General features: G+C 40.6%; 3 protein-coding genes across 7 annotated transcripts; all 3 read left to right on the top strand.

Moving 5' to 3' along the window:
• Window positions 1-50,509: 50,509 nt before the first annotated feature.
• adgrl4 (adhesion G protein-coupled receptor L4) lies at window positions 50,510-69,643 on the top strand. Its single transcript, XM_053854294.1, has 16 exons — window positions 50,510-50,570; window positions 50,736-50,885; window positions 59,684-59,833; window positions 60,402-60,551; window positions 60,861-60,931; window positions 62,609-62,782; window positions 64,145-64,328; window positions 64,466-64,579; window positions 64,735-64,934; window positions 65,141-65,320; window positions 66,084-66,287; window positions 66,359-66,579; window positions 67,475-67,541; window positions 67,616-67,707; window positions 68,327-68,495; window positions 68,575-69,643. The coding sequence occupies exons 1-16, from the start codon at window positions 50,525-50,527 to the stop codon at window positions 68,635-68,637; spliced, it is 2,235 nt and encodes a 744-aa protein (XP_053710269.1). The 5' UTR covers window positions 50,510-50,524; the 3' UTR covers window positions 68,638-69,643.
• Window positions 69,644-71,617: 1,974 nt separating this feature from the next.
• On the top strand, window positions 71,618-85,394 carry vtg3 (vitellogenin 3, phosvitinless). Of its 3 annotated transcripts, none has more exons than XM_053867184.1 (28): window positions 71,618-71,729; window positions 71,814-71,834; window positions 71,913-72,064; window positions 73,967-74,218; window positions 74,295-74,456; window positions 76,066-76,214; window positions 76,281-76,431; window positions 76,499-76,656; window positions 77,031-77,196; window positions 77,799-77,924; window positions 78,024-78,242; window positions 78,579-78,796; window positions 78,924-79,021; window positions 79,087-79,211; window positions 79,278-79,379; window positions 79,447-79,566; window positions 79,637-79,826; window positions 79,888-79,975; window positions 80,056-80,241; window positions 81,445-81,559; window positions 81,643-81,811; window positions 81,988-82,097; window positions 82,172-82,243; window positions 82,884-83,090; window positions 83,466-83,611; window positions 83,896-84,034; window positions 84,121-84,220; window positions 85,221-85,394. In XM_053867184.1, the coding sequence occupies exons 1-27, from the start codon at window positions 71,666-71,668 to the stop codon at window positions 84,217-84,219; spliced, it is 3,804 nt and encodes a 1,267-aa protein (XP_053723159.1). In that variant the 5' UTR covers window positions 71,618-71,665; the 3' UTR covers window position 84,220; window positions 85,221-85,394. The 3 variants fall into 3 exon arrangements, with proteins under 3 accessions (XP_053723159.1, XP_053723141.1, XP_053723149.1); XM_053867166.1 differs by having other exon boundaries at window positions 85,218-85,394; XM_053867174.1 differs by having other exon boundaries at window positions 84,121-84,224; window positions 85,218-85,394.
• A 14,113-nt stretch (window positions 85,395-99,507) lies between these two features.
• LOC128752788 (uncharacterized) lies at window positions 99,508-103,368 on the top strand. Of its 3 annotated transcripts, none has more exons than XM_053854407.1 (10): window positions 99,508-100,002; window positions 100,149-100,280; window positions 100,382-100,520; window positions 101,057-101,184; window positions 101,378-101,473; window positions 101,543-101,732; window positions 101,848-102,064; window positions 102,149-102,310; window positions 102,631-102,810; window positions 102,886-103,368. In XM_053854407.1, exons 7-10 carry the CDS (start codon window positions 101,872-101,874, stop codon window positions 103,092-103,094), a joined length of 744 nt encoding a protein of 247 aa, XP_053710382.1. In that variant the 5' UTR covers window positions 99,508-100,002; window positions 100,149-100,280; window positions 100,382-100,520; window positions 101,057-101,184; window positions 101,378-101,473; window positions 101,543-101,732; window positions 101,848-101,871; the 3' UTR covers window positions 103,095-103,368. The 3 variants fall into 3 exon arrangements, with proteins under 3 accessions (XP_053710382.1, XP_053710380.1, XP_053710381.1); XM_053854405.1 differs by having other exon boundaries at window positions 101,543-101,767; window positions 102,886-103,367; XM_053854406.1 differs by lacking the exons at window positions 99,508-100,002; window positions 100,149-100,280; window positions 100,382-100,520; window positions 101,057-101,184; window positions 101,378-101,473 and having other exon boundaries at window positions 101,495-101,767; window positions 102,886-103,367.
• Window positions 103,369-144,179: the final 40,811 nt, after the last annotated feature.

Raw genomic sequence — 144,179 nt, 5'->3', positions numbered from 1 at the left:
CCCTCATTTTGCACTCAGTATTATTATTGGAAACCGAAGCCAAGTAACAACATTCCGTTGCCGAGGTCTCACTGGTGTGTTTTCTTGTGCAATGACAATATGGGAAGTCCAAGTCCAAGTCTAATGCTAGAATTTTTTTTTATCGTTCCTTAAACTAAAAGGGATCCCACACTAAGAAAGGAGCTTTTTTTTTTCTTTTCATGAACAAAAACATTTTCTACAGTGCCATTTTTACGTTGTATTATATTGTAGATGAATGACGCAAGTCATTTGTGACGCCGTCGCAAAGCTGCTGCCGTGAGAAGGCAGTGCTGACTGACAGTCTGTCAGCTGGGCTTTAAAATTTAAAGGAAACCTTTTGTTCACTGTCGCAGTAAAATATTAATCACTTCAAGACATGAGAAAGTTGCCCTGCTTTCCTCCGTGTTTGTTTTAGTAAGCAGCAGAGTCGGAGCTCTTTAACCAGCTGATAGATGAGAAGTTATTACAGCACTACGACTGTAATAGTCCAAGTGTGATAGTGACCGCCAGAGTCCTCTGCTGAGCTTAAAAACTTCCATGGGTCACAGCACCAAACCTTGAATTTTAACCTCCAAAAAGCAGAAAATAGTTTTTTGTCAAATGCCAGCAGCGTTTTTTAGAAATAATTTCTGTTTTCCCCCCTCAGGGCTGCCACTGTGGTCCAGCTCCTCTATATTCACACCGACACTTCCTACCTCACCGAGGTGGAGAGCTCCCTCTTTAACCTTTTCCCTTCCTCTTGCCCGGTGGTTACATCCACAATGTGTTTTTCTGAAAATATACTCAACGGCTTTCCCTGAATGCCGAAGCCATCTCATCCATTCCGCCCATCTCGATCAGCGTGCAGGTGAACTGACTGTGCCAAGCTCCGTCCCTGGCTTTTTACGCTTGTGGCTTCAAGAAAAAAATGGTAACGTTGAAGTACAACAGCGGGAAGAGAAATGCAGAACACAGGAGTGCAGGTCCTCATTTAACTCAGTCTGGCATGTTTCGATGTTTTGTGTCTTCAAGCTCCCCACTGTCACCTCACTTTCATATTCATGCTGTTGATCTAATCATCCTGCATTTTCAATTCCGTCTGGTCAACTTGAGTTCATCTCCAGGTCTGCTCTCATCCACCCGCTTTTTTTCAAAAACAAATTTGAAGCAACCGTTTTCCATACTCAGCTCCCTCACTAACAGATCCGAACTACATTCACTTGTCGTAAACTCTCTTGCGGAAACATCAAGGAACTAACAAAGTGCCTATACAGAGACACAGATACAAACAGCCTCCCGTGAATGATGCGGCACCAGAGCTCCATGCCCTTTATCTGGAAGACGGCAGCATCAAAAAAGCAGTGAGGTAATTATAAGCAGCATTCTGCAGGACTAGGACTATAAACAATGACTCATTGTAGGTGCTGGTAAAGTGACATGTCATTTGGAGTAGCTTTTGATCACACATCATGACACAAATGTAAATTTGTGTTGAGTTATTTTCCAGCTCTTATCCAAGGTCAGCAGCAGCAGAGAGGTCCAGAAACCTCCAACATTCTGGGGGAAGACAGAGGCTGCCCGAGGGAGAATAGCCAGTCCTAGGCCGGCCCCGGGGCTTCCTCCCAGGCACGTATGCCTGGAGTTAATATGTATTTAAGCAGGATCAAAGGTTTGTTTCAAAGCATCATGTACAAATAAGATCTTGAAAATGACTTTCACAAGTAAAAAGAGCCGCCAAAATGAATGCTGATGACTTTCAGCTGGTTAGCATGCTCATTTGTTTTTCCGACTCAAACAACAGCATGAAGGGGAGATTATGTTCACCAGGGGAATGTCATAGTTGACTCAGTATCCTGGTGCCTTATAGAGTTTCATCTCCAGAGCAAACATTTACTTTCAACCTTGACTACTGCTGGTGAGTACTTGGGCTGTGTCATGTATGGATGTGATCCTTAAGTTTATCATGATGGTGCCTGGGACTGGGACCTGCCAGTCTACATGTTGTTTGTGGACTTTTCCGGGGACAAGTTGTGGGAGTTGATTCGTGTGTATGGACTGAGTAGCTGTGCACTGAGGGCCATTCCATCTCTGTATTCCCACAGCGGGAGTCGTGTCCAGATCCGTGGATGCAAGGGCGCTGTATGAGGGTTGTGATGGTTGATCTCCGCCAGGGTTGTGTTTTGTCTCCTATCCAGTTTTTGCTTCACCTGGACAGGATTTTGAGGCGCAGCTCTGGTGGTGAGGGTTTGCGCTTTGGTGGCCCGATGATTTGGTTCTCATGGCTTCATCACAGTGCGACCTTCAGCTCTCACTACTCTGAGTGTGAAGCGGCTCGGATGAGGATCAGCACCTCTAAATCCGAGGCCATGGTTCTCCACTGGAAAGGGTGGATTGCTCTCTACGGCTGAGGAATGAGTTCCTGCCGCATGTGGCGAGGTTTCAGTACCTCGGGGTCTTGTTCTCACGTGAGGGGGTAGAATAGTTGGAGATTGGTCAGTGAATCGGTGCAGCAGGAGCCTCACTGTATTCGTTCCACTGCAATGTTGAGTGTAAAAGAGAGCTGAGCCAAAAGCTAAGGGTCTCAGTCCACTGATCAGTCTTCTGCCTTACCCTCATCTATGCTCATGAGCTGTGGGTCATGATCGAAAGAGCGACAGAGGAGTTTCCTTCAACCGGTGGCAGGTGTCTCTCATAGGGAAAGGACTCAGGAGAGACTCTGAATCCTTTGGAGGTGGTTCAGGAGTGGTCAGCTGGGAGGAGACGGCGGGGTCGACCCGACACCAGGTGGCGAGATTATGCTCTTCACTGGCCTTGGATACCCTCTACAGACCTGATGGACGTTGCCCAGAAGATGGAGAGTTGGTGCTCCCTTTTCAAGCTGCTGCCCACACCGCCCCACAAAATTCTCTCCCTCTGTAGATACCAATGAACAGACATCTGGCCAGCAAAAATGCATCCTGAAGACGATGACATTTACAATGTAAACACAAGTTGGTCTGGATCTTTTTCGACACGGTTGGGAATTAACATGAAGCTATTTATATCTGTTTATTTATCCTGGAAGGGTGGTATTTAGGACCTGCCTGAAGGGATGCGGCACATTAAAATTTGAGACGCTGTTTGCATAGTTGGAAAATGATGCGTCTAACAGCGTCATTAATCGTGGTTTATAGCTACAACAGGTACTTCACTAAACATCAAATCGGCAGGTTAGGAAGGCAAGAGGGTTTGGACATGTTGAAGATGCAGACAGGGGACATGCCAGGAAAAAGGAAGACGACCAATGAGGTTCATAGATGCAGAAATGGAAGACCAGACAAGGGGAGGTGCGAATGTGGAGGATGATCAAGACTGACTCAGTGTCACAACACCTTTGCAGTAATGCACCTAAGAGATCCTGCATGCTTAAGTACTGGAAATTTACTTAGTAATTTTTAACCTTACTCTTTAAATCTGGTCGATACAATGTGAAAAAAAAAAAAAAAGATAGACTTTTATGCTGTCCAGAGCGCTGGTTCAAGGCACAATCGCTCTCAGCTTTGCTTTTTCTCCTCACAAATAAGACTCATCAGCTCATTTATTCTGAGTCATGGCTCAACAACACATCCATCATCTGGACCTCTTAAAATACCCACTTCCAGGTGCACCTTGGATGAGGAGCTTAAGAAAGCCCTGCATGTCATAATGGTCCGTGATAGCTCAACTAGATGAAGCAGATTGTCTCTGAAAGCCCTCCTGCACTGGTCTGTCGAGCGCTCAACTGGTCATATGTCACAAGATCCAAGGAGGATTTGTCAAGCGACTGTTGCGGGCGATTCCATCCAGTGAAGAGTGACAAAGCAATGCAGCAATATGTCCGTACTACGTCTTTGTAGCGACAACCTTTACACAGATTATAGGCTGTTCCATTTCACAAATCCAATCTGAGTTGTATACAGTATACTACACCACAGTACATCACTCACTGTAGGTGAAAAAATTGGTCATTTTTCATTCATTCGTCTTTCAACAGTCAAAATAGCTACTGTATATATGGTCATCCTCATTGTCACTTTAATGCTTTTGAACGTCCATCCATCCATCCTCATCTGCTTATCCGTTGCCGGGTCACGGGGGCAGCAGCTTCAGAAGGCCACATCAAACACGATTTTCCCGGGCAACATCTATCTCCGCCTGGGGATCCTGAGACGCTCCCAGGTCAGTGTAGAGATATAATCCCTCCACCTGGTCCAGGGTCGACCCCTTGCTCTCTTCCCAGCTGGCCGTGCTTGAAACACCTCCAGAGGGAGGCGTCCAGGAGGCACTGACACTCTACTCCGAGTCTCTCCCTACAAGATTAAATATTGGCGAACACAAGGCTAAACAACACATTGTCATTCCCAAGCTGTCCACGAGTGAAGGCGACTTTTGCATCCAATGTTTACATACAGGTGTTTCCATGGAGTCAAAAGTGTCCCCTCTCTCGTGGCGTTGCAAAACCAGAGGTTGGAGTGAGAACACCCGAGGAGTGTATTATGCAGTTATAAAGTGCTATATACAGTACTCAAGTTGGGCGATTTGCATCCCTCTGAACCCCAAAAAAACCCGATTATAATCATCCACCCTGTAAAACCACCAACCCCGCCCCCCTTTCCCTTTTCCCTCCTTTTTATCAGTCAATGTTAGAAGTATATTGCAGAAATCTTAAAGTTAAAAAAATGGAATCGATAGCAGGGGATGGCTCCTATTGCTCAAATGCCTTTTACCCCCGCACAGCAAACCGTAGAGAAATGCCAACACACGAGGCTCCATTCCTCCTGCACACACACACACCCTACAATAAATACACCCAGAATCCCGCATTCAAGGCTATATAACACAGAAAACCAGAGTTACTCCTGAAGCTCCATGAACATTTCTCCTCCCACAGACGGATGTATATATAGTCCTCATTTGTAGGCGACCTGTCAATATCTTAGTAAATTTAATGCATGAAACTGCATGAAAAAATGGGGCACTTCTATCATGCCAGAAATAGAGGGAAAAGGGCTGGAGCTCCAGCACCACTAGGGCTCAACCTGTACAGTACGTGCCCTCTTGTGTCAGAAATGTAGCTCCCTCTATTGTATGTTTCAAAATTGACCATAGCCCAGAAAAAGTTTTTCCAACTCGACTACTGGCTCTATATATCAAGTGACTCTATTGACACTTCCTCACTGGCATGGTGTTATCTATTAAGATTCTGAAAGTTGCCTTTTGTGTCCCATACTGACGAAAAAGGCAGCCTTCAGTGTTGCACGTGAAAAAAGACAGAGGTTGGGGTTAGCTAAGGCATGGGATGGCGCTCCATCCATTCTACATTAAATATCATTGTCATTAATATCCAACTGATATTCAAAGGCCACCAGACAGCCATGCATTTTAGTCATGGTGACGTCTTGGGTGTTTAAACTTTTTATTTTTCCTCTCCCACTATCCCAGAGGTGGTGCAGCACAAAGCTAGGCCAAGGATAGCAACAACTTTAACGGCAACCTGCCATCAAACCACATCCAAACACATGATCCGTGATGGATCACAGTCTTAAAAAGTCTATCCTACATTCCATTATAATCTATCGCAAGTAAATTCTGTTGCCCCTCCACCATTTGCAGTGTGTACCCCCCTCGTCATTCTCACCATTTTGCCTCCATTATCAGAAACTAAAAAAAAAAAAAAAAAAGAACATGATGTATTGTTTGCTCATCTATTCCCATTTCTCAAAAATGTCTGGCCTCCTGTTGGGCTGAGGTTCTTTGACCACCACCGCGGCTGCAATCCCTCCCACACAGGAGAGAATGGCATGACATTTACCAGAGCTGCAAGGAGGTAATACATTTTTTGAAATGGCAGGGTTGAAATATACAAGACAGAAAGGACCCACGCTGGGCCCCACAGGGACTCCTTCACACCCCCCTGCTCGAGCCATTCAGATGAGGCCAGTAATTACAGGCACAGAGGCAGAGCTGAACTAATTCGTACAAGGTGTAAAAGCATGTTGCCCACCAAATGTTGGTCAGTTTACATTTGGAGCGGCTCCTGGATTGAACCGTTACTGTTGTGATGGCTGCAGTTGTGACGGTTCTGCTAATTCAGAGCGAGCGTGGTGACCTCATTGTTCAAAATGATCACTTTCATTTCCACCTCTGAGACTTTAATTGGAGTGGAGGTATCTTTATTTGCAAAGGCGAGCCAGTCCTATATTATGGGTCATGGATTTTTCCTTTCCATCGGTGGCTTGGTCGGTGAGCTTTGGAGCTTTAGTTCTGAGCGGGGCGACGCAGTGGGGGAGAGCTTAGTGCAGCAGAACCTTCCTTTATTCAGGGTTAAAACTGTGGTTTGGGGGTGAACCTCCAAAGCCACAGACCAAAATCCAGAGGATCTTCATGGTGCAGGTGTGAGTGGACGTCCTCATGGTCAGGTCAATCCACATTCTCAATTCAGATATCTGACTGACTGACGGCATTTATTTGCCCACTGCACTGACCATATTGTATTCAGGCAGCTTCCTCAAGCCTAAAATGCACAATGGAACATTTCTTTAGATTCAGATTTAGTGAACGACGACACAGTTCTTGCATCGCTGATCTGATCAGATGGATCGGCAACTCACTTCTGGATAGATTTGCTGCTTGATCTAAACAGAAGAAACTCAGAGTCAGTCACCACAATGTGTTACTAAAGATATGTTTAAGATAAATACCAGGATGGTTCCAGTGTTCTTAAGATGGGCCCATGTGACAGTTTCATACTGCCAAGTAATGGTGATAGTCACCCCCTGCTGTTTTACTCATCAGCTCGGAACACAACAGGCCCAAACAACAACAAGCGACATTTACTGCTGAAAATGGGATGAGCTGTCACTTGTTGCATTCGCATGGACCTCAGACTAAATTCCTGAACTGTTCGGAAATGCTTCATCTTTCTGAATGACAGGACACAATTTAGTTGGTCCTGAATAAAATTTTGTTTGGACAGAAAGTGCTTCAGGGCGATGTGCCACTGTACATGGCAACCACATGTGACATGACCAGTCAATTGACTCTAAACAAACAGTCCTCCACCAGCCGCGACTAAAGCAGTTTGAGAAGCAGCAGAGGTGGATGCCTGAAACAGAACCAATGCCTGCATCAAGTAAACATTAATTTGAAAAATAATGTGAAACAAATGTATTAAATAAAAAACACACTTTGGAAAAAGTACCCAAAGTTACAGCAACTACTGTGCCTCAAATTCTTGTCCAGTGCTTTTGAAGTCCCAAATTTGACTCAGCTCACCAGAATTATTTTTTTTATAAATCTTGGCAAATATCTGTTTTTGGTCATTTCCATCTCACAAAATACACACATTTGTCTTTTTGTAATATTGATATGTCTATGTCCAACATCAATATTTATGTTCACATTTTCATTTTGATATATGTTTATTATTATTATAATTATAATGGTTATATGAACAAACACCCGACATTAAACAACACATTTTTGCTCCATATTTGACTCAATTTTTAGCATCGACTCTGTGTTTCCTCTACTGTTGCATGCAGCAAACAGCACTTGAATTACAAAAACAAATTTATGATAAGTACAAAGAAGCGAAGGCCCATTATTGATACATTTCATGATTTCAAAATGAGACATTTTTAAGTGCCGTCCTTGAGTACTTTCAAATCTTTAAGCATTTTATATCTGTGCAAACTCCAGAGCTGAAAACAGAATATCAAGCGTGCTTTTCTCATTAAACTGCACTCAACACATGACATCATGGAAAATTTGCCAGAAAGAAAGGTTGGAATTCTTGACTAAACCTGTCTTTATTTAGCACTAATCTTAACACAACCTGGTTTTCTCCTCTTGCAACTCTATCCCAGCTGCCAGTGAGGTGGAGAGTCAAGTTCGTCTCATGCCGCTTTTCCTCGAATCACACACTGACACGCACTGAAGAGGACCACCTCCTGCCTGTGGTCCTCGCGGTGACCCTTCTTCTTGCTTGACTAAAATAAAACCAGGTGTTTTCCATTTCACAGCAGCACTATTGAAAATCCAAGGTCCACAGCCATGACACAAAGTCAAAGCTGATCTTTTGCAGTCCTTTTTGAGTGAATCTTTAATTCTGCCATCAACAAAATAAAGAATGAAAAACGTAAAAAGTGGGTGTTTGAAAGTGTGAATTTAATAATATGAGCCTGGTATCATATAGACTTTTTTTGTTTGTTATGTTATTGTTACATATAATTCATATACTGGGGACATATAGAGAAGAGAGGCAGTAGACAGGATGTTTGATGAATGAAGTGAATGGAAACCAATGGGATTCTTGGATGTAGTATAGTGCAGTTGGACATGAATCAGAATCAGAATCTTAGAATTAATAGCCATGGACAGTGGGGATCCCACCAACTAGGAAAGTGCTTTGGAATAAAATAAAATAAAAAAAACTGGAGGCTTTCAGTGGGAACTGCGGTGCTGTCACATGATATGGACAGTTGGTGCTGTGATGGTGTCAGGACTGCAGACTGCAGACGTTTGTTTCCCTCCACCCAGACTGTAATGACTCCCTACATCCTTCCCCAATAAGACTCTTAAGCTCGCTCTTTTTCACGTCTTCTTTCGCACAGAGATTTTGGCTCACATTTGTGACATGATTATGCAAGCGCGTGCCCACATGGCTGCATCCATAAATAACATTCAACTTTTGAATGCACCATTTTGAAATTGTTATTATTGAATCCTACACTTTAACGGTTAATTCAACTCTTTTACTTACAACTACTTTGTCATCTATAATTCACAATGTAGCGCTACTGGAATTCAACAGTAGATTTTGTGAATTATTACCCATGTGCTGATGAGGCTTCGTGAAACAGCGTCATTTTCACAGCCAGGAAAAGCAAAAAGATTGAACAGCCATTTTTAAATCAAGACCTACTGCACTATGAAAACAATGAGACTGTCTCATGCCTCATCTGGCTATCACTCGTATTTGTAGAATGCCTCAACCTCTGCATCTGAAAGTGAGACTCTAAAGTGCGATTGCGGCATCAGCTACTGGTTCATCACTGTTAGCATTTGTTATTCGACTCGTTGTTTGTTTTTCTAAAGTTCTTTTTGTACAAACAGATGATCACAGCTTCTTTTTTACAAAGCAAGTTGTTTTGTCGGTCGACCACATGTGTCCTGACGTGTCGGGGAGGGGAATGTGCTTTGGGCCTAGTTATAGGTTGGGGGCGGGGCTATGGATGGATGGATATATATATATATATATATATATATATATATATATATATATATATATATATATATATATATATATATATATATATATATATATATATATTTTTTTTTTTTCATATATATCTTGACTTAATATTGATTTATATTTGCTCAGTAAAAGGGATTGAGACAAAACTAATTCAAGATGTGATGAGGTAGCGGGACAAAAATGTTAGTTTAGCTAGCTTCATCATCGATAAAATGTGTCAGTGGATGATCTTTGGGTTGAATGAGTCTCACAGTTTGCTTAACTTTCGGAAGATTAAGAGGTTACTCTCTGTGTTGGGCCAAGTTTGGTTTTTCCATGTGGTTATTGTTCAAGTCAATCCTGCCTTCTTGTGCTAAAGAGAATGCTGGTCTTAAAAGGATCTCACTTTATCACCAGGTCTAAAAGTAGCCACAGTTAACATTAAAGCCCATTACGTTTCTCTGAATTGGCCCACTTGAACTGCTCTGCATCATTGCCATCGCATTATACGACCATATACATTATGCTGTCAGATACATTATACTGCCATATACATTATACGACCACCAACTATTCATAATTCCTGACTTACTCATATAAAACCACAGCATTTCTCAGCACAAAGGCACAAACTGTCTTCTAAAACTCCTTGCTTCCAAAGTCACTGAGGCCGCTCTGGTTCTCCAAACTGTCAGTGAAGAAAAGTTTTGGACCCTTAAATCACACACCCACTATCTGCTATCATCGGCGCTCTTGCAACCAAAACTCATCAGTATTGTTTTCAGACTCTCAACACGGAGACGATTTAATTCCAACACTGGACATTTGTCCAGGCTAATATTATCACTGCATCACCATTGGGAAGTGAAGCCCTCAGCTCAAAGGCCATCATTTTTATTTTAATTGGCTGCTTTGGCGTTGAGCGTCGTCTTTGTTGCAATGCAAAAGAGAAACTAAGAATAACGTTGACCTTTCATTATTTCACTGAACAAGGCGATTGCTCTGTGGTGACAACATAACATTTGAAAACTCTGTTAAGACGAACTGCAGATGATGATTCTTTGTCAGTTTTTTTTTTTTTTTCTCTTCTCAAACCGTTGCCTGCCTGTCACTTTTTGTAGTGTTTAAGCTATTTTAAATGTCTCAGACAGCGACCATAGAGATGTCTCAGTAGGGTGGCACCAAAGCAGTTCTCATCAAAATCACATCTCACGGATATGAAAGCTGACCGCCATGGATAATGGAAATCATTCACTTTGACTGGCAGACAGTGATTTTGTTACCGCGTCAATCCTTATCTTCGTGCGTCGTAACAATGGAACACTTAACAATGAAAACATTCTGCCTCACGAGGCCGAGTCGTACAACAGTTCTGTAGGATGAGTTTAGTTCACTACTGTAGTAACATTTGAGAGTACATGTGCGTGCGGTAGTAAGCAATGTTCCCTCGTACAATTGCGCACAGCTGATACGACCTCAGCGCACAAAAATATCTATGCTGCGCAACAAAAATTCATCTTGAATTGAATATAAATTCTGTCATCGCTACATACACAATGGGGCAAACAGCAACTAGAAGAGCTGCTATTTGAAGTGAACTATTGGAGCTGGCTGATGTTTAAGAGCTGATTCCGCTTAAAGTCACTCAAGATTGGTCAAAATGTGTGCATTCACTGAGCCAATTGGGTGGCGGAGTTACGCACAGGAGAGGGAAACAAGAGAGAGAATCGTTGCAGCGCTGGTTTCAGTCTACAAGAGAGTTCACGCTGCTCAGGTGAAGAAACTTGGTCCAGGTGACCGCTCAGAGAGTTTGAGTGTTTGTTCAGATGCATGAAAAATTTGAGGGAACATTGGTAGTAAGGATATTTATCTTTGAATTCTTTTTTTATTTGGCATGAGTTTTAAAAATGCTCTCTGTGTCATGATCGCCGTGTGTGCTAGGCTGTACTATGCAAGCGGTGACCATACCATGCCGCTGGTCTGATGAAGCTTCATGAAACAGTGCCTACAGTGCCCACTAGTGCCCACTCGGTGCCTCGTTCTGACCTAAAATATAAAAATGTGAACAGCCATTTCAATGAAACCTCACAGCATTTTTCATCACGGAGTGCCACTTCATGAGGTATGAAATAATGACACTGTTTCGTGAAGCCTCATCAGCCCAACATTGCCGTACAGCACTTCAGGAATCAATGCTGTGGTCCTTCTCACAGAAACAACTTTAATTGACAGTTAATCGATTTAAAGACCTTGACTCATTTGAATGACTCCACTGGTTTTCCGCAGGATCCAAAATATGATTTATTTACAACATTAATTTAACTCAGATGACCGAGGTTGTCACAGGTTGCACCAAATGTCAACAATTTTCATTAGCTTAAGATCATTTATGATCATAGTTTGAGTCATAAAACAAGCGTTACAACAGCAGCATTGAAAACTAAATCAGATTTAAATGATGGAGATTATAAATGTAGATTGCAGTAAAACATAAAAATAGTAAATGCACAGTATGATACGTAACTGCTGAAAGTGCCTTCTGAAGAGCCACTCTTGCAGCTTGACTGGTAACAAATCTCAAGGATTCGTGAGCAGGCTCGAGGAAGGAGTAAGAAGGTGGTTGAAAATGAAGAGCTGTAGTCAGTGTGCACTATAGTTGACCAAATACACAAATGCCTTAATGCGAAGATTTTTGGAGTTTCTAGAAAAGTGTCTTAGACAATGAAAGTCCAATTTTAATGAGTAGACAAGTTTAAAAAAAAAAAGAAAAAGTCCAAAAGTACTTGATAGTGGAAATAATATCTCTGACTTATACTGTTACATGGACACTGATCTGCTGCTGACAAACATAATCCTATCACACTCATTTTGTGGAGGTGTCCATCCGAACCAATGCACTTAATGGACACGGTGTAGGATTTCAGGTTCCTGTTGTTGCGGAGGTTGGAGGCCTTTAAAAGCCACTGTGAGTTAGTTATTCGGCACTGATCCCCTTCCTGGCTGTAATTAATCTCGCCGTGAGGTTTCTCTGAAAAGCAACCTAAAGGGTGACAGCTGATGGAATGAGGACACCTACTTCTTTGTCAAAACCGTTCAAACTTTAAAGTGCCCCAAATAAAAATGAAAGAAATTGCGCGAGAGGCTGACAAGAGGGAAACGGCATCGTGAAACACAGCAGCGTTTTAATCACGACTGAGAGGTTGTGACCCCGTTTCTACAGGTTTCTACACGCACGTTCACCTGCAGTGAGCAGACCTCAAATATTGACTGAGACGGAAAACTGCATGAAATGACTGATGTAAAGATAATAAGAGTGTCAACGCCGATGGGACGTAAAGTGGTTTGATCGCATTACGTCCTTGGAAACATGACGCAAACACAACATCTCTCCGTCATGCAAGATGATGAAAATCAAGCAATTAAAATGCAATCTGGTTTTTCTTCGCCCAAAACCAATTACATGAAATATGAATGACCGACTCATAATCGCTGAAGCAAGACTCAAATCTGCTCAAATTGATGCTGAAAAGTACAGTGGGATGTGGGCTAAGAACGGCAGCTGTGGGCAGCAACAGTGAAAATATCCTCAAGAGTTTGGATTTACATTGAAAACCATGGTGACCTTGTACAGAAAATAAATACAACGAGAGTGAGTTCAATGATTTATTGATCCACGTCAATAACCCCACCTACAGTCCCCGCTGGTCCTGACCAGAGACCTGTCAGGGCCGAGCCTCTCTGCTAGTGACACACTGGATTCTACCTCTCCTGTTTACATGCACTACATGTGTTTTTTAAAGCACTGTCCAAATTAATTTACATGTATACTTATGAATGTCATATTATCCTTATTTATGCTACGTATTATAATAAATGTGCATTTTTTTGTGTGTGTTGCGTCATGAATACAATGATCTCTGTTGTACTAAAAATCTATATAGACAAAAACTACTTCACAATGAGATATTTTTGTGTTGGGTTCTTCTCCAGAGAGAGAAAAGTAGGGGCTTGTCAAGTGTAGATAATTTACTAGCTCAGATGTGATTGACCGTTTACTCCAATGAGGTTAAAGGTGCATTAGATGATTGATCATGAATCCGCTCAATCTCCGGGCACAAAAAAATGGACATCAGGAGGAGGGGGTGTGTGACCTGGTACAGGAGCTTGGAGGTGAGCTGTCAAATGAAAAGTCTTTCTGAGATGTGTGCTCGGATTGAGTACTCAAATGTTACCGCTACTGACCAGACTTGGACCCAGTAAAAGCTAAAATCTGAATGCATTTTAAAACGACTACATTTCAGTTTCACTATGAATTATGACTATAAACACACGTTGATCTTTACTTTGATCCTGTAAAACAGAAAATCCAATTGAGTTCTCTTGGATCTAACACAGTATACGATATTAAATGGTCACCTCAAGTCTGTTTTTGTTTATTCTCCAACCCGACTACTTTTTGCCAACATCACCAGTAAAAATCAGGGTATTACATACAATATAAAATACAACGTATTTGGCTATAGGAAGAATTATTCCAAAGCCTTTTGGGATGCGTGGGCTGACGGTGATGGTGTGACATAAAACTAGGAGGTAAAAAGAAAAAAAAGGCGAACGTGCAGGCAAACGTGTCTCACAGGAACCTCACACAAAGAACTGGAGTGAATGAAACATTATCTATAGAATATTTAATTTCCCAGGGTTAGAGCAAAAATCCCGGGTCTTTACTCCCGTGTTGTCTGAAATAGGTCACATACATTGATCCAAACAAAAGGGCCTTAATAGTTTTTTCTCCCGTTGTTTAAAGACATTTATTTGTTCAAGCTTTTAAAGAATCAAGGGGTGAGACAATTGTGCCTCATGACATGTTGGAATACAGAACGTACTCTGCATTGGTTGAAAGCTTTTACTAGCAGATGTGATCTGATTTAATACTGTTGTTAAGGAAGCAGTGAATCCACAGAGACACGCTGTGGCTTGTGGCCCACATCAGGTCCAGGATTGTAAGTCAGGATTCACATTTGTCACTCATACGACAAATGCCTTTCACACAAGGTTCCAAATTGTGTGTGATCCTCACTTGTGGGGACCAATTCTTGGAAAAAAAATGAGGATGTCTCGTTCAAGAGGATGAGCTAAGACCATTCGAAGTGAAGAGGTTCCCAACATAGGAAACATGTGATGAAAAGGTCCAGCAATTCCCAGTTTGTTCCCTTTGAATCAATAAGTGGAGGTCAAACATGACCTGAAGATGTTCTCCACCGCCACATTGGAAGATGCCTCCAAACAGCTTCTACACAAGTGAAGCATCACGCTGAAGAGGATGCTGTCAATCACGGAGCAATATGCCTCCCTGAACAAATTGCTATTCTTGTCACGTCACGCGCCGCACACTATACACGAACGCTGCGGAGCAGAGCGACAGGATGAGCAGGGGTGTCCTACTTAAATAAACGAGCCGAGGCTCACAAAGAAATCACTTGCTCCAGAAGATCAGAACGGCAAAAGAACTCGTGTAATAAAACAATTTGGTGACAGAGTAAATTTGGGACGAAACAAGGCAGCCGTTTGAATGTTTTGCGTTGGTTTGTGTTTGGTTTGGTTTGTTCATTTGCGTGCAAATCCTAAACATCGGCTCTTTCTTGCGTCTCAGATGTTGATGTCTCTGGCTTAAATCCTCTTTATGAAGAGAACCGTTCTTACCAGTGGACCTGCTCAAACCTATTTTTCATGTTCCAACACTGAAGTCCAAGGTTTGTCTGTGCCGTGTGAAATGAGAAGACGTGCTCTGCTAAAACAAGCACCTCGCTTGAGCTCTGCCCGACACCACTGTTCATCTGCTAAACAATGCAAGGAAAAACCATTTCTCCAAATCGTATCTGGCTCTGTGAAGTCAGGGAAAGACGTTTGCGTCGAAACCGTACAGACTGCATGGATCTAAAGGTACGTTCACACCAACCGTGACTTCGCAAAAACGTGTCGCGCTACTCGACTCGTAAAGAGGCTCCCTCAAGACACAGCGAAAACAGCATGTGGATCTGCTGGGGGGCGGGTTTATAGCTAGCAGAATATCAACATGGCACATCAGAGGGGCAGAATAAACACCTGCTGGCGAAAAAAACTCAATCCACTTTTACAGCACCAGAGTCGCAAAATCGCTGCAAGGCCGGAGCTAAATGTGGATTCGGATGTCGATAATATGTTTTTGCAAGCAGATAGCGGACTCCTGTAACTTCAGTTTTTTTTTTTTTTTTTTTTTTGCTTTGTTTGTTTTTCATCAAATTTTGGAGAAAATAGAGCATAACAGAGTGCACGATCGACATTTTGACTGACTCAGACTCTAAAGAGGTATATTCGTACTGGATGTTAGCTAGTACAGAAAAACAGGAAGTGACACTGCGCCTGCGTGCAGTGACAGCGAATCTGTTCACCAAAATATTGCACAGGCAATAATACTGTATTACAGCCGATGCTTTGCTTCACTGAGTGTGGGGTGGGAGTTGTGGTCCAAAACACCATTAATGGTGACAGAGGTAGAGGGAATTTAAATAAAGAAATACAACAGAAATAGTGGCAGCACTGCAAATAGCAGTGGAGGCAGTAGTGTGTTCACAGTCCCGCCATAAGGAAGTCTGTCCCCAGTGGATCAGGTAAACAACTGTGAAAAGTTCACTGCGATAGCCTGGTGACATCACAGTATCCACATTAGATTAGTGAATTTATGAATATTTTTCACATTTACAATATGCCTCAGTCTCTAACCATTTACAGGCTACGTCCTCTTGAACCAGTGATGCTAAAATTGAATATTGCTTTGCTGTCACTGTCACTTTTTTCATATAATTGCATTCAATGTATACAAACCACAACTCAACATTTACTTAAACTTTTATTCATCTATTTATCAGTTGAAAGCAAATACCAATCGTGTTTTTTGTTACAATTTTGAAGTGAAGTTTAGAGTGTTTTTCATGTTTGTTTGTTTGTTTTAGTACTAGTAGTGACATATTTTTTCAGTGTGCGGCCAAAAAATCATAACGGTTTCCAACCATTTTTGTACAATGTTTCCATACAGTTACACAATAAATGTCAAACACAAGATGCATCTTTCACTCAAAAGTCATACCAGTTCTTTGATGTTTCCTGTTTTATTGCCAGTCCTTGAGGCTGTTTTCCTAAACCACATGATCACATGATAATATTTCCCCACAAATTCATGTCAAAAATGAATTTTTATCGCTAGAATTGACGATTTTTCAGTGACTCAAACGCGGATGGTGTCGGGTTTCACAGCAATCGAATGGAAGTTAATGACTTAAACACACACTTCCATCGTTCTAATGGCAGATGGCAGATGGAAATTGATAACAGGTTTAGGAGTCATTAGTAATTAATGGCAGTGTCTGGCTGCTGAATCCGTCGCATGCGGCTCTGAAGGCGATCGGACACATCGACTGCCTTCAGGCTTCCTGGACACTGCATGTGGCAGCCACCTCCTGCGAAGTCATGCGCTTCAATCCGTCGATACCTGGCCACTGGGTGCTCTGCCACTTTGGATTAGATGTGCTTGTTGAACAGTATTTTCACAACACTAATCCATCCATCAGCCGTTCCGCCTATGATCTCAGTCAGTTCCATGTCTTTTTAAATGCACAAACACAACAAAGCTCCACAACATCTTGTGTTCCTGCTTACGGTGGAAGACATTTCCACTGCAATAACAATTGGTTTTTACAGTTGAGCTGTTTGTAGATTTGTGGTTATGCTTTTCTTGACTGTTTTAAAGACTTCATTCGACGTTATGGCGCCATTGTAGCGGCGTTTTGTTCAGAGACTTTATGGCCCTCTCAGCAAACAATCGTTTAAATTCAATTAAGACTATGAAAGGGAGCGTCTTAAAACAGTGGTGCTGGTGGAATCTTGGTAGATGTGCGCACTTGACCCATGTGGGGAGAGTATGTTCGGGATCCTGTGTGACTCGTAAACGCCACACATTTAGGAAAAAAAAAACTGTTTTTTTTGTTTGTTTGTTGTTGTTCTTTTTGTTCCAAACGTCTGTGGCGATACCGACGGGGAAAGGCAAAATTCCCAATTAGTGACCATTGTATTGCAGTTGATGAAATTCAAATTTGGCTGAGGAGTCTCTGTCCTGGGGCACAGCAAATAAACACCCCGCAGGATTCCGACATGATTAATGTCTGGTGCAGGAGGGGCTGCAACGGCAGATGAGGCGCGATAGTCAGAGGCCTCATTTGTTTTCACAACGTTATTATCTTTTACAACATTGTACAAAGTCAATGGCCACAGTTTTGTTGGCTTTCATTGGTCTGACACTGAACTTTTATTGATGTATTTATTTTTAAATCAACTGAAATAGACAATGTCATGAGGCATCATTAACAAGTTCAAAGAAATAAACTGGTCACATCCAGGGAAGTTTTGTCATCGCTTCGAAATGTTTCAATTTCATCTTTTATTTTTACACTATTACATTCTTACAGATTGTACACTAGGGAAAAAAAAAAAAAAAAAAAGCCCCGTCATCATTTTCATTTGACTTTTGATGAAAAGACATTATTTATCATATTATTAAAATAAAATATATATAATAATAAAATAAAATGATATCAATATCAGAAATGGGAGGCATGAAATCTGAGGACTTGTCCCCCAGGGCTGTACTTTGGACATGCCTTCCTCTGGGGCTTCATAAAATGTTAATGACACTTCCCATTGTGTGGCCACTCCAATAGAAATGCATGAATTGATTTCAGAATATTAAATGTCTTCCTGTCTGTTTTTGATATTCAAATTCTGGGATTTATATTTGCTACAGTTGGCATTACACAACAAGAGAAACTTCAGTTCTAACACTACACAACACTACGGGACAGAATTTTTGTAATGGTCTCAAACAAAATTTAGTTTAAAAAAAATAAGAATTATGAATTCATATTTTAGGTTACGTCCTTGGTGGTACGTGGGGATATTTTATATACTTGTTAAAAAATGCCTGGGGCGTTTAGAGTGGAACACCGCAACTGTAAATACTTTTGGACTCTTTTTTATAATTTTGAGAACTCATGAAAATATGAAAATAAATATATATTATTTTGTTTTCTTAATCATGTGTGAACATGAAACATGTTAGATTTTAAACCAGGGAGCAGGTCGTTCATCGACCAGAATTTGAACCCATGTCATACAGCAGGACATTCCAACTCGACCCATTATGACCAGATGACACAACAAACCTGTCAAGACGTTTCTTGACAACAAAAGTTGACATGCTGTCTAGATTTCACTACCAAAAACAATAAGTGTCTATTGTGAAGAACATGAACTGGGTCAAGACAATGAAAACCTAAGGGAATTCAAGAAAGGCATTCTGAAGGGAACAGATTCAAGTGTGCTGGTTGGATGTTCTTAACTTTTTAATGGCCGTGACACGCTGAGCCATTGTGATGGTGGGGCACTTCTTCCAGTGCCCCAGAAGCAGGGTATAGTGAGCAGGACATTTTTTTCCTTTTGTGTTCATGTCGTAGTACACTCGGGAATACAGTACATAGTGCATATATTTGCGATATAAAACCAGATCAGAAGAAACGGATGAGTTAACCAGACTGCTAATGTGTGCCACACCTGACATGCAGCTGCCGACAAGAGCGGAACTAAAATGTGAAATGATGCTTCATATCAAGGTGTTTTGCCGTCATAGTGAGGGGAATCTAAATGCTCATGTGGCAAAAGTGAGGGCAACCTCGATGCTCAAAGGAGAAGAAGACCAACATAAGGCAGAGGTGTTTGTGTTGAAGGTGCTCGCTGATAGAATGTACCAATGTTTTGTTTTCTCTCTGTTTGAAATGTTAGTAGATCAAAAGTGGTAAATATGGAGAGTTTTGAGACAAGAACAAAACATTTGGAGGTTGAGACAGACACAATGCCAAGACAAAATATATAGGCGTCTACTTTTATACTGTTGGGTAAAACAATGACCATCATGATTATTGATTTAAAAAATGCTGAATAAAAAGTTGAGTCTGCTTTGCCAAAGAGAGCCAAAGCAGTTGAGAGAGTCGAGGCATTTTTGGAGCAGACCAGATACAAAGCTACAGGAAAATAACCTCATTCTACATCGGGGATTGGGGATGATTCGATGCTTCAAGACCTAATAAGCCCAGCATTATGTAATATATGTAAATTGAAAATCATGTGGGACCATCAATAACCCACATAGGGTGAAGCGGCAAGGCCCCTCTGAAAACATCTGACTGCTGGATGAGTGGGAGACCCAAGGATTGCTGGGACACTGAATCACATTGAAATGAAGGTGAACACTGCCGACATGTCTTGGTCCACCAACCTTCACCAGAGGTGGTGATGCACTTTATTAACGTTTTTATTAACATATTCCGTTTACAGGTGTCTATCCCAGCTACCTCGGGCTGCAGGCTGGCGACAGCTGGCTCATCTCATACTCAGTCTCAACTCTGTATTTGATGTGAGAAGAACCTCTCAAAAGCACACGTCAGATTTGCCTCAAGCTGGATTTGAACCCCAGACCTTCTTGCTTTGAGGCAAACACTGAGCTGCCAATTAAAATATTTCATGCCTCAAATATTAATACATACGATATAGGAGGGGCACGGAGACAATAAGGGCAGGTTTCTGCTCACCTTGTTGCGGCCTCATCACGGAACATCTTGTCAAGATTATCTCTGTGTTCTCATCGCTCCCTTAAACATACTGATGGAATCGCTTGTTCGACAGCGTTTATTACCCGATTTCTTGTCGTCTGCAAATTGTGAAGCAATTTGATGATGCTGATGAATAAACATGAATAATTAATCCATATTTTCGGGTGAATTTATTGTCACAAACCCGCCCAAGTACAGTGAAATAGAGTCATAAAATATTCATGCGGGAGTCTGAAAAATAATTGAATCCCAACTTTTACAGCGATGAAGGTGTCCTTACCATAATGAAGCACTTGACCATGAACCCAAGGTTGGAGATGCAAGTGAGGAGAACTGCGTGGCTTTATTCTAGCTATTGTCGCTCTAGTTCAGCTGCATATTCACAAAATAGTTCTGATGATATCAGAAATTCACCATTTGCAATATGATGATCTGGCCAAGATTATGAGTGGTGTTTTTTTTTTTTTTTTTTCTGGATTCCCTTGATCAGTCACCAAATATATCAGAGGAAGAAATCAGAATGTTACCATCCTCCATTAACATTATGATGACTTGGTGCCATCTACTGTTAATGGATATAAAACTGACACACAAATTTAATTTAATTTAATTTAATTTAATTTTTGATATTATTATTAGTGTTGTTATTAAGAATGTATTTTCTGTTCAAGAAAATACATAGCACATGATCCCACCTAAATGTCATTTGTCAGCATGTTATGTTTTAACCTGTGATAATAAAAAAAAATTAAAAAATAAAAAAAAAACGATTTTATTGTGGGTATAAATAAAGCAGAAGGATTTAATGAAATAAATATAGATTTAAAGAAAGATGAATAATCATAAACACCTGTCCACACACACGCAACAACAAATTAATTTAAAAAATAAAAAAGGCCAAGCAGTAAATAACATTAGTGGGTATCAAACACATTTTATGACTGTCATCCAGCAGCCTGGGTTGCTCTTTCTTTCTTTATTTTTTTCCTTTCTCACGAAAACTGCTTCGACACGGTCTCCGAGTCGCAAACAAATCACTGCACAGCACGAGGCTACTGTAAAAAACACAATCCCCATACAGTATTTTAACAGGGTACTAGTGTGTGTGTGTGTGAGACAGAGTGTGTGTGTGCACGCCGTCACCACGGACAAGAAGGTTTGTGGGTGTAAGGTATTCATTAGCATATCAGTGACACAGATTAACATATATTAACATATATTACAGCTGAATTAATCATGCTGTGTAGTAGAACTTGGAGAGGCATCTGAAAACATTCTGCTCTGAAGTGGAATCAAGCAAGAAAGCCCAGTGTTTGTGTACAGCTGCAAGTACTGTACGTCCCACTGATATCTGACTCCAGCGTTGAGTGTTCCGTTTCGGCACCGTCGCTGTCCTTCTGGCGACTGCAGCTTTCAATTGCTATTATTATTATTTTGTTTTATGTAAAGAACAAATGTTGATTCATGAACCAAGCAAACCAACGCATGCAAAGGGACGTCATCAGAAACCACAACAAAGACTTGAAGGCATTTCAAAGCAGGTTTTGAGCAGTGCCAACACCATTATTCTCACCAAAACCGCCACCATTAAGGTCAATGTTAAGTTTGACGGTCGACTGAGCTAAAGGCTGAAAGTGTATTTCATCATTCTTACTAGTATTTTACTGCCCAAATGGTTGTCCAGTTAATTCACCCGAAAATTGAATTTCACAACTTGAATGCTTGTCTGAGGGTGAAATAAATGTTAATGTGAAATTAATTCCTTTAATAGTTGCGTCACTCCCTGGAAATTTGGCAACTTTTGGGAGCACTATCTCAGTGGAACAGACAGTCCAGTTCACATGACGCCACCAAAAATGGATAGTGCCTGGTGGCGCTGGTGGTATTTTTCAACACTCCAAAACTCAGCATTACATGTAACTGCTGGTGCTGCGTTCATGCTTGGGTGAGGCCAGATTATGAGTTGTGACTCAACGGCTGTGTCTATCTGATGCATTATGTTGTACCTAACTGCAGACTTGGATCATTTGAGCGGAAGCATTGAAGAGGGGAACCTGCCGCTCAGTAAAGGCTGCTTTATTTTACATCCTTGAAAGAGGCTGACACCTTGAGTTACATGCTTATTACAGCTATTCCCGCCTGCTCAATGGACCCTCTGACATCACATCCAAAGCTGTTTGCCAAGTGGAAATGTGGAGATGAAGAGCAAGTGGGATTATATTCTAAGGATCTCTGATGGTAACATGCCCCTTCAGTCGTTGTATTAATAGCAACAGTGTTTTCAAACCAAAGCACGGTAGCTATGTGAGTCGAGGTGAAGGCTTGTCTTCTTCCCTGTCACATAGAATTGAATGGTCTATAGCAAACATGAATTTAAGTAAAGATATGTTTCAGCAGCTCAGACCCAGATAATGGTTCATGTACCATCTCTGGCAAGCAGCTTACATGTTTCCACGGTTTGTTTCTCTGTCTAATAGCAAACAACTTGGAAAGTTATGGATATATTTCTATTAAATGTTGAGTTCTCAGAGTGGGTGGAGCGCAGGCCATTCATATGTGGCTATTAAAGCTAGATAAATGATAAAAAAAGTATGTGATAATATTGATAAAAATTCATTCAGAGGATGTGTGTACATCAACGCTGAAGTGCCACAATTGTAGCATTGCAGCAGCAATAATAATAATAATAATAATAATAATAATAATAATAATAATAATAAAAGAAGTATTTAATTTAACATCACCATCTTATAACAAAATATTAAATCTTAAAGCAAATCTTAAATTAAATATTATAAAAAAAATTTTTTTCAATATTCTCAATATAAATCACAAATAGTGGAAGATTATTGGCAAGTGGTCAGTATCTTGGAAACAGAACTCTGGGTAAAGCATGTAAATATGTTTTAAAATCACACTTTAATACAAGTTATTTTACTCATTGTTTTATACTGTATTTGTCATGACTGACAAATGAGTGTTACCCATTGAAAGAATCTAATCGAAAGACATAAAAGAGAGAATCAACATATAATAATATCAAAAATTAAATTAAATTAAATTAAATTTGTGTGTCGGTTTTATTTCCATTAACAGTAGATGGCACCAAGTCATCATAATGTTAATGGAGGATGGTAACATTCTGATTTCTTCCTCTGATATATTTGGTGACTGATCCAGGGAATCCAGGAAAAAAAAAAAAAAACACACAACAAAAAATGAGTCAATTCAAATTGTAATTGTGCTTTTGGACTGACCTGAGGGCCCCATGTTGCCCCTGGGCCGCGCTTTGTCCACCTCTGTTCTGGGGGTTCAGTGTTACAGTACATTTACTCTCCTTTTCTGTGAAAGATGAGTAGGCTGAAGTTACACCGTGATAAAGGAAATGTGGTCTGGTTTTTCTAAAATACTTACATTATTGGGTAAAATGTGTTTTTACTTGCCATTGACTGTTCTATTTTATTTTATTTTTTTCAGAGGCAGTGTGAAAGCAATGTGTGCAATTAGTCCCACCTTCCACTCAGACAGCGTGGACATGCTCCAATCCTCATTTCTTCAACTTCCTAAATAATTCACATCCCCTAATGTAATCGCACTTTGAAAAATCATTCATTAATAATAATTGATGACCTGAAGGACCATCTGTTAGCCCGGCAAAATGAAACACTGTTGCTGCCAAGTGAAGTGAGCCATTATGAGCCAAATCTGTCTTGTCCACCCAAGTCATTTCCCCCCAAACAAACAGAAAAAGTTGACTCCCACACACACTGTGATGTGTGCGTGCCCTGCATACAGAGGGGGCGGGGGGTATTGTGGAGATATTTAATAACTACTGCTGTATTGATGGGAATCTTGTGGAAGGTTTACTGACTAATAATATGCTAAGCGGCATCTGTTGCTGCCATTGTGACCACAGCACTTAGTAATCTTGGTGCGCTGGACGGAACGCCGTATCAAAATGATCAAATTTACCATGTGTTATTATTCAGAGGAGAAGAGCATAGCAAAGACAGCAAATATGTTGATCCATGTTGAAACACACTCCTAGAACAGAATGGAAAATTGAAGAAACTTTATTTGCTACCATGCAGAACGTCTGATTTAAATCATGAATTTAAAAAAATGACATTATTATTGACATGAAGAAGAGCTCTGAGGAGCAGGAGAAAGCAATGCAATACACTGGGAACTTGCCTAGTAAAAGGGAACAAAAAAAAAAAAACAATGGATGCACGCGATTGGTGGCTGACTCCTTCCTGTCTCTGGCAGCAGTTAGAGACTGGCTGTGTCTCTTTAAGGTTTCCCACAGATAACAATTGGAGAAGTCAACTTAGCATCGGAGGGCTTTAATCCCTCCATTTCATTATTCATACATCATGCATGGGAGAAATGAAGCTCATCAGAGGCGAACAGTGAATGCAAATATTCACACGTAGCAGTACACGCTGAGATTTAGTGATGGGCCAGTGGGGCGCTCTTCCCATGCTGGGGGGTGAGGGAGGGGTGAGGGGGGGGTTCCTGTTTATTTTAAGCCCCTGTACCTTTTGAAGTCTCTGCTGACTCCAGTTTAGTCTGACCTAGGGGCATGTTTATCAGCCGGAGCATGAGAGATACACCACATACTCATCACACGCTGCCGGTTAAATACCACGTATTTGGAATTGACACACATAGGCCTGGTTAATTGTGATGTGGTACCTTTCCTCTGCTACCACTTTTACTTGTTAACTGTGTTACACAAGTCCTTCTCATTCTAGACTGAACCAATGGATATAGTTTGTCTTATAGACCTATGGGGAAATCAGAGGAAGTTGGTATGAAAGTGCCACAAAGTGAAAAAAAACAAGACATAGCAGATGAGCCTCACTAGCTGAGTCCATGAGGTCATGCCTTCTTCATTACAGATCTCAGACAAACCCTCTACAAGAGTGTCCCATCCCTGAATACTAGGCTCATGTACACGTGTTATGTATTATTATTATTATTGTTATTATATTATTATTATTATCATCATTAGTATTACTATTATTATTATTGTTGTTGTTGTTGTTGTTATTATTATCAAACAATGACAGCTATGTACAGTACAGATCTGACATCTGTACAGTACAAGACTCACTGTCATACAGTCACAGTACAGTCCATGCACTATTTGCACTTTCCTGCTGAATGGAAACTGAAAGTAGATGAATCGGGCTCTTAAGTTCAATGATCCAACACAGAGAAAGGAGAGCCACAAAAAGGCGCCACTGCCTTCAGTACATAGACAATGCCCTCCGTAATTCTAGACGTATTAGTCATAAAATGAATTATTAGGAGTAAAATGATGAAGCCTAGAAAAGTGTTCTGATCTTGAAAAAGTTTATGTAGAGTGTTACGCCATGGCATCCAGGGTCGACCGACCTTGTGATGTGCACTGTGCCCCATATAAATCATTACTTTTGTGTGTGTGTGTGTGTGTGTGTTGGCGCATCATTGAATTGTTGTATTATCAAATTATAAACGTGGGTTCGATATATCAGAATTCCCTGAATAAAATGTATAATTATTATCATTTACATACAAAAAAAAGATAGATAAATACTTGTTTTACTATGAGTAAAATGAATCACGGAACGCAGCAAAGATGTCTAGACAAGTGTACTGATCTTGAGATAATTCGGTTTATGTTGAGTGTTACGCCATGGCATCCAGGGTCTACCGACCTTGTGCCCTGTATAAATCACTTTTTGTTTTTTTAGTAGATAATCGCCAAACCAAATAGCCAAACCAGTGTAGTCCTGCAGTCATTTCTAAATAAATAAAAATAAATAAAGTACATTTTTCTAACATTTTACTTGCATGTGTGAAGAGGCACCAACATGACTACGACTACAGATTTACGATCTGTAAAAATGCTTCACCTTCACGGCGCTGCGACGTCGGATATAACTGTTTGTAGAACTATATTAAACACAGTTTGTCAGGATGATTACGTTTATTTATAGTTCCAGAAAACAATACATGATGAAAATTATTTGCTACAAATCATTACGATGTGGAGCCCCGACAACGCAAAATATTGCTATTCAGGTAGGTCTCCTTTAAATGCAAAACTATGTTGAAAATGTTCTTTATCTATTTATTTAAAAGAAAAAAAGATGACTTTTCAACTTTTGTCTGGTAATGATGGATTCAGTGGAGGCATGGAGAACAGCTCCCCGCATGGCAGATGACTGCAGAATATTTTTCATCTACTTGTGCGCAGTGGTTTTATTTAGGACTGAAAGAGTAGCACTCTGGGGGTCATATCTCCGTCAATATTGGGACGGTTGATTTGTTTTCCTGAAATAATCTTTAAATAATACCCATACACCTCCATGCCTCTTGGTGGATTGTGAGAGATATGTTTTTTAGGTTCAGCCCTCGGTGCACACTTTAGATTGCACGATGGAATCTATGGTGTTTTGAAAAACTCCACTTCCTTTGGGGAATGATTATACATCACACAAAGCCAGAACCAGAAGGCAACCTGACAGCCTCAGAAATGGGAATGTCAGATATATGACTGAGGATTTTATGCCAGTTTTCTGCCTGCATCCAGTTCCCTAGCCGGAGAAAAGCAAGACCTCGGAGGAATCCGATACAGACATTTTGTTGATGTTCTTGGAGATTGTCCGTTTGACATTTTGACACTGCGTCTATTAGTTTCTCTCACCTCCTCCGCTGCCTTGTCAATCAAAATTACAGTCACCGGCAGATCACAAAGCTGAATAAACAACAGATGATTAAAAATGTGCGATGTCTGCGCAGTGAATCACCAAACTCCTGACAATAAACATAGTTTAAATTCATTTTTTGTGGATGTGGATATTAATGATGAACATCATTGTATTGTTGTATTATCAAATTATTCGCTATATCATAATATAAAAGAATAACTACAATATACAATATGGTTATTATTATTTCCAAAGAATAAATAAATATATATATATATATATATATATATATATATATATATATATATATATATATATATATATATATATATATATATATATATATATATATATATATATATATATATATAATATTAATATTAATTTCATAGTATGTAAAATTTCCAACAACAACAATCCTGGTAATATTATACATTTTCTTATATCGTGCTTATCAGAAAAGCATTTCAATTAAAGGCTCAAAAAGTTTATTTTTTTATTTTTATTTTTTTTATTAAGACCTAATTTGTTGTTTGAATATGTAAATGTGACCATTCCTCAAGCACCAAACCACGTGTGATATGGTGCTATAATATGATTGATTTCCAACACAGAACTTCTGCTCCAAGAGGAGCTTTGTTTGTCTCCAACATTCCAGCAAAGAGACAGCGGTACAATGACACTTCTTTTGTCTGATTTGTCACCAAATGGCAACTCTGCTTACCGTGTCCTCGGCTCCTGGAGGTCACTGAGGATGGATGCACCACTAATCTCTGACACTTGTTCTCTAATGGGGGGGAAACCGAGACAAACTGGGGGCTTTAGATAACTTTGCTATCCACCAGTGACCTCCGCCGCCAAGACATCTTTGAAACCAGTGTGCTCTGTCAAGCAAATCCTGCTCGCTGTGTGCCGACTTCAGACAAGGAGAGCCTCCCCGGCCCACAAGGACAAACGCTGGCCAACGACTTACTGGATCTGATATTGTCTTTTTATTGTTGGGGGAATAACGTGCTGTGAAGCCGTGATGGATTGGGGGACATGAGAGACTCATTGTCACATATGTCCATTTACTGAATGTCTCTCCAGAGAATCCATGTCACATTTTGGGAGTTTTTAGTTTCCCCACTAATACGAGCGCTATTGCTGAAGAACTCACAAACAAGGGTTATTCCGCATGAAAACAATAGTGAGCATCAAACTGGTTTCCCTGCTTCAACTGTGGGCATCGATGGTGGAAGACGGATAGACGGAGCTCCAGCTCTATGTGCCGCTGCTCTCTCTTATCAGGGAGGTTTGTGGTTTCATTGATTTCTCCACTGCAATCATCTCCATCTGATGTAGCGGACACAGGAAGGATAAGTAAGACTCTGGTCTGGTGACAGAGCTACAAGTTTGCGATAACTTCTGCGATAATTACCTGGCAACTGTGAGGAAAGTTCCCACTTTTTCCCCAGAGAGCCACTGACCGCCACCTCAATGACTCATGACCTGACTTGCACCCAGTCCAAAACACGTCTGTGCTGTATTTTCAAAAGCATTATTTCCCTCTGTATTTCATTTTTAAAGACAAAGAATTGCAATATTAAGTATCAATTCAAAGCCTAACAATAAGTGTTTTGTCCTGTTTCTTCTCATAATATTTTCCAAAGTCATTTCCTCTTTTTTTCAGTTTTCACCTTTAATCTCCACTGGAATATTGAGTTTTTTCCTTCCATTATCAAATCATCGTCTTTGTTGTGTCTGCGTAATGACATGGTGACCTCGACACAAATTCTTTCTCCAATTACCCAAAAGGGGCGACGGAGCATAGCCAAAACCAGCGAGATGTTTTTTTGTGGACTCGCTTTAAAACGGTTGACGGACATCTATTATTGTGTCCGCCGGTGCATAATTGTTTGAATTACCCCCTTTTCTCCAAACAAGAAAACCTTTCTAGCGTCTCTCATGGTGCCAGTCGCAAATTACATCCGTACAAGTCGATAATGACGCAGTCGTGAGTGAGCTTTAAACCATTTAGCAATTCGCAATGAGACGAGGCTAATGGAAACGTGTTGGGTTTTATCATTATTGATGCCAATTCTCGGGAAATAAAAACATGCTTTCACAAGCCTTCAGGTCGGCTCACAGGACCATGGTGGTTCAAGCCAAACTCATGAAATAACATCCTCCCCTTACGTCTATATTTGTTGGACGAGTCTGTCCGGACAAGCTTCACCTTGTGTAGGAAGTTTTTCTTGCCCTCTGGAGCTGTTTATTTTGTTGTTTTCAGCGAGCACCAGAATGCCTTGATATTAATTAGTTCTTCTCAGTCGCCGTGTTGTGCTGGCAGGGACAATGCAGCATGCCACTCGCCTCCGCTGCCTCTCTACCCGCCACTGAATGGGAATGTCGGTTGGTGCGCCATGCCACTTTGGCTCTCCATGAAAACATAAAATAGTCAGAGTGCGCTGCAGGGGCGCAACGTGTCTGAAAGGAACCAAAAATCTATAATGTTCTCTCACTGAGATTTAAAGTTGGGATCGTAAAATTCCACCACTGTGCTGGGTGGCAACAAATAAAATGATCAGGGAGAAAAAAATGGCTTTTTGAATTTACATTTATGGGCTGAGAAATGTACTGATGCCAGCCTGAAAAATATTGATCAGATACATGAAAACAGCTGAATGTTTTCAGCGATGTTTGCGCCATAATAACCGTGCCATCAACAGAATGAAGACTTGAAAAAAAATGTTCACTCCTGGTTCCCCTGCTTCTAATAATTTGAGTTTTAACGTTAAACCAATCTCAGTCGCTTGCTGTTAGAAGCAGTTTGTGTTTAGGGCTGCTGGGCTTCACCGTGAAATCTGTTTATCAGTCGTGCTTTAACAAGTGTGCGTTCATGAAGCATGATTCCAGAGCGTCGTGCGTGTTGGATTGTGCCTGAACTGGAAATCCTCAGACCTGTGGGATCAGTGCAGAGCCTTCTTCTCAATTGTGTCCCCGGGCTTCTCTCTCTCACTCTCTCTCTCTCACTCTCCGATTGTCTGTTGCACAGAGAGAAAGTCGTTTTCTGCGTAGCAACAACGTCCCCCTCTCATTAATGGGTTGGTGATGATGAACCCAAAAGATAGCTGTTCTCATCCATTTCATTTTTTTTTCTCTTTTCTTTTTCCTTTTTTTTAAATTATTAATATTAGCTGCATTGATACTTATTCGCCTGTTAGTTTTAAACACAAAGCATTTTCCGTGAGGCAACACACAAAACATAAACGCTGAACACAAAAATAGATCAAACCCAACTTGCATATTTGTGCAAAGAGCCACATTGAACAAAAGTTCAATATTTACACTGTGTGTTTAAAAACAATACAGTAGAAATCAGGAACAACGTATGCTATACGAGCACAGCACTCACATCTGTTAAATTCCAAATCAATTCCACAAAGTAAAAAATATGCATGAAATTACGAGGAACTGATTTAAAAAAAAATTAAAAAAATAAAAAAAAGTTGTTGAGGTTAAAAAAAAAGGTGAAGCCGATGATTTATGACTGACTGCGTTATTAAATCTTCTCCATTATAATTAATGACATCCCTTCATATATCATACATCAAACTTTATATTTGCCTGGTAGAAAAATTATTATGATGATGATGATGATGATTATTATTATTATTATTATACATTTCGAAACCTAGATTCATTTTCAAAACTGAATTCAGGTTTGGTGTTTCATACAAGCACAATTTGTTTTTAATAGTCTTCATAAACTCTCCATACATTGCCTTTTTTTTCTATTTATTTTATTACTTAGTTATTTATTATATTTTTTCATGTAATCTTTAATCATTGCATTTTTTGTAATTGTCCACTCAAGTTCCATGATAACAATTGTTCTATTTTTTGAGGAGAGTAAATGTTTCAATTGCATTTTTTAAATGAATATGTTCATAGTTGAAATATCACAATTCAATTTTATAAATAAATTATTTTAGGAAATAATACAGGCCATTAATGAGAATGTAGACACACTGTTTGGGAATTACAAGAGAAAGGGTTTTAGTGTTAAGATGCATCACACAAAAATATCATAGAAATGGAAAAGTGTGTGAAATGAAATTGAACAAAGCATGTTGAAAACAATATCCTGTATATAGTTGGGAAATATATCTTTCTTGGGAGAGCAATTGGTTTCCATTATTTATCTAGAGCAAGGCCAAAACATCATCTGGCATGAAATAAAGCAGGAGTTTTTACATTTTAGAAACTGGAATCTAAAATAATAAAGCAAGACTCAGCTGGAGGAACGTAACCTGCCGTGGCTCGCGCTGAAACAACATGCCACAAGACAAAGACGAAGAAAAGAAAGACTAAAAAGGCAGCCATGTTCATTCTGCTGTTGCTGTGTCTCTCACGAAAAGAGTCTTTCTAACTTCCTCCGACCAAGTTTGATCACTGAAAGTGAGAGTGCCGCACTGTCTTAGTTATGACACACACCCTCACGCACAAACACACACACGCTCCTCTTGAGTGTGTCATGACTATCCAGCACAGTTCACCTTCAACATTCATGCACCAGGAGCCCCCCCGAGGGTTCTGACTGCTCTTTATTTCTCCAATAAAAATCCTGCACGCAGCTCTTGTGATGAGCCATCTAAACTAACAGTCATCGCCAACCATGGAGCCAATATCGCCTGTCAACACAAACAATCAATCGTGACTTCAGCCGCAGCGCGGAAAGCTGGTGGCTCCAATTTATCTTTATTAATTCAATAGGGATTCGAGGGTCTTACCTGCTGCGTCTGGCCAAGTCCAGCGTTGGCGCTGTAAGTGTCTGGTGCTTTGGGACAAGGGGGAGATCTCTGGTTCACTTGTTTGTCAGGGACGGGGTCGTTCGCCGTGTGGCTGGGAACGACGGTCCTGAGAGGCCACGCTGAATAGAGGTCAGGATAATAGACGCAGTCAAACAACAAAGACTGATAATCCTGTTTCGCTTCACAGTTCCCGTGTTGCAATCAGACATTTTAAGGGCAGTTAAGTTGCAGCGAGGGTCGGCTGAATGAACTGCGGTCGGCAAAGACTCCCCAGCTCCCATTATGGAGAGTAACCGGTGTCAATTCACAGCAATTAGACCACTCAGATGTGTCAGTAGACAGGCCTCAAATTAATAAATAAAGAAGGACGACCACAAGTGCAGGCTGATACAGCCTTTTGAGTCATTTGAGTCTCCCTGCGGAGGGTTCCGCTGCCAAACACTTAGTCCTTCAGAATGGGACGAGGTGTACCGCCCCTTCCCCACTTATCCACAGTGACCTCTGAGTGGAAACAGTCCACGCTGAGCAGGATGCTGAAAGGCACGTTCAAAACTGGAGGAACAGTGTCACGCTACTTTTCAATTGTAGTGGTGTAGCGTGATGAAATACTCAAGTATAGCGACTTTCAGGTCGCCCGTCCCATCTGTGTAATGGGCTGCACAGCCACATTTGTAGCTGTGATGGAAATCATAATGTCACCAATTAAGATCCCCCCCAGAACAGCGATTGAGCTCATCCCATCAAGCCCACCACCTTAACAGAGTCTCATTACACAGCGAGACAAACCACCTTCAACTGCAAACTCTTCCCAGCACACAAAAGTTGTGGGAAAAAAAAAAAAAAAAAAAAAACAATCGTACAGTCAAAAGGCGTCAATATTGTAATATTATAATGTCATAATAATATTAACACTCAGCGTCGGTTCATTTTGTGGTCTGACACCTCAACAAAGTCTTAATATTCCAGTCAATATTAAACGTGAAAACTGAAAATGAGGAAATTACTGAGATGAAACAGGACACATTTACCCGGCAACACAGCTGTTTACCACATCTGCATGACAGTATGTACAGCATGTTGCAGACAGCAAGCGGCGGACTCTCTTGTTTTCTGACCAAACAAAGATGTCTGACAATCCACAACAATTTCAGTCACAGATATGACTAATACCTGGCAGACCATTACTGCCATAAAGTGGCTAAAACTTGCTATAGAAAGAAGGGAATATCCATGTTATGCAGAAGGAAAATACTGTGTCCGTTGTACTCATGGTCAATATGGGTTTCAGACAGAACAAAGGTAAGTTTGCATTCACAGCAGAATCAACAAACTAACAGTGCACTTTTGCGTCCTACGTTGACGCTAAAGTTGGTCTTCCATGTTGCATGTTGACACATAGTCCAAGTGCTGAAGGCTGACCTCAGCTTCACTCTCGGATCCAGAAGTGTACCATCGTCGGTCTTTGACAGACTGAGAATATGTGGCAAGAATATTCTCAGTCTGTCAAAGACTGACAGACTGAGAGGGGGGTTGTAGTTTCCCAGACAAAAACCTGTAAAAATGGGATGCTGCAGCTAGAGATGGGAAGATGAGGCTTCATGAAACAGTGTCCTTATATCCCGGGCTCAGACAGTGGTACTCTTGTTTAGAAAAATGATGTGAGATTTTATAGAAATTGGTGTTCAAACCCAAAGATGTTAGAGAAGACGGTGCCATGTAGAAAATGAGGATATTGTTTCATGAAGCCACAGCAGCCCATGGCTAGCTGCAGCTGGGTGCTGGAATCCTCATAATAGTAGGGCATATTTCATTTGAGACAAAGACATACGAACATGTGATGTCATTTTGGAGATGCTGGTCCTCCACAAAAGGTCATCTGACCAAGCTAAAAAAGTGTGACGCCCTCGGCTGCTTCAGGTGCTACTTCTTCACTGAAAATAGCCAGAAGGAACAAATCCTTCCACACATGGCTGATCTTTTTCTTTCATACATTTCAGTTGAAAAGAACATTATTATAAAAGTAGAGCTCAACATGAAGGATATACAGGCTACATGTCAAGAGTTTCAAGAAGAATAATGAATGAATGCACTTTTTTTTTTACCATATAGTGTTTTATGGACGTCTTTTTCGCTCAAGCAAATCTGACTTTTCTTTGTCACATTTTTGAGGCATTCGGTCGTGCATCCAGCCTGGGGAGAAAACAAGGCAGAAAGTCTGGACTTGAAGGGTAAAATCTATGAAGCGAGTCAGATCATTAACCGAGAATAAAGGCGAGCCCTGCTTTGCTCCTCAACATCAACTGAATACCTGAGCTTTGGGCAATGCATAAATAATGTGCCAACAGGCTTTGATCTGTTTCGGGTGATAACTTCACAAGCATGTGGACATCTTCCCCTAATAGAGAAGCTCTGCCCTGTCCATGAGTGTCAACAATAATCACTTTCAGAGGAAAGCAATGAGGAGAAAACGGCGAATCGGCAGAGCGCCCATGATCAACAAAGAGAAAAGGTTGTGTAACACCGTCGAGCTTGCTGTGAATCGAGATGGAGTGTTGCAGCATTTCAGCCGAAAGAAAAGTGAGAATTTTCATCATTTCGTCGTCAACAACCTTTGTCTTTTGTTTTTCATGCTGCCGTAATTTCATTGGAAGAAATCCTTCACATAAGAGCGGCGTCTTGTGAAGTTATTTGGTTTTCATCAGGTACTCAAACGGTAAAGAATCGAGAACTATAACACTGAAAAAATGTGGTGATGTTTGCAATGTTCTGGGCAACAGAAGAAAACAAAATATGTTAAAAATCTCTCTCTCTCTATATATGTGTGTGTGTGTGTGTGTGTGTGTGTGTATATACTGTATTTGCTTCACAAGCGTCTTTTTGCGTTTTGTTCTTCCCTTGAAGGTTTTGTCTCTGTTTGCCTGGTTTGATTTGAAATAGCAAATATGTAGTAGCCAGTCATGAAGCAGTGTCTTCATTTTCAGAGTCCACTAGATGGCACTCTCTGCTCTAAATTCAATGAATTTGAACTATTTCAATGACAACTGGCATGATTTTTAAAGAGCGAGAGCGCCACCTGCTGAGCTCTGAAAGTGAGGACACTGTTTCATGAGGCCTCAACAGTCCATCACTAGCGGTGCCTAATCTTCCTTGGACCGTCCTCTGTATGTCTGTTTGCGAAATTAACTTAAAATGTTATGATGAGAATTCAATAAATATTTTCGGTAAATGTTAATAATGGCGAAAGGAAGCATCCCATCCCACTTTCTTAACTTTCCTGTACCAGTTTTGTCACTTGACTGGAAGCGGACTCCTAGGAGCGGTCGCCAAAGCGTCACCTAAAGTCCAATGTGATGGACCAATGAGGTGAAATGAAACTATGCATTCGCTTTGCATTGTCCTCATCTGTCCGTCACTACCTGAAGGCCTTCAGTGTGTGTTTAGTGTTTCGCTTCCTCCTTCAGGTTCAGCCTTGCGCACTCTGAGGAGGCCTCTTGAAACACTATCCTCCATATCAGATCTCAGTAGGTGGCGCAGTCGGTTTGATTTGAGGTTTCAATGAAATGGTTGTTGAAAATAAGGACAGTGTCTCATGAAGCCTGCAACGACCGTCACCTTGATTCCCTTTATGAAGCCTTTACCACAGTGAAGTTAAAAAAAAAAACAAAGAGGGAAATATACCTTTTACCCTAAAACCAAATGAAGAACATCTGCAACTTCCAAGCAGCTGTGGCATCAACGTGTTGCTGCGGATTCAACACTGGTTGCGACAGCAGACTGTTGGAGGTTTACCATCTTGTAGGTCATGACACCACTGGCATGCAGCCGTGTTCCTTGCATCCTGCAATTGGACTGAAGACTGAGCTTCACTGTAAATGAAAGACAATATTATCAGGGGGAAATGAGTTGATGGTCTGCGCCCACAGTGCTTCTTTGCTTTTTCTCTTCCAGAAACGCCTCCGGCAATGAGCTTAAGACAGTACAGAAAATGTGCTGTGGCAATAAAGCAAATATTCCTGCCTTGTGAATAAGCCGTTTATGTTCATTGCAATCAAACAGGCGTATGCTATGCAAGTCGTGTGTCTTGGGTCCAAGACAGGACGAAAGCGCGCGTGCTGCCTCTTATTGAAAATGATGGAGGACTTGACTGTTGCAGTATTTCTGGCTCACATTTCCCATGAAGGGGCAAGAATAGATTGTTTCAGTCAAGGGAACTTATTAGCAGAGCATGTGTGGTGGATGAACTTCCAGGGAAAAGGAAGGCGAGCCAGACGTATCTTCTTCAGAGTCAGCTGTGGGGCCGTGAGCATCCTCTGCTGGGTGAGAAACACTTGAAGCCCCTGATGGAACACGCCGAGGAGGAACTGGGCTAATGAATCCACAAACTGCATGAATAACTCATGCGCGGATGCTCACTTTTACATTATAATCATCGCTTAAGCTGCGCGTTGCTCTAATGAACACATACGTTCACCTGTGGGAATTTCATGACACATGCTGAAGACAGTGTGTAGAATATGTCAATTGTTATGCTCTTGTTTTCTCCCTCTTTATATGAAGGCTGCACATGTTGAGCAGGGGAATAAGGGCAAGGCCTTTCATTTCCCCCACGCTAACATAGAAGATCAAGTCTTCCAGGCACCAATGGTCAATGACTTGTCTGCGTTTTTTATCCCATTCAATTGCCCATCTTATATATTGGGGCCTCTTCTTGTTCAGGAAAACTCAAAAGACATATACGTTTGGATGCACACCTATGAGCCCTCATGAAAAATGGATGCTCTGCTCTTAAATATTTGGATCCAAAGCATCACTTTTCAAAGGCAAGCGCCTCCTACTGAGCTCTGAAAAGAGGACAGAGAGAGGTTTCATGAGGCCTCATCAGCCCATCACTAGTTTTAGGTGTTGTTTCCAACATGATGGATTCATGGTTTCATGAGGTATGTAAGAAGCTTTTCTGTTTATCAAGGAGGACCTGAATATTGGAATTCTATTTTTATCTTATGTAGGCTGCAGGAAGTTGCCATGAATGAGACACAAGGCTGTTAGAGGGACTTTTGTGTCCTCTTGTCTTGTCTTTCCGTGGCGTAGTGGGGCCACGCCGAGCATTGCACGGGGTTGTATGGTATGATATCAGTTGCTATTTAAAAACCCCTAACATGGCTCTCCTCCTTTTTGACGGCACTGACAGTCACCATGACTAAAATGCACGCTTTAAATAGCAATTGACATGTTTTCAAAGGAAGAATGGAGCGCCATTCCATCCTAATGCTAACCCCAACCACCATCTTTTTTTCACATGCAACGCTAAAGGCTGGCGTTTTCGTCAGTATGGGATGCGAAAGGCAACTTTCCCAACATCAATATATGACACCATGGGCGTGAGGCTGTATAGACCAACATGCAATGCTGGATGGAGGCTGCAATGCAATGCAATGCTGGATAGGATGCAAAACAATCCCCTTTCCCAAGTTCAACATATTGGAACAAAGGTGTGTTTGCAGGAGCAGACCAGGTGAGGACAATTCTGACCTCATTGTCCCGACAGACTGGTTGCCACCAAACTTCGTGCTTACTGCATGAAGACACAATACCCATGTATGTGACTGAATTTGATGTGTTTTTGCAACAAACTCTTGTCTAACTCATGTTCAGAATCTCAATGTAGATTGATACAGGCCTGGGATTTGATGAGGAGACCAATTCTAATGTCGATACATTCAGCTCCGGCTCCGGTCAAAAGTAAAGAATCCATGAACTTAGCTCACTCACTAGAAGGTGATCCACAGACTATAGAAATTCTCAATACACTGGTCTCGACTTGTCGTCAGTTTCATGCTCTCTGACTTTCTTTTCTCTCGATATTCCACTGCAGTATTCTATTGTAGCTTGAGAGTTTCCTTGCTGCACATGTAAACCTTGCTTCAACTACCTGTGCTCCAAGAACAAATGCTGACGGATGGATTGACAGAGAACGCCTGTGTGAATCCAGCATTTCCAAGACCACGATCACAATATTCTTAAAGACAACAATTCAATGCGAGGTAAAAGCGCTGTTAAACAATCCGCCACCTGTTTCAAAGCTGTTTTCATGCTGAGAAGCCCAACTGCAACATTTTAAAGGATTCATAGCTCGAGCAAAAGCTCCTCTCAAAACAAACACTGCTGTTTGCTGGCTCGAAATGTTTTAATATTTTATTATAAAAGAAGTATTGAACGACATTTCCCAAGCCAAGGAAAAAAAATAGATACCTCTTGTAAGATTTAAGAGCAATTGCTGGACCTGAAAAAAAAAAAAATACTGTCGGTACAGTAATAACTGAAAGAAAAAGATGGAGCGCTAACCTTCAGCTGTGCTCTGTTAGAAATATAGATATTTGTAAAAGCGCTGAAGGGATTAGGCAGGGTTTTCTACCTCCTGCTGTACATAGGCAGGGTCCTGCTGTGAACTCCAGGAGTTCGGTGGAAGTGGCAGCGGATTTGACCGAGCTGCTGCTTTATTCTGGTGCGGCCCAAACAAAGCCGCCAGCGTGGGTCCGGTGTGGGGGGTTTCAGGGGATCCCTTACATATCTTCATCCTGAGCAAATGATAAACAAAGACACTGATACATCAGTGCAATGGACGACGGGCAGATTGTAATCTATTCTTACATTTCACATAGATTTGCCGTCTACACAGAGGAACCAGAATGACCAGCTCTTCAATCCGAGAAAGAGATTCGGAGAGTCAAGAAATTCTATTAAATGTAAAGGCATCTGTCTTCCATATCTCCATACTGCATAGTGCTGTGTACGCAAGTCAAGTCAATCATTATTGATCTACATCTTAGTACAATATTTTCACCGTGTGGACTTTTTCTTTGATCATTTCATTTGTATTTATTACTCAAAGATGGGTTTAAAATGGATTATTTTTATTTTATCTATCCATTTTTGTTTTTTTTTTTCCTTATTAAAAAACAAACCAACATTATATTAAGGTCAAGGTTGTGGGAGTGATTTTGCCGTAATTACTTGTTGTTTTTTCTTTTTTTTTTTCCTTGTTTTATTTATTTTATTATTGCACAATAGTTTCACCATGTGGAGTTTTTCTTTTATCATTTCATTTGTATTTATTACTCAAAATGGGTTTATTTTTATTTTATCTGTCCATTTTTCTCAGAAGTTTTTTTCCTTATTAAAAACAAACAAGCATAATATTAAGGTCAAGGTTTGGGGAGTGATTTTGCCCTAATAACTTGTTGTTTTTCTTTTTTTTCCCCTTGTTTTATTTGATTTATTATAGTACAATATTTTCACAGTGTGGACTTTTTCTTTGATCATTTCATTTGTATCTATTACTCAAAGATGGGTTTAAAATTGATTATTTCATTTTATCTATCAATTTTTCTTTGAAGTTTTTTCCTTATTAAAAACAAACAAACATAATATTAAGGTCAGGGTTTTGGGAGTGATTTTGCCTTAATAACTTATTGTTTTGTTTTTTTTTTTCCTTGTTTTATTTGTTTTATTATTGTACAATAGTTTCACTATGTGGAGTTTTTCTTTTATCATTTCATTTGTTTTTATTACTCAAAGATGGGTTTAAAATGAAATATTTTTATTTTATCTATCCATTTTTCTTTGATTTTTTTCCTTATTAAAAACAAACAAACATAATATTAAGGTCAGGGTTTTGGGAGTGATTTTGCCTTAATAACTTATTGTTTTGTTTTGTTTTTTCCTTGTTTTATTTGTTTTATTATTGTACAATAGTTTCACTATGTGGAGTTTTTCTTTTATCATTTCATTTGTTTTTATTACTCAAAGATGGGTTTAAAATGAAATATTTTTATTTTATCTATCCATTTTTCTAGGATTTTTTTCCTTATTAAAAACAAACAAACATAATATTAATGTCAAGGTTTGGGGAGTGATTTTGCCCTAATAACCTATTGTTTTTTTCTTTTTTTTTCCCATGTTTTATTTATTTTATTATTGTACAATAGTTTCACTATGTGGAGTTTTTCTTTTATCATTTCATTTGTATTTATTACTCAAAGATGGGTTTAAAATGGAATATTTTTATTTTATCTATCCATTTTTCTTAGATTTTTTTCCCTATTAAAAACAAACAGACATAATATTAAGGTCAGGGTTTTGGGAGTGATTTTGCCCTAATAACCTAATGTTTTTGGTTGTTTTTTTTCCTTGTTTTATTTATTTTATTATTGTACAATAGTTTCACCATGTGGAGTTTTTCTTTTATAATTTCATTTGTATTTATTACTCAAAGATGGGTTTAAAATGGAATATTTTTATTTAATCTATCCATTTTTCTCGGAATTTATTTCCTTGTTAAAAACAAACAAACATAATATTAATGTCAAGGTTTGAGGAGTGATTTTGCCCTAATAACTCAATGTTTTTCAAAATGTTTTTTCCTTGTTTTATTTGATTTATGATAGTACAATATTTTCACCATGTGGACTTTTTAATGTCAAGGTGTTGGGAGTGATTTTTCTTTTTTTTTTTCTTTGTTTTCTTTGATTTATTATTCATATTTATTTTTATTATTGTGTTTTTACAGTTGCCTTATGCTCAGGCTGGTATAAAGCATGGAGTGAAGAACAGAATCCATGGTAAACTACTGACCTGAATTCCACATGTGAACCTCATCGTATATATAATTGAGTTCCATGACAAGGTTAGGTTTGTTTTATCAAGCTAACATAAGTTCACCAATGAAAGAGCAGAGGTCAAATTTAAGTCGAACTGTGTGGTTAAACAAGTGGTGTTTCGTTTCTGTTCGTCACGTCTGATATGTGAACCGGCAGCCGTTGACCTGCTCTTTGAAAGAATTCAGATGAGGAACAAAAAAGAAAAAAAAAAGAGCTGAGGACTACACTTCCCAATATTAGCTACTCAGGGAATAAATGTGATCCCTTATGAGGGAGGACACGCTGTTGTTAATGATTTTGCAGGCGGGAGCCCGGCTGACATCCTGTTTTCTATTACTGTTCTTTATTCAATTTGCTGGCCACGCTGCAGGTGACCCAACCTATAAAAGGGCACTTCAAATTAAATTATCAGAGCTCCTTGAAATTTGAAAAATTCACAAGTGGCCTCAGCAAGGGATCCGGTACCAGAGACTAATAGCTTCACCTTTTGCTTTGCATAAATCAATCCAGCCAAAGGTCACAGCATGAATACTACTGAGGTTACTCACATACCGCTGCAGTTTTTAACATGACGTGGAGGCGTCGCGGTGAGTGAAAGGCAGGCGGATGACGTTGTTTTCCAGGTCTGGACGATGACTGAACATGTTGCAGATGCTGTGAATATCTCTTGTTTCCAGAGATGTTGATCCAAATCATCCAAATGTTTTGAAAAATTTTCATGAATTTATTGAAAACGCACAAAAAGAAAATGCGACTTTATGCCTGTGTTCATTTGGTATGCGCCATGAGATGATGTCATCAGAGAGCGTCACTGTCTGCCACAAAACAAACACATTCGATTGACATTTTTTGGCGGCGTTCCATGCAGAAAAGCATTAGGCGACACCCTCACAGAGCGGCACAGGTTTCCCATCTGATCATTTTCCATGCCAGTTTCCAAAAAAGTGCTCGAAAAAAATGAAGCTGCAGTCCACATGGATGTTTACCGACAACGCGGTTCGTCTTTTATGATGAGACATGAGAGTCAGAGAGAGTGTCTCGAGCAGCTCTGTGGTCACCTGCTCCATCGGCACCACAGTTAGTGATCAACTTAAATTTAAATTCCATCACTACATGTTTGAATGCGGTTCGAGAAAATAAACAGTACGTCTGTCTCAAGAATCGTTCATAGCTGATAGTGACAGCGGAAGATTTTGTTCAGTTGACTTGAACCTAACCAAAACATTTATTTGCAAAACCTAATTTAATTGCAAAAAGTCACAATTTGTTTTTATTGATACATAGAAAATCCACCGGTGAATTTGGAGGAGGTGGCCAAAATAATTTAACATGTCAGAAAAAGGCCCCAATTTTGGCTAATTTACGTCCTGTTTGCCAAATTTCTGTTTCTATTAATGTTTATTTTTGCTGTTTGTGAAAATTAAAATAAGAATAGATTGATGGAAAAGCAATTGATGAGAAGATTTTTCAAATCCAGAAAAAAAAGAAATGAGTTTAGCCTGGAAATTCACCATCATTACCGGGCTTCATATTCATATACTGTTCTATAATATTACATTATAATAAAGAAGAAAAAAAAATCAGTCAAATCAAATAGTTTAATTTGTTTGATAAAATTCACAGATAAGAATCAGATAGATAAGAAACAATAAAATATACTTTTTATTAAGAATACAATGAAGAAATAGCATAGCATTTCTCTGTTTTAAAAATCAATAGATATAATTTTATCAGAATGAAAAAAAAATCCATGATTTAAAAAAATCATTTTTAATGAACTTCAGAAGAGAAGAGGTAAAATTTGCTTTTCAACCGCAGCGTATACATTTCCCATGTTTACTGATGATCTCATGACAACGTTGGATGCCAAAGTACCTATTTCTCATTTCTTCTTAGATGCGTAATGAAGACTCTAAAGCAGGATGAGACAAGACTCTGGTTGAGCAACACACTGACAGGTGGTCATAATGTTTTAGTGATCACAGCATTCTCCACACATGTTTAAGAAAAGCCTTCCCTCATAGCATCCCACAACAATTATTCCCATATAAACATGACTGAAGGAGCCACGGGCAGACAAAAGTGATGGTTTTATTTTCGTGAAAAACGCGCTCTCCTTTACCCTTGAAGGAGCAGACGCTTCTCCCAGTGTCACTTTGTTCCACTCTGTGAGCTAACAAGAGGGTGACAGCAGGAAAAAGCCCAATCAGTAACACTTGTTGCACCTGGAAACATGGAAATACAAGAACTCTCTATTTGGCTAAATGGAAAACAGGGTCGAGTAAAATATTCCGAAATATGGATAAAATCATTCGACTGTGTTCAATCTGAGTCAGGACAAATGCTTTTATGAGGCAGTCGGCCGTGAAGGGAATTCATTTGTAAATTGCACCAGAAACGTCTCGCTCTTTATATTCAAGAGGACACGTAGTATAGCAGCGGTGTTTGCACCGTTCAGAATATAATTGATCAGGAGTTGCATGTGTTTTAACATGTATTTTCCCATGATAGATACTGTAGAAAAAAAAAATAAATATCATAAATGAACTGATCCCTCCTCCCATATTGTGACTTGTTTTATCCAATAGCATTGCTCCACACCTTTTAAAAAAATTAAGTATATTTCAATGGGCAGCTGGTGGCAGTAGTGTTCAGAAACTCGCTCGCACAACAAACGGTAAACAAGGAAGAGAGTTGCGGTTGCACTCACTAGACAGGGAGAGATAAACCCTACGAAGCAACCACGGATCGAAAATTATAATTCAGATCACGTGAAAATCATCTCTTCTTTGTACCATCGTCAACATTTTCTAAAAGTTTAGGAGGAATATTTTCTTGCATTGTTGAGTTCACGTTTGAGCAATAAATGCTGACAGTCATATAACCTCTGTGCTGACAATGGCCAGTATCCAAACTGTACATTGTTCTATAGCTGACTTTAGCTATATGTGCCCTTGGATCTACAACTTCACCCTCCACACAGATCAACAGATCTTGATGTGATACCACCTTCTTCCGTTTACGTCTTAAGGTAAAACCAATGCTACTGTCAAAACAAATTCAAAAATATGAAGGATACTAGTGAGGCATTTATTGAAGGGGCACTATTGTGCATTATTTTTCTTCAGCGATCAAAGTTATATCTAGTTCAGTCAAAACACTCCCATTTTACATTGAGAGAGCTATAAGAACTTCAACAATGAGCCAAAGTGTTGTGTCATGTGAAAGGACATGATGCTTTCCAGTGACCTCGGAAGTGGGAAGTCGCACCTAGGAATGGTGTCACAGCCGAGTTGAGGGCATCCAGGTTGCCATCTCCAGATAGAAGCAACTTCTGGATAAAGCCACACTCTGTTCACAATAAGAAAACATATAAGATGAAGACTTTCCCACTTTGAAACTCACCACGTGACATCACCAGGGGCGTAACTGAGAACTCCCCAGTTCCGAGCACAACTGGAACACACCCTTCTTTTTCAAGAAGTTTCAACTGATTTTAAATACTGAAGCATTTAAAAGGCAGCTTGAACAGCCTGAGCTCAAGTCATCCTGGCAAGAAGTTGCTCCTTCACCAGATGCAAGTTCGTGCAAGGGGCTCTAGGAAAGGCAAGTACACATTCAGCCCAAAACACACTTCCTTCTCTTTCATGAAAGCGCTGGACTATCATTAAAAAAAACGTGTGTACTGAAAAGGAACAGGCAAATGAGCATTTATTTATTTTTTAAAAGTACATTTCTCAGAAATGGAGGAATATCATTCATTCACAGTCCAGTATCTGTTAAGGTGACGTTTCATCTTGCTAACACTGTAAATAACTTCATACACAAGGAAACCATAAAAAGCTCCCTTTAAAAAAAAAAAGTGTCAAGCAACGTCCTTAACAAGGAGGCAGTTAACCGCCGTCGGGATGAAAGAATAAATCAAAGCAAGATCAGTACTACATTGGAACGGGCTGCACATAGATGACAAAATGAGCGCCAGCATCAAGGGAGGCTTTTTACTGAGAGAAATTATTTCCAGCTGAGCGTGACAGAAAATGGAGCATTTCTCTAAGTTTAATATCATGCAGAAACATTTCCTTCATTTTGGTTTCCAGCCAACGTCCTTTGAGAACAGAATTTTGAGAAGAGAATTTGCCCACACACATCTCCCATTCGTCTCCACGTCGTCTGACCCAGACTTGTCAGATGCGGATGCATTCATTTTGTCAGGCGTTGGTCTTTGAATAGTTCTCCTCGCTGACTGCCTCAACATGGACCGTTATTCCTAAATCACAAAATTGTATCAGTTGAAAACCAGGGACCTGATGCAACCAATCCTTCATTCTTTCCGGCGTAAATGGAAAAAAAAAACACATGTTCACTCCTGTAGATATATTGAGGTTGGGAAAGTGGACTTTTATGTTCTATACAGACGAAAAAGGCAGCTGTCAGCGTTGAATGTTACACATAGGTGTTTCAATGGACTGAAAGAACTTTTTACCTGCAGTAGCATTCAACGCAGTCCGCATGATGCGCAAGGGAGAGGGGAGAGAAAACAATAAAAACACTTCCATCCAGTCGTGGATCTCGCGTTGTCAACCACGAGAAGCTCCAGATACGGGGGTGCAGGAATGCGTGAAGCGGGGCTCGTGGGGAGACGTGCTGAGGCTCTCTTCCCTGAATTACACTGGATGTCAGTTGCTATTTTAGAACCCTTCACGTGGGTCTCTGGTACTGAACACACTGAAACACTCGGCTGTTTAGTGGGCTTTAAATAGAAATTGGTACGTTATTAAGCATGGAATGAATGGAGTACCATCCCATGGCTTAGTTAACCCCAACTTTTGTCTTTTTTATCAGGTGTTGCGCTGCCAATGCGTCAACATGCAAAGCTGAAGGCTGCCTTTTTCAAAACTGCAGCTTTCCCAACGTCAACATATGATCCCATTTGTCCATGTGCTGGACATGCAACTTGATTCACCCAACTTCCCACTGCAGCTCACCTCCTGCCAGAGACACTTATGATGACTCTACATAACTTCAAACAACAAAAACCATGTGGTGAGGCCAAGATATTTTGAACACAATTTGGCGTCTCAATCCTTTTAGTCCCCCACGAGTATGAGACCGAGAGCATCTCTTAAGTTTCATCCATTGGTTTCATTTCTTCGGAGCAGCTCAGTGGCACCCGCCAGAGGAAAAAATGGTGGCATGACCTCAGCAGAAAAGAAAGAGCGCTCAGTTTCCCTCGTCCTTCACATAAAAATGAAGCGCGTCTTACGCGTCCATGAGAAGTGACAGCTGACAGCACAGTCCCTGGCCGCCTGCTCCATCCCAATTGTCTTAATGTGAGAGGAAGTGGAGCCTGACCTGACACTTGACAACAAGGCAGAGTCTCAAAGCAGAACCAGTCCTCCCACAGACGCGGTGCAGGAGCTGGAACAACGCCGCGAGTGGGCGGTGAAGACACACTTATGACATACGACATTTTAATGCCAAGTTTGTGCCAAGTTCCTCAGGAAACTACATCCACATTAAGCAAAGTGAAACAATTATGCACCAGAGCTGGGGAGGTGAGTCATTTTCCTTCAGGGCCCCGACTACACAGGAAGGAACACACACGATAAAGACAGCGAACATTTTTAAAAATGAACACATTCCTTTTGTTGGGAGGTGAGAAAAATACATTCTGAAATGAAGTTAAAAAGGCAATGATGTTTTAGGAAGATTTTTGTTTGAGCTAAAATCATCAGAAATCCATGCTGTGAGAATATAGACGCTCCAACAATGTGACTTGAGATGACATTAATAGAAGACCTAAGGGGAGAAAAAAAATCTAATGTTTTTTTGCAGTTGAGTTTTTATAACGTTTGAATTATGTTTGATAGTAATGAGCTCAGTTTGACAGCAGGTGGCAGTGACGTTCCAGAACTCACACATGGTAGACACAAATGAAACTGGAAGCTACAAACAGTGACAGCGTTTCAAATACGTTGAGATTTCCATCAAATAGCTGGATTAATAAATGAATAATGTTCTGGCAGCACAAGAAAGTTCCTTGCATAAAAGTTATTCTCATTTATGGGGAAATATTTCAGAAATAAAATTTAAGGTTTCCAATTCCAGGTGTAATGGCAAGCAAAAACCATGTTCTCAGTTTAAAAAAATGCACGTCTTATCTTTAAAAGTGGTGTATCAATAGGCTCCAGTTTGAAAAAAAACAACATTCCAAATTGAAAATAAAACCCTGTCACTTGCTGGGTTTTCTATTGAGCCAATCTGGTTTCAGTGAAACTGAAGTGGAGGAAACTATGAAGTGTTACTGAGGCAGAAGTACTATTTGCCTTGTGAAATGGTGCTCTGTTTTCAAAAATGATGTGAGGTCTCATAGAAATGGTTGTTCAAATTACAGCGCCATCTAGTGGTCTTTAAAAAGGAGGAGACTGTTTCATGATGCCCACCAGTGGTCGTGAGAAGGAAGGACAGACAAGGAAAAAGCTGTGGCGGCCTGTTGGTCTAGACACCAGGACAACAGTGATGGACATGCTGCGTGAAGAATCGAGGTGAAGTGCTGTATATCCCAGGTGAAACAAAAGGAGAGGAGCCAGTGAGCTCATGGACCAGCTAAAGCAAGATTGCTTATAATAGACAATGTTGACAGACGTATTGGCATTGTGACGGGATGCAAATAAGTTTTACTTTGAAAGTCAACCTGAATGAGATACTCGATAGAGCAAGAAGATTCCTCTCAAGCTGCCATCATGTATGAATGCGGTGCGAAGAAATCTGTCCTAAAACGGCATGTGAAAGAATGGCAGCAGAAACATTTGCTCGATAAAATGTTTCAGCACTTTCAATAAACAAGGTCAACATCAATGCAGACGTGTGAGATGAGTGGAACGCTCTGGTGAATTTCTCCACCATGTTCTCAACATCTTCACGCAGATTCACCTAAACAGGATTGAGCCCCAGCAGGGCTCAAAATTCTCCACCCATTAGTTTTCATCTACACTTGAACACAGCTTTTCTCTCGGGTGTCCTTTTTTTTTCAAATGTCATTTTGGAGTAAGCAAGCCTGTCTGATAGCTTAAAAAACTTCTCCCCAAAAGAGAGGTTCCCTGAGACCAAAAAAAAAGAGCGGAGGAGGAAGGCTGCAATCAGTCCAGGTTTGTTCTAGACAGCACCACTTCCTTCCTCACCGTTAGGAACGTGTCAGAGCGAAACATTCAGATGTGGTTTTCAGCCGGCGCTCTCCCAGGACACTAATGCAGAGCAGTTCTAATGGTGTCATTCAAAGCAGCTGCCATGCTCAGCAATAAACTCTATGCCTTGCCTAAGCGATTCAAACTGCCAACACAGATTGCAATGCAGTGAACAAAGGCAACCTCACAGTGAAACTATTCGCCACTGAATGTGCCTGGAGTAGCTTTTCAAAGCAACTCACTTCCACCTGAATGGATACTCGTCTGTGGAGAGAGTGGAGTCACTTTAAAATTCACCTGTTTCCTAACTGTCTCTTTGACTCACCGGCACCTGGAGATTCTGCTCTCAGCACTTGGCTCAATGTAGCACTTGAGGCACAAGATCTGAACGTGACATGCAACCGACATTTTTGGTAATCTGTGTTGCCCAACTGTGGGATGCATTCCATCAACAAAAAGTGAAATAACACTCTGCCTTGCTCATTTCCTGCTCGGTGAATAGGGCCGTTTGTCTATGACTCCTATCAAAGGAGTAAACAGGAGCTGTGTGGAACGGCTTCAGAAAGGAAGACATACGTCTCATCATGTTGGCGCTCATAAGCAGGATTTGTTCAAGCACATATGATTTTTTTGAAGCACCTCTGTAAAAAAAAGACGTGCACATTTTCAGAAGTTTTTTTTTTTTTTTTTACTACCCATCTTCAGATCGTACGACACGAGTGGGTGCGACACAGAAGGTGGTAAGCTACATTTCTGTACGAAACCTTGTGAAGCTTCATAAAGAAAATTCCATTTTGGACAAGCGCACTGGCCAAGTGGGGTATTGTTATGGGAAAAATACATCCGACTTACGACCTGCTCGACTTACGTCCACCCAAACTTACGACCACAGCCAGCTGATGATTTTTTCTTTTTTTTTTAATTCAGTGTCTGGCACCGCAGCACGTAGCAGCCCAGCATCACGTACGACAGTTAAGGCAGCACAGTATCCCAGCATCTCACTCTCACACAGCCATCTACCACTACAGTAGCACCTATAACCCTCGTGTTGGCTATTTTGGCATTCCACTTACTTCCAATCCGACTTACGGCCGGTTGGTCGGAACCGATCCTGGGTGTAAGTTGGCTGTTACTTGTATATTTTTCGTTATCCACTTGAACATTTTGCTTGTTCCTGTTTTTGTTTTAGTTACTTGTTTCTGTTCTGAAGATTTGTTGGTGACACTGTTTCTATGATGACGTTCTATGAGTATGGGCTCCATCTGCAGGGCGGTACAAAGGAACTAGGGAGTTCAGGATGGGTGCCTGATATGGGCTCAAAGATGAAATGTGTCCAAGGTCAAGATGCCAGATGCAAGGAATTTTCTGTAATTACTTTGTCTTTATAACTGTGTTCTGTGCTCTGAGGAGCAAGAGCCTCGCTGCATTCTGTGCACACAGGGTTCTGATGTCTGCTTTCCAATTGTACAGTTGTTTTTCTACACATTTCTTGCTTTTCTTCAACACATCCAGGTTTCAGTTATTGCAGTTTTTCCACCACAGTGTCAGTTCCTGGACATTCCGTGGGGTTTCCGACCACTTGGATACATTTGAGAGAGAAAAGGTCCAGGGCCACCTTTTCGAGAAAACCAAAACAACAAGCACGATGCTTCATGAAGCTTCATCATCGTGTCACAGCAAAACACTAACAGATGCAGCAAATACAAGAATGCAGATATTCAGTTTCACAAAGAGAAAGAGCTTGTTGAGGGATGGCGGGGTTGGGCAGGACTGTAACAAGTTGGATTTTAAATACTTAATAGTATGTGCAACATGAGTAGCTTCTTTCACTCAATTTATTTCATTGGCTTCCAACATGTCCCATGGGGCATTCTGGGTCATATGCCCTGCTCTCTGACCTGTAAATGTTTTGTCCCCCACTGCCACGACACACAGCGAAAATGTTAGAATTCACATTTGGTTTCATATGTCATGTAAAATAGCACAATAGTTTTTTAAGCATGTGGCACCATCTCTAACTGATGACATCACCTCAGTATTTGCTGTGCCTGTCTACCTTTTAAGGTTTCATATGTGACTTTTAAAGCCAGTCTTAAGATGACTCCCAAACACTGCAGTCCAGCTGCGGATCCTGAACCCCAAAAACCAAGACTTCAGCCCAGGGGAGGGCAAACTGGTCCTACTGCTTCATCTCACCAAGGCCAATGACAGCACTTTACTTTGACATGTTCTTGTTAAAGTTCTGTCTTAAAAGCATTTTTGAGCAGCATTCTGAAAGGTGCTTTATCAATAAAGCTTTAGTATTTTGCGGGAAATTATTATTTTTTGTCTGCTTTCTAATTTCAAAGAAGGAGCTATTTTATCGCAGTGAAACTGCACTCACATTTTGGGTGCCTTTTTATTAGAAAAAAAGGGGAAATGGAAAATAACAAAAAAGTGGAGCACATTGTTGTGAATAAAGTTATTTAAAATAAGAAACAAAACAAAATATTTTACTCAAAATAATCACGTAGACTCCATAATGAAGGCCAACACAAACACAGAATCAAAGTCTCTTAAAGTGAAGGGCCAGCCGCTACACAATGCAGCCGCTACTCAGGAGGAGCCAGTGGGTGAATTTAAAGGCTCCTGACATCAGGTGTCTGCAGCTGGTTGGTGGAGGACATCAGGACAAACCACAATGGCTCACAATGTAACAAACAGGCCCAAGAGCAACATTCAGGCCTAAAAAACAAGGCTGCTAAATACAGTATATTAGTAAGTGTAAAAAAAATGAATGTTTTGTATTGATAAGCTGTATTTCAGTGGAGAAGTCACTTCGGGGTCGAGGGTTGAGGGAAGATGCGGAGGAATGTGAAGAACGTTCTGTCCAATCTCTGGCGGAAGGGAGGGATCATCCTTCACTGAAATCAGTCTTGCATTGTTTTTGAACCTTGTTTTTGTCAGTGCAGCGAAGGCTTTTTAAATTCGGCGTGACAATATCTAAAGAAGTCATGAGCTAACTCAAAAAAAAAATCATCCTAAAACTCCTGATATTTGCGGAGTGAAAGAAGAGCGTGAAGCAGAGTTGAAGGTGAAGGGGACGGAGGAGTCTGTTTTGGAACACAGCAGATTAAGCCGAGCGAGCGGAAGGGCCAGGTTTAGGGAAACAGGAAAAGTGATGCAAGGAAGTGGATGACGTCAGCAGCCGGCCCACTGTTCTCCATGCTAAAAGCAAAAAGCTGTACCGACGCATCATGGACTCCTTCCTAAAGTCTCCAATGAAACTAGTACTTTTGACAGGTATGTGACTCTGTGGAATGATGTGTTTGGGAACTGATCGCTTTATGAATGTAGTTAGCGCTTTGAAAAGTTGCTTTCTGAAAGATTCTAAATGAAATATGAGAGATGTTGAGACCCGCCAGTGGTTTTACCAAGTATTGATGAATGTGCTTTTCGTCCCCGCAGCATGGCTCTCCAGTCTGATGGACCCATGCAGCTTCGCTAACATTTGTGATTCTTGTCACCAACTCGCGACGTGTAAAAGCCTGAATGGGTCGAACACGGCCTGCTTCTGTAACCATGGATACACTGGAGACGGGACCACGTTTTGCAATGGTAAATATAAAAGTATAAATATGTGTATTTACAGTAAGCTGTCAGACTTTCAGCCATTGTGCCTTGCTTGTTAAAAAGTACACGTATGACCTTCGAGTTTACTGCTTTCATGCTCTGACACATGCATGTTCTTTTTATTTCAAGTTATGGAATGTAGTTATACTGTGCTGCTTTGTATGAATCCGTCTTCTTCCATCAACATGTCAGACAATGACATGACTGAAGTGAAAAGAATTCTACTATACACTAGATATTATACAATCAAAACGCATGAATGAATTTCACAAGATATGATACAGTTTTTTTATTTATAAATTTGAAATGTTTCGGCTTTTGACAACGTATTTGCTACTCAACATGTTTAAGACAAAAACAAAACAAAAAAAATTGTGTTTGTGCGTTTGATTAGATTTTTTTTTTCATATGCGCGTTTCCATTTGGTTTCTTTAAAATTGTATTTTAATATTTAACTTTATTCATTCATCTAGTAATTCTAAGATAATGAAATGAGGCATTCTGATAAGGTTAAATAAGAAAAACATCAGAAGGATTTCAGCACCATGATAACTTGCCTCTTAGATAACCTTCTGAATATATAGTTGTTCATATCTCAATGTTTGTTGATGCAGTTTATTCCCAACCAATTGAAGACTAAAACAATAATGCTTCTCTGTCACTGGCTGTTTCTGGATGACTGGGATGGCCACTACACCCATGCCTAATTTAAAGGCCTTTAAAGGCCATTCACTGCTCTTTTGAGGGGGTTTTGGTATTGAACCCAGTGGAACACTGTTGTAATACCTTTCTAATATTCATCCGCAGATGAACAATTTAAGGCTATTGCAACAGGTTTTACATGCAGTGCCACAACGGTGGCACTTTAAAAAACAAACTGATTCCTGTCTGGGAAATTAGACTGAACAAAAAATAAACCGTCGCTCTTGTGAGTCACAAATATGAGCCATACACAACATTAGTTTGTTGTTCATATGTTTATCAATATTATTATTGTGACATGAAAATGTACAATATCATTACAATATGTTAAAAAGTGAGTCCTGTGCTGCTGAGATGGCAGTCAGTGGCTCATGCTGAGATAGAGACTCATGTGGCTTAGTCTAGAACTGGAGAACATTCATGGTGGCAACAAAATGAATAAATAAAATAAAGTATTTTGGCTTATGCATTTGAATGACTGACACCACAGCCACGCAAGATCAGGCTCTGCTACTTCCACAGATGATCAGAGTAATGCCATTCATGCACTTCCATGAGTCCAAGATTTCGCAGGAGCATACATGTGAGGATAGAGTAGGTGCTCAACATGACCTGCATGACAAGTTTGTCGTGGCTGTCACCTTCTGATGGTGTCACTTCTATTTGCAGTTTTGTGGGATTTCATGTATTGTCCTCAGTAACAATCATAATAAGAAATAGCCAGTGCTTTAAAAGCAATTCATTTTCAACACATGAAACATTTCCATGCACAAAAATAAGAATATTTTGAATGAATCTGTCGGGCAAATTTGCCGTGGACTAAATGATATTTATTACAGATTAAACCTGACATGAACAAAATTGACGAAACAACAATGTCAGCAAAAGACGAACCCTGTAAATGTGATGCTGCGCCAGTAGGATTTCTATTTATTTTGTCTTCATCTTTGGGCTTTGAATATGTGAATTTGAAGTGTTGGCAAATATTCAACCAGTAAAAAACAAATGGTAAAATGGCAGAGTCGTATTGAACAGTGTGACATCATCACCAAGCGTCAGCTTGGACACAGTTTGGAGGCCAGATTCCTTCACCATGTTTTTGTTTTCATACATAAATGATACAGTGACAGCTGCCTTGAAAACACATGAGAGAAAACTCCCCTTTAAAGTGCATCGGAAAGCGCCATCAAAAGACGACACATTTTGCTACCCTCATGTGCATAGGTCAGTGACAACATAGGAACAGTAGCCTTATAATGCAGTTTTAGTCCTGTCAACATCAGGAAACTAAAGTCAGCCCTGTTGATGTGATATTCTCATTACATCTAGCAACCAAATATTGACAGTAGAAACTGACTTGCATTCCTCCTCAGCATGTCTCCTTCAGTTTGTTTTCCAAGTTGCAATGTAGAAGAGAAAATCAAGTTTTGCACTTCAGAGCATGCAGTGGGGAGCCAGGACTATCAGTGACACAGTTGTCAGAAAGCACCATTACCAGCTAACTGTCAGCCTGAGGATCACAAACAAATCCATTTACGATCAGGAGAAACTGTACTGGAAACAAAGATTTCACAGACATCTCTTCTCTTTTCTGTTCAGCGGCAGGTCCGAGCGCATGGGGCACGGATCCAATAGCTTTGGAGATTCACTCCTCATTTGTATAGCCGTATGCGCAGAAAGGGATCGGTTACAGTTCTGGCTTAAACTTTTTTAATTTCCTTGTACGACACTCGTGTTTGTTATTTTTGTCCTGCCTGCCAGCCGCCTCATTGAGAGTTAATTACTGAGAAAACAACGTGAAAAAAAGATATCTCCAGCACACAGCTGTAACATTTTTAATGGCCTCATTGCCTCTCAGCCAGCATTGTTCCTGCTGTTTTGTTTCTGTGCTGTTTAGAATTCCTCAAACCCTTTTGGCTTCCTGAACCAAAGCGTGTAAATCTAAATGTGAGCGCTGTGTAAACACAGAGGCAGTCAGTTTGAAACCAAAATCACAATGAGCTTCAGGGCTAATAGAGGTTTCACATTTACACCGTGATGCCATTCAATTTAATGGAGGGCAAGAAAGTTCAGATGGTACTTTCTCTATTACCCGATAACCGATGCATCCGGTACACAGTCGGAGCGGGCAAAAGATGGCAACCCCGTCGAACTAATGGAAGTGGACGGCTATGAGGAGATCACATCTGTGGAGCTCTGAGTGATGGAGGATGACAGAATAGAACGTTGATATTTTTTACCCTTTTTATGTCTCTTATTCAGCAGGTGGGTGTTTGTAGGGAAGAGTTGCTTAGCTACATGCGTCTGTTTGTTGAGGAGTTTTTTTGAAAGGGTTGTCTCAGTTTTGCTTTCTCAGGCATGGTAAGTCTATTCACATAGAGCTCAGACACAAATGAGGCTGCATGACAGTCCCCCTTTCATCCATCAGGCGCCTTCAGTTCTTCCCCAGGAAACTTCCACACTGGAGGCAAATCAGTTGCCCAGTTTACATGTTGCAAATCAGGGGGAAAAAACACTACTACTCATAGGTGGGCCATATTTTGTTACAATAAACATGCTCGATCAATTACATGGACATCTTACAAGAAACTAAAATAGAAAGTAAATCCGTTGTTGGCTACACTAAGGTTCCAAATACAGAATTTTGGGGCATTTTCCATCAGTGCGGGAGAAGGTGCTCAGCACAGTACTGCAGACTTGACTGACAAATTGAATTTCTTTTCAAACGAAACAGAAATCAAACAAATTTCTAACGACAGATTGAATGTCTCATGAAAAACCTATTTATTTTAGTTCCATCTGGTGTTGTCATGACCACTTAACACAAGGTTGAGTCAAGGTTAAGACTAAGAACGGGCAAGAACAAGTCTAACACTGCAACCCATCAGAATACACAACCTAGATGTAATAATGTATTTGCCACATTGAAAAAATGTATTTACATGTCTTTCTTGGTGAGACCAGCTCATCTACAACACGGTCTGTTCTTCTTGTTATTATGATGAATATTATTATGATTATTATTAGTAGTAGTAGTAGTAGTAGCAGTACTAGTAGTAGTAGTCATATTATTTGTTTATGTCACCCCAGAAATGATACATGAGTAATTGGTTGTATTCTAACCAGACACATTTGTGATTTTTTAGACAGTCACTTGACACAAAAGCATGTCAAGCAGTGGATTCCAGACCTTGAAAGTGTGTTCACTGCAACATCAGTTCTATCTATCTGTTTTTTATATAATAATAATCTTTTGTCTTTTTTTATTAGAATATTTTCTTCACAAAATAAATAAAAGTAAAATATAAAATGGATAAATGTGTGGTTTGGAGAATGACTTATTTGTCCTTTTTAAAATCAAAAGCTATTATATATATATATATATATATATATATATATATATATATATATATATATATATATATATATATATATATATATATATATATAATAGCTATATATATGCTCCTTTACATATGGGAAGTAAAGGAGCATATATATATATATATATATATATATATATATATATATATATATATATATATATATATATATATATATATAATTCTAGCAAAGTTAGCTGAATAAATAGTAGTAATACATAACTACAAGGTGCATATCCATTGATAAGAAAAAAGTTCCAACATTTAAAGACAACCATTCAGGGTAATGGGGATCGATGGAGATGAAGAGGAGATTGCAGGGGAGGTGGAAAAGGTGGAGATGATTGACAGTGGTGAGCTGTGGCACAGAGCAGCAGGTTGAGTGGAAGTGAAGCTTCATAGGAGGCTGGTGAGACGTGTCATGACGTTTCATTCTCACTAACTCGAAATCAAATGAATCACTCGTGCATCCTGTGAAGCCTTGTGTGTTTTCTATGAAGATTTGGAAATGAGATCACCTTGTGCACCTCTTTACTGAAAGAAAACAGCTGCCTTTTTAAAAACAAAAAGACAGTAGGTTCGTGTGTGCTGGCCATTTACAGCATCCCAGTGTCCCACGTGTTCAAGAGGCATTTCCCTTTTGAACAAACCCCCCGTCCCTCATCACAGCAGAGGATTTCCCTTGCCGGGCGCCTTTGGTTCACAGGAGAGGAAGCGTAACGTGTCCATCCTACCTTGATAAGAGAAAACAAGTGTCAGCAGGTCATTTCCAGTAAAGGCAGGAACATAAAGGTGGTTAAAATAAAGCTGGAGCGGCACTTTCCACAGCCAGCGGACCGCATCAGCATCCGCATCTGGGGCTCTGTGAAGTCGCCAGCGGAGCCTCAAACTTTGACAAACAAGTGGGCCACAATCAGATGTGTTAGCGTTGAAATTAACATGGAGGAAAGTTCAATCGAGCGGACTGGAGTTCATGTCAAACTTTGGGCTGAGAAGCCTGTCATTGCCATGGACCTGTTTTGTCAATATTTGTGTGAACGCGCACGCTTTCCCTCAATTCAACACGGCCGCCTTTGTTACTATGAAGAACAAACTGTCACAACAAAGGAGGAAGGAATCGGGGGAAGTTTGTAGAATTGGCGCAGGTGTCGGTTCCGGAGCTGGATTTCGGTTAAATGAGTTATGTGAAATAGCAATTCTGTCTGGTTAGCAATTCCATCATTACAGATGTGCAGCATATGGGAAGTAAAGGAGCAAGATTCAAAGCAAAAAAAACAGATTTATTCTTCTGTCTGCTCCCAGACGACATGGAAATGAAAGAGTCGCTGTTGCATTCTTAAAAGCAGGGTTGCAATAACCCTCTTCAGCGTCAGTAGTGCCGATACTTTGGGACGTTTCACTGAAGTAACAGATCACACAAACTGAAAGATGTCAAGAACGGTGCACATTTAAGACTTTGAACCGTCATTATTGCGTTCTACGAGTCATTTTGCCGTCAACATACTGAACCCAGCAGTGCCCATCTTGTCGTTCGTCTTCCCCATGGTGACAGGGCAGCTCGACTCAACATCAGCCTATTGTTCTGCTTTTGGCAGCCCACACTTGTTTTTCAGGACGGATTCATCCTCGACAACCAACTTATCGTGCATGTTCTTTTGCGGATGATACTTTTTTTTTGCCCTTCCTTTTTGGACTATCGTTGAACGTCACAGACGTAAAAAACAAGGTGGACTTGGACCTTGAAATCATTCTCTTCATCCACCCCCAGATGTAGCTAGACATAGCTAGCAAGTGTTGCCAGCACTGTAGAGGGTGAACGGGAATGGGGCCAGGACTGTTCCCTGATGAACCCCGAATGTTGACCATTGTGATGGTTCCCACAGGATCTTTTCCCAAGTTGGTTTCTTGATGACAAATTGAAATATGCCAGGCAATTATTTATAATAAATTCAAGTCATTTTACCATCTGTTTATATTCTTTCTACCTCAAAAGATCAACCTAGCTTAGTGCGTAAATCAGTCTCCATAACAGCGAAACATTTCTTCTCTTTTTTTTTTTTTTTCAAGGGCCAAACAGTCCCGAGGTTAAAGATGTGATGAGTATTCATACATTTAAATGGAGTAAACTCTTGCTCTTACTGAGCATTACTCCCTCCAGAGACTGGACTCATTTTCTTCCCCTGCCTATCTATGCTAAATTTTGTCCGCGCACTTCGGCAAAAAGGATGTGGAGAAAGAACAATGACCCATGAATCTCAGGGAGAGAAGACTGGCTGTGATTCTGGGATGACGCAGATTGTTAAATGGTGCCAGCAGTGGAGTTGTGTAATCTGCTAATGTTATTTATTATCCGACTGTATCACGCGAGTCTTATTCAAACAGTCGTATACATTACAACGCTAGCTCAGTATAAATCACTGGAATCATTTCATTTTTTTCATTTTTTTTTTTATATGTTAGTTTCTCATCTGAGCGCAGGAATGAACCATTTCTGGCCCCGGGGCAATGTACGGACGATGAATACACAGCCACGGAGCGTAAATATATTCTGATGCCACAAGTACTGTCAACAAGTGGCACCCTGGGCTCAGTAACCTTCCACTTTGAACAAGGATTTTTAATGAAATCTAACAATTGAAAACCAAGAGCGCCACCTAGTGAACGCAGAAAACGAGGAGACCATTTTATGGTGCGTGTCAAGGGTATTTTGGTGATGAGTCTTTGCTGGAGAACTTTTTTGAGTTTGATTTGTTGTCCAAATAATTTCACAAGCAAATAAATCATGAATTACACGACAAACAAAGTTGAAACTCACATCATTATTTATCATTCAAATAGAGGTGCAGTATATGTGTGATCCTGGGCGTGAGGTTAAGTGGTCCAGAAAATAACTTCTGATCTTCCCGTAGACATCCATTTTTTTATTTCCGATGTTAGGTCCAATCGACCAAGAGGAAGTTGCAGAGGCTGAGGCTTCCTCTAGAGCAGAGAGAGCTACAGTATCTCATGGGCTCCCAAGACGAAGACACTGCTTCTTCAAGCACCATTAGCACAGGACTGACAAGTGTCAGAGACCATGCGTTCACCAATCCCAAGTGAAAGTGGCAACCAGCAGCATGGAGACATTAATAAAGAATAAAATTAAAAAATGTATTGATATACGAAGTAACACAGGAGTTGGCGGTGGGGGCTGGCTGGCACGTGTGGCTGGGTGCCGTGCTGAAGCTCTCTTTACTGAATCACACTGGATGTCAATTGCTATTTGTAACCCCTTAGTGACTCTCCTCCTTAGGGACGGTACTCAAAACTCACGGTCATTTAATGGGCTTTAAATAGCAATTGACAAGTTATAAAACCGAGCACCATCCCATGGCTTATCCTATCCCCAAACCCCGTCTTTTGTTTGTGCGTCAAAGCGCCAACATGCAACGCTGAAGGTTGCCTTTTTCGTCTGTACAGGACGGAAAAGACAACGTTCCCAACGTCAACATATGGCGCCATGGGAGTGAGGATGGTTTGAGCTAAACGCATAGCAGTGAATCACATGCTTGTGGAGTACAATAAACAAGCCAAAAAAAAAATCCTGGCAAAATACTAAGCCCAAAAAAAAAATACAATACAAAGCAACATGGTGGTGAAAAGCTCACACACAGGGGAAAAGGGAGGAACTAAGAACAAAACCAAATAAGCATGCGCTGGAAACACGCACACATGGCTGCCAGAAGAATACTGCCTCACAGATAATTTAACCTTTAACTGCAAGACGTGAAGGCGAAAAGAAAACAGACCAAGAATGAGAAAGAAAAAGCCAAATTACCTGCATGACACACATCTGGCACATGGCGCTGTGACAGCACAGCACAAGGGAAGGTGATGTACAGGCAAAATATAACCAAAATAAATGACAATAAAGGTTGGTTTGATCTCCGTTTCCCTGGATCCTGCTGGGGTTGACTCTGGATTGACAAATACTTCTGACATATGTTAGCTGAGCATGAAGTAGTTTAGAATTGTCTGTGCACATGTGCTTCACGTGCTCCAGGGATGAGGGAACTTTTTGGAGCACACACTTCGATCCTGAAGATTTTTTTTAAACAAGATTTTCTGTCCATCCTCTCATTTCCTCTCATTTATCAATTAAATTTTGAGTTGGACATCACACACTTTATAATGATAAGAATTATTGGACTGACAAATGTTCCCCGTGGATGAAGGTTTATACGTCTGTTGGCTCGATTGATCATTTAATCTGAAGCAAATGAATCAAAATGTGTTGAAGTCCCGGCTCCTTTTTAAATGAAGCTGAGACTCAGCTTCCTGGAAGGTTCCCATCTCAGGCCTCTTTTTCAATAGCCACATAACCTTCAGACGTTTAACAGCATCACAAATAGTCTTTTATTTATAATTTCATTTTTGTAAAATAGTTCAGATGCATTTCAATGAAATGGTTGCAGTATATCAGGTAGAATAGTTTTCACCTTATTCAATCTTCATGTCTTAATAAATAAATAAATGCCCTTGACTGAAGAGCACTTTTGAAGTCAGCTGGTTCTGTACTTGACTGACCTTCAAACCTTTGAAGAAACAGAAGGACAAATGTTTAACTGGTATATTCTCACATTGTCCCGGCAACTTCTGTTGTATTAACGTCTTCTTTTCTATTCGTTTTTCACCTGCATCCTGCTCTTCTCCCCGCAGATGACAACGAGTGCCAGAATGTGACAAATATCTGCGGGGACAAAGGGAAGTGCACCAACACGCCGGGGAGCTACTACTGTACATGTGTGGCTGGCTACAAGTCAACAGGACGGGCCAGGTTCCAGCCGAACGATGGCACCGACTGCGTCGGTAAAGCTGAGCGCTTCTTCTCTGGTGACGGCAGTCAACATACGCGAATGCTAGTATCTCAAAAGACGGATGTGTCAGCTTCAAGCAGGTGGAGATTTACTGGATTTCACTGTCACATCATTTAGCACACTGTTGTTAGAGCTGGTGAGCGGTCTCGAACTATTTTCTCTTTCACTGAACTGTAGTGGATAAACATGTTGGAGGTGATTTGTCCTCGGGCCTTTTGCTTCCTTCCCATCTGCTCGTCTGGAAAAAAAAAAAAAAAAAAAAAGCTTCTCCATTCTCACCAGGAGCACAACACACATAAATAGACTTCCCCAGCTGCACACTAGCTCAGCTTTAATTCAGAATTAAAACAAGATTTCAGGGAAGATCATGAATATTCCAGCGTGCAACCCGCTTGCAAGAGTTGCATTTGTAAAGCATCACATCAATTTCATTTGACTGCTTACGCCACCAGTCTTAGATTTAAACGAACTCATTAGAAGCCTTTTCTATTTTGAGGACGCGGCTTACGCGTGATGCTGTTTTATCTCCCGCTGAACCGTCGCCTGTGGTTGGCTCGCAGACGTTGACGAATGCGAGGACGGACAAGCCTGCGGACCAAACTCCAACTGCCATAATACGAATGGATCTTTCTATTGCACCTGTCAGCGTGATTACATCCCAACTTCAGGCACTAAGCACTTTCATCCGCAGAGAGGTGTAAGATGTAAAGGTCAGTATCCAAAGAGCCCACTCGCACACTCAGCCACAGAGACGTGCGCATACAAAGCGCAACATTTCCCCACACACACAGGCATGAATCAGCCTCTATTTTTAAGTCTTGTCCTCCATACATCGTCCACCTTTGTTGCATTTCAACACCTTTCATTTCTCTGTACACACACACACACACTGAAAAAAAAAAAAACATCTGTAAATAAAATTTATTTTCAAAGACGTGTGTTTAGCGAGGAGCACCTTTAAAACCCAGACAAGCTTTAAGTGAATCGTCACACTCATCTGTGTCCTTTAATTTGTCCAGAAAACCCTCTAAAGTACTGCCATGACAACAACGGCTGCACCACACAGACCGTCAACAGAACACTGGAATATGTGAGTAGTTTTTGGCGCTTCTTTCCACGCTGTTCGCTGTGACGATACCGCCATCTGTTGGACAGATTGTGAACGTCTGGCTGACGATGAATTGCATCAACATTAAACTTAGTTGCGAAGTGATATTTCTCAACTGACGCACCATTGAAAAGTATTTTTCAATCCCGGTACTGACAATAATAAATGTGAATGATGTGCCACAGAGATCGATTTCATTCAGTCTTATGAAAAAATATCCCACACGAGTGGACAATAAATAGCAAAAAAAAAAATCTATCTAGATATATATATATATATATATATATATATATATATATATATATATATATATATATATATATATATATATATATATATATATATATATATATATATATATATATATATATATATATATATATAATTCAGATTTTTCAATTTATTAACAATAAGAAAAAAAAATTAGGCAAGTATTCATTCAGCTTTTCTCATTTTAAGCATTAAGTTGAAAAAAATAAATAAAAATAACTCAAGGTTTGACTTCAAAAGCAACAAGCAACTTTTAAGACACTTTTGAATGGAACATGGATCATGTTTATGATTGTTGAAAGCAAACATTTGCATGGACAAGGAGGTCCAAAGTGAGCACCTTCTGAGGACATGAGATATACGGTTCTTTTTGCATGTGGGAGGGGTTGCCGAGTGAGTGACGTCTCTCCAGAAGTGAAGAGGTGCCCGGTGCGTGTCCAGCTCTGAATGTGCGCTTCTGTGCAGTTTGGCTGTGACAAAGTCATAAACCAAGTAACGCTCTGTCCCAGACTCGCCTCATCCCTGTCCCAGCTCCAGCCCACAACAGGACATCAAACCCTGGAGTGAGCGCTCAAGCACCTCCCCTGTGACACTCTACCACGGTCCAGTGTGGAGACAGGAAAGGTTTTACACCTCAATATGAAAAAAAAACAGTCAGTAAATGTAGCTAACGGGACACGTCTGCATACAGAGGCTGCGTTATACACAATAACAAAGAGTGTCATGGGTCAGATGATCGGTGCGCGCATGTTATGTTTTTTCCTTCTTTCGAATTCTGGATTTTCATTTGAAATCCGAAGCAAAAAAAACTTTTTGTTCGACCTCTGATTTGTTCGAAGTCCTGGACGTTCAAAAACCGAGGTACCACTGTATGTCATTGACAGATATTGGCCTGATGAGACTTTGTGACACAGTGTCCTCATTTTCAGTGCCCATTAGGTGGCGCTCTTGGTTTAAAAATGATTTGAGGTTTCATTCAAACGGCTGTTCAAACCCAAAGGTTTTAGAGTTGTGAGTGCCATCTAGTGGGCTCTGAATATGAGGACACTGTTTCATGAAGCCTCAGGAGCCCACCACTCGTTTTTGAAAAGCCAAAGATTTTAGAGCACAGAGCGCCATCTAGTGGGCCCTGAAAATGTTTTTTGAAGCACTATGATGACATCACATATCCACTACAGATAGAAGCCTTCCAAATATTCCTGTAGCCAGATGTTTTCCAGAACATCACCAAAACATAGCCATCTCTTCTTTGTCGCATTATCAGCATTTCCTCCAAAGTTCGTTGAACTCTACCCATCCGTTTTGCGTCACAACAGCAGTAATACATCATCTGTTTAGAGTTCCTGACCGAGCGCACGAAGCCAAACATGAAGTTTGTTCTCCTTTCAGATGAGCAACCTGACGGAGCCCGAGAGTCTGCTGAGGGAGCTGGCGGCACGGACGTCTGGAGAGCTCACCTCAGTGGAAGTGATTGCATATGTGGAGGCCCTAAGTCGATCGACGCTGGCTGCCGGGGAAAATGATTTCACAGTCAAGCCATCTGTCATCAACTCCACTCTCAGAGTAATCTCCGCTCATCAATCTTACTGCCCACTCAAACCTTTGCCTCCCATGCAAATATGCTTTCATCTGCTTAAAAAGAGAGGAATGAAAAATGGCTCAGCCCCAGCGCAGGTCGCCTCGCACCACACCATTGTTTGAAAGTGGAACAGTTACGAAAGGGACAAAGTTAGTCCAGGCTAAACAGCACATGACATCATATTCGTGCAAGACTTGCTGCACACCACAATTCCCATGTGGTAGAAGTACACTAGTCTACACTACAATCCATATTTCTAATTTCCACAATCTGTAGTGTACAACAAACATGAATGTGACTGCAGCCTGTCTCCACCCACAATTCAAAGGAAAGAGAGAGGGAGGAAGTGATGAGGCTTCATGAAACACTGCCCTCATCTTCAGAGCCCACTAGATGGCGCTCTCTTTCAACCATGATTTCAGTGAAACCTCACATCATTCTTAAACTGGGAGCGCCACCTACAGTGCTCTGAACATAAGGACACTTTCATGAAGCTTCATCAGTCCATCACTCGTGACAGGTGCTGCCAGCATAGAGTGTCAGGCACAGTGTTCCTACAGATGAAAGAAAACTAGGCCCAGAGTTGGGACTGATGCCAAATCTGTGGCTGAGGAAACTAATCTTCTGGAAACAGTGGCGGCGCCACAGATATTAGGCGCTTGTGCTAAAACTGCCGTGCATCATTCTGCTGGAAGAACAAAGGAAAACGTGAGCTCAAGTTGTTGAAAAAGTTAAGCTAGATAATAACAGAGAAAATAAAAATTTGAAAAAAAATATATATACAATGTGTTTTAAATAAATATACGAGAAAATAATATTTGGGCTAAATGTCAACACAATTCTGGATTTGGTTTTGAATAATATTACTGTGTGACAATGATGAATGAATAGAAATCCACTTTTTCATGCTGCTCATTTACACTCATAATGTGGTTGAATATATTTATCTTTAACTTGCATCACATTTCTTTCATCTGCTTCACACATTTTAGGTGTTTGAAATGTCAGTTGCTAGTACAACATGGCATATGTACCACAGGCATATCCAGTAGTACATAGATAAATAAATAAACTTTGTTTTTGATAAACTAAAACAGTGAAACGCAGGCAATCCCATAGGTTATAGAGTAAAATTCATACATTTATGTGTCGGTATAAAAGCTGTAGCCCCTGAAACTATTGCAGCCTGAATCTGCATTTTTAATACAAGACCAAGACGATTTTAAACAGTCACCCATTCTGTGAACACAGATACTGATAATCTCATTTTACTATCAATAGAAAATAATAATAATAGTTGCTGAATGGAAAGATGAATCTCAGTCAGGTACTGGTCTTTTCCACAGAATTTAGTCCGAGCTGTGAGCAACTTGGTGGAGAAGGATGAGCTGATGTCTTGGAGCAGGATGAAAGAGAAGCGAAGAGAGCAGACCATCACCAAGCTGCTACACTCGGTCGAAGAAAGCGCTCTGACGCTGGCCAAAAACTTTCAAACACCTACTGAGGTTGAAATCAAAGCTTCGCAAATGGGTAAGATGAACATCAACACATGCTCTTGAAAACTTAATTTATTCCCCACCGGCTCGCTAACCTGCCGTGAGCCACGTTCTGGAAAGCTTTTGTATAAATCCTTGATTTCTCTGTGATTTCCAAACCCTCAATGTCAGAGATGAAACTCCTCAGCCTCGATGGAAGGAAAACAAACGGCAAAGTATCAGCCCACATGGGAGGGGATCGTATGATTCTGACTCCAAAGCAACCACCAAAGGAAGACAGGAACGGTGAGACATGCCTGTTACGGCTGCGTGAAACTATCCGAGCATGAATGTCGACGTACAGCTGAAGGACGAGTCCACTTTTTGTGACTCTGCTCTGACTAAAGTTACTCTCACTCACCGCACCACCTGCCTGTTGTTCATGTTTTGTCCTCCGTCAGAGACGGTGTCCGTGGTGTTTGCGCGATATGACAGCATCGGTGACATCCTGAAGCCGAGCACTGACCCCGGTGTCACGGACTACTCTCGCTATGCCGGATCAGGGGAAATCACTGTCAACTCGCAAGTCTTTGCTGCAGCCCTCAAACCTGCTGACGTGTACCAGCTTGAGCATGTCACCTTCACCCTGAGACACATCGAGGTACAGCGTGTACACACTTGTTCGTACAGTGTTGATACACAACTTGTGTACAGTACTGAGAAAAGTTATCTCTCCCATTGAGTCATTTGCATTTAGATCATTTGTGTGACTGTGACCTGAACCTGCAGATTCAGCTCATGGTGGGTGTGTCACCTGCCACAAACTTATGAAATAAAAAACGCATTGTATCTCCGTATCCCCTGAAGCCCATAGACACTGTAGCTGATGTGACCAAATGTGTCTTCTGGGAGTACACACCGGACAGGCAGCAGGGTCGCTGGGCCACGGAGGGCTGCAAGACTGTGTCTGTCAGCAGCAACGCGACCAGCTGCTCCTGTAACCACCTCACACACTTCGCTATCCTCATGTCGTCGGGACAAGCCAACGTGAGTGATCTTGGATTAAAAAACATGAAGGCTATTTTAGCTACTGATCTCTTTTTGGTCCCAGAGTGTCCAAACAAGATGGTGCGAACCATCCTCACTAGCAAAGTACAAAGGTCACCTCTGCTTCATACCGTCTGTTTCTTTAGTCCAGAGTTGCCTACAGGTAAATTATATATATATATTTTTCTTGTTTTCATTGATATATACTGTATATATAGTATAAGCAGTATATGTCAATGAAAGCATATATATATATATATTTTTTTTTTACTTATTTATTTTTTTCAATGAAAACATGAAAAAAAATTCATTTAAAAAATATATTTTTATTACATACACACAGACATACATCAAAAAAGTAAACAAAACAATAAAAAACAATGAAAACATGAGAAGATAATAAAATATTATATATTTGAAGTATATTTTTTACATATATGTACTTAAAAATTACACAAAACAATAAAAAAACAATGAAAAACACTTATTAATTATAATTATTATTATCATTATTATAATGCAATTCTCAAATTTAAATTAGAAAAGTGGAATTTGACTGTTTATTTAGGTGCTCTATATTGGTATTTTCATAATAGAATAACATGACTTTCAATTTGAAATGAATTATAACTTTAATATTCTTCCCTTTTTTTCCCATTTTGGATGCCGGTATGACATTAAACACACCAGTTAAACTGTGAATTCGCATTCATAGCATCTGAAAATCCAGCTGTAAATTGAAGTGGCTCCATCTATCCGACAGCTTGTGGCCCACCACAACATCCTGACCCGGATCACGCAGCTCGGGATGATCATCTCCCTCATCTGCCTGTCCATGTGCATCTTCACTTTCTGGTTCTTCAGCGGGATCCAGAGCACCAGAACCACCATTCACAAGAACCTGTGCTGCAGTCTGTTCATGGCTGAGTTTATCTTCCTGGTGGGGATCAACATGAACACACACAAGGTGAAGCTCACGTCATCAGGCCTTTCATACTGTTCGCAGAACAGCAACAGAGCTGGTGTGCTCTTCCTCAGCTCTTCTGCGCTGTGATCGCTGGCCTGCTGCATTATTTCTTCCTGGCTGCGTTCGCCTGGATGTGTATCGAGGGAATCCATCTTTACTTAATTTTGGTGGGAGTCATCTACAACAAGGGGTTCCTGCACCGCAACTTTTACGTCTTTGGCTACGGAAGCCCTGCAGTGGTAGTGACCATCTCCGCGACACTGGGCTCCAAATATTACGGCACGGATAAAGCGTAAGTGTCAAAATCCTCCAGTGGTGTGTGGCCTTAAAAACATGGTGCTGCGTCACACCACCACCAGCATCATGCATTTTTTAAGTGTCACCATTTTGATCATCTCATTTATATTCAGGAAAGCTTACATTTTTAATGCACTCAGCATATAAACTTTTTTTAAAAGTTTACTTAAAGTAAATCAATAAATAAGTAGAAATTCAGAAACTCTGAAATTTTAAAAACTCATAAATAGAAGGGCACTTCATCGTTACATTTTTTAAATTATTTATTCTTCTGCTTCTTGTTATTATTATATTTTTATTTTCATTATATATTTTTCTACTTTTTAACCATGCAATAAACAGTTAACTCAGCAACTCATGTCCATTTAAAAACACCAGTTTAAAAACACTGATGTTGACACTGATGCGTTGGTCGGTGTGACTTTGTTTGAAAGTGTCTATTTAAAGTGGATCAGCCACCTCTTGCATCATGTGTCCAGGATTAGCTCCAACCTACGAGACGTTGCTTCATCACTGCAAAAAGCTTTGGCCAAAGTGAAGATTAAACACTTAGATTGGGCAGAAAACTTTTCTCTCTGTATCATTTGACTTGACAAGTTGCCCACAGTCTCTTATATCTTGAGATGAGTCTTAGTTCACCAACAAGGGAAAGATGTCAAATTAAATTTGATACAAAAAAAATGCAGCAAACAGCTGTACTGAAAACTTCATCACATGCACTTTCATAAAGGAAGACCACTGAAAAGAAGTGTATCATCTTAAATATTTTTCTATCAGGATTCAAAACTGTGACATATGAAGCATTAAATCATCACTTCAAGATATGAGGAAACATATTCATGTGTGTACTCACAATATGGAAGGCATGTCTTCATCGCTTGTTTTTGTAGGTGTTGGCTCAGCACAGAAAATCACTTCATCTGGAGTTTCATCGGACCAGCGTGTCTCATCATCCTGGTGAGTTTAAAATGAAAATCTATTGCTCGATAATGTCATTTCATATTGCTTTATAATTCTCTCGCCATTTCCAGGTGAACCTCTTGGCGTTTGGGGTGATCATCTTCAAAGTTTACCGACACACCGCTGTCAAAAAGCCGGAAATCAGCCACTACGAAAACATCAGGTAAAACAGCGGTAGAGATGATCTCAAGTACTGTTTATAATAGTCTGACACTTTGAGACATACTCTTTCATAAAGTGCACTGCAGCGCCCTCGAGTGGTGACTGAGCAGCACTGCACTGCCAGCCACAGCAACATCCTCTTATCAAAGTTACTCTTATCTAACTGTACAAAGTCATCAACCGGCCACATGGATGAGAACATATGAGACTCGACAGCAACGACTCAACCTGCAGGAGTGACCAGACTAGGGATAAGGGAGGGGATCGAGAGACCTCTAGTGGCCAAGTCAATTATTGACTTGAGTTGCAAGTTAAAGATTCACTTCCTGATCAAATGATAAATAATAATTTTAATAACGTGAATTGTAGAGGAAGTAAATAGTTAAATAGAAATTTCAGATTAGAAAAGAACATTTTTCAGATCATTGTTGTTTTGGTCATTTTTATGGGATTTTTCCAAGTTGACTGTGTGACCGTGTTTGAAACGTTGGGAATAACACTTTAGGCAAAGAAACAAAACATAATAAACCATGAAATCCTCATCCAAATACATGAATAAATACTATAAAACTGCTTCGCCCCTCTGACATTTGAAGTCGTTCCCACGTGGCCACCCTCAGGTCGTGCGCACGTGGAGCCTTGGCGCTGCTGTTTGTCCTGGGAGCCACCTGGGCCTTTGGCGTTCTGCACATCCTGAACGAGACCACTCTCACTGCCTACCTGTTCACCATCACCAACGCCTTCCAGGGGATGTTCATCTTCATCTTCCTCTGTGTGCTCTCCAGGAAGGTAAATGCAGCTCATTTTCCCACATTCATCCTGCGGATTTCTGCCGTTTGATGAGTGAGTTTCTCTGCTTTGCTTCCAGATTCAGGAAGAGTACTACCGACTCTTCAAAAACGTGCCGTGTTGCTTTGAATGCCTCAGATGATTCCAGCATCCGCACCTGCACAATAACGCGTGTCGATGCAGCTTTTGCCAAACTGTGCCTCACACTTCTCTGGGGGAGAAAAAGACAACAAAGACAACTCTCACTAGTCAGCAGTGTTGTCGTCGCTCTACACCCCGTTGGATTCAAGACTTTAAACTTACACGTTTCACTCACTTGTGTCACAGGATTTATCCCCGTGTGCTGTACCTATAAATTATTGCAATAAATTCAGTAAACAACCGGAGCCGTGTTTTGTCTCGTGACTCAGGGAATGGAAATTTTACCTATCAACTCAACAAATTCGAATTGAATTTGACTTTTCTTTCCACCATATTGTTGGCCATGTTTGTAGCTCTTTTCAATGTCCACTGTGGAAGTGCAGCTCAGGTAGTAACCAAGTTGTCACAGTAATGTTTTCCACCAGCAACTTCAGCTTATGTGACGGTGCACTGAAACATCCTTTGCCTGGCAAAACCTCCATTTCAGTTCAGTATCAAACATTGCCATAACATTCTAAATCGTCTTTAAAGGTGAACACGTGTAGACATACGCTTTCGTGCACAACACGAAAGACAACCAAGAGACAACAAGAAAACTCGGTCCAGTTAGTTCTCAAAAATGTACAGTACAGTATTCACAAAAAGTCATTTTTCTTTGTTAAATTTTTATATATTTATTTTACTTTTTTTGACGATTTGCTTTGCATTTTGAGAACGTGTTGTTAATGTATGGTGAACTGAAGATGTATGTATGTAAGTATGTACTCATTGCATTATTCATTGATACATTGATACTTATTGTTGCTATATAACAAATGTAAACTTGCATTGTGTGTACCACCCATGGTTCCTGGAGGCCATTTGGGGGAGGGGTTCATGGAGTACAGGAGAGTCAAGTCGTGGAGGACAATGTTGTTGGAGGTGAAAAATAAAATAAAACAAAATACAATTTTAAGACTGTACAGTTGAATAGTTTATTTTTTTATCTAAATAATAGCTTTTGCCTGGATTTTATTTTTCTCCCTTTGTTCTCTTATATATCTATTTATTGCTATTTTGATTTTTGGCCTTGTTCCTCGGTTGTACATCGGTTGTATTCTTCTGAAGTATGCCATTTTTTGACGACTCTTAAAGGCCTTGAAAAAACGTACCTGTTTGTGCAACATCCACCAACAAATATATGAACAATATATTGTGTATTTATAATAACAAAAATTGTGATCACATATTTTGGGTGTCACACTTTGTCTGTTTGGTTTTTGTTTTGTCTTTGTATTTGCCGAGGTTTTGTTTTCATACAAGTCCACAGCTCAAGACAACGGCGCCTAAACTCCCCCCCACTTCAGTGAATGTAGCTTTGAATTAATATCCCTTCATGTCATCAAAGGAATCACTGCATGGTTTCCACCACTTTTCACAATCCTCCTGTGGAGCGAGTACTTTGCAGAGAAAGATGATGTGCTGCTCACTAGTCATGATGATACATACAACCCAGACTGGTGGAAAGGTTTCAGAAGGTCACTCACTCAAACAGCCCTCATTTTGTCTGCGGCTGAAAATGACAATTTTCCATAAATCCTGGATGAAAGATCAGTGAAGAAAAATGGCGCAAACACTGTTTCAATAGTTTTGTTTTGTTGTAATTTATTTGAAAGTTGAAAATTCATTTCAGACACAATGAAATAGAGTTAAGTAGAAATACAAGTCACCTCTGCATCACTAAAGCTTCACACCAGAGTCATACTCATTTGATTCAGTCATTGATGACCATTTGAGTGAAAACTTAATAAGATAGAAATATATTGATTCAAAAAGGTTTGAACTGAATGATCAGTTGTTACGCGGTCGACCGAGAGGAGGCGCCAGAGACCTCAATTTGAGTTACTGTTGCGCTCCTCTCTTCAGTGAAGTCAGAGCTTATTTGTATTTCATTCCTCTTAAACTTTCTAACGGACACAAAATGAGAAACGTCTACAGATACAAACAGCTTCACCTGTGAAGGGAAAAGTTTGACTGTTTGAAAATGTAAAGTAAATGTGGCTCATTCCGTTTAGGTGGTGCATCAGTGTTCAGGCTGTTTTGTTTTTTTCATGAACATAGCACTTGATTTCATTTTTCACCTATTGGAGGCACGAGCGGCACCATTTTATAGTCATATCACAACATTTCAGTGGAACTGAAAGGTCAGGAATAGAGTTCCACACCTGCACTGAATGGGAAGTTAAAGTATTCCATCCAAAGTTTCACAGTACACACATTTAAACTGTAGGGAAAGTAGTAATAAACATAGTAATAGTGAGCAATATGCCCACTTAAAATTAACATTTTCATTGTTTTTACAGTGAAACAGCCTTAAAATGGAATCCATAATCAGCAGCTCGGAGTCAAGTCAAGTGGGGACGCTTTGCAAGGCCCTCTGACCTCGGGTGTGGTAAGTGCATGTAGACTCGAATGAAGTAATGGCTCAATGAGAAGCCAAAGTTGTTCACCCTCTTGAAGTGTTCCCGCGTAAGCTGCATAAATAAACACGTTTATTTGCAGAGTCGCTTAAAAAACGTTGGCAAATATAGGCGAGTGTTTGGTCCAGGAGGGGAGCTGGGAGACATCTGGGGATTTCGTGTTCCTCAGAAGGCTGCTCAAGAGCAGACACTCCACAGATGTTTGAGAAGTAAAGCAGCCAGCATCTTCACACACATGGCTGCTTCTCCCTGCACGTCCCACTGGGTTCATGCTTCCAATCAGCTATGAAAAACTTGTTTACTTCATAGACTGATTTAAAAAAAATCTGTATTTTTGATATGCTTATTTCCTGCTAAACATCATTGTGGAGAGCGCACACAAAGGCCAGGCTACAAGGGAGTCTGAAAGAGTGAGACAGGAAAACACCTCTGCTCCTTCTGGTCACTCTGACAGTGTCACAGGTCGATTTGACAACTGTCACCGAGTGTGTGTTTGCTTTCATTCAGCCATTCAGAGGCAGAAGTCCACTGGTCTGGTCAAACACGTCTATTTATAAGAACCAAAATTTGATGTTGACTGCCACCAGTATCACAATGAGGGGGCTGATCGCCTGCTGCCTGGTGGCTCTGGCCGGTAAGTTTTCTTTGTTTACTCAACCACATTATACACCGCATATGCCAATTTCAAAGACTAACAGTCTTATTTGTTCAATTCCAGCATGTCAAAGTGTCCGATACGGTGAGTATCTCTTATACAGCATTGAGGCAGACGCTTGTGGTTACAGTCCTGGGAAGAAAAGTATCTTCTGAATTCCAGACTTGAACCTGAACCCGAAGAAATCCTACCTGTACAAGTATGAGGGGTTGGTGAATTTCGGGCTGGGGATGCCAAACCTGGCGGAGTCTGGGGTGAGGATGTCGTGCAACCTGAAGATTGTCGGCGTGTCCCCACAAACCTTCATCCTCCAGGTGACAGAAATACACACTTTGACTGGAATAAACACAAGCAAAATGGGTGGGTTTCATGTGGAGACTATTTTACACACCCGATACAGTGGCTGTTTTCATCCAACACTCACTCATTCATACTGGTCTATAGGCTCCTACTGTGCCTCTTAGTTGGTACAGCAGGCTGTGCTCACCAGTTGCCGAGCACATGGGTGCTGTGCTGGCTGGGGCAGAATAAATGGTATTCACATTACAATGTGTGTTTGGTTGTTTAATATCAGTTTTAATTGAAAAGGGACAACTACAATGTTCAACTTTATAACATGGTAATTACTCTGAAGTGACATAAATAAGTAGACAAACATGATAAATGTAAACTTTAAAATATTTTACATACTTTCAGTTTACTAAACTTTCACCCCTTGACTTTTATTATCCAGTTTTTCAAATGATGGGAGCAACGGGGGTTGGACTGAGCAGCCTGGTGGTTTCCCTGTCAATAACAGTCGCAGCACAGTTTTGAGTGAGAGTCACTCTCTAGATTCCGAAACTAGCAGTGTCACCAAAAAATGTTTTTCCAACTGTAGCGTATTTAACATTCACTCACCAAGTTCTAATCCGCACCTCTGTACTTGTTGCAGTTACATAAACTGGCGAAAAGGTTTGGTCACATGACGTTGGAATTCAACCAGTGTGACTTAGAGGTCATACAATGAGGTGATGAGCTGACCAGATAAGAGGTACACTGAGAGCCCACTGGCCCCATATGAATGGGTGACATGTTCAGTGGAAACAGCCATTCAGTGGACTGAAAGATTGAACTTGTGTGTAGTTCTTTACATGTTTAGAGCAGCCATTTACGTCTGCATGGTGATTTTCACCTGATATTATTTCTTTCAATCCATAAAATGGGGAACATTTTTTTAGCATTTAAAGTCTCATTGACTGCGGATACATGACGGCACAGAAAAGTGAATTATGGCCTTAACTTCAGACTTTTAAAATGCATGGAAACAGCTTTGCTGGATAATAACCAATGTCATGTTTATCGCCAGTTAAAATAATGTGATTCAAACAGAGCAGAGAGTGCCACCTGGTGGGCTCTGAAAATGAGGACACTGTTGCATGAAGTACTTCCACAGCTGAGTCAATGTCTAGTGAATATATGAGATCACTGTTTGCGCTCCTGTGACTTCTGGGCAGTGGTTCTTCATGCATAAGGAAAATCACAGTATGTGCTGGTCTCACTTTTACTGTTTTGGCAGCTATATACCTTTCTCCACTAAAATCAACTCTGTCCAAAACATGCTCTTAGTTATTGTCATCAGTTACAGTTGCTTTAAATAAGCGCTGCTTAAGCGCCCTCCGGAGAAAATGCCTGCGTGTGATGTGAGGAACCATTTCCAGTGAGTTCCCTGCCTCAGCAGCGACGTGGGCTGGGCTCTGCTCCAACTGTCCAATATGCCCTCTACTGTTGGATCGTCAGCTGTATCGAGTCCTGCTGGTGCCAGTAGGGGTCACTCATTCCTTCCCATGATTTAGTGTAAAAAATATCAACATACAACTCAATATAACCAAAGCCATTACAATCTGAAATAATACACCCAGAATGGACAAGTCAACATTCGGCCATTCTTCAAAAAGGCTTCAAGTTGTCTATGTTACTCTCTTTGGATTTAGTCATTAGATTTGCACAAGAAATAAATTTTAAAAAACATAAGTGGAAAAACTGAGTTGTGAATGTGGTTCAAGTCTTTAATATGGGAAGAAATGTGCATCCTGTGATAAAGCGGAGTCTTCCGCTTACACCAGCAGGCACATTCTCTCGTGCTTCATCTTCCATTTGAATTCAGAATATGTGAAGTTTCGGTCTATGTGATTTACATAAAACCAAGAGAATATCCCGCTCTCTTTATCAAAAAGCTTTCAGATCTTGCCTTCGAGGAGTTCAATGGTTTTCCGGGCAAAAACACTTTCAACGCCTCCCCGAAACTCAGCCAGCGTATTGCCGCCCAGCTTATCAAGCCCTTCATGTTTGATTATGCCGGTGGACACGTCACCGACATTCGCGCCCCTGCCGAGGCCTCCGACACTGTTGTCAACATCGTGAGGGGCATTCTGGATTTCTTCCAAGTCACTGTGAAGACCACGCAGAGAGTCTACCAGCTGGAAGAGGTGCGAGCGCGTTGCACTCATTTATACATGTATTCCATCTGGTATTAATGTGCGCATCTTTCTATTCTCTTTGCAGCTCGGCATCCACGGCAAGTGTCAGAGCAACTATGCCACCGAGGAAAACACAGAGACAAAGGACATGACGATCACTCAGGTCATTGATGTCGACAACTGCGTTGAGAAGGCCGCCATCTACCGAGGAATGGCCACAGCTGTGTTGGACAAAGTGGCCAAGCAGGTGAGTTGAAGGAGACGGTTGAATCTGAATCTGAATCAGACGTGGTCATGGTCAGTGGGGATCCCACCAACTAGGAAAGTGCTCAGGAAAACGTGCAGCCAAAAACATAATGGTAATAGTAAAATAAAATAAAACAAAATAAACCACCAACAACAAAGGCCGAGGGAAAGAAGAGAATGGCTCACACACTTGTGATACAAAACTCAAACTCACTGTAGCAGTTTTGAAAAAGATACACCGAAAACACAACAACCTTGGACAGACAGCATGGTCCATAGACATGGCCCTTAATAGCTACAGCAGAGGTGGGCAAGTACATTTCCTTACATTTCACAGGTTATATATTGCGACCAATATATAAACCCAAAGAAAGGAGGGGAACAGAAAATTGAAAATAAAAATGAAGCGATGACATTATGTGTGATTATGAAATTACACTTTAAAAATGCACAGAAAATGTTTGGTTTGTTGTGTTTTATTGAATTTAAACCACATTCGATGTAAAGATTGTCATACATTTCAAACTCTACTTTCATTTCTGATCTATTTCAACGGACAAGAAATACTCCTAAAATAGCCAACAGAAAAGACGAACAATTAAAAAAAACATTCAAAGGAGAAAGTTATGTTTCAGTTGCATCATAATGAACAAAAAAAAAACAATACACAACAATGAGACAACAACAATGTCAGTTTTATAGTTTTACTCTGACTCCAGGATGGGCCACATAAATACAGTCAAAGGGCTGCATTGGCCCCCAGGCCGCACTTTGCCCAAGTCTGAGCTACAGGATGGAGCTACAAGTAACATCCGACTTACGCCCGGGATCGGTTCCGACTATCGTAAGTCGGATTGGACGTAAGTGGAATGCCATTCAAACTAGCCGACGCGAGGGTTATAGGTGCTACTGTAGTGGTGGATGGCTGTGTGAGAGTGAGATGCTGGGATACTGTGCTGCTACGTGCTGCGGTGCCAGACATTGAATAAAAAATAAAAAAAAAGCATCTGCTGGCCGTGGTCGTGAGTACGGGTGGACAAAAGTCGAGCAGGTCGTACGACGTCCCATGGCTGAAACTGTGGGTCATGTGTCCAAAAGAAAAGAAAGCAGTTGGTGAATGGGTTGAGCCACTTGACATTCCCTTCATAAGAGAACGTTGGTGACCCAGGTGCACGCAGTGTGGCACGGTGAATCAACCTCAGTGATTCAGCCATTGAATGACTAGTGTCTGATACGCCATTTAAAATATGAATTTTGTCCCATTGAGATGATGTTCTGCATTTTTTTTGTAGAGAAGATTCACATCATACGAAGGAAAGGAGTGGAAATTTATGACTGTTCAGCTGGCATGGTCTCAGAATGCTGGCCTGCTGAATCCTGAAAAGTCTGCCAACACTTAGCAACTACTCTTGATTCCACACCAGCTTTCATTATGCGAGAAGAAGAGAGAAACATAAATGGCACATGCTTCTAGCTGTTTGCTGTGTAGTTTGTCATCAACAGAATCACAGCTGCTGAAATGGTCCTGCTTGTTATGAAGGTCTCCATCCCTACATGCATTTAGTTCTGCAGCAAAATGAGACAAATCACCTCTGCTTCTGCTGGTGTAGAGAGGAGAATCCATCATCTCCACTGTGAGATATGTGTACACAGTCAAACCAACAGCGGAGGGAGGCATCATTACCAGAGCTTGCGGCCTGGAGCGACAGCACTTCAGCCCCTTCAACGTGAAGGGCGGAAGCTTCAAGATGCAAGCAACGTAAGGCACATTGATTCCGCTCCACCATGTCTGTCTCCTATGCAAATGGCCTGCTGATAACCTCAGGAAGGAGCTGGTGCTGGTGGGAGAGAGCGACGCCGCGGCGGCGCTCAGCGCGGCCCCGATGGAAAGTCGAGGAAACATCGTGTTCAAGTTTGTCGAAGAAGGGGCCGACGTGCCACTCCTGATGCAGGACTTGCAGAACCCGCTTCATAAGGTGTCGCTGATACCCATTTGCATGGTCAATAAACGCAGAGCTGTGACGATGAGGTTTGTTGTTTCAGGCGATCGAGTTGATAAAGCAGCTGGCTGAAGCCAATCGCTACCATATTGACAGTGCAAGCACTGAGGACACCATCAAGGTTTACCAGCTCCTGCGAGTCATGCCCTACGAGGGACTGGAGGAGATGTGGAAGCAGTTTGCGTCGGAGCCAGAATACAGGTGGGTGATTCCATGGTCGATTATTTACTGTGAAGTTAAGGCACAAGCAGCAAACTAACAGATTAAGTTAGCTCGGCTTTGCAAGGGGAAGAGAAGACATAACCTCACTTTTGATGGGTTAAAAGAAATCCTAAACTTATATTTAAACCATTTTATCATGTATTTTTGACACGGAGAAATTGACTATTGGGATATTTCACCACATACAGCAATTGAAACTTTCAGCGCCTCTGATATTTAAATCATTTTAAAAATGAGATCTTGTTGGCTGTGTATGTTTTTCTTGTCTCACGATCCACGACTCTGTTTTACCTTAAATGTTTGCCGCACTATTGGCAGTTTCCCAAACGCCTATTCTGCATGTGCTTTTTCAGGCGGTGGTTCTTGGACATGATTGTTGAGGTCACGGACGCCAGAATCCTGAGGTTTTTGGCAGCCAGATTCCAAATCGGCGATATTACCACAAATGAAGCTTATCAAACCTATCTTTTGTCAATGAACCATCTGCGGCCAGTTCCCGAACTTGTAGAAATGGCTAAGGTAATTTAAGAAAACACACTCAAGCTCTTTCTTGTTCTTGTTGTTCTTCTTGTTCTCATGTCCCTCCTCATGTCCAGGGACATGGAGACAGTGTTTTGTTTAATATATATATATATATATATATATGTATATATATATATATATATATATATATAAACGCTTCTTTTCCTTTTGGCTTCTCCCTTCAGTGGTGGCCACAGCTGATCATCTTCCTCCATCTCACCCTGTCCTCTGCTTCCTCTTCTCTCAAACCTCCACACCTCATGTCCTCCTTCACCACCTCCATAAAGCTCCTCTTTGGCCTTCCTCTCCACCTTCAGCCTGGCAGTTCCAACCTCAACATCTTCATCTACCAATGTACTGGCTCTCTCTCTCTCCTCTGTACATGTCCAAACCATCTCCATCTAGCCTCTCCGACTTGGTCTCCTAAACACCTGACCACATGTGCTGTCCCCCTGATCTACTGCTTCCTGATCCTATATATATATATAATGAATAATAATAAAGAATAATTTACATATTTGCATAGAGACGGTCAGCATGTTTGCATTTAATATAATAACCAGTGTTCTCCAAAAATAACACACCTTTTTTATTCACAGATGTTCCTCAAGATGCCCTTCAGCAGATCTGGAGAATACCTGTGGCACGTGGTCGTGCTCGGCTATGGCTCCCTCGTGTACAAGCACTGCGCTTATTACACACCATGCCCAGTCACTGCCGTCCAGGTAATGAAGGTTTCGATCATCATATAACTGAACACTAACTGTGTTGACTGTCTGACTGGAAGTACAGTCCAATAACAACTGTGCACTGTGTCCACTCAGCCGTTGTTGGAGATGGCCATGGAGGGTCTGAGGAGCAAAAATGTGGATGACATGGTTCTGGCTCTGAAGGCCCTGGGGAATGCTGGTCATCCAAGCAGCATTAAAACCATCATGCGCTTCCTCCCCGGAGTTGCCGCCACTCCTGTTGATCTCCCACCTCGAGTGCTGAGTGCCGCGGTCCAGTCCATGAGGCTCATCGCCGCCAGGGACCCTCACAGTGTAAGCTTTTAAAGTAATGCGTACGTTAGCTTCTGACCAATGCCTTCAATTTTAGTTTAGATTTAAAGAGAAAAGCTCGTGAATGTCAGGGTTCTCGCCAGCACTTTAGCAGCACAGCGGTTTCCTGTGCTGGGATTTTCCCAGGCAGCCCTCCCTCACTATCAGTCAAGGAGGACGCCAACTTTTAAGGCAGACCGTTGGGAGGAACTTCCTGGGTAGAACCCCGATCGATCAATGTCTCAGCGTTGGATTTTACTTCATGAATTTAAATCAGCGAAAAAAGCACATCTGATGGTTCAGTCCGGCCGGTCTTCAACTACACTGTTCTGCCCCCAGGTCCAGGACATCACCATGAGTCTTTTCCTGGAGAAAGGCCTTCCTGTCGAGGTGCGCATGTTGTCCTTCGTGGTGCTGTTTGAATCGAAGCCTTCGCTGGCTCTGGTGTCCACAGTGACCTCTCACCTTCTCGAGGAGAAAGACCTGCATGTCGCTAGTTTTGCTTACTCCTACTTGAGAAGCTTAGCCAGGTCCAGCACTGCTGACAATCACTTCCTGTGAGTATCACCAGGAGGTTTTGCCATTGCCTTTGATTCAACTTTGCTGCTGTTCTGATCTCCCATCTGAATCCAGGAATTACTCACCGTACGCTCATTTTCACGGCTGATGTTTTTCTGTCACCAGCTCCACCGCGTGTAGCGTCGCTGTGAAAATGCTGTCCCCCAAATTTGGCCGCCTCAGCTACCATTTCAGCAAAGCAATTCGCATGGATTGGTTCGATGGTAAAGCAAACTTTTTTGGTTGATTTTTTTTCATCCACTAAATAAATCAATACCTCTGCCGACAGATGATTTCCTGATCGGCACGTCAACGGAAGTCTTCATGCTAAGAAGTGCCACAAATATCTTCCCCTCTGAGTTCCTGATGAAGGGAAAGTTCTACTTCATTGGTCGGATTTTGCAGCTGATAGAGGTACATGGTGTCTGTCTGCGTGTGGCTAACTTCTTCCTTTAACAATGATCTTGTTTGCCCTTCCAGTTAGGCATCCGCGCTGAAACGATTAAGGAGCTCTTTGGCACCCACATCCCTGGATTTCGAGGGGATCTGAGTTTCAGCGACTTCCAGGCTCTGTTTGCTGTGGTGAGAACAAGACTGTGATGAATCAGATAGATCAGTTCATTTGTCAGTGACAGTCCAAACCTGACAGCTTCAGAACTGGAGGACTCTGCCCGACGACAAGCCGCTGCTAACAGCCTTCACTCGAGCCTCTGGACAAGAGTGGTTCTTTGCTGATCTGCATAAACAGTTTATAGCTGATGTCATCAACGTAAGTCTCTGAATACCGCTTGATCATCAATATTTCTTTCAAGCCGTGATCATTTGTTTTATGATCATAGGCTTTCAGTCCTTCTGCCGGGAAAGACAGTCCTTTCTGGGAAGCGTTTGAGAATTTGCAGACAGGATTTTCGTGGCATAAAACCAAACCGTTCCTGGTCTTTGAGGTCCGCTACTTCCAAGCCACGACCCTCGGCCTGCCGCTGGAGATCAGCAAATATTATGAAGTGTTGAATGGCATCACTGTGAATGGTAAGACCATTCAACCCTGTGAAGATCCCAAGAACAAATAATGATCATATTGTCTCTCTAGCCAAAGGTGCCGTCACTCCTCCGATGACCTCTCATCTTGGACAAATATTGAATTCTGAAATCTCCCTGGAGAGTGATGGATTCGTTGGGTAACAATGACTTTAAGACTGATCTACTATTGCGTTCTTCAGTCCATGGTGGCTAACGTTTCTTTGCCCTTAATCTTCAGATTCACCAAGGACTTCTGGGTTTTCTATGGCATCAACACCGAGCTTTTCCAGAGTGGCACAGAGTTTAAAAGCAAAATGCCAGTGGCTGTGCCGTGGAAGTTTGCTGCCAAGATTAACTTCAGCCAGAAGAAGTTTGAGCTGGACCTGCCTCCCTTTAAAAATGAGATTGAAGTCTTCGCTGTCAGGTAACAGTACAATTTGAAGATGCAATACCAAAGTGTTAATTCTTGGACTATAATGCATGTGATTATTATTATTATTATTATTATTGTTGTTGTTGTTGTTGTTGTTGTTGCTGTTGCTGTTGTAATAATAATTTCTTTGGTTTTTAGCTTTGAGGAACAACATTAAAGTTAAATTATTGAATTGTATTGAATGGAGATGTGCTCCTATCAATTGCAAGTTGTGGGTTCAAATCCCAGTGAGGTACTTGCTGTGGTTAGTATGGTGCCCCTAAGGAGACATGAAAATAAAATGATCTCGAAAAGTTTTCTTTTTTTGTTTCGTTTTTTTCCATGTCTCCGTAGTGTGGTGGCCAGAAAAGTTAGCTAAATGCTGCAACACAACATGAACTCACAACACATCTGCAAAAGCCGCAACAAATTCTAGCGCCACAACACAATGACATTAAGTCATCACTTTACTACATAAACCATAATGGAAGTTGCAACGTTCCCACACTGCAACCCAACACCTGCAAGGTGGAAAATTATTCCCAATTTACGTTTCAATCATTTGTCCTAGTGTTAAATGTACTTTCCCGTATTCTTTCTCCACTTTCTTGCTTAGTCAATGGTCCTTGGCAACAGCAGTCCCGGCTCCCAACCTCTAACTTCCGTTGTCGTTTATGTAGTAATGTTGCCGCTTAATGTTGTTGTGTTGTAGCGTCTTTGTTGCAGCCTGAATGTTGTTGTGTTTTGGTGTTTGCATTTGTTGTGGAGTTTTGCGTTTGCTGCTAGCTTTCCTGGCCACCGTTCCTTAACTCTCCCTAACAATTTCACATGACCATTTTTCGGAAGAAAGAGAAATGCCTTCACGTAAAAATGTTCAATATCTGAATCATTCTTTAGCTCTAGCAATATAATTGGTAAATGAGAACCATATGCTAAATGTTTTTGCCGTTTAAATGATGTTTCGGACAATGCAAAAAATGACTGACAGCTGTGTTCCATAAAGATCGTACTTTCAGTTTTGCCATTCCCGATATTTACATTTGACACTTGACACACACATTTTGGTGTTTACAAGTATTCCAAGTTAATGATTCTTGTACTCACCTGTTTCATCAAAATTACAACAAATCAACAAGTATTTGATCTTCATCTTCTTTTAAAGGTTTCCTCTCTGAGAACTCAAGGATTTCTTGCTTTTCATCTTTTCTTCTTCAGGTCAAACGTATATGCAGTCTCTCGGAACATCGAAGACCTAGCATCGGCTAAAATGACGCCAATAATGCCAGACCTAGTCAATGAAGTGGTGGACAAGGTTCCTGAGAGTCCTGAGGTGAACTCAAGACATCAAACAGATTTAGAGAGCAACATTAGACGCAGCGATTCATCATGTGTTGTTGTTTTGCTCCTGAACAGATGGAGACGCCAAACAAATGGCACCCGAAAGCTAAAGTCTGTGCTGAGAGTAACATTTATGGCGCTGGACTGTGTGTGGAGAGTGAGTTAAGGAGGGAGTATTATCATGAGGAATATCCCTTATACTACTTCTTGGGATACACCAACATTGCGGTCAAACTTGTGCCAGGTAAACACGATAAATCATGCGCATAAACCCACATTACATCCTTAATGTCAGATTCAGATTCCAGAAAATGTAAAAGGTCTGGGTAGGAAAGATCAGACCACTGATGTCCCAGTAGCTCCGACTAGACTATATCTGTTTAAACTTCAATTCGTAGACATATTTGCTATTTCCCACAGTTCCAACTGCCACTGCTGTTGACAAAATTCACTTTGAGTTTAACGCCGGCGCTGGCAGAAATCCGATGGGCACACAAGAAGTCCTCGCCGCTCTGCGGATGATTTCAAAGGTAATCCACCCTGCAGCGACAGTATCACCATTTCAGTATTTTTATTCATTTATTATAATGCAATTTGCTTGCAGAAAGCCATGGAGCACCTGGGCTCCGAGTCCACATCCGGCGAGATTGGATCTCACCGTAGCGGCGAGATTAAAGTATGTTCAGTGGTGAACAGGAGAACTTTTGACCAAAACAGTTAGTCTACAGACAGACTGCGTTTCTCTCCACCTCCAGATCATTTCCACAGGATGAAACCATGGAGGTCTGATCAGCCTGATTCTCGTAAATCCAAATAAATTAGCTGAATACTAGACACCTCACTCTGTTTGAAAGTTGGCCAAACATTGTTTATGTCTGATTTTCTCAGACTGTGTGTCGAATTTAAATTAGGAGTATGGAGCCTCTGGCACTACACAGGTCCAAGGTCGAGGTGTTTCAGTTGAGAAATAACTACAAAAAATACAACAATAAAAACAGGCAGAAATAAGAAGTGTTCTATTGCGTCAAAGGCACAGCATTAAAATATAGATATATAAAATATATATATAAAGTCAGCAATCTCAAATGTGCATTTGTCAGTTCCAGAAGAAGTCAATCTCAACCAAACTTCAAGAGTTATTGTTATTGCAAACTATCAAAATATTATTTGGAAATGTGTTGAGCCACCACAAGGGTTGAATTTCTCCACATGAATCAGATGTCTTGTCTCTCAAGAGTGTCCTTCATTGCTTACAAACAAAATGACACATGTCCCTTGTAATAAAGAGTTGCTCTCACTTGTTTTTCTTTTCCCAGAACTTGCTCTCAACCCCTGAATCCTTGTTCACATTCAAAGCCCTGGCTGTCAACAGCATGCAAAAGCCAGAAGGGTTCGACGCAGCTGTGTACTACACACCCGAGGGGGACGCTCAAAATGCGCAGCTGATCGTGTCTGAAGTGGGAGAAGACACCAACTGGAAAATGTGTATTGACACCACTGTTGAAGGCAGAGTTGAAGCCAAGGTCAGTCGTTTGTTGGTGCATCTTTTAACCATATGCAGGGGCCATGGATTTTCAGCAAAGTCGTGGGTGAGGACAGTAGTTGAAGCCCCTTGGACAACTTTTTTCCCCTTTATTAATTTCTGGACAACAGTAGGCTTTAATCTCACCCAAGCTTTTATACTGCACATTGATTTTCTGCTGGCCCTCAAGATTTGTTCAAGTAAAACTTGCTTCATGCCTGCTGAGCTTTTATCGCACATTTCATTTGCATGTTGGTATTTGAGTTTGGACCTCCACATATAGCACTGTGCTTTCTCTCTAAAATACAATGTTCCAGCCATGTAAAAGACCAACATTTAGATGGGTTCCTGTGTGTTTACGTGTGTGTTGGTGTAGGCCCACGTGAGATGGGGAGCCGAATGCCAGTCTTATGAAATGTCCATCAGGGCATCCACTGCTCACCTGCCAGGATCAATGCCGACTCTCAAAGCAAAGGTGCACTGGGCCAAAATCCCAGAAGCCATGGTTGAGATCGGGCACAGGTAAGAGGGAGCTCAGAAATACTGGCTATAGTGATGGGTTCATGAGGCTTCATGAAACGGTGTCCTCAACTTAAGAGGCCCCTAGGTGACACTCTCTGCTCTGAAGTCTGAGTTTCAACAACCATTTCAATGAAACCTCGTCTAATTTTAGAAATGAGAGCGCCACCTACTGGGCTCTGAATCTGACAGCACTGTTTCATGAAGCCTCACCAGTGGGTGACCATGAAGGAGGATGGTGTTTTCATATTGACTTTGGTTCTGAAAAGATTTCTCTGCTTTCTCAGGGTTGAAACTTACATCCCAGGAATGGCGTTTCTGCTCGGTTTCTACCAGCAGAACGAGAGGAACAACAGGCAAGAGATCGCTGCTACACTGGTCGCTGCTTCTGAAGACAGTGTTGATGTGAAGCTCCAATTTCCTGAGGTGAGCAATTGTCCTAAATTCACAGCTGAAACTGAATGGCACTCCTGCATTTATGAAGGTGTTATTTACCCCACATGATTTTTCAGTACACCGTCTACCGGCAAGCTATTCCGGTTCTACTGCCTCCAGTCACCTTTGAGGAGGATCGAATCGCGGCCAGGAACACAACCATCAGGAATCATTGATGTAGGTGAGTGTACCTGGAGGACAGCGTCTTGTTTCACTTTGAATAGCAGGGGCCTTTTGATCGCTGGGATTTCCCTGGGTTCTCTTGTTTTTGTCTATATGTAGTCAGGTTTGACTCGCTTTGACAATGCCACCCCAGTTGTGGAGGACTCATCCATGTAAGGAAGGCGCCGTGCCCTTGTAGGAAGGAAGAGAGCGTCTACACAATGGGTCAAACGACATCACACAAGGGGCCAACAGTTCAAACAGCGACTGTCAAATTTTTTTTTTTTTAGCAGACCCTGTAACTGGCATTCTTTGCTAGGAGTAAAGCAAGTTAAACACAATCTGCTATCAGCAGCCATTTGAATTGAAGGGTAACTTTAAAGTTATGATCATAAGTTAAGTGAGGAACACAACAGAAAATCACAGCAGATCGAACCACCGACGGAACATTATGCATGGTCGAACTGCTATGCCCTTCCTACAAGAGATACAAGTGTCCTATAAAAAAATTAGACAGTTCAAATGAGGAATCCAGGAATTCCATCGATGCCCTGCAGGAGTAGCTCTAAGCTTCCACCTCCACTAAACAGTTGCTTGTAGCGCACTTGAGCTTTCTGAATTCATTTTTCCTGTATGTTTCGAAAGCTTGTGCGGGCCACATAAAATTACTGGGCGGCCCAGATCTGGCCCCCGGGTCTGAGTTTGACAAATACACTCTACATTGAGGAAAGAAAAAAACCTCAGTTTGAAAACTGAACAAACAGGTGCGGTGCAATGTTACGAACTGGGTGAGACTTATTTGTGGGTCACATGAAGTAGGACAATGTCAATATTACATTATTGTGTGCAAATTTCCTTTGTCAATCCATGTACGGAATGAAGATGTTTAGAGGAGCTGTGTGTTTTTGGATCATGTACACACATGGAAATTAGTACAGTGCTCCTCATACATACACAACCAGAGTTGGCAGTGAATGCGTCAGTTAAGATGTCTTTTATTTGTGTGTTCCAGAAGGAAGCCTGATGAGTCAGAACCAAATTCCAAACATCATACCGGACCCAATAAAAACAAACTGTTTCATCCAACTGAAGTTGAAGAAATCATTATGGCCTTCAAAACGACCAAACCCCCTTCATGTTCTTGTAAAGTTGTGTCTGACTAGTGTGTGCTGTTTTTGATGGAAAAGCAATAAACAAGATAAACTGACTTCTATGAATGGATTTACTGAAACAGCTAATAACATTTTGCCATTGTGTTAGTCACGTTTTCGCAAACAAATCTCGAGAATGTGATTCCTCAACATTGTGTGCCTGTTGCATTGTGTAAACCTTTTCCACGTTTATTCCTGTTTTTCAGCAATTCAATTGCAAAACCATTGATTCATTGTCAAGGACTGTGTGACCCGCTCTGTTTGGTCAACCGACCCAACACGAATGTTTGCAGTCCTCAGCACACAATGTCACCTCGCACACATCCAGAGTTCAGTGGCTCCACCGGATAAAGCTCCATATGACCTTTTCCTAATTCAATAAAAATAAGCAGAAACCGTCACGAGGTGAACGACTGGACAACTTTTGTTCAGTTTCATTTATATCTATATATATATATATATATAATATTTTTTCTAGATCGAAAATGTACGTGCAAATAAAAAAAATAATGATAATCTTTGTTTTTTTAACTGTTATTTATTTATTTTAATCCTCACATTAGATACCTTGGAAAGAATACATGTAACTGTTATTTAAAGCAAATCTGACGACCCCGACTTTGAAATATATATGTTGTTGAATTTCAGTCTTTGCTTCTAATTTTTAATTCACTCACTGACTTTTTTTCCCCCTTTGAACTGTGGAGTTAGTGACTTTTATGAATTGTTAGAACTAAAAAACGTGTCTGTGAAAGTGTGTGGGTGTTTTCTCGTGAACTTCTATCTTGGAACCTGTATGAGTTTTTAATCTAGTGAGGACATTTTTGCAAAGGGAGGGCATTTTGGACGATCCACACTTTGTCAATCCTTATTTTGAGGGTGAAGACTTGCCTTGGTTAAGTTCAGCCATTGGTTGTAGATGGTTAGGTTTAGGGTGAGAGGCTGGGGAAAGCATTACTGCATTGATGGCCCTCACTAAGATGGGAAGACAAACCTGCGTGTGTGAGTGTGTGTGTGCGTGTGTGTGTGTGTGTGTGTGTGTGTGTGTGTGTGTGTGTGTGTGTCTGTTTAAATAAAACAACAGTGTACAATAAATTTGATGTTTGAAAACAAACATTTTAACTTAAAAAAAATTCTCTTTGAAAATATATTGGAATTCTCACATCAAACTTGACATGTTTTTTCACTTGCATTGTTGCTCTTTGGTTTTTTTATATAGCAAAGCTGCGTGTTTTCAGACAATAAATTGATTCGTTATGGGTTAATGGGCCATTCCATATTGCCTGATGGGCCGGTTCTGAATGAGTTAGTTGAATAGCCATGCTGTTAGGTGTTGCGATGGAAAAATGAAAACCTGCCTTGTCAATCATTTTAAAAATGGATTTGACCATACAAATCATTTTTCCCTATGTTCTTTTTTAAAAAGTAAAATAAACTGAATGATAAAAATCCATTTACCACTATGAGCAGGAGCATAATTTAAAACACTCCGAGCAAAACACATTGTCAAAATGGCGCGCTGTGTAATGACACAATTTAAATGTGAGTTCAGCGGAGCATTTTAAGCCTCTGTTCCAGCCCCAACAGTAATTTGATGTTTGTGCGGCGATAATGAGAGTCATTTCTTTCAGCGAGAGAACAGAGTCTCAACTTACGTTCATAAATGTGAAGTGTCACCAGCCAAAGATAATGATTGCATCTTAACCAAAGACTTGTCAGTAATAACAGCTTCCGTCTGCTCGCTGCTCTGATTCGGCCAGATGGCGTCGGGAAGGCGCCGGCGCCGTCAGATGCCGAATTGAGCGACAATGGCGAGGCCTCCATTATCTTCCATTTACATTCCCAATATCTGGAGGCTGATGGTGCGGTCTTTTCTCTGAGGTGACGCGTCTAAATCAGGTCAGCCCCGACTCAACCACGGCTGGTAATAGAGCATAAGTGGACAAGTCCTGTGTGTCACATGATACGCCATTAGTCGCAGGTTCCGGTGTCAGATTCGCCGCAGGTTTCTGCCTAATGACACAGTTTTCTAGAAAAAAAAAAAAACTTTCATAGACGTTAGCATGTAATGTGATGCTTTATGCCACAAGCAGACCTCAGTTTCCATGGAGTGGAAGACAATGTGAGTATTTTGGACCAAAAATTAGATGGCAGCAACGAAGAATAGCACCAACCTTTGTGTTGAATGATTGTCATGACAAGACAGATTGAGATTGAGCCAGTGAAATATACCCTGAACAAGTACCTTCAAGGTCGCCAAATGTTTTCACCGTCCACAGTAAATAAAGTTTCGGAAAAAAAACGTATAACTTTATATTCCATTTGAAATCTCTGACAAACAGAAGCGCTTGCATGGGACTGTCCTTGAATGGGGAATTTGGGGGGACCCATTTTTTTGGGGAAACATTTTTATATATAATATTGGAATTAACTCATTTATTTTTCAACACACCATTGGACGAAAAAAGGATAGTGATGGGTTTATTCATGAAGCGGAGATGGCACTAGATGGCACCCTCATCTCAAAAGTCTTTGGATTTGAACAACCATTCCAGTGAAACCGCACATCAGCACATCACCACTCCAGGTTTCAGAGAGAAAATAAAACATCGTTTTCCAAAATGTTGTCTTGTGTCTGGTCTGATGGAAAATCTCATTCTCCATCTTTTCCTTGCACCTCCTAAAGATGGCCGTGCATTGAAACATTTCCCCTGAAAACAAAGACATTGTGACCACCTGATCAAAGTGTCAAATAGTTCTTATTGTCACGGGTCAAGGACGTGGAGCGGGACCCAAGCGCAGTGGTGAAAGTCACAGGAGGCAGGAGCGAGTTAAAAATGATATTTTAATCATTCAATAACAAAACCACGTCACCGAACCGGGAGAAACAAAGCAAAGTCTTACTGTCCAAACAGAGTAACCAAACTAGCAGAAGTCCACAAACATGAGTAAAAAGTCCAAACAGAAAGCGTCAGCGAACCGGGAGAATCAAACCAACTTAAATCTGGGAACGGAGAGACAAAAGTACAATGAACAGAGATAGTGACAAAAGAAAACCAGGAAACACTCGGAAACAGGAAGGAACTAAACACTAACTCAGGCACCAGGGTTTAAGGCCGTAATCAAAATAAGCTAGCTAGCACACAGAACAAGAGAACGAACTAAGGAGAGCCAAATCACCACAGGGAACTGAACAAGAGTCCAACGGAAAGTGTCACAGAACCGGGAGAATCCAACAAACTTAAAACACAGGGAACCAGAGGAGAAACCACAGGGACAATAGGAGTCGATCTGGCACACGTTGCTGGAGTCCAGGTGTTTTTGTAAATGGGTGATCAGGGATTGATTGGCTCCAGCCGTGTGCCACAGGAACAGGAAGAAACAGAGGGAGAAAACAAAAACAGGACTCACGTGACAAAATAAGAGCAGTCATGACACTTATTTTTCAAAGATCAGCAGGTGGCGCTCTCTCTCTCTCACACACACTTTTAAAATGATATAGATTAAGATGATGGTAATGACTTCTCTCAAATATTTAAAACTCTACAAGTAAGTATTGCTGTGCTTCAGAGTGTCAGTGTCCGTACGTAAGTGTTTACCAAAATAATGGCTGGCGCTGCGCGGACTGTCTGGCACCACAAGTCAGTGGGATTCAGGAGACAACTATGCAGCGAGTTGACACTTTCAGGATAAATGGGCATATATTTCGTCCTGGAACAAGTCGTCCCGAATCTCACTCGTTCGTGAAGACTGGAATTTTAATGAAATATGATTTGAAATTATAATGTGCGAGCAAATGGTTTGAAGCAACCTCATCATTAATGTCATGTCTGCATCAGATATTCCCAGGTTTTAAGAGGTAACTGGTACATTCCTGAGGTTTTTGTGAGTCATTCCTGTTTTGGTTTCTTTTCTCACCCAGATCTCCCCCATCATGAAGTTTCTCATCTTCAGCAGTAAAACTCACATAGCTGTTCCATAGCTTTGTATGAAAGTAACACTTGAAATGTTTTTATTCTCAAAGTTAAGTCTGACTCAGACCAGATTTGAATACATTCTTTCTCCCTCATTTCATACGATTGTCTAGATTGTTGTTGTTGTTGTGCACACAGTTTCATTCATACACAGGTGTTTATTGTGTTTCAGCGTTTCATGCAAATCATGTATCCACTACAGTGTGACAGCAGCTGCAGAAGATTCAAATTTCATAACAAAATACCAGGTAAATTTAATATATGTATACCATAATATATAATGAATCAAATCATCAAGTAACACACAAAATCTATCCAATATAGAGAGGCAGAACAACCAATAATACGTCAATGGGAGCCACACAAACACGAAAAAAGAAGATTCGATCACAGCAACAGTGAAAACATCAACACAGTTATAAGTCCAGTCAACAACAGGCATCGATGCAAAAGCATACAAGCTAGCAACGGGTAAGTATTGGCACACAAGCACTGTGTGTGGCACACAACAGGCCTCCTACAGTACAATACATGATAGAGAATTTTAAAGTGTGATGTTTCTTGAAACAGTGTGTCCTTGCTTTCAGAGCTCAGCAGGTGGCACTCTCAGGTTCAAAGATAATGATTTAATTGAAATGATCATTCAAAACCAAAGACTAGGAGGCACTGAAAATGTTTTTAATTTTTTTTTTTTTGTCTTTTTTGGTGTTGTATTTACCGTCTGCAGATGTGAACATGACTTTATTTTAGCCCTTCATGTGACTACATATTGAAACTTCACTATACAAATAGAATCAATAAATTACATTGCGTTTCACATTCATTCAGTCACTGCTCAAGAATCCTGAGCGAAAGACCGAACTCCATCATTTGACAATAACAGCAAAGTGAGAATGAAAAAGAAAGAGAGTGAGAGAAAGCGTGGATTCGACACGCTTGGGTGTCATGACTGTTCTCATGGGAGGTGAGTCATCTAACTGCTTTGCTGAGGTCGATGGCAAATGCTCTCCCTTTTGGCCGCCTTCCATCACCCGACTGTACATTGAAAGTGTCATTAATATGCCATTTTAAATATGAATTATATTCTGATAATTCTAGCACCCCTGCCCTTTAACCAAAATATAATCTGTAGTTTTTCAAGCAGGGGCTTTAACACATGAATTTGGAGTAAAATAAATGAATTTTATTTTTGGAATGAAAATAAATAAACAAATAAAATACCGCCGATAAATCACATATATATTTTTGTCTTTTACAGGAAGCCTTTTTTGGTGCAATTGTTATTACTATTATTATTAATAGTCGTAGTAGTAGTAGTTAGTGCAAACATTTTTAAACTTGAAACATACATTTTTCATGCATTCAAAGCACAGCAGCTGTGAATAGATTAAAAATTTTAATCTCAATTAATCACACTAAAGAGTTAACTCGCGATTAATCTCAAATGAATCACACATTTTGTATCTGTTCTCTATGTAACTCAAGAGAAGATTTGATCAACACAAGATGTGTCAATGCTCACAATGTTTTCAGCCTATTCTATACCTCTGAGGTTATTCTACAGAATGTTCTTGACAGTATATGTTATTTTGGATTGTTGCTAATGTTTGCATGGGGAAAGTGTTATTGGCCGCTCTTGTTTTATATGATCTTCCTTTGAGGTTGATTTAGAACAGACATGAAATGTGTGATTTATTTGCCACAAACTAGTGGTGGGCCCCTGAAGCTTCATGAAACAGTGTCCTCACTTTCAGAGCCCACTAGAGGGCACTCTCAGCTCTAAAATCTTTGGGTTTGAACCAGCATTTGCGTGAAATGTCACATCATTTTTAAACTGAGAGCGGCACTAAAAATCAGGACACTGTTTCATAAAGCATCAGAAAGCCAACACCACCATGAACTGACTCACCTGCTGTGCGGTTAAGTGAGATTACATTTTTTTAATCTATTGGCAACTTTAATTCAAAGGTAACATTATAATTTTTAGAATAAAAACTTCTCGGCTCTCACTAGGTTGTTGGTTCCCATTTAAACACACAGAGAATCCCAATGAAATGAATGAGAAAGGAGCCGGTCTGAACAAAGCAAAGTCTTGTCCATGGCCTCCTGCTGAGAACTGCTTCCAAATGGCAGCCACACAAATGAAGGGCTGGCTGGATAAACATTAACTTGGCCGGGTGGGTAACGTGTAATATTCTGACGGTCTGATATCCTGTCAGACGGCTCAGCAGGAAGCAGACTGGAACACATTAAAATATCTATCACTACTGTCTTCTTGAAAGGATTGAACATATTGTGTTGGGGTTAAGATGCAACTCATGGTCAATTTCAACCAGCAGGTGTCGCTGTTGAGCTGAGCACAGACATTCTATTTTTACATCTCGTGAAAATCCCGTGTCTTCCTAAAGGGATCCATTATTCTTTTTTGACCTACTGAATCAAATACACACAACGGGATAAAAGTGTCACGCGAGTGAGAATTTAAAGCTCAGTTTTAAACAATCAATGCTTTTTAACCAACTGCAGCCTGGTGATGGAGAAGAATTCCATTGAAATGGAGACTGTTTTGTGCCTGTCTTTAACATAGAAAAGCAGAGGGTATCATTGATAACTCCACGAGAGAGAGTGGTGGTGTCGTTGTTGGCATTAAGCAGCAGAGAATATGATAATTCTCTGTGTAGTCTCACCCTCACAAGAAGGCCACTGATCCTTCAGTGGCTGTGAAGAGTCGTCGCCATGGCAACTTTGCCATTTATCTATGCAATAGAGAGGAGGGGAGCCAACTTAAACATTCAGAAAACCCGAGCACAAATGGACTTTTGAACTTCCATCCCCTCATATTTGCTAAACATGATGCGATGAAGGTGGTGGGGTGATGACATCACCGACCGTGATGTCTCTAAATCCATATGTCCAGGACGGTCAAGTGCTACCTTCAGCATGTGTGTTTCTCTTCTGAATTCACAGTCTGCCACTGACATTCACACGTCCTCACTTTGCACACAAATCAAGCGCACACCTGAGTGAAGCGGCAGGTCTCTGGTGGAGTGACACCAGAGATCGTCACCCGCTTCTGAACAGTTCACTAATGGGCAGCGCTTTTAAGCCCAGAAAACACTCACCGCTGGAGGAGCGTGTCTGTGAAGTGCTCACCTTCCTGACGGAGAGGTTGCCGGACTAAATAACATTTCTCTTTCTTGTTTCCTCAGTGGCGCATCAATTACCTTTGTGGAGTCACTCCGTTTAAGGAAGTCAGTGGCCACTTTCCTCTTCACACCTGTGGCATTTTCAGCTTGAAACGCCATGGCGGAGACTGGCTGAAGGGCACCGTTTTCCTTGCAACGCTTATGTCTATCTATTATGACGTCACAGAGGCAACGTGAAAATTGAAGCACTTAAAGCGCGTGACATTTATTGGGGCACTCACGGATTAAAAGGAAAGGGAAAGCATTTCCCTCAATTATATTTGGTTGTCGCCACTTTTTTACCATAGACTTTTATATTGTGGAGCGCTGCAGTAAGATTCCTTTTTCAATTGAGAACAAGAGAAATGTGTCTCCTCTGTCTTTGCTCCGGGAAGAAGACGTTTCCTCGCCTGACCTTCATCATGTTTGGTCAAAGGTGCAGACAGCCTCTGCTCAGTAGAGAGTTTGAGGAGCCGGATTATGGTCAAATCCATGTGATCATGATTGATCGCTGAAGAGCGCAGCTGCCTCTTTTAGCTAACAAACTTTTTCATCTGATCTCAAAAGGAGATCTTTTCTGCCTATTTCCACATTCCCAATGCAGGGTGAGACACACTCACCACGTGACACATACCACAGGTACATAAATCCTCAGTTGTAGTTGTGAGTCAGTTGACAATACACACACGTTTTTATGTTCTGTGGGGACCAATCATTGCAACAATGCTTTCCCCAGACTCGCACCAAAACAAATGGCTAAACCTTAACTTAACATAAAGGACTCTAAACCAAACTCAAATTCAATTAAAATGATCTAGTTATTTTGCAGTTTGAATCCTCAAATTGAGGCTTAACCTAAGGTCCATACCATTCAGCAAAAGGTCCCCACAATGAGGTGTGTTTCCAAGAATTGGTCCCCACAAATATAGCTTTACAAGGACACACAGGCACCAGTTTGTATTTCTATCCTGTTGGATGTTTTTATTGTCACACTGCTTTCCCTTGCCTCGCACCCTAAACCTTCCATCCAAAGCAAATGGCTAAACCTAACCATGACTCTTAATCAAACAAATGCCATATCCCAGCGCAACACACATTAAACGAAATAAAACCAGTTTGAAACTAGTTTTCAGAAATCCCCTTCTATCTTGAAAAAAAATGCCTCGATGGTTTTGTTTTCATGGTTTATTTTACGCGAACAGAGGAACAAAAATAAGATTTGAAAGAAATAGGTTCACAAAAAACACAAAACAAAACAAGCTTAGTTTAGTTTTGCATCTTTGAAGTGACAATAATGTTAGCCACCTTTACTTTTTTCCTGATATCAAATTAGAAATGAATACTTCAGGAATAATAATGTGCTTGATCAACGAATCATGAATGAGTGACTACAGTCCTCTGTCTGCTAAAGTTGTTCCTTCTCTGTTAATATTACACACTGCTGAAATTCTGATGAGTCCAGCATCATTCTGTCACTCTTGTAGAAGAAGAGAAGCCCAACAACTATCTTGTAACCAACAGAGATAGTTTTCCTGAAGAATGTGTTGGATGAGTCCACAAATAAAATGCTGTTGCTCGGTGACAGTCTTGAGAGCTGATGGTTCGACACCTCTCCTCCTTTCCTCAGGTACTCTTGCCTGATCTTTGGTGAGAACGAAAGGTGATGTTCTTCCAACATGTAGACCAAGGTTCTTGGTGTTTCAAACAAGCTGCTAAATGGCTTTGAGCTCAAATATAGACCAAATATATTGTTTTTATCCCCAAACTATCCTTCAAATAAGCTCCAAGCAGTCGCAATATAAATTCATTTCCACACAACCGGTACCTCTCTTCGATCCCTACGATAATTCATGTCTTCTTATTCCAAGTGAAAGGGAACCTTTAATATTAGTTGTAATGTTAATTCCTGCAATTGATTCGTGGAGCAAGAGCAGCAAAAACCAATAGGCTTCGGGACGCTGAGTGATACTTCAGGGCTCCTTTGTTGTAATGTCATTATCTGTAAATCAAACACCAATGTAATGGTAATAACAAGGTGAGCAGCATGAAATTTTAGCTGATGGATCACTTATTATATTAAGTGGTGACCCCAAATGGGATTAGAGCGTTGAGCTTAGGCCAGTGAGGGAAGTTTCTCTCTATGGACTTGGAGCAAACAGATGCTCGAGGACTCTCCTCGTCCCTCTCTCTCTCTCTCTCTCTCTCTAAATGTCAGTAGCAAAGGCTCCGTCTTGTTGTCCAAAACACTGACAGATCTCTGATTCTTACTTTGACTTAAGTCCGTTCACACTTGCCACCACGGGGTTGTACTACATGATGCATGCCCATGTTGGTTTCTGTTTATACAGCCTTCATGGAAGGAGTATTACGGAATATTGCTGCAGTTGGGAATGACATCACAACCGAGCCAGTTATTGTCAGTTAGTTATGGAGGTGGGAAAACCAGATACCACTTTTCCCAGAACAACTGGGACCGGGGCCCATTCAAGTAACAGAACTGGTTCATCACTCAATAACCATATTTAATCTACTTACACGTAAACAGGCCAAAACCTTGTGAAATGACATGAAACCATGTGATCAGTGCAAAGACATTTGTCATCTAAAAGTCCAACCAGCAGCAGAACCAGGTGGAAGTTATATTCACCAAATTTATTAAAGAGAAAAAAAGAAAAAAACACACTTGATGTGAACTGTTGAGGAAATTAGAGAAACAGAATAAAATCCTGAATAAAAACCATGTCTAAATATCATAAAATAAAAATATTTTATTCAAACTCCAAAGAAGATATGAGTAAATAAAAGTATGTAGTAGTAAAATGTGCCGATTAATTTTCAAAACTGCTTCAACAGTTGCTTTCATGAACAGTTTTTACTGTTGGAGGGCTGCAGCATCACTTTCTTTATCATTTTTTCTTTTCAAGAACGTCTCCATAGTTGTTAACTATCACAGATTTGCAGCAGTCAAGTCAATTCAGTGACACGCTACTGCCACCATAATATATAAAAGCTGAGCGTCTCGCAGCCCTGACAGCCCAAAGTGGTAAAACGAAAAAGCGGCCCTCTAGGAGTCGCTCTCGGCCCAACCATAGGCCCCGGGCCCTATGAATCACTGAACTAGAACACACCAGCTCATATGATCATATGCATCATTTTCCTGTTGATAGTCACGATGATTCATACATGCAAACCTGAACAAATGAAAGTAATTCCACATTACACCAGCAGCAGAAGAGGTAAAAAATGCATCATGCACTTCAATTGCCACAGTAAATAATGCACTTAAAAACCTGAACTCCCTGTATTTATCCTGCACGCTCACATTAAAGATGAATAGACTCCTCTCCCCCTGATCAGCTGACACTCATTTGCTTCCTCAGCTCTTCTGTATTGCCTTGAGGCAAACATAATGTGCATTTCATCGGATCCCATAATCTGTGCAACTAATCTGTGTGTACAAGCCTTAACTGAATAATTAAATGTTTACTTTGCAACAAACCAAACAATCCATGCACTTCATCTCGTGTTTGTTCAAGGCTTTTTACTTGAGTCGCCGTCCACAGAGTTTTAAGCTCGAAGTTCTGACTCACCGAGGAAATTAGATGGGTCTCGGGAGCGACACTTTTATTTCATCGCAGCATGAAAACAGATCAGCTCAAGCAAATGCTACATTAGGTGGGTGTGCGACTGGCGCGTCTTTTCACCTGCTCTGGAAACGATACAGACACTCAGTGACTTGGTTTCAAAGCAGCCGGGACTCAAATCGGAAGATCAACGTAAACGGAGAAACTCTAGTGCTTTTGTATGGAGGCAGCTTGAAACGAGTTTGAAAATAAAACCCAGCACGCGACGAATGTTCTTCATTGTCCAGCAGCAGCCATTGAGGTTTGTGACAACCTCTTGGTTCTTTGACATCTTGTTAAAGTCACTCTCAGTTTCATACATTTGGGGTGAAATGGACCAGCTTTGTGACTCAGCTTATTTCTAGTTGGTCTAGAGGGGTTTCAGCCTTTTGAGCCGGGAGGCATATCTGGTCAAGCTCGACATGAATATAAAGCGTTTTGGACCAGCTGGTCGTGGATCCCTGCTCACTTCCATGTGCTTGTGACAGACACATCAGATGTCTCCTGAAACAGAACAGTTTGAGCTTATGAATAAATACTCTATGCTGTCGCTGAGACCTGGGTTGTTTGGAGTTATCCAACTGAGCACAGCCACGTGATTATCGGTTACTAAGTTTGAGGAGAGAATTTAAACTGCAGGTCCTCGACTTACAATATGGTCAGCGTGTCGTTGTGAATTGGCTTTTGTTGTATGTGAAATTACACCACTCCATCTAGTCATAACTTTGGACCAGAGAAACACATTCATTTCACATATGAATGTGCACTAAAAGGAACATAGCTGAGTCGGGAGTGGGTGAAGTTTTATTCGGGCAAATTTCATAATAAAAATCCTACCTTCTTTTTCTAGCCCTGTCCATACAAGAGTGAAGTTGATCATAGTCTGAGTCTGGTTAACCAGATTAACCAGGCATTTTCAGTCTCTGGAAATGGCCGGATGCATGCCAACTCTGTGTCCCTGTCTTTCCAGCTGATCCACAACTATTGGAAGAGGATGATGCCGCTGCCCCATCTGTCAAGTCACCCGATGCAAAAGTCACCACTTCACAAGAGCAGTGGCTGACTACAGAGAAGAGCTCTTTTGGCAACAGCTGTTGAGCTTATTGGGAATGTTTACTCCATGCCACTCTTTCATAACAGTTGAAAAGCGCACTCTACAGAGGAGCAAGTTTTATATCTCGATCCAAGGTTCATTTTCTCAAACAAGAACTTAAATTTACTTGAAATTTGCGCAAATAAGGTGCCGATGGACCATGTAGCGGGTGACTACAGATTTGCTAAAAACAGCTCAAAAACAATGACAAACTATTTCATCTACACAGTCCAGCTTAATTTTAATGGTTTAACGCTTTGATGAAACCAACCAGAAAAATACGAAACAGATGTGTGTCCTTGTGGGCAAGAGTTTTCATTTGCATTCTAATTGTACAACATAAAATACCAGAATGACAAGTGTGGCTACTTATAGCACGGTCATTACAGTCGCCTCTGTGCTGTTACAAGTTGCCATATTTGCCTCCATATTTTGTGTCATGGTAGTTCCTCCCACTCTGTAACTACAGCAGTTGGTCACTTCCTGAAAAGCACATCAAGCGAATGTGATCTGCAGATTTGTCCCCTTTGTGTCTTAATAGGGCCACACAGACAGTGAAGATGACTGGGTTGGCGTTTGTTCAACCCAGTCTCACAAAAAAACGTGCAATAACAACGTTTGTCCACTTCATGAAAACGTAGTGCTTTGACGAATTTGCCTCAAAAAACGTATCCCAGGTACATTTAATTTCTCAATGGCTTAGTGAAGGGCGTTCCTCTGGTCACGTGACTGACAGCTTTCTCCCCTGTCTGAACATAAAACATGGCGGACATCCGTTCTATTTTTGCTCTAAATTGCGAGATTTTAAAACAATGAAATGCTTTTGTTGAGTTTTGATCACATTTCTAGCGACAAATGTACACTTTATTTTCATATTTTCCGATCGGTGTATGTTTATGGCGCTTCGTTTTATCGTTTTGACCCAGGTTCTTTAGTGGTGCTCACTGAAATCGTAGTAGTGTGACGTTTGCCCTGCTGGCCATAAATACGCTCCAAAATGCGGGGTTTTAAATGACTTTATTGGCTTTTGATCGCACTTCTAGCAACAAATATATCCTACATTATAATAATATGTGGTCGTTTTATGTAAATAACGCTTATTTTCTTTCGTTTGGGCCGAGATTCTTTTGTGATTCCCTATTAAAACGTAGTAGTGTGACGTTTGCCCTGCTGGCCATAAATACGCTCTAAAATGCGGGGTTTTAAATGACTTTATTGGAATTTGATCGCATTTCTAGCGACAAATACATCCTACATTATAATATTATGTGCTCCTTTTATGTAAATAACGCTTATTTTCTTTCGTTTGGACCGAGATTGTTTTGTGATTCCCTGTTAAATTGTAGTATTGTAACGTTTACCCTGCTGGCCATAAATACGCTCCAAATTGCGGAGTTTTTAAATAACTTTATTGGCTTTTGATCGCATTTCTAGCAACAAATATATCCTACATTGTAATATTATGTGCTCGTTTTATGTAAATGATGCTTAGTTTCTTTCGTTTGGACTGAGATTGTTTTGTGATTCCCCATTAAAATGTATTATTACGGTGGTTATCTGCTCGCGCTGAAAAACGTGCAATAACTACGTTTGTCCACTTGGCATACCGTAATCCTTTGAATACTTTGCCTCAAAAATCGTTTCTCTCGTACGAGTCATTTCTCAATGGATTTGTGAATGGCGTGCCTCTGGTCACGTGACTGATAGAGCCCAAAACATGGCGGACACCCGTTCTAGTTTTGATTTAAATTGTGAGATTTTAAAACAATTAAAAGCTATTGTTGCTTTTTGATCACATTTCTAGCGACAAATGTACGCCTTACTTTCATTTTTTTCGCTCGTTTCATGTATATGACGCTTCGTTTTTTTTCGTTTTGACCCAGATTCTCTCGTAGGTCTCAATTCAATGGTATTATTGTACAGCTGGCCAGTAATTCCGCAGCCAATTGTTGTAATCACATGTAACAATTTTTAAATATTATGTCATGAAAATGATATAACATTTATTATCCGACTGGGGAAGGAAGTGGATGGCAGGAACTGACGTCACGGACCGAATACGTTATTTATTTATCATTTGTATCGAATACATTTCTACGCCAAATAGTATTATCGGATATTTAAAATCGTATCAACTGCATATAAAGTCTTTTGGCAAGAAAGGAAGTTCCGTCATTTATTCGTTTTGCTGACTCACGTTTCGTTCTCCGTCACAGACGTCAGCTGAAACGCAAGCGGACCATTTGAAACCTCCCAAGCCGTAGTTTCTATTTTTCATTCTGTTTAAATATGTACACGTGTTGTGGACGCCGACGTTTCTTTGGAGACGTGAATTTATGCTTTGGATGAATAATTAAATTATACAAACACGTCGGACTTTGACGTCATCAGTGGTCGACCAAAACAAAAACATGGCGGAAAGTCATTCGGCTGGACTTCGGTAGAAACTTCTCTTCTTTTTTGTTTATCATCCTTTCGTCTGTTTAGAGTCTGTCAGTGATTTTGTAGAATTGCAATACTGCGTTAGCTGTTGGTACTGTAGAAGCTTATGTTGTTCTCCGGGAGTTGCCATAGTTGGCAGGAGGGTGTTATGTTGGACTGCGCGGGTTTTTGGGTCGTGTCTAACGGAGACTGAAGGCACGAATAATGTTGTTATCTTGCTGCACCAACGAACTTGGACCTTATTGACTGCTGTCCGGGCGGATTTACCAAATATAACCCTCTGCTACAATACTACGGACACCAAAGACACAAAGCTGAATGATTTTGACGTGAGTTATGTATTTATTCTATTTCTTAATATTTGAATTTATTTTGTTTGTTTTTTGATAACCTTTCTCCATGTCGATGGTTGTTAATATGGGGGTAACTTATCCGGTTTCCATTTCTTTTCTTTTCTTCTTGCTGATTTGCATAGTCACGTCCACTGTGTTTAAAATCAAGTGGCCACTGATAAATTGGTATTCAGGCTGAACTCACTCAACTGAGGAGCATCATGGATGACGATGATGCCTTATTTCTTGCTGATTTGCTGTTGGAGGAATGCAAGGTAGGCATTTAATGCTCTCATGATCTGTCCTGAGACTTTATAACAATATGTAATATTGTGTATTTGGTGACGCTAACATTTTCCATTATCTTTATTTTAAGAATACTCAACCTAAAGAATCCTCAGAAGTGTCTGGACCGGACAAATTTACATTTGTTTGGGTTGAGGAGGACGAGGAAGGGAATCCTATCCCAAAGGGGAGGAGAACAAGGAAGAAGCGGGTAAAGAGTTCATCCTCAGGTGATTTTTGTTCACTATCTTTATGATCTCTATTGCCTGTCTTTGGCTGACTACATTGGTTATGTATTATTATAGAACTAATGTCAGTCAACTGCTTCAGTATTTGATTGATTTGTCACGGTTGTGGGGCTAACTATTTGACACGACACTGTCCTAGTGAGGACATTTCGCTGAATACAGGATATAATGTCACATCACAATGTTTACATGGTTGAGTAGTCAGTACAAGTGGTTTACTGTAATGTGGTTAAGTGGTTAAATTAATTTCAGAGTCCTGCTTAATGTTAGTAATTTGTTTTGGATGTTTGTTGTTGTTTAAGGTGAGAGACAATGGTCAATTGTCAATTGGGTCAATGAGTCCTCACAAAGTCCTCACAAAACATAATTATGTGTGTGAGTTACAAAACTCTACTGAAAACAATGATGTCAAAATATTGGCTAAAGGGAGACGTCTTGAAATAGTTAAAGAAGCCACTTTGACCAGAGGGGAAATCCTTCTTTCAACATGAGGTCTTGACTTGGACCCTATCTTTCAGCGTTTCCATCCACAATTCCATGGTTTTACATAATAGATCATCCATGATAGAGGGATTCTACAGGCCACTACCACCAACCACTCACATCAGTGAAGAGAAGGGAGGAAAATTCTCCTTCCATGGAAGAGGTCTGTACTGAGATAATATATGCCATATATATTGTTATTGTTGCAATAATATATATATATATATATATATATATATATATATATATATATATATATATATATATATATATATATATATATATATATATTTTTTTTTTTTTTTTTTTTTTTTTTAAAACCTCTTTTTAATTATGTTCGTCTCCTATCTTCCCAGAGTGCATTTTGCTAGTAATGCATCCATGCTGTGACTGCTGCTCTGGCCATACAACCTTTTCTGCAGGAAAGCAAGTAATTCTGATTGGAATGAATGGTGAGTTCCTTGTGTATGAATTATATTTTCTATTTTCTGTTCTAAAATTTTGTTATGTACATATTTTAGGTCGATACAATGTGTCCCTCCCAACTGTCAGCTGCTCCTGCGGGAAAGCTTTGGATGTCGGTATTAGTGAGCTGATTGAAAGTGGCTACTGGCCAGCTACAGTCCATTTTGAGACGCTGTACACAGTGGATTTGTTCGCTACATACGAAGATCTCAAGATTACTGCACCAGGAATGTCAAGCTTTCGTTGGTATGCTTGAGCAGCGCACAAAACTCTTTGGTCGGGTTAGTACATCATTGGACTAATTGCCTGCAGAATTGAAAGAGTTTTAGATGTATTTATATGCTTGATTTTCCTTTTACAGTGTGGTAAAATATGTGGCGACACCATGCAAAAATCATTCCTGGAATGGTCGTACGCAAAATTTGAAGTTGAGAGGCTGTCTGAAGTCGATCAGTTTCGGTGCCCAGCCTGCACACCCTCAATGTTAGCTGTCTCAGTGGATGGGAACCTGAACTTGAAAAAACCATTGAAGTATCTCTGCATTAAGCAGCGGAAATATCAGCTGTATCGTCAGGCTGGTAAGAACAGAACGAAAGAAAACAAGTTTTTGATAATAATGTGTGGCTGAGCACATATTCAGTATTTTCTGTTTAATATTCTAGATGGCAACAAGAGAAGACATCTGCTTAGAAAAAAGATTTCAATGGAAAAGAGATCCTTAGAAGATGCCATCACAAAATACAATGCTGTTGTGCCGGAAACTGGCAAACTCCCTTCTCCCAACGAGCTCCTGGCTGAGGAAAACTATTCCTGGCCTTGGGAATGTAAGTACATCTAGGATGTGTTCAGTTGTCTTCATATCTATAGGCTATTTTTAATTACATTGTAAAGGCTTTAGATGAAACAATTACAGGTTTGACCGAGGTTGCTGTGATTGGATCAGACAAGCTCCAGAGACAACTTCCTTTTTACTTTTGAAAACTGAAAGAGACACTCTTCTATATAATTCTGTCCCATGGGAGAAATTGCCTGGTGTCATTAGGAGGAGATTATGCAGTGTAATAGAACCCACCTTTGAAAGTACACAGACACTGCGGGAAGTAGTTCACCACTATTTATAAAAAATGTATATGATGATTTGCAGGTCATGGTGATATGTTAAAGAAAAAAAAGGTCTTCGACAAGGTAATGCTGCTGAAACGACTGAAGGAAGAGGAGGTCATTGTTGTCCGTGAAGTCAAGCAGCACTGGGAGTACATGAGGAATATGGCTGGAAATATTGAAGAGATTTCCTCCCAGCTTTCAGAAAGGATCACTCAGCAAAGTAAGTACAGTTCTATTTGCTACTTGTGCTGATATACTAGATTAGTAGTCTAATTTATTGTAATATCACTGTCAGGCGGCACAGATGCATTGACTGGGAGAGGACATGAGGGGCTACTCTGTCTGCTGAAGAGAAGACTGTCAGCAATTCAAGCTCAGCAGGGTGCGGCTCGCTCAACGTACCAACATGTTTTTGGATCGCAAGCCTTGTCTCTCGATGATTCCTCCACTGATGATGAAGAACCCCATGATAGCAGCTCCTCCACCGAAGATGAAGAACACTAGCATTGTAGCTCCTCTTCTGAACTTTGACCTCCCTCATTAAAAAATGAGGAAAACTGTTGTAATTACCTGGCCTGCAGTATGAATGTGAAATGTTAAAATAAACTGTCCTGCAATTGACTCTTTTTCTGAGTTATGTACTATTACTATTTTGAAGTAGATGCTGATGCTTTTTATGTAAATTATGAATGATTAATTTGAGATTTATTGGTAGGGCAGTGAAATACGGCTTTTCATGCAGCCTCAATAAAGTCAATTAACAGGCTATGCTCACTCACTTCACTGACTTTCTTTTGCCACTAAAATTGTCTGTACAATGCTCATGTATGTTATTCAATCATGTGCAAGTACATATAGGAACTTAGTAAAACCAAAGCAGTACGATGAATGAGACTGCTGTTTTGTTGCAGGAATAATGAGTCAAATGGTATGAGCAGGTGTTGCAATGCATTATCTTACTTATTTCTGAATGTTATTAGGGTTAGAACTAGGGGTTTCCATGGCCTCTGGCCACCTAAATGGGTAAGGTCATCAGTAAATGCTTCTCATCGAAGTTAGCTTAGAACAGGTAGAAATATCATAACCTGGATTACATCCTGAATACTGCTGACAAAGGCACTAAGAGTGCACAAGCCACAGATCCTACTTTTGAGTTAAAGGAAGAGTTCAATAATTTTAACCCGAGAAGACATCTTATTATTTAACATCTGGATGTGCCACCGTATCTTTCTGACTACGTCTGGATAGGAAGGGAAGTCATCTCATTTATCTCTGAGTTCATGTCTGAATGAAAAGGGCCAACAGGCGTCATGTATTTGTTAGGCATCACTATGTTTGTTGAGCTTGTTGGCGCCCTTTTGATGGGAGGATCTGACAATTGCTGAGATGGGAATTTTCTTCTACTCTCCCCGACTTGGGAAGGCAACTGGGCATGGTGGAAAGGGGCAAAAAAACAATTAAACCATTAAACAATGAAAGACAAACACAGAGTAGCAAGTTTGGTGACAAATTTGAAAGATTCAGCCATGTGTACTAACTGACATGAAACAATGGTCTATCAGTGTTGCCAATGTTGTATGGTCTGGAAACAGTGGCACTGAGGAAATAACAGGAGGCAGAGCTGGAGGTAGCAGAGATGAAGATGCTGAGCTTCTCTCTGGGAGTGAGCAGGATGGATAGGATCAGGAAGCTGTAGATCTGAGGGACAGCACATGTGGTCAGGTGTTTAGGAGACAAAGTCAGAGAGGCTAGATGGAGATGGTTTGGACATGTACAGAGGAGAGAGAGAGCCAGTACATTGGTAGATGAAGATGTTGAGGTTGGAACTGCCAGGCAGAAGGTGGAGAGGAAGGACAAAGAGGAGATCTATGGAGGTGGTAACAAGAGGTTTGTAGGTTTGAGAGAAGAGGAAGCAGAGGACAGGGTGAGATGGAGGAGGATGATCCACCACTGAAGGGAGAAACCCAAAGAGAGAGAAGAAGAAGACGTAATCGCATATTGTGTCTCTCTAATTTGGTTATATTTGTCAAGCTTTAAAACAAGAGAAAGCCACACCAAAGAAGATAGCTGGAATATCTCCTTTGCATAGCACATACACAATTGACACACAAATTCCTTTCTCACCTATCTTTGAAATATGGTCCACACTGGCACCTTCTCACTAAATGTAGTTTACTCAAGTCTGACAATTTATCTATTGATCTTCCAGTCTTGAGGTTTTCAACCAATATAGAAGACAACATTTGCATCTTTCATAGGATGTGCCAAGGCTCAGGGCATTGGCTGTATCAGCCCATCAGGTGACTCATTTGGAGATACAAGATGATTATTGTATGAATGAATAAGACATTCATGTTTCAAGCTCATAATATTTACTATATTTGAAAAGACATAATACTTCATTTGCTCATGAGCAAAAAACGCACGAGAACGAGCTATTGATGACAGAGAACCTATACAACGAGATTTAAAGCAAACATTTATTTGAGTGTGATTCCCTCGTTTAAGGTGTTGACACTATACGTTTTGAAAATGTAAAGTTATGTTACGTTTTAAGGTGATGTTTTATTTTTTATTTTTTTTATTTTACATTACGAACAGTAGACATTAAGGAATTGTGGGTAAAAGCCCATCGTGCGCGCGCGTAGACTGCTGGGAGGAAGAAGTTTCATGCGACGAACGTGCTCTAAATATTGAAAGGTAAGAAATTATCACGCAAGGGGTCATATATGGCGAAATATATGAAGTGTTTGCCATCATTTCGGGCAACCATCGCTTCCATGTTTGTAACTGTCAAATTCGCGGTTTACATTGGATGCTGTAACCGCAATACTCCGCGGTAACATAAAGAAGAACAAACGTTGTCATTGCAGTACTCTACAAGTGATTGTTTACATTACATTATGGCTAAAAAAACTTCATTTTCACCTGAAAGGGATTAGGTCTAATATATGTACGTGTGTGTGGCAAAAATGATATGTGGATCATACATGGTACAAACGTTTTGTTTTTTTCCAGTTCGAGATGCCACGGGGATCCACTAATAAGCACTGCAATAACTGCATTTGCCAAGCAGAGCAGCCCAGGCGACAGAGGCTGGCAAAACGACTGAAAACTTTTAAAAAATAAAAAAGAGGAGTGGTTGAAAAACCAAAAAAAAAAAACAACACCGCCTCACGTGTGATGGACGAGGCACAAATGCTGGTATGTTTGACATCAGTAATTGTATTTTTCAAATTTATGGCTTAACATATGGCGATTTCATTTTTTTTTTCAGCTGGAAAAACTGCACACTTTGGGCCACAGAGCTGTGGTGTTTCTAGCTCGGCCAGGCAAGAAACCTGGCACTTGGTCCAGTCAGGTGGTCCACTCCAAGTGGCATCTGACTGACCATGCCAGCAAGTGCCTGGACCAGATGAAGGACCTATATATGGCGGTTGTTAGAGGTAAGTTTGTTAATGTATTTGCATCTTCAGGCACATGTAATAATGGGCCGGATTCAGATCAGGCCATCATTCATTATTAGCCCTTTTTTGACTTCATTAGTCACCAGCAACCTCTTTCCCTCATATAACTGCATATAAATGTTTTTATATATAGTGGAACAATACACCACATTAGCATCTGCTCCAGAGTCTAACCACAGTTCTGTGGTGGAGGATTGTTGGTCCCTGCAAAGCTTTCTGACCATTTTACCTTGTTGTCTCACTGTTATTTCCCTGCTCTGACACATCTTTCCCACAGTGCCAGTTGCTGTAGAATGTTCCTCAGTGTAGACAAAAACAGCTGAAAGCAACAAGATCCAAAGTTGTGCTTTAGAATTATACACAATTTTAATTTATCTGAGAGCTTTTTTGATGTTGAATTCTGGAAAATAATTTTAAAGTTTATGTGGTGTAAATCAGTCTTTTAAGGCTGAGTATCTCTGGAAGATTAGAAATTTCTGTGTATGTATATACAAAAATCTCACTCTGATCATATTGTCTATCTGTTCCACAAAGGTTGGACAGATATGCAGCCATCAACCTCCTCCACCATCCATCCGTCCACAACCTCTGCCAGCCAGCCGTCAACCTCCTCCAAAAGAGCCTCCACAGGCCCTCTGAGTATGTAGTAATTAGATCTTTGAGACATGTCTACAATCCAATTACCAGAATATCTGTTTTGGTTCATAAATTATTTGTAGACATTATAATATTTAGGTGAAAGACTTTTTATAGTTCAGGTTGCTATGACAAAGTCTGACATGTCAGACATTAGCATGTTATGACATGGTTTATTTGCACGAGATGCGTCATTGGTTTTTGATCGTTAGTCTATTGGATGTTATATGTAATAAAATATTGTGGGAATTATTCTGTACAAACAGTTATATTTATCCTCAACAGGCTTACCTCCAAGAAAAAGCACCAGAAGGAAGACAGAAGATGGATCGAAAGGTTCTTACATATTATACATCATACATTGCCTTGCAAAGATGTAAAAAGTGATGTTATAAAACCATAAGACTTGAAATACAAATATGAAATTAGACACAAAACAAAGAAATTAGAATTATGACCACACAAACTAAAAATTATTTTAATATCCCTACATCAAAGTGTTGCCATTCTTAAATCCAATGCACACAGTCCACTGTTGCTGACATAAGTCTAGTGACTGCCCTGGCCTCTAAACATGATGTATCTCATAAAGGCAATACAATGCAAGATTGTGCAGTGCCTTAAAACTATTACATACAGAAATATCACATGCAGCTGTAAATGATTTTATTTGTACTTTCTTAATATTTTAGTGAATGTTCATTGCAGTATATATTTTTGCCTGAAGACGTAGTGGGCACATCTGATGGTAATTTTTCACCACAAACACCACACCTTGCTCACTTGTGTGTTACAAACTGAAGACCACCAAGGATCATTGTTCTTTACCTTGCAGTGATTAAATCTTTTTTTTCTTTCTCTTGCAGTGGAAAGATATTCCAACTTGAGTGGGTACGGATGGAAGAAACCAAAACAATTTGTTAATAATAATAAATACATCTGCAAAAGTGTGATCTTGATGTTGTCATGCAATTCATACATGCGTACAAGGAGATGAATATAATGAATAAATAATTTGACCCTGAAGTAGAATGAAATTGTCATAACAGAACTGAAATCCTTTATTTCAATTTCCTCTGACCCATTAAAATATTAAAAAAGAGATGTACATGCCGGATGTGACGCCATCATCCCGCGGCAGGCAGGACATCCTGCTATGTTTCTGTTCTGGTCGACCACTGATGATGACGTCAAAGTCCGACGTGTTTGTACAATTTAATTATTCATCCAAAGCATAAATTCACGTCTCCGAAGAAACGTCGGCGTCCACAACACGTGTACATATTTAAACAGAATGAAAAATAGAAACTACGGCTTGGGAGGTTTGGAATGGTCCGCCTGCGTTTCAGCTGACGTCAGTGACGGAGAACGAAGCATGAGTCAGCAAAACGAATAAATCACGGAACTTCCTTTCTTGCCAAAAGACTTTATATGCAGTTGACACGATTTTAAATATCCGATAATACTATTATGCGTAGAAATGTATTCGATACAAATGATAAATAAATAACGTATTCGGTCCGTGACGCCACTTCCTTCCCCAGTCGGATAATAAATATTATATCATTTCATGACATAATATTTAAAAATTAAAGAGTACATTGCATGTGATTACAACTCTGCTTACAACAGCTTTTGATTATTTTAAAATCCCGCAATTGGCTGCGGAATTACTGGCCAGCTGTACAATAATACATTGAATTGAGACCTACGAGAGAATCTGGGTCAAAACGAAAAAAACGAAGCGTCAAATGCATGAAACGAGCGAAAAAAATGAAAGTAAGGCGTACATTTGTCGCTAGAAATGTGATCAAAACGCAACAAAAGCTTTTAATTGTTTTAAAATCTCAGAATTTAAAGCAAAACTAGAACGGGTGTCCGCCATGCTTTGTGTTCTATCAGTCACGTGACCAGAGGCACGCCATTCACAAATCCATTGAGAAATGACACGTACGAGAGAAACGATTTTTGAGGCAAAGTCGTCAAATTGTAACGGTATGCCAAGTGGACAAACGTAGTTATTGCACGTTTTTCAGTGCGAGCAGATAACCACCCCAATATAGAATATATTTGTCGGTAGAAATGCGATCAAAAGTCAACAAAAGCTTTTGTTTTAAAATCTCACAATTTAGAGCGAAATAGAACGGATGTCCACCATGTTTTGTGTTCAGACAGGAGAGCAGGCTGTCAGTCACGTGACCGGAGGCACGCCCTTCATAAAGCCATTGACAAATGAAACGTAAGAGTGAAACGATTTTTGAGGCAAATTCGTAAAATCATTACGGTATGCCAAGTGGACAAACGTCGTTATTGCACGTTTTTCAGCGCGAGCAGATAACCACCGTAATAATACATTTTAATGGGGAATCACAAAACAATCTCAGTCCAAACGAAAGAAACTAAGCATCATTTACATAAAACGAGCACATAATATTACAATGTAGGATGTATTTGTTGCTAGAAATGCGATCAAAAGCCAATAAAGTTATTTAAAAACTCCGCAATTTGGAGCGTATTTATGGCCAGCAGGGTAAACGTTACAATACTACAATTTAACAGGGAATCACAAAACAATCTCGGTCCAAACGAATGAAAATAAGCGTTATTTACATAAAAGGAGCACATAATATTATAATGTAGGATGTATTTGTCGCTAGAAATGCGATCAAATTCCAATAAAGTCATTTAAAACCCCGCATTGTAGAGCGTATTTATGGCCAGCAGGGCAAACGTCACACTACTACGTTTTAATAGGGAATCACAAAAGAATCTCGGTCCAAACGAAAGAAAATAAGCGTTATTTACATAAAACGACCACATATTATTATAATGTAGGATATATTTGTTGCTAGAAGTGCGATCAAAAGCCAATAAAGTCATTTAAAACCCCGCATTTTGGAGCGTATTTATGGCCAGCAGGGCAAACGTCACAATACTACGATTTCAGTGAGCACCACTAAAGAACCTGGGTCAAAACGATAAAACGAAGCGCCATAAACATACACCGATCGGAAAATATGAAAATAAAGTGTACATTTGTCGCTAGAAATGTGATCAAAACTCAACAAAAGCATTTCATTGTTTTAAAATCTCGCAATTTAGAGCAAAAATAGAACGGATGTCCGCCATGTTTTATGTTCAGACAGGGGAGAAAGCTGTCAGTCACGTGACCAGAGGAACGCCCTTCACCAAGCCATTGAGAAATTAAATGTACCTGGGATACGTTTTTTGAGGCAAATTCGTCAAAGCACTACGTTTTCATGAAGTGGACAAACGTTGTTATTGCACGTTTTTTTGTGAGACTGGGTTGCGTTTGTTGGCAGTTTTTGCATGTGTTTTAGTACACACAAAGCCATAAATCAGCCCCTTGTGCAGCGCATCATCTCTGTATTTAGGGCACTGAAACAGTTTCTGTTTGTTTATTACTTTGCCAGTGAATTTGCATAGAAAGCCTTGAGGATAATGGTCGCAGTTGTTTTTCATTACCCAAAATTTGACCCATAAAAAAGGTATTAGATATGTCTTATGCTCTTCGTACTGTAGTCAGTAAATGCTGGGTGCAGTCCTCAATAAATGCAGAACAGTAATAGACACAAACACAGTGGAAAGTAAATGTTCCTTTGCTTCATAGCACAGTAAAGCAGGTTGGATATCATCACGGGATTTATGGTCACATCTAAAATATTGGAATGGCTTTAGCTTATATCGATTTATTACACAATGAGTGGAACCAAAAGCAGTCCGCAGTCAACCCAACAGTATACCAGGATGTTTTACAGCACATGCTTCTATCTGCTGACCGTTATATGGAAATGCTGTTTTCATTTTTCAGCAGGATTTGGCTCCAACCCACACTGCCAAAGGTCCTGGAAGTTGGTTCAATGTGCTTGGTGCAGCAAACTTGCCTGACCTCAACCCCAGAGAATCTATTGGGTATTGTCAAGAGGAAGGTGAGAGAGCCATCACAGCAGACCTGGACTTCCAATGCATTTGAGTAGCCTCTGTGCCACACCACATTGATGCATTACATTTTGAGTTCCATGAATGAACACACTTTTTTCAGTTTAAAATTCATTCTGACACACTACATTTTGGGACACAAACATCAGAATTTCAAGAAAAAAAAATGTGTATTATTATTCATTAGATATAATTCAATAATACATTATTTGTACTATAATACAAATAATACAATAATGCGAAAGCTTTAAGGTGTTTCCATTATTTTGTCCAACCCCTGTAATACAATAATACAATGCAATAAATTTAAATATTTCTTTGTACTAGTTTCGGTTGGAAATAGAATATATGACATTTTTTCACGACATGTTTTGAGACATACCTCTATTGGTCTTTCTTCACGTGTTGGTCTGAGAGGGAAAACACAGGGCAGCACCAATATAGAAGTGCCCATCATGTGTCCACGCTGTGTTCACATCTGCCAACATTGACAACATGACACCTTTTTTGGGGCGCTGGCTGTGTGATGGGGTGGTCAGGGTCTGCAGGCCATGATTGCCACTTCCTCCATTCGGTGAGAGAAAAATGTCCCAGAGGTCTTTATTGAGGTCCACAGCGTCAACAAGGACTGGGCGCACCCATTATGTGGCAATCATTCTCACACTTGCTTCACTTCAGAGCTCTTTACAGCCCTCAGGTGTACGGGAGATTGATGCTCAACACCTGCGTCCCATCACATTTTCACGCAAGAAGTCCTCTCCCTCACTCTGCGGCTTGGTGTTAAATCCGTCCCACCTCCTCAATGGGTAAAATCCATGATGGATTCTTTTTCCGTATCCTCAATAGGGGGAGATGAATGCTTCTTTCTTTTTAGTGCCTGGCCATTCCATTCAAAATGGACAGTTTTGGAACATTTCAGCCTCTCAGATGGCTTTTAGATCTTTGACATTTTCTGGGAACGCATGGATAGATTTTGAGAACATATCCGACCCGGTAATTGACATCTCCTGTTGGTCCCTTTTGGCAGCAAAAAGCCTTGAAATTTGGCTTCAAGCATCAAGTGAAATTAGTTGAAGAAACGGCGTTCCACAGGGGTTATATTTTGGACATCTTGAGTGAATGATACCACTTTTGGAAGATTGTTCATTCAGTTCCAGGGTCATTTTATATGTGAAACTCTTGTTGAGTGTTGTTTTTGCCATTGCCTGTGAAATAGTCCTGATTCACAAGACTTAGACTTGGACTTAGACTTGGACTTAGATTTTCTTTATTGTCAAAGTACAAAAACATATCACTATATTATGGCAACGAAATTTTGGTCTGAGGTCTCTGGTTTACAAAAACAAAACTATATGTCCAAAAATAAATAAATATTAGATAAATACTAGTCAAGAAGATGTACAAATAAACCAATGAAGAGTATTGCAGCTACTGTCTAACGTTGAGCAAACTTAACAAACTTAGTTCTGACATGCCTTCACCCAACTATATATATATATATACATATCTATATCTATCTCTCTCTCTCTCTCTCTCTCTCTCTATATATATATATATATATATATATATATATATATATATATATATATATATATATATATGTGTGTGTGTGTGTGAAACATGATTCAAATTTCTGAGCAGTGAGCGCCATCTGGTGTCCTCTGAAAACACGGACACTGTGTCATGAAGCCTCATAAGCGCAGCCCAACCCTTGATCCCATTTCATTTGTCTTAAGACGAATTCTTTGTTGCTCGCCAACAACGTCAACCAGACATTAAAGTAAAGATTAGTAATGGGCTTCTGAGGCTTCATGAAAACAGCGTCCTAATTTTCAGTGCCCACTCGGTGGTGCTCTCGGTTTAAAAATGATGAGAGGTTGCATTCAAGCGGTTGTTCAGTCTCAAAGAGTTTAGAGCGGACATGAAGACACTGTTTCATGAAGCCTCATCAGTCCATCACTTGTAATGATTAAACCATGACACAGTAAATGGAAGAGACGTTTCTTTTTTAATTATGTCTATGGAAATATACTTAAAAACAATGAGAGAAATGAACTTATTTCAAAAAAACAAGTGGAAAGAGCATTTAAATTATGTGATGTGTCCGATATATCAATGTGTTTTCTCTTAATTTCATGAGAATTGTTTTGTTTTCCTAGTTATTACGTGGACAGCGAAAAGCAAGGAGAGTGAAAGGAGGCTTGGTTCCTGTCACTGGGTTTTGGTCCTCTGGAGTTCTTTACATTTCTTAGCCAGGTAATCATTTGACAGTCAAGGGACTCCAATGTTCTTCGTTCTCCTCATATCCTGCCTCTGTCTCTGATCATTCTGCGTGTATCTCTTCTGGCTTGGCTGTTCCCAGGCTCCCTGCTGGTACATTGGCTGAAGACACAGATGTGCTGACTTGAGGGATTTGTTCATTCTTTTCAGCCGTGTCCAGTTCTGCATGCTGCTGCACTGGTTTGATGTCGCACCAGCTGGTTTCCTGCCACTTCTCTGCTCTGTCCCAGTGGCACTTTTTCTCACCAAAATCCCTCATTCTGCCAATTTTTCTTATGGCGCGAAAATAATGATCAGGGTGATTTTTTTTTCTCTGCATACAGAAGTAGTGTTGTCGTGGTCTATGGTGATATTTAGAAGGGATACCTGACATCATTCACTCCACTGCCACAGATGGTCATTTGCCGAAGTGACTGCTTTTCAGTAAAAAAGAAAAACAGCTAAACAGCTGCAGCAACAAAATGTTAGTCATTTACAAAAATGAAACCAAAGATTTTGACACTTTGATTTAAATTATTCATTTATTTTAATGTTCACACCTACATTTTAGTGTCTTCATCTTAAAGACAGTTTGATCATTTTGATATGCTTTTTATTTCTTAATTTCGAAATTATGAATGAAATTCTGTGACTTGTCGTGATTTGTCATCTCTTTTTGTTCAGTGTTGTTTAGTGTCTTTTTCAAGTTCAACCGTCATTTTTTTTTTTTTTTTTAATCGTTCAGGTTCAGACTGTGGACTATCTAGTGGGCTTTGAAAATGAGGACCCTACTTCATGAACCGTCACCAGCACATCACAAGTGAAAATGCGGAAATTGTGTTTGTTTCCATTTTCCTTTTGTTTGAAGCTCTAGTATGGTTTTATTCTAGACATTCTAGATGTGAAATTTACTGTAGTGTTTAAGTTAAGTATCGATCCAGTGGCAAGGAATGTCCTCTCTTGGGTTTCCTCCCCTTTAAGCTCAGTGCAAACCTTCATCTATGGAATCTCCATGTAGACCTGAATATTTCAACACCCATTTGGGAGTCTCAAAGCTCTTCAAGTGTAATTGTTCAGGAAACATCTGTGTAATAACCCAGACTTTTTTTCAAACTCCTCTCAGTGTGTATTTATTTCACCCTCCAAGCTTGAAGTCAAAAGATGAGCCCTTCTATGTGACCTTAACTTACATGTTGTTAACTTCGTTTTCGGAACAGTTGTGTGCAAGAAAGTAGAGCTCACAGCTTTATGAATCATTATGAATTGAACCAAACGCATTCAGACTGCACAAGGTTTCAGTGAGAGGTGTTCCACTGGTTGCACTGGGCTGATGACCATGCAGGAGAATCTTAACAGACACACTGTAAGGAAACACAATTAAATTTCTGCACACAAACCTCTTGAAATACATTGTCTTATTCTGGTGAATAAACTGTTTGCTGGGCTAATGCTCTGTTATCGCAGCACGTTGTTGACCCTCGCTAACCATTCCCACAGTTTCCCGGCTGAGTTAAATTAAAAGTCGTGAGCTTTAATCCTGAGAGATTATGATAAACCACCTTCCACCATACATTTCCATTTTCCAGTCAACCTCTTTATTAGGCAGCGGAAGCAGATAAACTGTAAGTGCAAAACTGGCCTCTGGCTTTGGAAATCTTTTACATATTAACGTTGTCTTACGCCCAAACTTCCCACACTTCTGACTCTCCTGGGGTCAGAGGTCACCCCCTCAAGGGGTGATAACACAGACGAAGGGCAAATGTTGAATAAGATTTCTTTGTTTAGCGCAGCTCGCTAAAGTAAACAACATTGTTTTAGCATATGCCCAGCTTCACTACTCATACTGTACATCTGTTCCTCATTCCTCATTGAAATTGTTTTTTTGACTTCATGATATGTTGTTTTGGATTGAGCCTCTGATGCCTAAAACAGAATATTTGTCACAGTACAATGTGTGTCACGGGTGTACCTTATGGGTGCCTTTTACACTTGTGTGATTTATCTAAAGCAGGCGTTTCAAACTGATCCACACATCTTGACATCTTGACAAACTGCATGAAGAGATTTCTCATGAAGTGTGTTTTTGGTTGGACAGATACCATTTTTGGTCTTTTCTTAAGACTTATGAAAACTTTATTTCATGTTGATGGCTCACTCAAACAAAAACTGTCGAGACTGTCAGGTCAGCCGTTGCTACCCATCAGAAATTGCTATGTGGATCTGTTTCATCATAGTGATTCGCTCCCTGTTGTGCATTTAATCCACATTTGGTGATTGTTTTTATGTGTCCATTCTGCATGTTAAAGCAACAGTCATAAATGCATTTATTTATTTGTATTTAGTTGTGGCCCATCCCATCAAGTGTTTGTGAATCTCCTGATGACTTTAGTTTCAGTTGTGTTTGGAACTGGGAAATTCCGAGTTACGCCCCTTTTATGACGTCACCTGAAGTAGGATTTTCTAGTCAGAAAGTGGGAGAATTCTCACCCGTTCAAGACGGCTTCCCCGAAGGTAAACAGGGAGTAGAGGTTTTGAATCAGTGAAATATGATTCAAGAAACAAACATATTCCACGTGGATTTAAAGAAACACAAGCATGGGAATAGCTGATCTTGTTTTCCGACTTTAGTAACATTCTGATCTCAGCCTTGAAGTCATTCCCAGATCCCACTTCCAAGGTAGCTGTGTTCCACTTTCCTTGGAAGTGGGCAGCTCGAGCTACCAGTTACCAAACGCAATGTGCACGGTGCACATTGCATTTTGCATATAGAGCATGAAAATTGTAAATTACACAACAGATTTTTGGTGATGTTTTGGTGAAGTTTTCGAAGTACAACTGGAATGCAGCACCAGCCCACTCTTAAGATTTAATGGTGGAATGATTCCATGTTTGCATTTTACCAGTGGCAGGCCAAGCATTTTCAGGGCCACCAACTCCCATGCAAAGGTTTTACATGACAGGGGCAGTGGGCAGGTCCAATGAACTCTGCGAGGGTCTCATACGACAAAGAAGTCCAACCCAACCCCCCTCATTTTGCTCAAGCTACAGACCTGTATTTGCACATTTACATATGTTTATGTTTACGCCAGCAGATAAGGCCGCTGTCCCTGGAAGACCATGAACTTATGAACAGTTTGGTTCAGACATTGACTAAATTCTTCCACAGTAACTCTTTATTATTTCTACGATTTTACAATGGATTGTCTGGAACGCTCAGCATCAGCCATTTTTGTAGTCCTTCCCCCTCGGAACATTGCTTTTTTTCAGTCTGCTGTTTCGATGCAAAGCTATTCAGTCCATGTAAGAGACCCGAAGAACAAGAAATTGACACCAAAAGTCTCCTTTAACACGACTACCAGCAGATTTAAAATTGATTTTAACACTTCAGCTTTGGCACTTCTTCATTACCGGCTTATCATATTTGTGAATTCCATTTGTTCAATTAGGTTTTATCAGAGCAGCTAACATTATGATGCAAAGCACAATTAACATTCAAATGTTTTACATGTGAAAGAAGTCACCCGCATGGTTTTGGAGATACACAATGAATGCAGCGACCAGGAAGCTGGCACGCATAAGAGAGAACATCCATTTTAAGCCATCTCGTATTCAAATACTGTGTGAGAAGCTTCTCATTCCAAGGCTTTAGAAATCTTTAATGCATGACACTTTGTTTTGATTGATGTATGTGGGACGTGGCGAGCTAACTCTTCTTTGCTTTATTTTCGTGCCATTTTACTAGCATGACCTCGCTTTGACACAGCGCTCTGGTTACGACACATTACCTTCCAGCCCTGACACAACCTCCCTCCTTCTTCACCTCCCCCGCCATCCCTGGAGAGAGAAATAAATGAGCAAATGAAATTTGGTGTACTTGTGTCCTTCAGTGAGCGTGCCCTCCCTGTGGTGCTCAATATTCACGGGATAAAAAGTAGTCGAAAAAACGGATTAATTACTGCGGTCACTTTGCAATGACAGCCCGGGGGACTCACTGAAGGGCTGAGGGATTCACCTAGATCCCCACTGCTCCTTCCATCTGCCGCGTCGCACCTATGCATCGCAGCAGCGAACTCCTTCAGCCCTTGGGGCAGAGGGAGAAATTAGAAAAAGCCTGTCTTGGCCGCCAGTGCATTCTGGAAGCACAACAAAGGTGAGGGCTGGGGGTCGCAAGCAAAGGGGGCTAGGTTAAAGTTCCTCGACAGGCACTTTGAAGCCCAGAAATATGTGTGTCTAAGCTCCTCGCTGTGAAAACACCACAGGGTTTTGCTGTATTTTGGCAGTCGGATTCTTCCCAGACAATGAATGTCAGCATGGCCATGTCCTCCTGCGTCTTTCAGGCTTGTCATTCACACTGTGTTTCCTTTTTTACCTGCTATAACAGACTCCTTTTTTCCCTTTTCTCTGGTTCGACAGGGGATTTCTCAGCAGAGAATGAAGCGTATTGATGGACGTCCAAATATCCTCGCACCGATGCCCTCCAAACATCCCACACGGTCATGGATTGAGAGCAGTTCACCTGGCAAAGTGACCAACGCAGCACATCATCATGTGGTCATGCTACAGAGCCATCCAAAACTCTCAGGTGAATAATCGTAGCAGAAGGATTTCTCACCTTAAACTGCAGAACAGTTGTTTAACGCTTCAGTTAGGATGCTAAACCGCTCGGCACAAAGCTATAAACCAACCACTTTTGCTTATGAACAGAAATTGCACAGGAATATTGAAACAACAAATAACCTTAACCCAGGCTCCCCACCATTTAACCAAAACAAAACAATTGGACATGGTTCCGTCACTCTGTACTTTATCTTCGATTACAAAGCTGGTGTCATGCTTTGAACCCTTTGGCTTACCAGTTAACTAGGGAAAAAAAACATCCTGTTTTTGGCATTTATTGCATTGTACATAATACATTGCTGAGTTATTCAATGTATAACTAACCAAAATGATAATTAAAAAAGTCTGCAGAAAAACAAGATACAGAGGGGAGCAGACCCTGTGGCAGTAGACATCAATGCAGTGGAAGAGATGGCACTGATGAAGGTGGAAACAAAAACCCAGATTGCCCCATTAAAGGCGGATGTAAAAACACAATTACAGGGAGTTGAGCCACTATAGAAAGAAACAAACACAATGCATGCATGACAAGACTCAAATGGATCTCTCAGTCCTGGAAGTTAAATTTTAAAAAACGAGAATAAAAGAGAGAGCATAAAAATGAAAAGCCAAATACCAAACCTTTAACAGGTCAAGAACAAGAGACGAATCTTGCAAGTGACTGTAAGTGCGAGGAACATGATGAGCATTTCCGTGTCAGGAAAAAATGGAAACTGATAATATCAGGCTCTTTGTTGAAAACTTCATCAAGGACAGAGTGGGACAAGAAGAGGTGTTTGTTGTGAAGGATGGATCGGGGGGCTGCCTGCAACCCGTTCCAAGACGAACTGGAACATTTCAACATGTGGCTCCGTAATGGCAACCATGAAATCAACCACGAAAACAAAAATAAAAAAAACAAAAAACACAGGTCTGGGTCAAATTAGAAACCAAATTCTTCATAGGCACAACACTAAAGCAAGGCAGTAAGACTTGTTGAGTTTCAGTTGCTGAGGTCTGGCTTGCCTTGTCGTGAAAAAAACAAAAACAAAACAACAAAAAACAATGTTTCGCCCCAATAATGAGTGAATGAATGTAATTATTTCTTTTAAAATATTCCACTACAAAATGTGAAAAATTATAAAAAGTCAAAATTTGAAGAAAAAAAAAAAAAACAAATAAAATAAAAATAACTAAAATAAAACAAGTTTGTGATAAAGGAAAAGCCTGCTATTTAAGTCAGATTCAGTTAATCTGGTTAATGGAACTGAGTCTTAGTGATTTTTTTTCTTGATAAAACCATACTGTATATTTTCGCATGTTCATTCGTATTATGCGGTGAGGCTTTAAAAAAGATGATGGCGAGAATGCTTAATTTAATATGCATTAAAAAGTGAGCACAAATCTGTCCGTGTAAAAGGGAACATAAATCCATTCAGACAGGATGAGAAGATGGAAAATTAAGGGGTAAGCCTTTTAAAGATTCTTATCTAAATTAGATGCTCCACCACTTGAAGGCCAGCAGTTTCTCCTGGAAAAGAGCAACTGATAAAAATAATGTTTTGAAAGACACTTCTGTGTGCCCACACTGCCAGACTGGGAGACGAAAGCAGCTTATAATGGTCCTTTTCTGCAGAGGAACGGTGCAAATCTCCGGGTCTGCACTTTAAACGGCTCCATATCCAGTCAACATGTGGGCGGTGAAATGAAGGAATGCATTTTTCATGTTCCTGCTTCCATGGATGGGAAATAAAAAAAGGCTGATCCTGTTGCAGATCAATATTAACACTGGCGATGATGGTTTAGCAACTATGCAGTTAAACTGCGGTACCTATGCCGTACGCAGAGTCTCAGAGCTTTTTTATAAAGACTGCCAAGAGACTTTGTCGACGGAGTGTTGCCCTCACTGTAGGCAGAAATCAACTCTGACATAACCAAGTTCTCAACAGCGGCTCAGCTCCACATGTTTCTGACAGACGGAGAAGTAAAAGTTATTCCCTTAGAAAAGACACTTGGGATTGCATGGGTCTTGTAAAGGCTGACAGCTTTACTGTACTGCTGGATATGAAACTTCACAAATGATCATAATTCAAGCCGACGCACTCTACTCTATATGGAGTAAGAGATTCACTGACTATGAATCGAAAACGCAGGCCCCACTTGAGCTGTAAATTGCTTTACATTTCTGGAGCATCTTGACATACTTGGCTTCTTGGCTGGGAGACAAGATCATCACCTTTTCGTTTCTCCTTTATTGGCGTAAATTCAACGCAAATAGCAAATGAAAATAAGTTACAGCGAGGCTTAGTAGCGCGCTGACTCCATAATCCATTCTCTGAAAAAAATTATTATCGCAGACTTTTGTAGATTCATTCACCGTCCTCACTGTCAAGACTGACTGCTCTTACGCACTCTGGACTGTTTAAACTATTGACAGCAGCGAACATTACACAGGACATATCAATGGGAGTCAACTCTTCTTCTGTTGGATGCCATCTTTTCTCAACCTGTGGCTTTTTCAGCACTTCACAAGTCTGCATGGAGTCTTCTTGTTGGATTCATGATAGGGCTTGTCCCATTCTGATATCAGAGAGGGCGTGTCCCAGCTACAGAGAGGCCTTTCACACCATCCCATCCTGAGTCCCATAGTGTAATCTAATGACAATGGGAAGTGCTCTTCTTCTGACAAAGGCAGACTTCTGCCATGCATGTTGACGCATACACAGCAAAAAGGTCCATTGAAAAACACTTTTTCTGAGTAAATATGTACTTGGAAGGAGTGAAGTTGTCTGACCATGCAGCAAGATAATTTCACTTTACAAGACGTTTTGAATTAACACTGTCATATCTAGAGAAGAGAGCAGAAAAAAAGGTTTTAAGGTAACACCACTTATATTTAAACATTGAACAGTTTGGCATTCTGCAATGGTAACGTGGGCTTGAAACAATCGGTCACTTGGCTCGGCTTCAAGAGGCACCATTAGCTTCTCTTCATTTATCAATACAGGAGAAAGGTCCTCTCCAAACATATCCTCCAAACCTACGGCGCCAACACATAATTCACATAACCTCGTAACAACTATCCTAACAATCCGTTTTCACACCTCAACACTACTCCCACATTTATCATTTTATTTATCTTGTGAAGAACCACATCATTTGCACTGTAGGCATTACAATGTAGATAAAAATGGGGTATCGATTGCGCATAAGAAGCATCTCCTGAGGAGGGAAACGCTTGGAAGCTCTCTTCACTGACCAACTATGGATGTCAGAGTATATATAACCGCTATTGTGGCTGTCCTCCTTAGTAATGGTGTCACTGTGACTGAAAGTTACTGTGACTGAAGCGTTTGCCGGGCTTAAAATAGTAATTGACAAGTTGTTACACGTAGATATTAGCCTCAGTTGAAAGTCTAACATCCAGCATTTAAGGCTGCTGTGGAGCTGTTCATGATTTTGATCCGGCTCGTGCCTTCAGAAAGAAATAAGAAAATAAAAAGGTTTGGAACCTAAGAAGTTTGTCCAAGCTTGTGGACCACAGCATCAGTGGTAGGTGTGTTCTATTCAATATTCCAATCTGCGAAATCCATTGACCAATACTAGCATACTACTCACATAGTTAGACGCCTTCAGTGTATTTGTTGTTCATGTCTGTTCTCAGCCTCATTGTCGGAAGAAAACAAGTCCTCTCAGATAAGCAAGAATCGCTCGCTGCGACTTGTCATTTCGTCTGTGTGTTGTTTACTTCCATGGAGTGTGATAACACTTAATTTATGAGTATTTTGGTTTCTTATTTGTGACGCAGCAGACAGACACATAGTGAGACATAAGCTGTTTGTCTGAATCTTTATCTAGAAAAACAATGCTCACGCAACCTCATGCATATGAAGTGATGCAGGTAGGATGAGATACACATCACGGGGGAACCATGCTGATAAAAAACCACATAAAACCATACCACATGAACTACCTGGTCAACCTACTTACCGTGCTAATTTCCAATACAATACAAGTATCACTCACCAAAATTGGGAAAAAACAACATTAATAAAATGAATGTAATAAAATGTGGTTGAGCTACAGGTAAATATAGTTTAAGATTTCCCCAAATGCTGTGTTTTAGTGAGTGAAAATCAAGTACTGTGCGCCCAATGAAGCTTGCTAGTAAAAAGCATGAAAATAAAGTATAAACTGTTCTGTTTTCTGAAAGGGTCTGAAGACCGATCAAACACTGTGTTTGATGTTTGTGAGAATGAGGATTTGGTTCAAGAATTGTGTCTCACACAGAGAATAACATATAGAGGAGATGTTTTACTTCAGTTTGGTTTACAACCAATATACAATATGTATGTGTGGTGTTTTATTAAATATGCACCAAGACGGTATCAAACATCCACACAACCATGGTGCAGTTTGAGCAACTTTGAAGACAAAAACCATTGAGGCTGCGTCTTCATGAGGTCTCATTCTGCGCAACATTGATAACAAAATAAAGGGAAAAACCAAAACAAAGCTGAATTTCTATTGTTACTTTTTTCACATAATCCTTAAAATGAATGACAGGACACATTGAAGAAAAAGAGTGCGATATGGTTTTTTTTCAGCTTTTTTGTGTTTAATAACCAAACTCCATATACAACTACTTTCAGTCAACATGAATAAAAGGCTGGAAGTGGAGTTCAGAATAAGCTTCCTCTTCGAATTCTTCCTAGTCAGACTCCTCCACTTAAACCTTGAGTCTCCTCCCTTGTCACACTTATCATTTTCTTGCCTTTATTTACCACTTCCATGAACTGTCTATGTGGCCCCCCTGACTTTGTCACCAAACTGAATTCTCCTTCTGATATATTTGTTTCATATATAATAAGCAATGGATTAAAGTTGAAGCAAACGGAAACACAGTTTTAGTACATTGTCGTGTATTCGCCTGCCTTATCAAATAGTTTTAAATGGAGACTAAAAGAAGTGAAGAGGCATCCGCTTATTATCATAAATGAAGGCTGAGGGCGGGTACATGACCAGAAAATAAGAAAAGCCAGCTGATTAGGGAAATTAATTTTGGTGAACGGTAAACACATAAATATTCAGCTATTATCAGACTAAACGTGTATACGAGGAGTCCTGAATTGAAACTGCAAGTCTTCCTCAGGCAAGAAAACATTTTACGAGATTGGGATTCAGATCATAACATGTTGTTATTGTTGCCTCTGATATTGTGCAGCATTCATATCAAGGTCCCATCCACCAATGCAATAATGTGAAACATTATGTTTCCCATTACACTCGGGGACCTTCAGCACTGTGTTAAATTACGGTTAACACTTTGCGTCTCAAACAGTGCTCACATCTGACTGGCGACAGTGCAATTGAGTGTTTTATATAAAGCCTCCGCTGACAACATATGCATAACGCTTGAGCTAAATATATCCCTGAACTTGGCATACGCTGAGAAGAAAGAAGGAGGGGGATGGAAACAGATGTGTGAAGATAAGAGCAGTCATGGACGTGATAACAATCATACATATATCGCAAACAATGAGATCAGCCTTACAGTGAACCTGACAAGATGAAAGGCTTTTACATTTGACACGTGTGGAGAGGAACTGTGGGGCGGCTCTCAGAGGAACCCGTGTGCAGGATTGGTCTTTTTCATACCTCCTATTGTCACTTGTCTTTCTCACTTAATATCCATGGTGATGTTAAATTCAATGTTTCCATGTTTTCACAAAGCAGTTTTTTTTTATTTACAAAGATTGTTTTCACACAAGATCCTGAGTTAGAGTCACAATTGAACAGATTTTTATTTATCTCTTAAGTTATCTTTTGTGATCATTTGAAAGAAGACGTATTTCCAGCTCAAATATGAATCACTGTTTTCACATTAAGGTAGTAGTTGGGACTGGGGTACTGGAACTGGCCTACTGCCTATATCCTCCTGAAAAACAGTTGTTCAATGCACTCTCAATAGCAGGTGACATAAATGACACACACCTCAGATGGACACGTCAACTAAAACTCTTTGAATATATATGATTATTATTCTCAGGCTGTTCCCCACAGCAATGCATGTTGCCCATGATGGTCCCTAACTTTATGAATTTGGCAGCTTTAGTCATTTTTCTTTTTTTAAAAGAACCTGTTTGTCATGGGCTGATGAAGCTTCATGAAACACTGCCATATTTTAAAAGATCAGTAGGTGGCACTGGGTTTAAAAATAATGTGAGGTTTCATTGCAATGGTTGTTGATTTAAAAATTTTAGTGCACAGAGTGGTCACTGAAAATGAGGACGCTGTTTCATGAATCAGCCCATCATCATTACGTGTTGTAAAAAAATGTTCCACATTAATTCAACTGAAACCAACTCACCTCCGTCATGAAAACGTTCTTTCTACAAAGCCTGCTTCTATAATGGGATTTCCATTCAGTTGTTTTTATTACAATTTTAAAATAAACATGAAAACAGACATTGATGGAAAACGCAAACAAATTTCAAGGAAAAAAAAGGAAAAAAAATCTCAAAAACGTGTTCACGCTTGGAGGAGGTGGATTTTCTGCGTATTAATGAAAAGAAATTAAGACTTTTTGCTATGGAAACAGATTTTGGGGATAATCGATTGCATTCTGTCTCCCCAGAAGTCACCATATGACAACAATACTGGTGCGCTACAAATGACTGTACGTTCAACAACAGCAGTTCAGGTTACTGTCGACATTAACACAATGTCATTATAAGCAGCAACAACTGTTGAGAAACGTGAGCAGCACACACACACCAGAGAAGCCCGTCACAAACACAAAGTTTAATATTTCGAGCGAATATTTATTTTCTCGAAACACATTCAAACATGAAGAGCTGGAAATTAAATTCAAGCTGATTGCTCCCTGTGGTGTCGGCGGAGCAGGAAGCAAGTGACCACAGAGCTGCTTGAGAGACTGGACACTCTCTCTGACTCTCATGTCTCTGACTTGTGATAAAAACTGAACCGCATCGTCGGTAAACAGAGCACTCGTGTGGACTTCACACACAGCTTTGTTTCGCAGGGAGAACTTTTTTGAAACCGGCACTGAAGATAATAGGTCCGGAAAATGTGCGGGTGTAAACTGCTGCTGATGCTTTTCTCGATGAAAAACAGCAAAAAAAAAAAAAAAAAAAAAAACATCAGTCGAGTGGCACAGATGTTCTGTGATGACATCATCAAATGGAAACAGGCATAAAGTCGCATTTTCTCTGAGCACATTTTCACTAAATTCACTTGTGTCTGAGAGGTGATCCACACATGCTTTTAAGTTTTGCTCATAAATATTATGAAAAACATCAATAATGACATAGATTAAAATGAGTTGCTCCTAAACACCAGAATCCCTCTGTGTGTGTGTGTGTGTGTGAGGAAGCATGCAATTTTATTTATGAATCATGTCATGGTATGCTTTTTGGATGCTGTGAGCATTACATGTCAGTGTGCTGACTTTACCTGCAGAGGCTTCTACCGTACATCCAGGTTTTCCCGGCGCTCATCTGCATGGGGCGGTCTTGTTGAACGTGATGAATTGTGTCTTGCATTGGATTTGAAAGCATTGTTTGCCTGTGTTGCATGGGGTTTAACTCAGTCGCTACACTGGCGGATTACAGAGCATATTTACCAATTAATGGATTAACGTTCTGGATGGGGATTATTGAGAACCGCACTGCAGGCTTGATGATCTAAAAGGACTTGGATTCTCGGACTCACCGCAAACTCTAAATGTCGCTGAGGTCAAGTCAGTCTGGATTTGCCACTTGTCTTTCTCACTTAACATCCATGGTGATGTTAAATTCAATGTTTCCATGTTTTTACAAAGCAGTTTTTTTTTTATTTACAAAGACTGTTTTCACTCAAGATCCTGAGTTAGAGTCACAATTGAACAGACTTTTATTTATCTCTTAAGTTATCTTTTGTGATCATTTGAAAGAAGACGTATTTCCAGCTCAAATATGAATCACTGTTTTCACATTAAGGTAGTAGTTGGGACTGGGGAACTGCGAGGCTACTGCCTATATCCTCCTGAAAAACAGTTGTTCAATGCACTCATAACCCCAATAGCAGGTGACATAAATGACACACACCTCAGATGGATTTTTTCGGACCTCTGCGGTTGATTGTTCTAAAATGTGATGTTAACTTTGGATCATTCACAGATGGTCTGCGTGCAGAACAAATCAAATGAAGATCAAAGTGCTATGGCGTCCTGTGGAGGAGCAGATGTTGATGGATGAGGTCAAGAGATTGATGATTCACTTGATGATGGAAATACATTTGTCTCCATCATGCTACTACTGTAGCAAGTAACATGTAAGATGTACAGAAATCCATATTCTAACTTGGAACAGCAGTCCAGGCACCAAATTGGGGCCAATTCATTGTCTCCTGTGGTTTGTGTATCGGCCGCTACACCAGAGGGCTCATTGATATTGCAGTCATCACTCAGACTGCCTTTGTTATCTACATTATCTCATCCTTCATGGAACTTCCTCATCATCCTCTCATGCTAGTTCTGCTCTTCCGTGTGCTACATCATCCCCTGTCCTTGACATGTGGGTCAATGATCCTGTGGGTCCCCTGTATGAACCAGTGTTGCACGTGTGGTGACTGTAGTGTGAACCAGCCTGTGCATGACTGCGGTGCAATCATCACAGCTCAGAAGGACTGGATGAGGACTCGCGTTCATGCTTCTAGCTAATCATTTTAAGTCAAAGGTCACTAAAAGAAATGTTCCCACAATGCACACACATATAGAGGTGAGGATGTTAATCATATCGACTCAATTTTGTCCTCTGATGAGAAAATGTAAATAGATTTTTTTTTTCTTGTTCTAAAAGTCCTTAAAGATTAAACTTTCGATCAGGATTCAAGGTTTAAAGCTGGTCTGTCATTCAGTCGCAAAGAGATGTAAAATGCATGCAATTACAAGCGGTGTAAGGTGGAAGTCATATTTATTTTTTAAATAAACAAGAGATACGTGAACTAGAAAATAAATTGCAACAAAAAAAAAACAAGAGAAGAAAAATCCAAACAAGCCAAACAAAAAAATACCTACCCTCTGAGTAATAAACTCTAACATAATATAAAAGTAGCTGCTAAATATTCACGTCTACAATATCAAATATCGAGACAAGGCATGCCTCCATCACAGAGTACATTTCATTTCACTAGATAAAACACAGCATACTATGAAATCCATTCAACAACTTCAAGAGTTGTGATGGCTCAGGGCGAAATAACAGGTCCTTTCACTGGGATCAAGGGGTGAAAGCACAGCATTTAGCTCAAAACCTTCGTAAATTGAGATGAAACTTCAGAACACCAGCGTAATATTTTTTTCCGTTCTTTGTCCCTGTGGTTCCTATAAACCTTTGGGTCAGTAGATCTGGTCAAAAGGGATGGCCCGGAAATGAAAATGTTTCAAGAATGGTACAGACGTCCAACCTTCAGTGTCACATTCTTCGGGAAATTTCATACCTTGTATGAACGGAACAGTGGTCCACGGAACCGCAGAGTGCACACATTCACTTTTCTCCTGAAGAACTGGACTTTTCACTACTCAACAATGTTATTGATTGTTGCACTACTTCACTCTTCAATTGATTTCCATTGTTTGTTTTTATACTTCTTTAATTTAATTATATTTTTCAGATGTTTTGTAAACAGACAAGAGCTAAACAAAACAAAGCAATGTCCCTAAAAGTCTCAACTGACTTGATTGAAGAAGAAGCTACAAAAATAACCAAAATGATTTAATAGATGTTAAAGTCGCACATCAGTTTGTAATAAATGATTCTAATCGAAAACTCTACCCTTCAGCACAACTGTCAACAACCAACCGATATCCAAACACACACACTCAGAATGATAAAACCTTTTCATCCTGACGGAAAGAAGACCATCACATCTCGTTATTCACTCCCTCTTCTCACACATCATCTCACCCTCTTTCCTTTTCAACTCGAGCAGTTACTGAGCGCAAAACCCACCTGCGTCCAGTATTTTCGAGGTTTATGTCTCAAAGAAAATATGTTCTGCCTTGATCGTTGGTGAGAAAACCCTTATTCAGACCCTGGAGAACAGCTGTTTTTTTGTTTGTTTTTTGTTTTTTGGGGTTTTTTAACACCAGTTCCAGAAAACACATTTTACATTCCTTTTAAACGCAACATAGTTTGATCAAAAAACGTCAGCAGTATTCCACTCTTAAGGTTTACCATACAACCGCCAGTCAGGACTGAAGATCTTCACGTCTCTCTATGGGTCACTTTAATACTATTGTGCTTTGTTCCTCTCCTGCTATACAGCTCACCTCGGCGTCACTGGAAATACAGCATTATCATATTATTTATGAGGACTGGCCTTCTGGGATGCAGCTCAGGCAAGAATACCAATTGAGCTCTCCCGCTGCCCAGCACCCAGGCCTCTGCCTTCCGGTCTAAGCACTCGCTTTTTCGCTCTCCGCCAAGTATTTTATCTGCAAGTCGCGGCTCAGTCAGTGTTATTTATTCACCAGTTAAATGGAATTCACTGGTGCCTGTGTCGGTGCCCTGTTTCTCCCACTCAAAGGGGAGCAAACTAAAATGGTTTGTTTGAGATTGCCTGTGATTCCTGGTTAGTTTGCATTAATATGAGGATTTAGTTATTAGAACTGAGCTCGACTGGAGCTCCCCGGTGGCAACACAAGAATATAATCTGTCTGTCTTCGCTGCAGAGGAGCAGCCAATCTGTTCACTGGGATGTGAAGTGCCGAGGCTCTTGTAGCGTTTCAGTTGACAGATTAGATTGTTAGCAGAAAGTCATTATTTCCAGAAGGCAAGCTAATCTGATGTCCAAAACGGAGACCTTTCAACAACCTCCAGCCACAGCATATTGTTGGAAATATTGCAATCAAAAACAAGACATTAATTCCTGCTTTGGAGCAATTGTTGATTTGAATGTATCTTTAAAATACTTAAATTAAGGTGAATATATTAAACAGTGATGCTGTTCACTGGTTTGAAATAAGATCCTCAGTCTCGGGAATCATAAACTGGATGAAGAATTCATTTGAATAGCCGTCCAAAGAAAACTCCCAACGGTGAATGAGGTCTCTGAATGGAGAGATTAGCCAACCTAGCAAGACGGTTTGAACAAGGCAACCGGACCAAGCTTTGGATCAGAAAATGTTTTCCCTCGAGGCTGGTTGTGTGTTCTGGGTTATTTACAGCAGCCGAAATAGGCAAAGATGCGAAACAGGATGCGCCCAAATCTTGGTTTCAAACATCAAAGTTACATCCAGGGCTTTAAAATCCACTTTACATCCAGGGTGAGGGGAAGAGGAAGAAGCCCCTACTGGACAGACGGCAAAATAACTTTTTGAGATGCAACTTGTAATACCAAAGATACCTATGTCGGAAGCACAGCTACACCAAGCTTGTCATTGTTGTCAAGGTGTGCAGTGTCACACAAGATGCAAGGTGCAACAAGGTAAAACATATCACCTCCATGCCAAGCATCTCCTCATCCACGGCATCAAGTACTGAGCAAGACAGGTTGGTGCCTGTGCCATCGGGTAAGACGTAATGTTGATACTTCGCTCACTCTCCACTTTACCTCTTCTAATCTCTGCTCAGATCTGATCTGTTCACGTACTACTCCATGCAACTTCACCTCCTGTCTCACTGGTTTCCATACATGTATTCTGTCTCTGCTCGACTGAGCATCTGTCAGTCTGTCCCTAACAATAGCAGGCAAGAGTGCACTGAGAGCTGAGCTCTGACGTAATCCTACTCTCACCTGGCAGCCCTCAGTCGCTCCTACAGGACACCTCACCACTGTATCACTGTCCTCACACCAGTCCAGTCCACTGAAAAGCCTTCATCTTCACCAAACAGAAGCCATGCTTCACACCGAAACATCAGAAGAACTCCCCTCTACAATCCCATTCACTTGAGGAGTTGAAACAAGAAGCTAAACAGCACTATATAGTGACGCAGGCCCTTTCAATGGAACGACGGAAATATTCAAACCTTCTTCTTTTATTATCTGAGGTCCATTGCAAACATTACTAACCCAGAGCTGAACATTCTGACACTTTGACAGCCTCTATCTGGCAGCTCTGTCTTCACTGACTTGCAATAATCTCTTCCTGTTGTTCCTGCAAAACATCATGACTATTCAGTGTGAGGTGATCTAGAGCCATTCAGGGACACAACATTAGTCTTTGGATCAACCCTCGGTGTGCACATACACCGACTGACTGTCAATATAAAGGTAGTCCTGTTGATGTTCAGATCCTTCAACACTACTTGTTTCAGTCTTATGCGCACTTAAGAGACTAACCTCTGATATTCACCAAAAACCGATGCACTGTGTCACGCCACGATGTCTGGGTCAGCACGTAAGGGTTTTAACATTACACTTGTGGGGATGTAAAGGGAACAGTAAACCAGCTTCGTGTGAATATCATTATCATTTTATGCAATTTCATCATCATAATTTGCTTCTCCAACCTGTAAGGAACAAACAAGACTGGTCACCCTCTATTTGAGCCTGTGTCTTTTTTAAAGCGTCAACTCCAGCGCGCCCAGGCTCATTTCTCTGGTTGCTCTTTTCCTTCTGAGGCAGCTTCGTCTTGGCTCAACGTGTGACCTAATGTAGCCATTCTGAATGAGAGCTAACGTAATAAATCTGCCGTCCCCACTCAGCTGGTATCTCGGAGGTGATTGCACATTCATCTATTGAAAGAGGCTCTAGTGCGGGTTCTTTTGCATGACAAAGAATTGGTCAAATCTGAAGCAGTACATGGCTGAATAGTTGAAGCAAAAAGGGAATGTGCTTTACTTGAATGAGTTTAATCAGGTGAACGCACCACTTTTGAGTTTGTTCACTGTGAAGCAGAAGCAGATTGATCTTCCGTGGCAATTTAACCAAGCTGGCTTAACTATGACGCCGACAAAGGCGGTGGATTGACGATTTGACAAATCTCAGCTGCCAATGTCCCTCCACCGTATTTCACAAAGGAATCATAACAAGCCACAAATCATGTGTGCGGTGTGTCATGGCGACTGATAAATGTGTTGCAGACACATTGCAGAAATTGCTTCATCCCGTGAGCGCGTTCTCCTTCGGTTCTTGTCCACAAAATAGTCGGAGGCAAAAGGTTGCCGTGCTTGGAGTGGCGTCTCGGGAACACACCGGCCCCGACAGCATGACTCCTTTCATGCCTCATTCATTCACTTTATCACCTCATTAGAAGAATGGGAAGGTGTAGAGCAGGAGCCTTGTCTCCCTGAGACAAAAAAGGGAGGAGCTGCTTTCCATCTTCTCCTCCCTGCACAGCTCTTCCTGCTGCTTGCTAGCAGCATGCGTTGCTAATAATGTCGCCTTGGGGGAGGGGTGCAGCAAGCTGCCATATGAGCGCTCTTCATCAGGTGACACATCGATGATGGCATGGTTTTTATCACCAGCATATGTGAAATGTGGAACAAAGGGAAAGTGAAGTCTCATTATTCATCATGGTTATTCAATAGAACAATACTAGGACACTTTTTGATATCACTTTTACTGCCACAGAATTTGAAAAAAATTTCATTTTTTCCCAATAAAAATATGTGTAATACTTTATATGCACACATTTATTGCATTGTATTGATTTGTCCAGCAACTTTTACAACATAGCTATGAATAAGTGCATAAGCAGAGTTAAATAACCAAACAATTACCATTGAAATACATTCAAATACTTTCTAAAACTGTTTTCTTTTAGTGTCTCTCATGTTACAAAGGAAGTGGGTTGCATGCTGCCTGTAATTATATACAGTGTATCTTTAAAGTGTGTAAATAATTACTTTAGAGAGATAATGGTTTTTCACATTAGAAGTTGTTTATTTTGGGTGGATGAATTATTTATTCATCATTCGGGGCCCTGTTGTGCTCATTCCAGTGGCTTTTAATGTACAGTATATTGGTCGCCAGTGGAGCACTGTAGTAGTTTATCACCCTGATCTCAACCACGATTATTCAGATGCGATTGGTCACTAGTTCAACCATTTCATAGAATGGCTGTTCAGTGGAAGTTACAGTATCACCCATTCATTTGAGCCAGTAGCTATGGGTTACTGTAGGTAACCCATAGCAGAAGATGCAGACTGGCCCATATTTACCAAAAAAAAAAGTGGTGATCCAGTGGACCGATCTGTGTCAGGTACTTACACAACAGTTCTTCATGTGATTCTGATCCAATGAACTTTCACTGTGCAGTTCGGGATGCTAATTCAAAAACAAAAGCCTTCTACTTTTTTGTTGTGTATTCATTAGTACTGTAACTAACCGATGGCTACCTCACCCACGTTTTTTTTTTAACTACGATTTCTCAGTCGAAGAAAATCAGAGTCCATTACACATGTCCCACTTCCGCAACATGTAGAAATGGGTTTTGGGTTACCAGTGAGCCGAAGTCGCAGGTTGTCCGAAAGCTGTGGAACAGTTTCCATACACAGACTTCCATAAGCTGATGCGTTGATAATGATGTGGTGGAGTGAAACGTTTTAAACATGCACGTTTCTAAAAAGGTTGTTGGAGAACAAAGCAAAGACAAGGATGACTCATAGTTGGCTCATTGGTATCCGTCATAATGCCGAGTGGATGGACCCAAGTGCAGCTAAAGTTGGCTGACAGATGACATGGACAACACGATTAAATTATAGGATTTAAACACAGAAACATAACAAATAATAATTCAGACACACAATAACAATATTACTAAAAGCGCCGGGAACCAAAACGCGGAGATCACAAACAGGCCACGGGGGAAAATCTGGAAAACAAGAGCGGCGGATTAGAATCAACGACCTGCTAAAATGGGGAGAACAAAAATCTCAAAAGCTCAACGTGGTGGTGACAAACTGAAAGCGTACAGAGGTGGTGACTACACACATGCTCGCAAGGGTTAAAGTATGCGGACTGATTTAAATAAAAAGTGAGACTTAAGTAACAGCTCACACGCGGACTGAATTGAGGATCGAAGGAAAGTGAAAGTGGCGCGAGGGAGAGCGAGGAACGAAGGTTACAGCTGAAAAAGGAAATTCGAGCACGCAAGGAAATTTAGAAATACAGGGTTTAGAAGTGAAAGCATGGAAGTCTTGAAGGAACATATACCTGAATGGAGTCGACGCTCCAGTCTGGCACACGTAGCTGGCGTCGGGAAGAATATATCCATGAATGGGAATCAGTGGAATGAGCGCCACTTGTGTATGTCTGTGAGGGTGGACACAAGGCAGGAAACGGAAACGAGGTAGACTGATAAAGTAAAAAGCATAAGGAAAATACAATATAGAGAAACAGTCGGACAGGTGCAAACATGACAGTATCTCTTAATTCAGAAGTACAGAACATCACTCGAGCGTATCACTGAGCCTGTCAGGGTCCAACTCCAGCCAGCTGTTACTGGATGGTCAACTTCAATAAAGAACCTCCCGTTGGTCGAAGTCAGCCGTTACCAGTTTAATTCTCAGCCTTTATCTTATACAAATGGCTGACAGCTCCCTTCATGTAATCCCTGCATGGTGTTGTAACAGAATAATGAGACGTCAGCTGTCGGTATCACCGCACAATCTATTCTGCTGATGGCAATTTAGTTTGGCACGGCAGCTGGGAAGCATGAAAAATTTGTACCAATAACAATAATTCAGATTGCATCTAAAAAAATCTCAATTTCAATACAAAGTTGTGCTGTGGAGAAAACATACAGTATCTCCTACCTGCATTTTGGGACTGTGTGTTAGTCAGACTTTAGAGAACAGTCCCACACACGTAGGAACAAATGTTATCTGTTCCACACACCACACAGAGGAAGCAAAATGAGCTTTTTTCTGTGTTCTTGTTGTTATAGTTGTCTTCAGTGTCCAAGTCTTTGCTACGATGTTTCTGTGTTTTGGATTCAGTTTGGTCTCTCTGGATCTGGACTCTTGATCTTGGCTCATCACCCGTTGGTCTTGGTCTTGACCTGGTTTCTGGCCTTCAAGATATCGGTCTTGGACTTGGTCTCTTAATGATCCAGTCTCTGTCTCAGCTCGGTCTTGGGGTTGGTGGTCTCAACTACAACACTATAAGCAGTAGAAAGGCATACTGGCTGGTTTACTGTTGAGCCTTTAATAGGGTTGGATTGTTGACTTTTGTCCATCAATGTACTTGGACTTACGATATGTGATATGAGCGCTTCAACCATTGAAAAGAGAGACAGAGTTAAGCGACTCAAAATGAAGATACGCAGTTCTCTTATGATAGTTAGTACTCGAGGTGCGGCTTGCAGAGCCAGATACCAGCTTCCTGGTTCTTCTTGGAGTGTGATATTTGCAGTCGATAGAGGATGGTGTCCTCGAAGAAATGAACAGAGTCATTTCATTTCACTCCCATAAGCACTTAAGATGAACCATCACCTCCTGCTGGGCCACATTACATTTGCACCACACCAACTAAGTGAGTTCAATGCTACACTGGCTCACTAAATCACAGAACTATTTTAATGCATTTGGATGTAAATGAATTGATTTGGAAGTATCTAATTAGCTTGTAAGACATTGATAATGAAAATATCTTCTCATATTCTCAGTGGGCAGTGCAGGGGGGTAATAGCATTTAGAGCTGCCAGCCTCAATTCCCTGTTGAGGTGAAGTGCTGCTTTTTGTGTTGAGAGTGTATCACAGTTTGCATCTTGCTTTCCCTCAGATAAGAACCTGGCGTCTCTGGACTCTGATGAAGACCCATCTGACGGTGAGGGATCATTTTCATTTATTAAAAAGCTGATTTTCCACAAATCTTTAATCATCGGTAGCATATTTGGTTGAGATAACACTCTGCTATTAAACCTTAGACATGATTGATTCCTGATTTAAATGACTTTGGTCAGAGAAGAAGACGACACTGATGAGAAGACAATTCAAGCAGCCTGATACCTTTCGTCACCTCGACAATTGTGTATGCACTTGTCGACGCAAGCGTCTGACTCATTACTTAAAAATAGATTGGGATATCATTCAGTGTTTTGAAAAATGAAACAAATGAGTTGAAAGACATATGAAATGAAAGTGTCTTTTAATCTAATTCAGGCGAGAGGAAGATTGGACAGAGCTTTAAAGGCTTCAGCACTTTATGCTTTATAATATAAATATATACATATATAAAAAAAACACTGACTTTCTCACTCAGTTTATACGAAGTTGAAGTTTAAAATTCCTACTGCGACATGTTGTCAAACCTACAGACCTCATGTCCTCCTTCACCACCTCCATCAATCTCCTCTTTGGCCTTCCTCTCCACCTTCTGCCTGGCAGTTCCAACCTCAACATCTTCCTACCAATGTACTGGCTCTCTCTCCTCTGTACATGTCCAAAACATCTCCATCTAGCCTCTCTGACTTGGTCTCCTAAACACCTGACCACATGTGCTGTCCCTCTGATCCTATCCATCCTGCTCACTCCCAGAGAGAAGCTCAGCATCTTCATCTCTGCTACCTCCAGCTCTGCCTCCTGTCTGTTCCTCAGAGCCACTGTTTCCAAACCATACAACATTGCTGGCCTCACCACCCTTTTGGACGCTTTCCCTTTCATCCTTCACCCTTTTGTCACACATCGCACCTGACGCTTTTCCCCAATGATTCCATCCTGCCTGCACCCGCTTCTTCACCTCTTATTCACACCCTCCATTGCCCTGAACAGTTGAGCCGCCTTCTTCATCTCTGCATCCTGTAACTTCACCTGTCCACTTGGCTCCCTCTCATTCACACACATGTATTCCATTTTACTGCGGCTCACCTTCACTCCTCTCCTTTCCTCATTCTTTCTCCTTTCATTCTTTCAGATGACATTGTGATTCCTTATCACAATGTCATCTGCAAACATCATCGTCTAAGGAGCTTCTTGTCTAACCTCATGTGTCTACCTGTCCATCACCATGGCAAACAAGAAGGGGCTCAGAGCTGAGCCTCCACCTTGAACTCCTCTGTGACACCTGCAGCACACCTCACCACTGTCTTACAATAGTCCAATCACATATTACATACAAAATATTGATGCAGGACACTTACATTGGGTGTGATTCAAACTATGAGAGGAAATGAGCTGCCTGCCAGAGTGATGGGCTGATGAGGCTTTGTGAAACATTATTCAAAACATAAACATTATTTTCAGAGACCAGTAGGTGGCGCTCTCTGTTTAGAAATGCTGTGGGGTTTCAACGATATGGTTGCTTAAATCCAAAGACACTCGATTGTAGAGTGCCATCTGGTGGGCTCTGAAAACGGCGAGACTGTTTCATGAGGCAAAGGAGAAGCAAATCCTGGTCCTCACAATTACCTTTCACAAGGTGGATTTGAACCGAGGACTTGTTTACGTACAGCCCTTCATAGTTCTAATATTTCATCTGAAATGTAGTTGCTAGTGTCAACTTTGATTCAATTTTTTAATGGTAAATGCTTCACTATCAGTATTTCTATTGGTTAGACATTACATTGTGAAGAAACACTGATGTTGACAGAAGGTCTATGACGAAACGTCAGAATATCGAAATCCCCCTTTGAGACAGTGGGTCTGGAACTCGCGTCCATGTTGCCCAATATAGCTGGGAGCCAGCCTCCAGCACTTCATCTCTCTACCTCCCGAGTTGAGCTGTTGTTTTTCCCAGACAAAGTCTAACAAGTGCACTGCGATCATTTTTACTTTGGAACAGAGCATTTCAACACTAAATTTGTGTTGTGAGTATTTACCCTGAGGGCATACAGATTTGAATGTATCTGTGGAGAAAGTGCAACATTTATTAGTTTCAGCTTTTGGTCTTTTCTACACTCCACCAGCCAGAGTGTTCAACAGATGGGTCATGAGCAAAGTGCATTTGCAAACAAATTTTGAGTTCAATGCATTTGTGACAGGAGATCATTTTCATTTTCAACACTCCCATACTCTTCTCTTTATCAGAAGATTACTGAAAAAGATAGATGGCTCAAATACATTTATTTTGTGTGTAATGGAGGAGGATAAACATTCAGACTCTGACACCCCCCTCTAAACTTTAGTGAAGTCATGATGGTCAGTTCATCTGATGTCCAATTCATTTTCTTCATGTGAAGACCTGAGAGTTTGCTGAGTAAAGTTTGAGTTAGGAGTGGCACTCTATTAAAAATGTGATTGCTTAGAGGTTTTAATCATATTGAATCACATTTTACATTTCACTTCAGAACGATCAGATTTACATTGAACCTGTACACGTTTCTACAAGGGTGTGGAAGTGCTCCAGTGATGCGTGCACTCTTTGCGGGATAAAGTCCACACAACAATATTTTTGTGCTTCTATATATATATATATATTCTATATCAATATGACTAAAGTAGAATGATGCTGAATAAGATTCTTGTTATTAAGAGGAAGATAATATTAATAATGTATGTAGAAATTTTTTGACCTAAGAATATTGGGTGAAAAAAAGAATACAACGTGCATGTACAGAAATTCTCCAATCGATCGGTACCGGCTGATTTCAGCGTGATGGGTGAATGCCGGTCACCACCTGTCACTGCCGGTCAAAACAACCAATCACGTGTGACAGCCAGCGCTCTGATGGAGCCACACTGTTTGAGAAGCGTCCGCTCCTCCCTCCCTGCAGCTCACATGGCAGCAGCACGTCTGCTGTGGAGCTTCTTTCAATCTGTCATTTAAAGTTTGCACCCTGCAGCACATGCATGGGAAAATGCTGTGCAGGGAAGCGAGTCAAAATTAAGTATGCCATTTAAAGCTCCAGCACTTGATGGAGCATAGAGGCTCTTAGGGTCTCGTGAAAGTGAGACCAGCAGGTTCCTCAGCAGCAGACAGCAGTCTACCCTTAGCAACACTCACCGGTCTGAATGTGACATTTGGAACGCTAAGCAAATTGCCCAAGAAATAACTCTTAATAGCTAGCTAGATGACCAGCAGGTGCTGTTTACATGGAGACGGAAGTTGTCGCCGTTTTGGAGTCGGATGCAGCGTTCGTCATCCACCTGAATCTGAAACTTTTGAAAATGTCCAGAGTGGAAACTTTCATAAATGCAGTGCTCTCTGTCTTGATGTCCGGCTACAAACGGCCAGTAAATAAATATTTCACGGACGTAGGAAAGTCTCTAGAGATTCAGCAAACTGCAACGTCTGACATTGAATTGAATGTTTTTGAGTCTTGAAGAGGTGCTGTAGAAACGTGTCTGAATTAAAATTATTTAATGGTTCATTTGTTCACATCATGTACACATAAGGTCTTCATCATTTGGTTACAAATGTATTGTCAATCGGAGCATCCCAAGTAAAAATCATAGCTATAAAGTTATTTTTCAAACATGCGTTTTGCACACAACCTAGATCCTGAATGGCGGAGGGATATGTGCGCTGTGCGATGTGAGAGGATTCTTACTGGTCTGTTGAATGAAATGAAGTCTTGAACATACCCTATTATATACCCATTATAAATAACTTGTGACGCTTCTTTTAGATGATTCTGCAATTCAAAAATGTTGACGAAGAAAGTGTCACCGTACTCTGAATGGATTAGGCGTCAATCACATTCAGAGGTTGGTGATACAATCTGTGGTCTAATCCCACACAGAGACAGATGGAAAGATTAGTTAACACAATCACTTTACTCATCTTTTCCGTATCGAATCGTCAAGATATCACTCGGGGGTCAATCGTCTGTGTTTTCACTCAGCTTGCCGCGCAAATCTGTGTACAGCGAAATGTTATTTCTCCTTGAATGGAGAGCCACGCCGAGCGGGGAGCTCCCTCAGCAGATAGAGAGCATTTCATTTCACACTGATATGTTCACCTCTTTCCCCGACATCCTGGTGAGGGCTGCTGGTGTCGTCAAGCGTGTGGAAATGAAAAAGGAACTCGGGCTTTTGTCGAAGTCAAAACAACATAAAAACTGCATTTGTGACCACAGAGCTGGAGCTTGATCACTTTAGATTTCTCCAGTTGAACGAAAACATTCCGGTTGTGTTCTTGTTTTGCAGGAGAACAGCCCGAGGGATAATATCACCTTCGGATAGAAGGTAAACAAAATGAGGTATGGAATAAGACAAGTGTTGCTATATGGGAGAAGTGAAACTAATATATTGTGTCATTTCTCTCCGTGTTCTGGGGTGAACAATATAACGTAGGTTTGTTTGGCTTTGGTCAATTCAGGGTCACTCCTCCAATAAAACACACATGCCGGCTGCTAGCAGTCAAATAAATTGGATTTTATATTCTCGCTGTGAGTTTGAGGCTCATCCAATCTTGAAACAACTCTGCACTTTTTAGTGCGCTCATAATGCCCTCAGGTTTTTCATCTCAGGCATATCACTTCTCATTATTTCCTTCTGAATCTTCCAATCTAGCCAATTTCCACTAAAATAAGGCACGTTGCTTGTTCTCCTGAGGTTGAATCTGTGAGCTACAACCGTCCGCCAGGAAGAAAAGCATTAGGCGCTGTCAGCAGCTATTAATTCATATCATTGCTTCTCTCTTTATTTGCCCTTCACATATATTTATCTAATGAGCCGCAGAATGACTGGATTTCATTGAAGAAGAAAAAAAAAAACGTATCGGGACACTCGGGTCACTCTACATTTGGGGCCGCCTATATTATCATTTCCACATCTGATATTGACCACATTTGGGCTGATGGAACTCCCGGGTGCAGCCCTGTCTCATTTTGAGGATGAAAGCATGGGCAATGTTTCTGATTCATTTTTCAAGTCTGCCTCCTTCTTTGTCTGTCTTGACCCTCCTCCTGAGTCACACTCATCTTCTACACTTACCAAACCCATAAACCTCAATTGGTGTCTGCTTCCTCTGCAGCAATATCCACCAATCTTCTAACTTTCATGCGTCCAAAGGAAGCAATGCAAAAAATTAAAATAAATCAATAAAATGTTGGCACCAATGCCACAAGTCATGAGTGTGACGACTGAACAAGATTATTTCAAGGCTGATCGACCGATGAGGCTTCATGAAGCACTGTCATTATTTTCAAACCTCAGTAGATGGTGCTGTTATTTTTAAAATGATCGAAAAAATCGTAACAGCGGTTGAAATCCAAAGATTTTATAGAAGAGCTCCCTCTAGTGGTCCCTGAAAATGAGGACACTGTTTCATGAAGCCTCATTAGCCCATCACTTCAGTGATACCGACTAACTAAATTCATGCTGAGCACAATATCAGCTGTGTTGACATGTAATGTGTCATTTTAAAGTCTGTATTAAAAGTAAAACATAACTGAATATAATATTGCAAACTTTCATTTTAATTATGCAAGTTTATCATTTATATATCATTATGATTATTATGTTCATTCTGTTTATGAAGTTGTTAGTGATAGTATGATTTTATTTACAATATGATATACTGTCGGGAACACTCATGGTCTCAGTTATTATATTTACAGTGTGCTCAGATGCTATGACTGAAACTTAATCATCATGAGTGTGATGACAATATGCAATGATGTTTAGATACATTTGTCCAACTATGTCTTGGCTGTTTTTACATGGGACGTAGGGAATTATGGTGAATCCAGGTCTGCTTCTACGTTACCAGTGGCGCTGTGGAGCCAGAATAGGGTCAGCAATACTTTAAGCGTACTTTTAAGTGTTGATTTGTTGAATGTCAATTGTTTCTCCTTTTTTTCCAATCACTAAGTGATATTCACCCTTTTCTTGTCCCATATGGCGCCACTGTGGACAGGTATGCAGTGACCTGCCAAACGTTCCTCAGTAGCCATATCCACGTTTTCATGGTCTTGGTCTTGTGTTGGAATGAACTGCATTTGAACTGCAGAGAAGTCCACAACATTTTTTTTTAAATCACAGTTGGGTAAATTCACAACCAACCAACCAACCAACCAAGTCTTTTGTTCTGAAAAAGAAACACCTAAATGCTACCTTGATCATCAATGAACATTATTAATGTCAAAAATAAATATCAAGTTAGCTTTCAGTTGTCTGTCTTTAATGAACTGTTCACTGCGACTCTCACTGTTCCAAATCAGCCTGTGTCCTGCCACCTCTTTCGGTTTAGTCACGGTCCTCAAACATCACACAAGCAGTGGCTTTGACATAGGTTATTTTTGAGCGTACATGGGTGGAGTTTTGTCAAATCGCCTTATTGTTGATTTTCTAGAAGTCACTATTTTAGTTAAAAATGACATTCTTGCACTTTTAATTATGTAGTGTCTACACATAGTCTGGAAAAGATAGACTCATTATTGTATCATGTAACATTATTGTTTCCTGCCTCACCTGGAATCAAAGGTGTCATGTGAAACATGTGGTTTCCCAGTAGTCATGTGAACTGAAGATGAGAAGCATGTGGAAGCAAAACTAGGATTTAAAATGAAGCTTTCCATTTGTACACAATCTTAAAGCCAATAGATCAGAAAAGCCTCGATCACCGCTTGCAACTGTCTACTGACAATGGCAATATGACATAGGCATCGAAGTCAATCACAGACGAGTCAAAGTTTCCGAACAGGATCAATATCTATTTACTGTGTTTAAATCAGGAATTCAAATTTTATTCCGATTTTTTTAAGAGCTCCAACTGCGTATTATGTTGTTGTTGCTTGACTGTGCCACTCATAAGGTTCCATCTCTGTGTGACTCTACATTCTATACCGAGGACCCAATTGGTGATTTCAAATAGTTTAAATCCAGTGCAAAAAATTGATAAACAAAAGTTGCGGAGAATCGCATTGGTATGCACGAGGCAGTGCAGGTGGTTAGAGAAGCAGCTCCGGAGGTGTGGTAGGTAATCTATTTCTCTCAGGCAGAAGGTCAGACAGATTAAAGCCAGCTATGAAGATCCAGGTTTTCCATGACAGCTGTCTGTGAAGGAGCCACTCGGCTCGAAAACTGAACTCTCAATGAGTTGAAAAAATTAACTTCCTCTTTTGGTGTGAAGGTCACACTTTTGTACCGAAAAATGAGCGCTCGCATATGTGCTGCGGCGCGCTGAAGCAAATAATTTGTCCAAGGTCTGCGAGCGAAGAGGTGAAACAGAAGTCAAAAGGCTCCAGTACCATTGAAAAATCAGTGAAGAGACAGATGCCACAATTATCCTCCACAAGATAAAGTTCGAAATATTGAGTTTAAGTCCTCATCATGGTCTGGGTTTGAATAGCAGTTATCCAATACTAAATACCATTCTTGTCCAGAGTTCCATTATTCATGCTTATCTTTTCCCTTTCAGGTGAAAAAGAAAGACCCAGGAAAAAAAATGACCCTTTGGTATGACTATTTTCTCCGACTCATTTAACTCCGTTTTTTTTTTTGTCCACCCTTTTTTAATAACCTAATTTTTTACTTGAAGAATCACATATGAATCCAGGCAATGATGTTTCCACTTTGGAGATTTCATTGTAGATTTCAATCATGAGTCAGTCCTGTATGTTCCATCCACTCTGCGTACAAATTCATTTCACCATAAGGACTGACCACAACATTTCTGATGTGCTGTTCAACATTTATTGCTGATGAAAAATCACCTCTGCTGTCAATTTAGTGCCATCACATTGTAGCCCTACCTTCATTTATACCGTCTCAGTTTGCTTGAGTTAGTGTTGAGCTACTGATAAGATATATGTAATATCAAAGAAAAAAAAAAGTGACATCAACAATTCCATGTGTACAGTTATTCAGCTCATAATCAGATGCAGTAAGGGAAGGATGTCCATCAAGGTCAGACTGTTGAAGAAGTTCTCATCCACTGAATCCAGAGGTCAAGTCAGGACCCCTCACAAACGCTGGGAAATCCAGCAAAATAAAGACCGAGGTTGCATCTGAGGCACAGCTGAACGAAAAAGAGAATCGATTTGTAGCATAATTTACATGTTTATAACGCCTTGTCAGGAAGCCACAGGGTCAACAAGAGTCATGTTTGCAACAAACATCTCACATTTCATCGGAGGACTGTGGGTTGAATTTCTGACAGAGGAATAGTTGCTCATAAACTTGACCATGAACAAGTGATGTGGCCCTATACTCAAATAAAATGATCAAATTAATGCCCTGCTCTCATCTCAATAACTATTGAAGTAATTTGGGGAAATGCAGAACGAAACATAGCCTTATAAGAGCTGTGGAACACCACAAAGAACATTCAAGTCTCTCAACCAGGCAGAAATGCGATAGTTATTGTGACTTGCTTCTGGGGTTCTAATTTATAGTATAATGCTGACTTTTAGAAGGCAGAAATGATTCAAAGAGAATGAAGACTGTTTCCCATTTCAAAGGCTTTTGGTTGCCATGAGGTTTATTTTTTCACAGTTCAAATGTATACATTACACAGTTCAATCTCCCCTTCAAATGTACTGCTTATTTTCACATCTGTCAGAATCGGAAATAATCCTTCCTTTTCTTTCTTCATTTCTTTTATACTTTATATTTCTCCTCAACAACTGCCTCAAATTTAAACCACAAAAGTAGCAGGTGAAGGTGGAGTGATGAAAACAGTCGATGAAAAATGAATGCTTTCCTTGAAAGTGCTGCGAGAGTTGCTGCTGCGCTAAGGCTCTACATCCAGTTGGAAATAAGTTACACCTCTGACTATTTTTTTTTTTTTTCAGTTTTTTAATTATTTGTGTTTAATTGATTCTCACAGCTTTGTTTTCCATCTTTTGTTTCATTTTTGGAGATGCAATCAGGTCCTAAATTTACATTCATTAAGTTACATTTTATCACAGTCCTTGTGTCCATGCTTCTCTGTGCTTAATAAGACAGTGTATATAACTATAACAAAAGAAATTACAAGCAGAAGAACAGTTCTTCCTGAGCAGTGAGGCGCTGCAGAACATTGCCCTTCAGGCAACAGCTTCTAGGGAATATCCGCTTTATATGTCTGCAATGGGCTCAGCTGCTGTGCTGCAGGGGCACTTTTACCAGCGCCCCACATGCTGTATGTAAAGAACAGGAAGCTCCAAATGACAGTGATTCTTAATTTCCAGGTGACATGTTGTCGCTTATAGCAATAAATAAATTGTTCCTTTAAAAATAAATAAATGCCCCTTATGACTTTGTACGACCAAGACCCAGCACCCCCATTGACCAGCCACCCTTATTATAGTGAAAAACTACAGTATTACACTCAATTTTGTTCGTATACAGCATATGACATGTCAAATGTGTTTTAATGTGTGTTATAGTGTTGTGTGTTAGTGTTGTTTCCAATAAGAAGATGTGTCGGATGAAAATAAATATTGTGTAAATGGGTTAATATCCACAAACCCGTTTGCACTTCGGCAGTATGTTGGACTCCCTTAGCAGCAGCTGACAACCACTGGATTGGACAGGTGATTCATCGACGGTTGACTTTTCACGATCGCATTAATCAAAAACATTGTATTTTCATTTCTGCTGTTTGACCCATTTATGTCCAATTTACACAATTTATGACACCAGAACAACGTTAACCTGAATAATTGTGAGCAAGCAAAGCTGATTGTGTTGTGTTCTAACCTCAAAGTGACAAGCAAGCAAGATAAATCCTGTTTTTATGATAGACTGAGTCCAAAGTAATAACAGCAGAGATCCCAGAGTAATATCAGTTAAGGAGGTGATAAATCACCACGCAAAGAATATCGATTTGTTTTTTTTTTTTTTTGGAGATTTGA

This window comes from Synchiropus splendidus, chromosome 1 (assembly GCF_027744825.2).
Source record: "Synchiropus splendidus isolate RoL2022-P1 chromosome 1, RoL_Sspl_1.0, whole genome shotgun sequence".
In the NCBI taxonomy this organism is placed as follows: domain Eukaryota; kingdom Metazoa; phylum Chordata; class Actinopteri; order Syngnathiformes; family Callionymidae; genus Synchiropus; species Synchiropus splendidus.
This window is presented reverse-complemented; position numbering and strand designations above follow the sequence as displayed.

What these genes read in the sequence shown, in the direction of transcription:
- adgrl4 (XM_053854294.1), top strand. Translation starts at nt 50,525, where the DNA reads ATGGACTCCTTCCTAAAGTCTCCAATGAAACTAGTACTTTTGACAG. An exon ending in CGGGACCACGTTTTGCAATG is followed by an intron (nt 50,886 to 59,683) that starts GTAAATATAAAA and finishes TTCTCCCCGCAG; the next exon opens with ATGACAACGAGTGCCAGAAT. An exon ending in AGCCACTACGAAAACATCAG is followed by an intron (nt 67,708 to 68,326) that starts GTAAAACAGCGG and finishes GGCCACCCTCAG; the next exon opens with GTCGTGCGCACGTGGAGCCT.
- vtg3 (XM_053867184.1), top strand. Translation starts at nt 71,666, where the DNA reads ATGTTGACTGCCACCAGTATCACAATGAGGGGGCTGATCGCCTGCTGC. An exon ending in GAGTCTACCAGCTGGAAGAG is followed by an intron (nt 74,219 to 74,294) that starts GTGCGAGCGCGT and finishes TTCTCTTTGCAG; the next exon opens with CTCGGCATCCACGGCAAGTG. An exon ending in AGGTTCCTGAGAGTCCTGAG is followed by an intron (nt 81,560 to 81,642) that starts GTGAACTCAAGA and finishes GCTCCTGAACAG; the next exon opens with ATGGAGACGCCAAACAAATG.
- LOC128752788 (XM_053854405.1), top strand. Translation starts at nt 101,735, where the DNA reads ATGCTTGAGCAGCGCACAAAACTCTTTGGTCGG. An exon ending in GCACAAAACTCTTTGGTCGG is followed by an intron (nt 101,768 to 101,847) that starts GTTAGTACATCA and finishes TTCCTTTTACAG; the next exon opens with TGTGGTAAAATATGTGGCGA. An exon ending in AGAAAGGATCACTCAGCAAA is followed by an intron (nt 102,811 to 102,885) that starts GTAAGTACAGTT and finishes TATCACTGTCAG; the next exon opens with GCGGCACAGATGCATTGACT.